We start from the raw sequence: 144,179 nt of genomic DNA on the forward strand, positions 1-144,179 counted from the left end.
AGTCATTTTCTTTTCTTTGTATCTCCATAAAACCTTTTGAAGGTACTGCATATATTTCACAATTCATAGGATAATGACATTTTTAAGATTGTAGAGTTTTTTCAGGTTATGCACCCACTCTGCTTTAGGTGACAGTTGAGAGAAGAATATAGAGATTTAAACACTGAAAGACAGAATGGGACTGTTTACAAACCACCATGTTTTAAAAAGTGCTTGCATCAGTCATCTATTAAGTATATTTTTGGTCTGTTTATCACTTATTTATTAATCAAAGTAGAGTTGACACACAATGTTACATTAGTCTTAGCTGTATAACATTGTGATTTGACAAATTTCATACCTTATGCTCTGCTCACCGTAAGTGTAGCTACCATCTTTCAGATTGGTTATCTTTCCCCACTCTTTTCTTACTTCCTTTTTACATCTTTTTTTTTCTTTTTCTTTTTTTGCCTTTTAATTTTAGGTAAGAATGAACACAGTGGATTTGTTGATATCCCATTGTTCAACAAATTATCTTGTTTATAATCAACATTTCAATTATCTTTTAATTCTAGAAAATGCTAATTAATTAGAAAGACTATATGAATGCAGGCTTTTGCTTTTATGCTCAACTGCAATGGATCAAAACCTAATACAAACCAAAGATATGGAAGATAATTTTGACCATTGATTTAGCTCTCTCTTTGTTATGCCACTTCCACCTTTTCCTTGTCCTTGAAGTGAATGTACTTCAGGTCTATTTGGGGAGAAGTCAGCCCAGGCCTTAAGATTTCAAATACTAAAAACATGAACAGTGTGCTTAGTGTTCTCATCTCTATTTTAGTAAAAACAAATGATTCAGAAAGATATTTTTCCATACTAATGGCAAGGCTCAGTAGGCAGGGCTCAAATGTGTCTACACATGTTTATTGTAATGTTTTACAAATTTTTACTTATACTTTCTCTTTTATGTTACATGTGAAAGGAGATTTAACTTTAAATGGAAAGACACCATTAGCCACACTCTCTTTCCAATTGGTAAATAGCTGTCCAGCAGAATCAATGGTTATACTTATCTTCTGTGGAATCTGGGCATAGGTTGAGGCAATGAGGTTGTGCTTTTCTTTTGTGAGATTTTGAATCACTGTACCTAGAGGAAAACACCAGAATATGACTGTCATCTAAGTTTTGCACAAATTCTTCTATTTCCTGCAGAGAAAAAATTCTTTGTATTACAAAGATGTAGCATCATAGGGAATAAAATAAAGTTCACTTGCACTTGTAAAATCAAGATTCAAGAAAATTGGCAGAGACATGGTTAGATTGTTTTTTTACCCGACTCGTAGAGCCAACCAGTCTCTCTCTCTCTCCTTCTTTCTTTTTGCCATCCAGGCTCTTTAGGAAGAAGTATATACATATCTAAAACTTATGCCTTAAGTACTTAATCATCAATTACTGAATAGCCATAGAACCAAGCCATTCTACCAAAGGTAATAAGAATACAGCACTTTTCATGATGATTGACAGTGTTACTTACCAGGGTTTAATTTTATTAAAAACTGAGTGATTTGCGAATTTGTAAAAATATACCTCAAAAGAAATCCTTGAAATGGGTCTGAATTTGGTTTTTGAGATTATTATCGTAACAGTTTGTATCTAATAAATTATTAATGTGTTACCTGCTCTTTTAAAATATATGGTTTCCCTGGTAAACTTTCTCATGCTTTAAATCATCCCTACCTTATTGATAGGACTAGGAAAATATTTATTAGAATTATGATATATAGTGATATGTCATAAAAGGAGATAACATATTTAAACTACTTCAGTAATTATAAACTACTTTTAGGGGACAGTGATTGTTTCTCCTCCTGATGTATAAAAGCTCCCAATTCAATGGACTTGAGTTACATATCCTTAATTTGAGACTTAGTACAGAACTGATATTAGTTGTCTCTGTAAAGTAAACCCCTGCCATTTGTAGTTATGCAAGTTGACCACTGCAAACTCTGGGATTGGGCCAGTCACATCATATTGTATAAGAATAATATCCTCTAGACATGTGTCATGTATTGTCAGTAAAAACTTTTGTGGCATCTCTGAAATCACTATGTTCCTAAATTAAAGGCTATTAAGTGATCAGAGAAGAGATGATGTCAAATTTGGGAGTAAACTTGCACTTTTAGCTTTGTTAATATTAGTGGAGTATTTCAGACATCTCAAAAATTATTGTCTTAATATTTATATTGATTCATGTCCCCAATTATATGAATTTTGAATGGTGTTTTATATATATATGTGTATGTGTGTGTGTGTTTATACATAAATATATACATATATATTTATATTTATACTAAATTCATTGAGTTCTTGGTCGGAGGACCCCTCATTGCTTTTTTCTTGTTTTTATTTTATTTTATTTTTTTAATTTATTTATTTGACAGAGAGAGAGAGATCACAAGTAGGCAGAGAGGCAGGCAGAGAGAGGGAGAAATAGGTGCCCTGCTGAGCAGAGAGCCTGATGCAGGGCTCGATCCCAGGACCCCGAGGTCACGACCTGGGCAGAAGGCAGAGGCCTAACCCACTGAGCCACCCAGGTGCCCCTTGTTTTTATTTTTAATTCTTTGTAATTAACATATATTGATATATTAGTTTCAGGTATACAATACAACAACTCAACAATTCCATACATCACCCAGTACTCAACATGACAAGTGCATTCTTCAATCCCCATCACTTATTTCACTCATCCCCCAACCCACCTCTCCTCTGGTCACCATCACTTGCTGTAATTAAAAGCATGTTTCTTGCTTTGTCTTGCTCCCTCTTTTTTTTTTTCCTTTATTCATTTGTTTTTGTTTCTTAAATTTCATATATGAGTGAAATCATATGTTCTTTGTCTTTCTCTTATTGGACTTAGCATCCCTATTTTCTTTGTCTTTCTCTTATTGGACTTAGAATTGTACTCTCTAGCACCACCCATGTCATTGCAAATGGCAAGATTTTATTCCTTTTTATGGCTGAATAATATTCCCATTGTATGTATGTACCACATCTTTATCCATTCACCCATTAGAGGACACTTGCGCTGCTTCCGTATGTTGGCTATTGTAATTAATGCTGCTATAAATATAGAGGTGTGTGTATCCCTTTGATTTAGTGTTTTTGTCCCCTGGTTGCTTTTCAATCTCTGTATCGAGTGCTAATCTCACAAAACTACCATAAGCATGAATGCTATTCATGCTGCACAAAACTTCTTATCCAGAGGTAAACTGAACTTGTAAGGGAATAATTTACCCTCTCTTCACGCTTCCTCATTTTATCTGAGATTATTTTGTGAAATTATGTGGCTGTGTGTGTGTGTGTGTGTGTGTGTGTGTGTAAAAGTGGAAAGTCGATAACAAAATTATTTAAATAGGTGATTATCTAGAGCCAGAGAAATGGTGTCACCTCTCTTTTGATGTCTCCAGTTAGAAATTAGTTGATTATATTAAGTCTTAATAGATCTTGGTTTGCAGCTGTAACTTGATTGGCAAGAAAAAGGGCATTCATAATCCTAAAGTGAAACTTCATCAACATACCTTTTTTTTTTTTTTCATTCTACGTAAAATTTATTTTGGAAAAGCAGTAGAATTTAACAATGAAATTCAAATAAAACAGTGAACTTTATTTTTTTTATTTTTTTTTTAATTTAATTTCTTTTCAGTGTAACAGAATTCATTTCTTTTCAGTGTAACAGAGAATTCATTTTTTTATGCACCACCCAGTGCTCCATGCAATAGGTGCCCTCCATAATACCCACCACCAGGCTCTCCCACCCTCCCACCCCCCAGACACACGTTCAAAACCCTCAGATTGTTTTTCAGAGTCCATAGTCTCTCATGGTTCATCTACCCTTCCAATTTCTCTCAACTCCCTTCTCCATCTCCCCATGGCCTCCGTGTTATTTGTTATGCTCCCACATATAAGCAACATACATTTTACTAGAAATAAAAAATCAAGAATTCTGAGAACCTCATTTGTTCTGCAAACAACTTAAAAAGATTTGGTTAATATTATCACAGTATAAGTAAATAAAAGATTTTCCTCCTTACTCTCTATTGATAGTTAAATAGTTCTTCTGTTTCTCATTATCATTTCCCTTCCAATGTCCCTGGGCACTCTATGTATTTTCCTTGGAAGATTTAGGAATGTGATATAATATAATTTCTTTTTCATTTCAAAAGGAACCTGTTTTCAGGTTGATAAAAAAAATTAATCCAAATTTGGATATTTTTTTCTCATTCTCATGAACTCTACTTAATGCCAATGACCCTCAATATTTCCTTTTCTGTTTGCTAAGCTTGAGAGGCCTATATTATCCAATGACTTCTAGAAAAAATTCTACTTGTAAATCCTACCAAGTAGGATTATTCCTCTAAGTAAATATTTCAAAAAAAAAATTAGAGCTCATTGTATTAATTTTAAACAAATTCTAACTTTATGTGTTTCCTATATCATTAGAAACAATCACTATCAAAGAAACATTCAAAATGGAAATCCAGGAGACTTCCTTATTTCCGACTTTCCCTCAACTCCTATTTGGTTTCACTCAATAACAATGTGGAACTTACCCCAAAGTGTCTGAGGAAAAACATGCTTATCTCTCTACCATTATGATAATTACCTGTGTTTTATAACTCCATCAGCTTGTTGAGTAAGATTACAGCAGTCTCCTTAGTGATTTTTGTGGCTCTACTTTCCTGTCACTTTGATCCATTATCCATACTATAGAAACAATATTTTGAGATGTATTTTCAAATCGTGCAGTTTTTTTTCAGTTTAATTTCTCAATAAAATGACAAAACCACACCTTTTTGCATCTTAAGATCCCTTCTGACATGGAAAATGGGAAATAGAGTGACCAACCAAAGATGTTTAGTATTATGTCTCTGTTACTAAGGTGGTAATCTTTAAAGGAAAATCAGGAGTCATATCATAAGGAATACAAAAATCTTTCAACATAATCATCTTTCCTTACATAAAAGATTTGGTGGGCTTGGGGCGCCTGGGTGGCTCAGTGGGTTTAAAGCCCTCCGCCTTTGGCTCAGGTCATGATCCCAGGGTCCTGGGATTGAGGCCCCACGTCGGGCTCTCTGCTCAGCAGGGGGGCCTGCTTCCTCCTCCTCCTCTCTCTCTCTCTCTCTCCCTGCCTGCCTCTCTGCCTACTTGTGATCTTTGTCTGTCAAATAAAAATAAAATCTTAAAAAAAAAAAAAAAAAAAAAAGATTTGGTGGGCTTGCCATGAAGCCCACCTTCTCTGAGAAATTTAAAATTAAGTAGGTATGAATGAGGAAATTCAAAATCCCAAAATGTTTGAATTCACCAAATTTCAGCTTCACATTTTCAGTTTTTCCTCAGAGACTCACGTAAGTAGTGGGTCTCCTGGATTGGGTGGGAGGATTAGCCTATAAGTTAAATAAGAAAACCTCATCACCAATTTATAGATAAACTACTAAGGACAAGATATGTTTAGGTCTCCTAGAATAATAGGGCTTCTGATGTGAAATTAAAGGGGGAGCATTAATGCAACAATATGGAATTTAAAAAAAAAGAGAAAAAGAAAGGAAAACATAGTTAACTATATGTAAATTTATTTTCTGACCAGAAAAATAAATGAAGGGCTAGAGGAGAAAAGATGGTGGAGGAAGTAGGGGCCCTAGATTCATCTGGTCCCTGGAATTCATCTAGATATCTATCAAATAATTCTGAACTCCAGTGAACTCAACTGGGGGGACCTAAAAAAAGAATTGTGCAAATTGCAATTCTACAAATAGAAAAGCAACCACTTTTTGCAAGGTAGGAGGTGTGGAGATGAGAATCTGAAACAATTAATGTACAGGACAAACTGTGGGTAGGTAGTGGGAGCCTCTATCAGTTTGCTTCCAAAGGAGCCCAAAATTGTAACTTTTGGAAGGTCTGCTGTGGTGTGTGTGTGGGGGGGTGGTCTTCCTGTTTTGAAAGGCACTCAGGTGGCAAAGAAAGAGGGGTGGAATCCCACAGGGGGACAGTAGGATGGTCTCAGGGATCCCTGGAGTCACAGAAAAAAAAAAAAAAAACTATGCATGAGTGTGGCAGAGTTCCCAGGCAAGAGAGAGGGGGGAAACAGACACAATCAGCAAGACCAGGAGTGGGCTTGCAGCTCCGTGTTCCATAAACCCACTCATCACAACATGTTCAGGTGACCACTCTACAAGTGGAAATCCAGCAAGCAGCAGAACCATGGCCCAGATCTCCCTCTCTCCCCTCAGAGAACAGCACAGTTGCATTCCACAGGAGTCTGCAAAGTTTGGAGAGACTCAAAAAAACACGGTCATGTGTTAGAGGATAAAGATGCTTGGTCACAGGCTGGGTGAACACAGCATGCGAACGAAAACTAAGTAGAGAAGAGTGATTGACTCTTTTCCTGTGAGAGGGCTCACTGAAGAGTTGAAGGATGAACTTTTAAGCTCACAAGCTAGAGATTGGGGTTGCCACCATTTTCATTCCCCCCCACCTGCTCCAGATATCCAAATCTACTTAAAATGAGCCTGGTCCCCCTGGCAAGGGCTGTGCAATCCACTGGTGGCAAGGACACTTTGAGAAGCAGCACAACATCCAACACCCCTTCCCCCCCAGAAGACCAACAGAAAACTTCTAGTTGATAGCAGGTTTACCCATTATACAGGACTCTGAAACTATGACTGGAAGAAAAAAAAAACTATGTAGAGCTCATCGATTTTTCTTCTGATTCTTTAGTCTTTCTTGTCAATAATTTTTTCCCCTTTTCAATATTTTTTTTTTTAGTTTTTTTCAACATTTTTAAAGTCTTTTTAATTTTCATTTTTACACTTATATTTATTTTCTTCATTTTGGATTCCTTTCTTTTTCTGTCTCTCTCTGTCTTTCTGTCTCTGTCTCTCTTCTCTCTCTATATATCATATATATATATATATAATTTTTTTTACAAATTTGGGATTTTACTTTTCTTTCTTCTACAAAAGAGAGATCAAAATACATCCAAGATCTAGTGTATTTGCTCTGCTCTATTCAGCTCTTTTATATTATATTCTCCCTCTCTTTTTTATTTTTTTCTGATTTCTTCTGATCTGTTTAGTGTGAAATTTTTCTGAGGTTATTGCTGTCTCTCTATTTTACTGTATTTTTGTCCTCTCATTTATCTATCTTGTGATTTTCTCTGGACAAGAATGACAAGATGGAAGAATCCAAACCACACCCCTCAAAAAAAGAAGAAAGAGCTATATAGGCAGCCATTTGATCTTACTCGGACTGCCAGGGACCACTTAATCAATATGGATATTACTGCAGATATCAGATAAACTAAAATTCAAAATTCCAAAATAACAATTTTAAAGATACTAGCTGAGTGTTTGAAAGAAAAACAGAAGATATTTTTGGGGAGAAATATAGGAACTGTAAATCAGGTCAAAATAATAAAAAAGTTATTAATGAGATGCAATAAAAAATGAAGGCTTCTTAACTGCTAGAATGTGCTGAGGCATAATAAGAGAAAATTTAGTGACATTAGTGTCCCAAAATATTGGAGAATAAAGCACGAAAGCTGAGAAAATGAGAGATTAACAACTACTGGATTATGGCGGGGGGAGATTTTGAGAGATAAAAGATATCATAAAGCAAAAACAACATCAGAATATAATTGGGATCCCAGAAGAAAGAGGAAAGAGGGGGTTGGGGGCATAAGGTATATTGCAGCAAATTATAGTGGAGAACTTCCCTAATCTGGGGAAGGAAGCACAGCGAACCACCCCCCTCGAGATTCAATAAAAAAACAGGTCAACAACCTGACAGATAATACTGAAACTTACAAATCACAGAGAGAGAAAGTGAAAATCCTGAAAGCAGCACAGGACAAAAAAGTCCATAACCTACAAGGATAGAAACATAAGGCTGGCAGCAGACCTGTCTACAGAGACCTGTGGCAAAGTACTGGTATGATAAATTCAGGGTGCTAAAATGAGAAAAAATATGCAGCCAAGAATACTTTATCCAGCAAGGATGTCATTCAAGACAGGAAGGGAGTTAGGAAAGGAGCTTTTAGGACAAACCAGAAATGCAAAGAATGTCTATGACTTTCATGAAAACCAGACCTGCAAAAAAAATATTAAAGGAAATACTTCAAGCAGGAAGAGAGAGCCCCAAAAGGGAACAGAGATTAGAAAGGAAAAGAGACTATATATACAAAAACAATAACATTACAGGTAATAGAGTGGCCAAAAATTCATATCATTTAATAGTTCATATAATTTTAATAGTTTGCTCTATTAAATGGGCTAAATGTTCCCAGTCAAAAGACACAAGGTAGCAGACTGGATAAACAGGCAAGACCCATCCATATGTTGTTTAACCAGAGACTCCTTTTAATTTTACTTTTTTTTAGACCCCTAATTTTAGACCTAAAGACACACTCCATATTGAATTTGAGAGGGTCTGGAGAACTATTTATCATGCCTAGGGTAGCAATCCTTAGAAAAGAAGACAAAGATTAGATTTTAAACCAAAGAATTTAAATAAAAGATAAAGGACACTATAGCATATTAAAGAGTCTATCCAACAAGAAGAGATCTAGCAACTGTAAATATTTATGCCCCCTAAACATGAGAGTAGCCAAATAGATAAACCAATTGATAAACAAAATTAAAGAAACACATTGATAATAACACAATAATAGTAGGATACTTTAAACACACCCAACTCACAGAAATGGACAGATCATCTAAGCAGAAGATCAACAAGGAAACAAAGTGTTTTGATTGGCACACTGGACCAGATGAACATCTCAGATATATTCAGAGCACTCTATCCTAAAAGAAAAGAGAGAATACATATTCTTCTCAAGTACACATGGAGTTTTCTCCAGAATAGGTCACATTCTGGATCACAAATCAGGTCTCAACAGGTACCACAAAAGACTAAGATTATTCTCCTCCGCAGCAATTTTTCAGACCACTGTGCTTTAAAACTTGAATTCAAATCACAAGAGAGGAAATTTGGAAGGAACACAAATACATGGTGGTTAAAGAGAATCGTACTAAGAAAGAATGAATGGTTCAATGAGGAAAAGAAACGTTAGAAAACAAAAAAGAACAGTAGAACAGATCAACTAAATTAGGAGCTATTTTTTTAAAGGAGAACAAGTAAAGATCCAATTAAAACGCTATCCAGAGTTATCAAAAAGAAGAAAAATAACCCAAATTAATAAAATCATGAATAAAAGAGGAGAGATCACAACCAACACCCCAAGGAAATACAAACAATTAAAGAACATACTATGAGCAACTATATTCCAACAAAACTAAAGGCAATCTAGAAGAAACAGATTCATTCCTAGAAACATATAAACTACAAAACAAAACAGAAAGAGGAACATATAGAAAATCTGAACAGAGCCATAACCAGCAAGGAAATTGAAGCAGTGATCAAAAATCTCCCAAGAAACAAGAGTCCATTGGCATGGATGGTTTCCCAAGAGAAATTTTTACCAAACATTTAAAGAAGAATTAATATCTATTATTCTGAAGATGTCTCAAAAATAGAAATGGAAGAAAAAAACTTCCCAATTCTTCCTATGAGGCCAGAATTAACCCTTATCCCCCAAACCAGACAAGACCCCACCAAAAAGGAAATTGTAGACCAATAACCCCAATGAACATGGTTGCCAAAATTCTCACCAATATACTAGCCAATAGGATCCAACAGGACCTTAAAAAGAATTATTCACCACAAACAAAGTAGGATTTATTCTTGGGGAAACAAGTGTGGTTCAACACATCAGGAAAAAAAAAATACAACAACAACCAGAAAAGAGTATTTGACAAACTGCAGCATCCTTTCTTGATTAAAACCCTCCTCACCATAGGGATAGAGGGAACATACTTCAATATTATAAAAGCCATGTAGAAAAAAAATCCACAGAGATTATCAATTTCTCAATGGTGAAAAACTGAGAACTTTTCCCCTTAGGAAAGGAAACTATGGGGATGTCCACTCTTGCCACTGTTGTTCAACATAGTACTAGAAGTCCTAGCCTCCGGAGTAGATAGTAGAAAGCAAATCAGACAATAAAAAAAGAAATAAAAAATGCATTCAAAATTGGCAAACAAGAACTCATTAACGAAATCAATCTTTCTGTATGACATGACACTTTATGTGGGAAAAACCCAAAGACTTCACCCAAGAGTGTTAGAACTTATAGAGGAATTCAGCAAAGTGGCAGGATATAAAATCAATGCACAGAAGTCAGTTGCATTTTCTCTTTTTTTTTTTTGACTTTTAAATTTTTTATTTTTTTATAAACATATATTTTTTATCCCCAGGGGTACAGGTCTGTGAATCACCAGGTTTACAACACTTCACAGCACTCACCAAAGCACATACCCTCCCCAATGTCCATATCCCCCACCCCTCCATTAAGCAATAAGAGAGAAGAAAAAAAGGAATTAAAGGAGTCGATCCCATTTACAAGTGCACCCCAAAACCATAAGATACCCAGGAATAAATCTAACCAAAAGAGGAAAGGGTCTGTACTCTGAAAACTATAGAACACTCTTAAAGAATTTGAGGAAGACACAAAGACGTGAAAAAACAATCCGTGCTCATGTATTGGAAGAACCAATACTGGTAAAATGTCTATCCTTCCTAGACCACTCTACACATTTAATGAAATCCCTATCAAAATACTATCAATTTTATTCATAGAGCTGAAATCAACAATCCTAAAATTTGTATGGAACCAGAAAAGACCTTGAATAGCCAAAGGAATGTTGGAAAAGGTGAAAACCAAAGGTGGAGGCCTCACATTTCTGGACTTCATGCTCTATTACAAAGATATAATTATGAAAGACCATATAGTACCCAACACACAAAAAGAGAGACATAGAACCAATGGAATAGAATAGAGAATCCCAGAAATGGATCCTCAGCTCTATGGTCCCCCTACTCTTTTTAACATAGCAGGGAATAATATCCAATGGAAAAAGGACAGTCTCTTCAACAAATGATATTATGAAAATTGGACATTGATATATGCAGAAGATTGAAACTCGACACACTTTCTTACACAAAATAAATTCAAAATGGATGAAGGGCCTACTTGTGTCAGGAATCCATCAATCTCAAAGAGAAGAACACAAGCAGCAACCTCTGTGGCTTCAGCTGCAAAAATTCTTGATATATACATGTCTCTAAAGGCAAGGGAAACAAAGGCAAAGATGAACTATGGGGATTTCATCAAGATAAGAATCTTTTGCACAGCAAGGGAAAGAATCGGTAAAAACCAAAAGACAACTGACAGAATGGGAGAAAGACATATGCCAAATGTTTATATCAGATAGAGGTCTAGTACCCCCCAAATCTATAAGTAATTTATCAAACTCAACACCCAAACAACAAATAATCCAGTCAAGAAATGGGTGCAGAAGAAGACATGAACAGACAATTTCTCAAAGAAGACATACAAAGGATCAACAGACAACGTGAAAAAAAAAAAAAAATGCTCAAACCTCTTTTGGCATCAGAGAAATATAAATCAAAACCAGAATGGGATACCACCTCACACCAAGTCAGAATGGTTAAAATTAACAAGTCAGGAGGAAACAACAGATGTTGGTGAGGATGCAGAGAAAAGGTGAACCCTCTTAAACTGTTTGGTGGAATGCACCCCTGATGCATCCACTCTGGAAAACAGCATGGAGTTTCCTTAAGAAATGAAAAAAAATAGAGCTACTGTGAATACCCAGCAATTCTTTGCAACACTGCTAGGTTTTTTACCCCAAGGATACAAATGTTAGAGATCTGAGGGGTACCCCAAAGTTACGATACAGCATCAATGTCCACAATAAACAAATTGTGGAAAGAGCCCAGAGGTTTATCAACAGACGAAATAGATAAAGAGGAAGTGGGTATGTATGTGTGTGTGTGTGTGTGTGTGTGTGTGTGTAATGGAATATTACTCAGCCATCAAAAAATGAAATCTTGCCATTTGACATGACAATGGATGGAACTAGATGGTATTAGGCAAAGTGAAATAAGTCAATCAGAGAAAGACAATTTGTCATATGATCTCACTCATAAGTGGAATTTTAATGAAACAAAACAGAGGAGTGTAGAGGAAGGGAGAGGAAAATAAAAAAGATCAAATCAGAGGAGACACACCATAAGAGATTCTTAACCCAAGGAAACAAATAAAAACTAGGGTTCTTGGAGGGGAGAGGGGTGAGGGGGATGGGGTTACTGGTCCCACAGACCTTAAAGATGGCACAAGATGTAATAAACAGTGGGTGTTATATAAAACTGAAAATCACTGACTCAAAAACTCTACCTCTGGCAAAACTAATAAAACATTACATTTTAACATTTTAAAAAAAAGAATTAAAACAAAGACTAAACCAGACTCCCAAACTAAATAATTTACCTCTTTATTTTTTATTTTTTCTCTCTAACTGAACAATGGAGAATAGATTCATTCCATAATATCAATAGAACGAGTGGAGAATAGATTCACTCCATAATATCCAATAATGTCAGTTGTTCATGGTTTCTATGTGTTTCTAGCTTTCTCTCTTCTTTCCTTCTCGCTCGCTCAGGTATTTGCTCATGCCCAAAATGCCTGTTACAAATTTTCAGGATCACTCCTCTCGTAAGATCACCATCAATATCAGCCCAGCTTATCTCCTTCTGATTTATAGCAACTTATAATAGCTCATTCACTTCAGTTGATGGGCCACTATTTTATAGTTAGTTGAGAACTTCCTGAGTTAATTCCAATTCATGATAGCCCTCCTTTTAGAATGTGTGGTACACAAGTTACATGTGCAATTATCACACAACTTTGGCTGCTACCTTTTGCTGATGTGTTTTTGAAGGGGGGAACACATTTTGGGTAATGACTTTTTAAGATTTTTATGCAGAAGAATGACTAATTTGCCAATAACTCAATCAATCAATTTCTATTTATCAAAAAAATACGTTTTGTAACTGAGAGAAATAGCCTGAGACAAAGAACTGTTTCCATTTAAGAACTCTAATCACAGTTGATAGTGATATAACAGCCAGGGAGAGAAGCCTCCATTTTAGAGTCAAATCTCTTTTTTAATGCTTGAAATTATGTCCAAGGTTGACAGTCCAATGCCTATAATTTTGATAATAAAAGTTTTGCCCAAGTACACTTTGTTTGGAGTTAACAGAAATTACACTAAAATTTCATCTTTTTAGTTTCTAAGTTAATAGGATTTTTTTGCCCTTTAGGTGCCTACTTTCCTTGTGACTTAAATCCTTAATTATGAACCCCTGTGTAATTATATTTTCTATTAATCATTCTCTTGTTTTCACTTAATTCCTCCCCCCACCCCCACCAGGTGAGTGAGTTTACGTGACTTTAGGCTTCATTTAGAAAGGTTAGTACTCACACAGCAATTAGGAAAATTCTATATTTGAATGGTTCACAATAACTAGTAGACTGAGGATGAAAGGAAAGAATGAAAAGTGAATTTAAGTATTAAAAAAGCTTGTAAATGATTTTGTAACTCTTATTCAAAATGTTAAACATAATGAAATGTGGCATGAAACAGTGAAATGAAGTTGACCTACATTTCTTTTCCTGTAGTTATATTATTCAGATATAGATTGGGGTTATAATCATGATAGATAATTCTATAAAAACATTAATTAACTTTTTTATTAAAATTTAGCTACCCTATATATTATTACCAAATGAATTTATTATTTTAAGCTACCAAAGTGAGCCAAGTAAGATAGTTCTTAATTTTAAAGAATTTCTTGGAGATTGCCTGAAGCATGGCCAGTGTACAATTTTGCTTAATAAGTTAATGCCTATGCCCCCTCTCCCCCATCTTCTTTGATAATGTCTCTGTCCTTTTGTTTATCAACATGAGTCCTTTCCAGACTTTACTCATAAGTGTCTTTACTCATAAGTGTGGCAGTGACCTATATATAGTATTTCCCCCTGTAATTTACCTCTGGAGGTAGAACTTGAGGCCAAGATTCTTGCATTTCTCTTTTTAACGTAAATCTATATAGAGCCTAACATGTAGTATGCATCTACAATATGTACTGATTATTGAATTAATTAGTTTATAACAAATCAATGCATTTTAATTCAAATCATGTCTAAGAGCACTCCTTTAGCTTTTAGTTCTGTGAAACAATTAGATATTCAGTGAATTAGATAATATTTTCTGTCTAATATAAACCTACATTTGTTCATATCTTTGCATACTACTCAAAGATGGTTTGTGTTTGAAGTGGAAGCCTGTCTGAGTTTGAATGATTCAGATCATACTTGAGTTTAGAAAAATTGCAGAGAATAATCATTTTTAGCAGGTAAAGGCAAGGAAAATGAAAACAGGTAGAATAATGTATTTCAGTGAAGTAAAGAAAAAATCTTACTCTCTTTTTACTGCTCTGAAACGAAGGTTTTTTAGTTTTTTTTTAAATACTTTTCAGGTTTTTCTGTGTGGAACTCCCTCCCCAAGAAATATAAAGCATTCTAGGAAACTTTTCAATGGCTAGCCATGGTAAAATTTTCCAAATAGGACTTTCTGAAATTTATATCTAAAATTTATGAGAGTGACAAAAATTGTGAGCATTCTGTTCCAATACAAATGGTACAAGGTTTGGTTATAATCATCCCCCATTACCAGCAATTTTCTGGAACAGATTGAGGTAAATTAAATCTTTTTTGTTAGTCTTGTTGTTAACATTGACATATTTCAGTTTATTATTGGTGTCAATAAGTAGGTTATCTTACTCTTTGAATAAGTATTTTACTATTTCTTCTTTTTTTAAAAATTTTTAAAATTTGTTTTTATATATTTTTTTACAAACATATAATGTATTATTAGCCCCAGGGGTACAGGTGTCCTGAATCACCAGGTTTTACACACTTCACGGCACTCAGCATATCACATACCCTCCCCAATGTACATAACCCCACCCCCCTCTACCTACCCTACCCTCCCTCCGGTCACCCTGAGTTTTTTGTTTTGTGACAGTAAGAGTCTCTTATGGTTTGTCTCCCTCCTGATCCCATATTGTTTCATTTATTCTTTTACCTACCCCCAAACTTACCATTTTGCCATCTCCCCACATCCTCATATCAGGGAGATCATATGATAGTTGTCTTGCTTTGATTGACTTATTTCACTCAGCATAATACCCTGTAGCTCCATTCATGTTTTGTCACATATGGTAAGATTTCATTTCTTTTGATGGCTGCATAGTATTCCATTGTATATATATGCCCCATCTTCTTTATACATTCATCTGTTTGATGGACATCTAGGTTCTTCCCATAGTTTGGCTATTGTGGATATTGTTGCTATAAATCATTTGGGTACACGTGCCCCCTTCGGATCACTACGTTTGTATCTTTAGGTTGAATATCCAGTAGTGCAAATGCTGGGTCATAAGGTAGAAATGCTCTATTTTTGAAACTTTTTGAGGAAACCTCCTTGCTGTTTTCCAGAGTGGGTTGCATCAGCTTGCATTCCCCAACAACAGTGTTGTAGGAAGTATTCCTCTTTCTCCCCATCCTCGCCAGCATCTGTCATTTCCTTGACTTATTATTTTAGCCATTCTGACTGGTGTAAGGTGGTATTTCATTGTGGTTTTGATTTGTATATCCCTGATGCTGAGTGTTTTGAGCACTTTTTCATGTGTCTGTTGGCCATCTGGGATGTCTTCTTTGCAGAAATGTCTGCTTTTTCATGTCCTCTTGCCCTTTTCTTGATTGGATTATTTGTTCTTTGGGTGTTGAGTTTGCTAAGCTCTTTATAGATTTTGGATACTAGCCTTTTATCTGATTTTATCATTTGCAAATATCTTCTCCCATTCTGTTTTTTGTCTTTTGGTTTTTTGTGTTAACTGTTTCCTTTGCTGTGCAAAAGCTTTTGATCTTGATGAAATCCCCCCAATAGTTCATTTTTGCCCTTGCTTCCCTTGTCTTTGGCGATGTTTTTGCTTGTTTCTACAAAAAAATTTATTGCAGCTGAGGTTGAAGAGGTTTCTTGCCTGCCTGTGTTCTCCTCAAGGATTTTGATGGATTCCTTTCTCACATTGAGGGTCCTTCATCCATTTTTTAGTCTATTTTCATGTGTGGTGTGAGGAAATGGTCCAATTTTATTTTTCTGCATGTTGCTGTCCAATTTTCCCAACACCGTTTGTTGAAGAGGCTGTCCTTATTCCATTGAACGTTCTTTCCTACTTTTTCAAAGATTAGTTGACAATAGAGTTGAGGGTCTATTTCTGGGATCTCCATTCTGTTCCATTGATCTATGTGTCTGTTTTTGTGCCAGTACCATACTGTCTTGATGATGACAGCTTTGTAATAGAGCTTGAAGTCCGGAATTGTCATGCCGGATATTGGCTTTCTTTTTCAACATTTGCTCTGGCTGTTTGGAGACTTTTCTGGTTCCATATAAATTTTAGGATTATTTTGTTCCATTTCTTTAAAAAAAATGGATGGTATTTGGATAGGGATTGCATTTAAATGTGTAGATTGCTTTGGGTAGCATAGGCATTTTCACAATATTTTTTTCTTCCAATCCATGAGCATGGAACACTTTTCCATTTCTCTGTGTCTTCCTCAATTTCTTTCATGAGTACTTTATGGTTTTCTGAGTATAGATTATTTGCCTCTTTGGTTTAGGTTTAATCCTAGCTGTTTTATGGTTTGGGGTGCAATTGTAAATGGGGTTGACCCTCCTTAATTTCTTTCTTCTGTCTTGTTGTTGGTATAAAGAAAATTCAACTGATTTCTGTGCATTGATTTTCTATCCTGACACTTACTGAATTCCTGTACCAGTTCTAGCAGATTTGGAGTGTAGTCTTCTGAGTTTTCCATATATAGTATCACACCATCTGCAAAGAGTGATAGCTTGACTTATTGGCCAATTTGGTTGCCTTGAATTTCTTTTTGTTTTTCTCATTGCTGAGTCTAGGACATCTAGTATTATGTTGAATAGCAGTCGTGATAATGGACATCCATGCTGTGTTCTTGGCCTTAGCGGGAAAAGGTCTCAGTTTTTCTCCATCGAGAATGGTATTTGCAATGGGTTTTTCATAGATGGCTTAGATAATATCGAGATATATGCCCTCTATTCCTACACTTTGAAGAGTTTTGATGAGGAAGGGGCTGCTATACTTTGTTGAATGCCTTTTTTTCAGCATCTATCTCAATAGATCCTCTCAAAGATCATGTGGTTCTTGTTCTTTCTTTTATTATGTATTGGTATCACATTGATTGATTTACGGATGTTAAACCATCCTTGCAGCCCTGAAGTAAATCCCACTTGGTCGTGGTGAATAATCCTTTTTAATATACTGTTGGATCCTATTGGCTAGTAGTTTTGGTGAGAATTTTCGCATCTGTGTTCATCAAGGATATTGTTCTGTAATTCTCTTTTTTGATGGGATCCTTGTCTGCTTTGGGGATCAAGGTGATGTTGGCCTCATAAAATGGGTTTGGAAGTTTTCCTTCCATTTCTATTTTTTGGAACAGTTTCAGAAAAATAGGAATGAATTTTCTATAAATGTTTGGTAGAATTCCCCTGGGAAGCTGTTTGGCCCTGGGCTTTTGTTTGTTTGGAGATTCCTGATGACTGTTTCAATCTCCTTACTGGTGATGGGTCTGTTCATGTTTTCTATTTCTTCCTGGTTCAGTTGTGGTAGTTTATATGTCTCTAGGAGTGCATCCATTTCTTCCAGATTGTCAAATTTGTTGGTGTAGAGTTGCTCATAGTATGTTCTTATAATTGTTTGTATTTCTTTGGTGTTGGTTGTGATCTCTCCTCTTTCATTCATGATTTTATTTATTTAGGTCCTTTCTCTTTTTTTTTGATAAGTCTGGCCAGGGGTTTATCAATCTTAGTAATTCTTTTATAGAACCAACTCCTAGTTTTGTTGATTTGTTTTATTGTTTGTTTGTTTTTGGTTTTTATTTCATTGATTTCTGCTCTGATCTTTATGATTTCTCTTCTCCTGCTGGGTTTAGGCTTTCTTTGTTGTTCTTTTCTCCAGCTCCTTTAGAGGTTGTAGGGTTAGGGTTGTGTATTTGAGATCTTTCTTGTTTTCTTGAGAAAGGCTTTCATTGCCATATATTTTTCCTCTCAGGGCTGCCTTTGCTATGTCCCACTGATTTTGAACCATTGTGTTTTCATTGTCATTTGTTTCCATGAATTTTTTTCAATTCTTCTTTAATTTCCTGGTTGACCCTTTCATTCCTTAGAAGGATGCTGTTTAGTCTCCATGTATTTGGGTTTTCTTTCCAAAATTTTCCTCTTGTGACTGAGTTCTAGCTTCAAAGCATTGTGGTCTAAAAATATGCAGGGAATGATCCCAATCTTTGATTATACCAGTTGCAACCTGATTTATGACTCAGGATGTGATCTATTCTGGAGAATGTTCCCATGTGCCCTAGTGAAGAATGTGTATTCTGTTGCTTTGGGATGGAATGTTCTGAATAAATCTGTGATGTCCAATAGGTCCAGTGTGTCATTGATAGCCTTTACTTCCTTGTTGATCTTTTGCTTGGATGATCTGTCCATTTCAGTGAGGGGAGTGTTAACATACCCTACTAGGATTATATTACTGTTGATGTGTGTTTCTTTCATTTTGTTATTAATTGGTTTATACAGTTGGTTGATCCCACGTTAGGGGCATGGATATTTAAAAATTGTTAGATCTTGTTGTTGGACAGACCCTTTGAGTATGATATAGTGTCATTCCTCATGTCTTATTATAGTGTTTGGCTTAAAAATCTAATTGATATGATATAAAGATTGCCACCCCAGCTTTCTTTTGATGTCCATTAGCATGGTAAAATTGTTTTCCGTCCCCTTACTTTAAATCTGGAGGTGTCTTTGGGTCTAAAATGATTTTCTTTGTAGGCAGAATATGGATGGGGTTTTGTTTCTTTATCCATCCTGATACCCTGTATCTTTTGATTGGTGCACTTAGCCCATTTACATTCAGGGTAACTATTGAGACATATGAATTTAGTGCTATTGTATTGCCTGTAAGGGGAATGTTACTGTGTATTGCCTCTGTTCCTTTCTGGTCTACTACTTTTAGGGTGTCCTCTTTGCTTATTAACTTTAATGTACTATTTTTGTGTGGACATGTTTTCCTTTTTCATGGGTATATACTGAGAAGTGGAAATTGTTGGTTCCTATGATAACTGTGTGTCATCTTTGAGGAATTTGCAAACTGTTATCCAAAGTGGTTGTACCACTTTTAATTCCCAGATGCAATATATGAGGATTTTAATTTCCAAAGTTCTTGCCAACACTATTTATTATTTGTCTTTTTTTTTTTTTTTACAGCTATATACTACTGGACATGAGGTTGTATCTTATTATGGTTTTGACTTATATTTCTCTGATGCCTAATGATGCTGAGCATTTCTTTTTCATGTGCTTATTAGCTGTTTGTATATCTTCCATGTAGAAATTTCTTTTAGATACTTTGCTTATTATTTTTAAATATTTTATTTGTTTATTTGACAGGGAGAGGGGACAGAGGGAGTCAGAACACAAGCAGGGGAAGGGGAGAAGGGAGAAGCAGTCCTCCCGCCAAGCAGGGAATGGGATGCAGGGCTGGATCCATCCCAGCGTCCTGAAATCATGACCTTAGCTGAAGGTAGTTGCTTAACGATGAGCCACTCAAATGCCAACTTTGCTCATTTTTTATTGGATTTTTTTGTCTTCTTCTTATTGAGATGTGGGTGTTTTTTATGTGTTTTCAGTACAAGCTGATTACCAGACATGATTTGCAAATAATTCTCCAGTTCTCTGGGGTTTTGTTGTTTTGTTTTGTTTTGTTTTCTTTGTTTACTTTCTCGATTGTATCCTTTGAAGCACAAAGTTTTAATTTTAATGAAGTCCAACTAATATAAATTTAATTTCGGTTGCTTATGCTTTTAGTATTATACCTAAGAAACCATTGCTAAGTCCAAGGTTACAATGTTGTTCCTCATGTTTTTGTGTTAGGAGCTTTTAAAAATTATTATTTCAAGTCTTGCATTAGGTTTTTTGACCCATTTTTGAGTTTTAATTTCTGTATATGGTGTGAGGTTGAGGGGGGGGGGATCCAATTTCATTCTTCTACATGTGGATAATTATTTTTTCCCCAAAGAATTTTTATTCTGGATTGTGAAAATCAATTCTATTGATCTTTATGTGTCTGTTCCTTTGCCTGTAGATTAGTAAGCTAGCTTTGAAATCAGGAAGGACATAGATCTTCTTTAATTTACTTTCACAATATTTTAATTTTCAACAGTAAGAGCTTTGAATTGATTTTTTTTTTTATTAAATTTATTTGTACTGTTTATTCTTCCTGATGGTACTATATATGGAATTGTTTTTTACGTTTTTTAATTCCATTTGGAGTGGTCATTGCAAATATATAGAAATGCTGTTGATTTTCTGTGTATTAATCTTTTATCCTGAAAAAAATTGCTTAGTTCGTGTTTTTGATCTAATATTATTTTAGTGGCAACCCTTTAGATTTTCTCTACATATGAATCATGTCACCTGCCAATAAAGATAGATTTATTGGGTACCTGGGTGGCTCAGTGGCTTAAGCCGCAGCCTTCATCTCAGGTCATGATCTCAGGGTCCTGAGATCAAGTCCCACATCAGGATTTCTTTTCTTTCTGCTCAGCAGGAAGCCTGCTTTCCTCTCTTTATCTCTCTCTATCTTTCTGCCTGCCTCTCTGCCTACTTGTGACCTCCTTCTGTCAAATAAATAAATAAAATCTTAAAAAAGGATAGATTTATTACTTCCTTTCAAATTAGAATTTATTTTATTTCACATTCTTATCTAATGTTTTTATCTAGTACCTATGTAAACACATTGAACAGAAGTGGAAAGGGTAGCTTTTTCTTGTCTTTTTTTTTTTCTTTTCTATGAAAGAAAGCATTTAAGTCTTTCAATCACACCATTAAGTATGATGTTGGCATGGGTTTTTTGTACGTGCTTTTTTTTTTCAGTTGGAGGAAGTTCAATTCTATTCCTAGATTACTGAGTATTCTTATCATGAAGGTTGTTGGAGCTCATGAAATAACAATGAAATTTTTTTCACATTTATTAAGATGATCGTGCAGTTTTGTCTTTTATTCTGTTGGTATGTGGTATTATATTAATTGATTTTTCAGATGTTAAAGCCACTTTGTTTTCTGTTGGGCACAGCAAAGATGGCGCTGGCCCTGCCTTCTCTTCCAGCTAGAAAAGGGCGGCCACCGTGGAAAGTATTTGGCGTCAACGTGGCGGTTTCAGTTCCGCATATCTCTGATATTCCTCCTCCTCTCGCCCAACACAACCCTACCCAGTTTACTGACTACGTAACACAAACCCCATAGGCTCTCCCCACTGACCTCATTTCCCATCCCCTACCCAATATAAGCTGCAACCCCCGCTCAATAAAGTGAGATCCTGCTTCGACAGATCCCCGGAGTCTGGTGTGGTTCGTTAATGCGCCTGGACTCGCGACACTCGCCATCCCACTCAGCCCCAAGGGGAGCTACCGGCTGGCCCAGATGCTCTCCTCGTGCCTGTCGGCCCGCCAAAACCTACCGGAGGTCCGACAGTTTTTCCTGGGATTAATTACAATTTTTTGGTGTATAATTCTTTTTATATGGTTAAGTATTTGTTTTTGTTAACATTTTGTTGAGGATTTTTTACATATATTCATAATGGATATTGACCTATAGGTTTCTTGTGATGTCATTTATTTTGGTTTTTACTATCATGTTTTATTTAGTGGTCATGTGTTTTCTCTTCTTGTACTTTTGGGGGGATTTTAGAAAGAGAAACAGTATTAACTTTTCTTAAAATTCTTGGTAGAACCATTCAGTGAATCCACCTGGACCTGGGGGCTTTCCTTTGTGGTAGTTTTTTTTTTTTTTTTTTTTTTTTTTTTTTGAGAGAGTGAGCACAGGCAGACAGGCAGGCAGAGGCATAGGGAGAAGCAGGCTTCCTGCTGAGCAAGGAGCCCGATGTGGGACTCGATCCCCCCCCAGGGCGCTGGGATCATGACCTGAGCCGAAGGCAGCAGCTTAACCAACTGAGGCCACCCAGGCGTCCCTGTGGTAGTTTTTTTGATTACTAATTCAATCCCTATTTTTGTTGTTATGTGTCTAAAACAGTTTCATGTTTTTCTAATGACTTGTCCCTTTCACCTAGTTATCTCATTTGTTGGCATACAATTTATATTAATATTCTCTTATGATCCTTCTTATTTACATAAAGTTAGTAGTAATATCTTCAGTCTCATTTCTTATTTTAGAAATGTGAGTCTCTCTTTTTTGGATATGTATCTAGTTAAAGTTTTATTAGTTTTTGTTGGTATTTGGAAAGAACCAAATTTTGGTACTGTTTATTTTGCTTTATTGTTATTCTCTATTTTTTTGGTATTCTAATTCTGAGCTTTTTTTAAAAAATTTTTTTCTTCTACTAGTTTCGGATATTGTTTCCTTTCTTTCTGTTTTTTCTAGTGTCTGTATTTTAAAAGGTCATTTTCAGTTTTTACTGAGACATATTGGCATATAACATTATAATGTATACAACTTAATAATTTGGTACATGTACACATAGTGAGTTGATTCCTATAATTTTAGTTAACATCCATCACCTCATATAGGTATAAATTTTTTTTTTTGTAATGAAACTTTTTAAAGATCTACTCTCTTAACTACTTTTAAATATACCATGACAGTGTCATTAACTACAGTCAATATGCTGTGTATTAGCTCCCCTCCCCAGTTTCTTACTCATGTTGGAACTAAAAGTTTGTATTTTTTTTTTTTAATTTTTTAAATTTATTTTCAGCATAACAGTATTCATTGTTTTTTGTACCACACCCAGTGCTCCATGCAATCTGTGCCCTCTATAATACCCACCACCTGGTAACCCCAGCCTCCCACCCCCCACTCCTTCAAAAACCCTCAGATTGTTTTTTCAGAGTCCATAGTCTCTCATGGTTCACCTCCCCTTCCAATTTCCCCCAACTCCGTTCTCCTCTCTATCTCCCCATGTCTTCCATGCTATTTGTTTATGCTCCACAAATAAGTGAAACCATATGATAATTGACTCTCTCTGCTTGACTTATTTCACTCAGCATAATCTCTTCCAGTCCCGTCCATGTGGCTACAAAAGTTGGGTATTCGTCCTTTCTGATGGAGGCATAATACTCCATAGTGTATATGGACCCCACATCTTCCTTATCCATTCGTCTGCTGAAGGGCATCTTGGCTCTTTCCACAGTTTGGCAACCGTGGCCATTGCTGCTATAATCATTGGGGTACAGATGGCCCTTCTTTTCACTACATCTGGGGTAAATATCCAGGAGTGCAATTGCTCTGTAAGAAGTAATTACACAGAAACTTAAGATATTTTGTTGTGGACATTACAATATGACTGTATGTAATAAAATGCCAATAATTTGTAGAATATTAACTGTGGTATCTTATCCTTTACCTCTAGGAAAGTGGTGGGGTTTCTTTAGGCTTTCAATAAGAAGAATATGTTCAATATATTTCTTCCTGGAGAACTAGCCTTTTTTTCTGGTTGGCTGCTAATCATTTTAGCATTTTTGTTCCAGCGTCTTACTCTGAAGGTCATTTCTGGGGGGATCTACTTATACAGTGAGTATTTTGGCCCTAAGATGTCTAGTTACCACTAAATCTCCATAGAACTTCTTGAGGTAAATAAAATACCTTATCTCATGAGTCAAACTGCGAAATTATAGCATGTTAGACTATAAATAGATGAAGAAAAACATCTAGTAAAACCCTGGCATGACAGATAAAGAAACAAGGACAAGAGATGTTATATAAGGAAAACCAATGAAGTACTCATGTACTAGGAATACTCATATTACATGTACTTATTTTAATATTTAATTAAGTATAAATGTAATCATAATGTTTCATACTTAGGAGTTAGGCAAATGAGATTATCAATGAACAATGAAAGCATACAAAACATTTTAAGGTAGTAATTATAATTATAGTAAAAAAAGGTAACAAATTACTAATGGTGTGTCTGTTTATTTTAAAATAACACAGGATTATTGAAAGAATATTTGGAAAAGTATGGAAGAGAATAAAAGAAGTAAGATTCACCTCTGGTCTCCATCCAGATATATACTTAATGTGAAAAAATGCATGCATTTTTTTTTTTTTTTTGCTCATTTTGATTATTTCTATCTGTATAGTGTTTAAATTTGCATAATATGAAGTAAATAAATAAATAAATATATATATATATGTATATATATATATTTTTTTTTTAGAAAGAAAGACTGTGTGTGTGGAAGTGAGGGGGAAGGACCAGGGATAGGGAGAGAGAGAATCTAAAGCAGGCTCCACTTTCATCTCTCATCATGGAGCCCATTGTGGGGCTCCATCTCACAACCCTGAGGTCATGAACTGAGCCAAAATCAAGAGGTGGGTCACTTAATCACCCTACCATCACTCACTCAAAACCCCCGACCACCCAGGGAACTCAAACCCCCTGACCGCCAGGGGGGCAGTCATCGACTGCCCAGGTTGACTGCGCCCAGGCAATTGACCCCTATTGATCTACAAGCAGAGGGATGGAGCATCCCTACATCCACTCCAGCCCTGGGGAGCATGGCTGCATCCAGCTTCTTCTTCCCAGTGGGCTATACCTTAGAGCTATAGCTATAGCTACCTATAGCCAGTGGGGTTATACCCTAGAGCTCCGCATCCAGAAAGATAGACAAGGTCCTGATACCTCCAGAGGCTTTTCCCAGAAATTCCTACGCTGGCTCAGTGCTTGTAGTTTGATCCCGGACAAGCCCCCAATGTTAGGGTCCGTGATCAAAGGAACGAGACTCATTCAAAGCGAAAGCCAAGCAAAGCTTTATTTTGCGTCAAGCATCAGAAACCAAACCAACTAGTAGGGGCTATCTCTTATGAAGAGGAGATGATGATGACCCCAACAAGGCCACTCCCAATGAGGCCGCTCTGCATGAGACCACTCTGGACGAGGCCGCTCCAGACAAGCCAGGCACCCCCATAAATATATAATTTTTAGAGAATCTTGTTGCAATTTGCCAGATGCCTTATTTCTTTAAAGGAGAGTACAGAAGTATTCTGGGATCCTCATAATTAATGGAAAGCAAGTACTTTTTAAGAACTCTTTATTTTACATAATAAATATGGAAAGTCTTCATAAACATTGACTTGGATTCAAGTGTTGTTTTGCAACGTCATAACAGCAGCTACTATTACTAATTATTATGATTATACAACTAATCATCATTCTCCTTGTCCTCTTCCTCCTCATCTTGTTCCACTCCTATTGACATCATCACAATCTCTTAGTGTGAAAGGAGACATCTTCCAAGAATAGGGTTAGATTGAATAGAACTTTCACTAATCTTACCTCAGGCTTTACCTTTGTGAAAGTTTCCATAGGTTGCCCGAATAATTTGTAATCAAGAAAAGATTTCATTAACCCCTAAATAAGACCTCAGGTTTAGGGGCGCCTGGGTGGCTCAGTGGGTTAAGCCGCTGCCTTTGGCTCAGGTCATGATCTCGGGGGTCCTGAGATGGGAGTCCCCCACATCAGGCTCTCGGCTCAGCAGGGAGGCTGCTTCCCTCTCTCTCTCTCTCTCTGCCTGCCTCTCCATCTACTTGTGATTTCTCTCTGTCAAATAAATAAATAAAATCTTTAAAAAAAAAAAAAAGACCTCAGGTTTATGTTGCTGCTAATCAAATGGTAGACAAAAAGGATCTCTGAATAGATCATTTAATAGTTCAGTAAGGGGATGCTTGCTGCCAATGTCTTAAAGATATACAATGAATATTTTAAAAACACATATATTCTTTTTCTTATAGGAAATATCATCCTATATACTTTGTAACTTCAAAAAAACTATTGATAGTTTCCAGATAGAAGTGGTAGAAATTTAATAAGTGTTCAGAATTTATGGTCCTTATCATACATGAAATATCCATTTTTCCCCCTTGATCATTTTGGACATTATGGTGTCAAGAACTAAGTTCCCTATGGGATTTTACTGAAGTTTCATGCAGGCTTGGTATATGGCAGAGAACCCTTGCTCCAATAAGCATATCCATTTTATGTTCTAAATGTCAAACTCTGGGATCACAAATGAGGAATTACTCAAATGCTGTAAGAAAGGCAAATAATTTTGGATTTGGCTGCCAATATTATTGGGGGACACATAATATTGTTAAGGAATTGTCTTCCCCTTAAGCTAGAATAATGGGTGGTGAAGAGCCTTAACACCAAAAAATATGAGCATTTCATACCTCATCTGATTGTCAAACAATGTGTTTACTCTTAAGTATGGCAAAGAATATTTACAAATTTGCTAGAATATACAGTCTTTATCTTTGGAAACTAGTTCTTATTCAGTGAGGAATCATATCAAAATTAGGTGGGACAAATTTTAGATTTTTAATAATACTCATAATAGTAACAAAATCATGACAGTAGTTAATACTACTATTTCTGTATCACTGATTATGTGCCAGAGACCTTTTAAGGGATTTATAGATATTAAAAAATTTTTTCACTGAAAGAAATATGAGATTGATAATGTAGAGTTGGCATAGTCTTATCTTTAACATCTGGTTTTTCTGTCATGTTGTCTGAACTCTTGCAACAACCTCCTAAATGGTTCTCTTTTTCATTCTTGCCCCTCTACAATCCAATCCAGTGATGGCATCTTGGATACTTTTTTGAAAAAGGAAATCTGATCATATATTTCCCTTTTCACATTCCATTTTCCCCTTTTATTAGCTCCATAATGCTCTTAGTAGATGCTTCAGAAGCCTTATAATTATTTGTCTCTAACATACTTGTCCCAACATCATCAGCCTCTTTATTCAGCCTCTTTCTATTAGACAAAACAGACTTCTCAGGAACTGTCATTATTACTCTACCTTATTTACTTTTTCAGAGTCTTTCCTCTCTCCCCATTCCTTCCTCTCTTCAAGTCTCACTTATCAATGATATGAGATACCTTTCTATGATTCCTGCTGAATGTTCATTACTATTGCAGTCTTTCCTTATTATAATACTTTTCACATAATTTTTTTTTATCACATGCTTGTATTTTGTCTTTCCAAGTAGAATGTCAGGCATGTATGGGGTAGAAATTGTGTTTTACACTGTTCTCTGAAATATCCAGGACTTACCTCTGAGCTAGTCACTTCCAGGAAATATTCTTTGAATGAATGAATGATACTTTCTTTTGTGTTGAATAATGAAGGCCTAACTGACCCTATTCCCCAAAGTCTCCAGGTATAATATGTTGTTTTGCAATGATAATACAAAAATTCCACATTGTAATTTCATCTAATATAATTGTAATATTAGAAATGATTTACATTTTTAATTAGCATATATCAGCTTCCCATATCTTTCTCACTGTAATCAGACCTTCTAAATAAAGAATACAGAATCATTTCTACTGAAAATAAAATATAAACAAATCAAAAACATACAGAAATAGGTTACTATATAGGCAAGAGATTGACAGATTTGTTGGTGAGTCCTCCTCCAATAAACTGAAAATGTGGTAGGAATAAGTGAGGAAATTCAGGATCCCAGTAGACTTGAGTGAACTATATTTCATCTTTCCTCAATAAGTCAGATAATATAGTGCATCTACCTGAAGGGGAAAAAAGCAAACAAAATGTAGAGGAAACAGGAATATTATAATGTGAATATACCAGGTAATTTTCTGAAAGGAGCTTGAAATAATTTAGCCAAAAGCTGTTTATAAAAAGTGCCTGTGGTTTGGAGAAAGTCTCAAGATGGAGGAGGAGTAGCAGACTGAGAGGACATCCAGCTGCAGGAGTACAGGTTAGATAGTTATCAACATTCTGTACACTTACAAATTCAACAGGAGATTCAAGAGAAGAGCAGCAATTCTAGGAACAGAAAATAGACCACTTTCTTAAAGGTAGGAAGTGCAGAGAAGTGAATCCAAAGTGACAGGAAGATAGACTGCTGGGGGAAGGACCAGCGCAGCTCCTGGCAAGCGGTGGAGAAATAGAGCACAGAATTTGAACTTTTAAAATTCTGCTCCACTGAGGGACATCGATCCAGAGGCTAAGCAGGGGCGGAGAAGCCCACACAGGGACAGTGTGGTCTCAGGTTCCATGGGGGTAACAAAAGGATCAGGGTTGTCTGACTGTAGCAGAGCTCAAAAGTATTAGAGCGGGGAAGGCGGCTATGGAGACGGAACTTGGTGGAGAGAGCTCTCAGCTTGGGATTACCTTAAACTGTGATCTGTGCACAATCAGACCACTAACTCTTTGAGCAGGGATGCCACAAGTGGCAGATCTGGGGGAGAACACACCAAAAGAGCAGAGTTCTGTTGGGTTTGGAGATTCCAAAAGGGGCTGTGCACCAGAGACAGAAATGCTCAGTCACAGGCCAGTGTGAGCTTGGAGCACAGTGGGAGACCAGGAAGATGGAAGTGATTGAGCGATTTTTTCTCAGAAGACATACTGAGGAGTGGGACCCCGAGCTCTCAGTTTCCTCTGCGCTGTAGATTGGGAGGACCAACCATTTTCATTCCCATCTTCCAGAGAGAGCTCTACGGAAATTGTTCAGGTAACAAAAGCTCCCAAGAGTGGAACCCCGAGCAGACTATTTAGCCCAGCCCCTGGCAAGGGTGGTGCAGTTTCGCCTTGTAAAAAGACATTTAAGGATCACTACAACAGGCCCCTCCCCCAGAAGATCAACAAAAACATCTAGCCAAGACCAAGCTCACTGATCAGGAACAGCAGAATTCCAGAGGAGTAAAAACAAAGCATGGAATTTATGTCTTTTTCCTCATGATTCTTTAATCTTGCAAAAGTTAAACTTTAAAAATTTTTGTATTCTAATTTTTTTAACTTTTTCCTCTTTCCTCTTTTAATGTTTTTTAACTACGTTTTATATCTTAACAACACCTTCTCTAAAAACCAAAAAATAAAAACAACCCCTTTTAAACCTTCATTATTATAGTGATAAATATTTTATCCTTCATCTTATCTAAACTTTATTTTTGGTACACGTATAGGATTTTTCTTCTAAAAAGTTTTGGGATATGACTTCTTCTAATAGATCAAAATATGTCCTAAATCAAGCACAAGGCCTTGTTCTAGTCTCCATCTTGAGGCAAATTCTCTCCACTTTCTTTTCCCAACCAGCTTATCTTTACCAATTCTTTTTTTTAAAATTAAAAAAGTTTTCATCTTTACAATCATATTCCATCCCTTCATCATATTTACCCTTATTTTTGTGTATATAGTTTTTCTTTTGTTATAATTTTGGGAGGTAGTTTTTCCTAAGAGAACAAAATACACCCAAAATCAATGTGGGTGGCTCTGTTCTATTCACCAGTCCAATGTATGTGTGTGTATACACACACACCACACACAAATATATATATATATATATATATATATTCAATATATATTAATATATATGTAACATATATTTTATTTTATTTATATTTTCTTATATATATATTTATATATGCATATGTGTGTGTATTTTTAATTTTAATATTATATATTTATATATGTGTGTGTGTGTGTTTTTAATTAAAAAAGTTATTTTTAAACTTCTTTTTACACCCCCATCCTACTCCCTCCAGTATGGGATCTCTTCTGATATGGATAGCATACATTTTTCTAGGGTCTTTACCACCCTTTACTATTTTATTCTCTCAGTCATATACTCTTATCATATACTCTTATCTCGAAAAAAATGACAAGGCAGAAAAAACTCACCACAAAAAAAAGAACAAGAGGCAGCACCAAAGGCTAGGGATCAAATTGATACGGACATTGGTAAGATGTCAGATCTAGAGTTCAGAATGATGATTCTCAAAGGCCTAGCTGGGCTTGAAAAAATACATGGAAGATTTTAGAACCCTGTCTGGAGAAATAAAAGCCCTTTCTGGAGAAATAAAAAGAGCTAAAATCTAAACAAGCTGAAATTTGAAAAAAAAGCTATTAATGGGATGCAATCAAAAAGTAGAGTCTCTTACTGCTAGGATAAAGGAGGCAGCAGAAGAGAGAATTAGTGAAATAGAAGACCCAAATGATGGAGAAATAAAGAAGCTGAGCAAAAGAGAGACAAAACAACTCCTGGACCATGTGGGGAGAATTTGAGAGATAAGTGATACCATAAGATGAAACAATATTAGAATAATTGAGATTACAGAAGGGGAAGAAAAGAGAGAGAGGGGAGAAGCAGAAGGTATATTGAAGCAAATTATAGTAGAGATTTCCCTAATATGGCAAAGGGAACAAGCATAAAAAAATCCAGGAGGCACAGAAAACTCCCCTCAAAAATCAATAAGCAAAAAAAGTACACACCCCATCATCCCATAGTAAAATTTATGTCTTAGTGACAAAGAGAAAATCCTGAAAGCAGCCCAGGAGAAGAAGTCTGTAACATACAATGGTAGAAATATTAGATAGGCATAAGATTTATCCACAGAGACCTGGCAGACCAGAAAGAAACTGGTATGATACATTTAGAACAATAAATGAAAAAAAAAAAAATGCATCCAAGAATAATACATCCCAGCTAGGTTATCACTGAAAATAGAGGGAGAGATAAAAAAACCTTCGAAGACAAACAAAAAACTGAAAGAATTTGTAAACATCAAATAGCCCTGCAGGAAATTTTGAAAGGGCTCCTCTAAGCAAAGAGAGAGCCTAAAAAGTAGTAGACCAGAAAGGAACAGAGAAAAATATACAGTAACAGTCACCTTACAGGCAATACAATGGCAACTAAATTAATCTTTCAATAAATTACCCAGATGTGAATGGGCTAAATGCCCCAATCAAAAGACACAGGGTATCAGAATGGATTAAACAACAACAAAAAAAGAGACCCATTGATATGCTGTCTACAAGAAACTCATTTTAGACCCAAAGACACCACCAGATTTTAAAGGGAGGGTATGGAAAATCATTTACCATTTGCTAATGCACATCAAAAGAAAGCTGGGATGGCAGTCCCTTATATCAGATTAATTAGATTTTAAGCCAAAGACTATAAAAAGAGATGGGGAAGGACACTATATCATACTCAAAGTGGTCTCTCCAACAAGAAGATCTAACAATTTTAAATATCTATGCCCTTAATATGGGAGCAGCAGCCAATATATAAAATCAAGTAATAACAAAATCAAAGAAACATTTTGACAATAATACAATAATAGTAGGGGGAACTTAACACCTCCTTCACTGAAAATGGACAGATCATCCAAGCAAAGATCAAAAAAAGAAATAAAGGCCTTCAATCACACACTGGACCAGATGGACAACACAGATATATTAAACACATTCCATCCCAAAGCAACACAATGCACATTCTACTTTAGTGCACATGAAACATTTTCCAGAATAGATCACATCCTGGTTTGCGAATCAGCTCTCAACTGGTACCAAAAGATTGGGATAATTCCCTGTATATTCTCAGACCACAATGAAAATTAGAACTCAATAACAAACAGGAAAGTTGGAGAACTCAATAACACATCATGAAAGGAAAGAACACAAATACATGAAGGCTAAAAGCATCCTACAAAAAGGATGAATGGGTCAACCCAGGAAATTAAAGAAGAATTGAAAAAAAAATCATGGAAACAAATGATAATCAAAATACAACTGTTCAAAATCAGTGGGACACAACAAAGGCAGTCCTGAGAGGAAAAATATATAGCTATACAAAGCTTTCTCAAGAAAACAAGAAATGGTCTCAAATACACAACCTAACTCTATACCCAAAAGGGACTGGAGAAAGTACAGCCAAAGCAAACGGAAAGACTAAAACCCCAGCAGGAGAAGAGAAATAATAAAGATCAGAGGCAGAAATCAATGACATGGAAATAAAACAAACAACAACAACAACAAACAACAAAAATAGAAGAAATCAATAAAACAAGGCACTGGTTCTTTGAAAGAATTAATAAGATTGATAAACCCCTGGCCACACTTATCCAAAAGACAAAGAGAGAGAAAGGACCTAAATAAATAAAATCATGAATGAAAGAGGAGAGATCACAACCAACACCAAAGAAATACAAACAATTATAAGACACAATATTATGAACCACTACATGCTAGGAAATTTGACAATCTGGAAGAACAAAGAAATGGATGCATTCCTAGAGATCCCATCCATAAAAATACTGAAACTGGACAAGGAAAAAATAGAAAACCTGAACAAACCCATCACCAGTAAGGAGATTGAAACAGTCATCAAAAATCTCCAAAACAAAAAGAGCCCAGGACAGTCCCAGACGGCTTCCAAAGGGAATCCTACCAAACATTTAAAGAAGAATTCATTCCTATTCTCCTGAAACTGTTCCAAAAAATAAAAATTGAAGGAAAGCTTCCCAAACTCATTTTATGAAGCTAGCATTATCTTGATCCCCAAAACCAGACAAAGACCCTATCAAAAAAGATAACTTACAGACCAATGTCCTTGATGAACACAGATGTTAAAATTCTCACCAAATACTAGCCAAATCGGATCCAACAGTACATTAAAAGGATTATTCACCACGACCAAGTGGGATTTATTCCTGGGGCTGTGAGGGTTGGTTCAACATCCGCAAATTGGTTCAAAGTGAAATAATACATTAAAAAGAAAGAACAAGAATCAGATCATCTTCTCAATAGACGCTGCTGAAAAAAGCACTGACAAAGTACAGCATCCTATCTTGGTCAAAACTTTCACAGTGTATGGATAGAGCATACATACCTCAATATCGTCAAAGCCATCTATGAACAACCAACAGCGAATATCATTTTCAATGGAGAAAAACGGAGAACTTTTCGGCTTAAGTCAGGAACAGGGCAGGGATGTCCATTATCACCATTGCTACTCAAACATAGTGGTAGAAATCCTAGCCTCAGCAATTAGACAACAATAAGAAAATTAAAGGCATCTAAATCAGCAAAGAACAAATCAAACTATCACTCTTTGCAGATGATGTGATACTTTATGTGGAACCCCCAAAAGACTCCACTCCAAATTTGCTAGAACTTGTACAGGAATTCAGTAAAAGTGTCAGGATATAAAATGAATACACAGAAATCAGTTGTGCTTCTATGCACCAACAACAAGACAGAAGAAAGAGAAGAAATTAAGGTGTCAATCCATTTATAATTGCTCCCCAAACCATAAGATACCTAGGAATATATCTAACCAAAGAGGCAAAGAATCTATACTCAGAAAACTATAAAAGTATACTCATGAAAGAAATTGAAGAAAAACACAGAGAAATGAAAAAATGTTCCACGCTCATGGATTGGAAGAACAAATGTTTGTGAGAATGTCTATGCTACCTAAAGCATTCTACATGCTTTAACACAATCCCTATCAAAATACCATCCTTGTTTTTCAAAAAAATGGAACAAATAACCCCTAAAACTTATATGGAACCAGAAAAGAGCCCGAATAGCCAGAGGAATGTTGAAAAAGAAAGCCAGAGATGGTGGGCATCACAATTCCAGGACTACAAGCTCTATTACAAAGCTGTCATCATCAAAAACAGTATGGTACTGGTACAAAAACAGACACATAGATTAATGGAACAGAATAGAGAGCCCAGAAATAGACCCTTACCTCTATGGTAAACTAATCTTTGACAAAGCAAGAAAGAATGTCCAATGGGGGCAAAAAAAAAAAAAAACAAAACAAAACCGTCTCTTCAACAAATGGAGTTGGGAAAATTGGACATCCATATGCAGAAGAATGAAAACCGGACCATTTCCTTACAACACACACAAAAATAGACCCCCAAATGGATGAAAAAACCTCTATGTGAGAAAGGAATCCATCAAAATCTTTGAGTAGAACAACAGGCAGCAACGTGCTCTTTGACCTCAGCCACAGCAACTTCTTCTTTAAAAACATCATGAAAGGCAAGAGAGAAACAAGGCACAAATGAACTTGATCAATATCGAACACTTTTGCACAGCAAAGGAAACAGTCAACAAAACCAAAAGACAGGCCAACAGAATGGGAGAAGAAGATTTTGCAAATGACATATCAGATAAAAGGTTAGTATCCAATATTTATAAAGAACTTATCAGGGATCAACTCAACACCGAAAAAGAACAAAGAGCACAATGAGATATCACCTCACACACCAGTCAGAATGGCTAAAATTAACAATTCAGGAAATGGCAGATGCTTGGTGAAGATGTGAGGAGAAAGGAAAACCCTCCTACACTGCTGGTGGAATGAATGAAAGCTGGTGCAGTGACTCTGGAAAAGAGCATGGAGTTTCCTCCAGAAAGTTGAAAATAGAGCTACCCTACTTCCCAGCAATCACACTTCTGGGTATTTACCCTAAAAAGATACAAATATAGTGATCTGAAGGGGCATGCACATCCAAATGTTTATAGAGCAGCGATCTCCCACAATAGCCAAATTAGGGAGAGAGCCTAAATGTCCATCAACACCTGAGTGGATCAGGAAGAAGAAGTGGTACATATATAAAATGGAATACAATGCGCCATGAAAAGAAATGAAACTCTTGTCGTTTGCAAGGACATGGATGGAACTAGAGGGTATTATGGCTGAATGAAGTAAGTCCAATCGGAGGAAGACAATTATCATATGATTGCCCTGATATGAGGACTTTGAGAATCAATGTGGAGATTTGGGGAGTTACAGAAGGAAAAAAATGAAACAAGATGGGATCAGGAGGGAGATAAAAACATCAGAGACACTTAATCTCACCAAAGAAAAAACTAAGGGTTGCTTGGAGGCCAAGGTGTAGGCATGGTGAAGTTGGCTTATGGACATTGGGGAGGGGTATGTGCTTTGGGGTGTGCTGTGATTTGTGTACGCCTGATGATTCACAGACCTGTACCTCATGTGGCTAACAATATATTATATGTTAATGAAAAAAAAAGAATGAAATGAAATGAAACCTAAAAAAGGAAAAAAGAAAGTGCCGTGTGGTTTAAAAATTAAAATATGTAAATATACATATTGTTTCATAAATATACATACAAAAGAAAAAGTGCAATAGACTTTCATCTCTAATGTCACACGCACTCATTCATAATCATTAATAATTTTTTAAACTTAAGCCACTATGAATATTTAACATGCAATTTGTTTACTCTGTGCAGCTGCAAAAGTAATGAATGCGAATGGCAAAAACTGAATTCATCTTCTCAATTGAATCCTACCAACACTCATGGAAACACTTTTCCTAGAGTGCTGTAGTCTAGTTTCTTACAATTTAGCAAGCCATTTGATCCCAGATTTTCCAAAAACATGGTGAAGTTCTTGAGAGTATAGGCTTTTAATCTATCAGGTTCATGTTAAGAGCTTAATGATATTTGTGCATTAAATAAGAATATTTGCAAAAGTTGCTGGAAACTATCATAAAGTATGGAAATAGATATGTTCACCCTTCATTTTGGCTCATTTTTTCTTTGATGGAGGGTGTAATTTGAAAAAATTCAGACTAATAAACGTGTGTGTCCATACTTCAACAAGGTTTGTAAGTATTTAGTTAAGGAACATGCAACCATTAGTAACTTCAAATTATAGGTTCCTGAGTCTGGGATAGAGCTTCTATACCTTTCAATTCTGAAGGAGCCTTCAAAACAATATGGCAAGGACAGTTTAATTTTTAAAGGAAACTAAACAAGGAGGAAAACAATTTCCTCCAATGCTCCATAGATAGTTGTGCTAGAAATATGTAAATCTTAAGTCTAAATGTTTGCTTTGATAAAGATAGTTCATGAAATTTCTATCTTCTATAAAAATATGGAAAATTTATATGTGGAATGACTAGAAAGAGCATAGAGAATTTTTTAGGGTACTGAAACTACTCTGTTAGCACTATAGTGGTGAATACAGAACATTACTCCTTTGTCCAGACTTATCAAATGTACAACCCCTGGAAGGAACCTTAACATAAACTATGGACTTTGGAGTATCATGATCTGTCCATACAGTTTAATCAGTTGTAAACACATGTCCTCCTCTGCTGGGGGATGTTGATAATACAGGGAGGGATGAATGTGGGGGGGCTGGGCGTTTAAGGTGAATCTCTACTTAATATTGCTGTGGATGTAAAACTCCTCCTTAAGATAAAGCCTGTTACAAACAAATGAACAAGAACAAATACGTGATTGCTTCAATTTGTGGTTTATACTTGGCATGTTCTTGTATTAGCAATGGACCACAGGGTCTTAACTGACCTTATAATTTAAGCTTTCCATAATACCTTGTGAGATTGACAGATCATTTTATGTTTTCATCATTTCACTTATAAAAGACAATTTCCTTTAACTTTTATACAAGGTTGCCTTCTGAAACCACTTAGAATTAAGACTTCATGCTACCAGTTAAAAAAAAACATGACTTACCTAGTACTTCACTGTAAGACTGATCCCAACTCTTCTCATTAAATGTTTGGAACCAAAATTCAAAATAAAGCACATATATCTTACTTTTTCTACTCTCTCCATGAATGTCATTTGCTCACTTAATTCTGACTTGGTACCAGGTACATAAGATGGAATGAAAGGAAATCCTCCTCTATTCTTTTCAAATGCATAGCCAGGAGAGAAGCGAAGACTGTACACTAAAGATATTTTAAGTAGCTTAGCCAGAAGCACACCACAGGGTCCAATGGCATCTGCAAGAATGACATCAAACCTTGATTCTTATAGTTTTTGTCATAACTTTCTTGTTTAAACTCTGCATCTTTTTTTTAAAAAGATTTTATTTATTTATTTGAGAGAGAGAGAATGAGAATAAGTGAGCATGAGAGGGGGAAGAGCAGAGGGAGAAGAAGACCCCCTGCTGAGCAGGGACTCCGAAGGCGGGACTTGATCCCAGGACTCCAGGATCATGACCTGAGCTGAAGGAAATCGCTGAAGCAACTGAGTTTACCCAGGTACCCTAAACTCTGCATCTTTGCAAATTTCTTCAAGACAGTGAGAACATTTCCAAACGGCTTCTTGCATTAGTGAAAAAAAACATGTCCAAAATGTATATTTTGGTAGACCATTTATCCATTTTATTGACCAGTTGCATCATAGAAACCTGTGTCATTTTTTACTTAGATGAAGAGCATATCTCAAATTTTAGAGGAGATTTTTTGTTGGGATTTAATAAGAACAGAAGGTGAAAAATGTCAGAACAGTAACTTCGTGACCTCTCTGGACAAGTTAAACCAGGGATATTCTTTATATGGATCCAGTGGCTATATTCTGTGGGTCACAGCAGCACCTGGACCAGGATATTCTTTATATGGATCCAGTGGCTATATTCTGTGGGTCAAAGCAGCACCCTTCCACAACTCCTGGAGCTGAAGTAACAACTCAGCTACAGCTTTCCGTAGACATTCTGCTTCTTTTCAAATCCCACTTCTCTGTTATCATTACTTGTTTTTATATCCAAGGAGAAATCAATCAGGAAGTTAAAATATAACTCCTACATCTCAAAGTAAATACATTATATAAACTGTTTTTATGGCAAGTGGAAAACTTAAGATGTAAAAGGTAGATGTAAATGGTTTGTGTGGGCCTGTGTTTCTTTCTCTTCCATTTTATATCTAAAAGTAGAATTGTTGGGTCATATGGTAACTCTACGTTTGATGACTGGAACAATGTGAAATAATTCCCACCTGTAACCTTCAGTGGTTTCAATTTTCTGTATCTTGCCCACCACTTATTATTTAGCTCTTTGATTATAGTCATGCCTGTGGGGATGGAACTCATATTTCATTGTAGTCATGCTTGTCGGGGTGTTGAGTTACTTTTCCCAGAGGCCCTCCACCTCCCCTCCCTTGAGAATGAACCAATTTGCTCTTCTTTTTTTAAACAGTTGATTTTATAACCTGCCACTTTACTGAAATCATTGCTTAATTCCAAAAGTGTTTCATAACTTTTTTGTTTTTTCTATTTTTAAGATCATTATTACCAGCAAAATAGTGATAATGTTGCTGCTTCTTCATTCTCAATTTGGATGCCTTTTATTTCTTTGGCTGGCTTAATTGCTCTAGTGAGTACTTGCAGTACTCTGTTTGAATAGGAGTAGTGAGAATGGGCGACCTTGTCTTATATTTGATCACAGAGAAAACCCTTTCAGTTTCTCTCCTTTGATTATAATGTTAGCAGTGGATTTATCACAAATAGCTTTTCTTATGTTGAGGTCCATTCCTTCTTACTAAATCTGCTAAAGGTTTTTTTTTTTTATCAAAAAACATGTATTTTGTCAAATGCTTTTTCGGCATCTATTGACATCATCAACTGCATGATTTTTATCTTTGTGATGTGATGGAATTGCATTTGTTGATTTGTATATGTTGAACTATCCTTATATCCAGAGATAATTCCCAGTGGTCATGGTGTATACTTCTGTTAATGTGTTCTTGAATTCAGATTGCTGATATTTTGTTGAGAACTTTTGCATCTATATTCATCAGAAATGTCAGTGTATTCTTTTATCTGGTTTTGGTTTTAAGGTAATTTTGACTTCATAGAAAGAGTGAAAATGTATTCTCTTCTTTGACATTTTGGAAGAGTTTGAGGCTTGGTAGTCAATTTTTAAATGTTTCACACAATTCACCTGTCTGTCTCTGGAGTTTCTGTGTTAAGAGCTTTTTGAATACTTACTTAATCTTTGGACTCATTATTGGTATCTTTTGTTAATTTTAAAAACCAATTGTCTTATTATTGAATTGTAGGTTTTCATATAGCCTGATAAAGATCCCTAATGAGAGGTATAATTTGCAAATACATACTCAATTCTGTGGATTGTCTTTTCACTTTCTTTGTGGCATCCTTTACAGAATAGAAGTTTTAAATTTTGATAACATCCAATTTCTCTATTTTTGATTTGGTTGCTTGTGCTTTTGGTACCATATCTAAGCAAGCATTACCAAATCCAAGATCACAGTTTTAACCCTATGTTTTTTTCCTTAAGAGTTATATAGTTCTAGTCTTACATGTAGATATTTGATTCATTTTGAGTAATTTTTACGTATGGTTTGATGTAGTGTGTCCAACTTCATTCTTTTACATATGAATAATCAGTTTTTCCCGAAGAATATTTATTTAAAAGAGTGTTCAGGGGCACCTGGGTGGCTCAATGGGTTAAAGCCTCTGGCTTCAGCTCAGGTCATGATCTCAGGGTTCTGGGATCGAGCCCCGCATTGGACTCTCTGCTCAGCAGTGGAGCCTGTTTTCCCCTCCCCCTGCGTTCCTCTCTGCCTACTTGTTGATCTCTGTCAAACATAAATAAATATAAAATAAAAATACCCAGAGTGTTTATCCCCTTCTCAAAAATGAACTGGCCAACACTGTGTAAGACTATTTCTGGTTCTAAAATCTATTCTGTTGTTCCACATGCTTATTTGTATGCCCAAGTCACACTCTCTTGATTACTGTCATTTAGAAATTTTTTTCTTCCAAGTTTTAATTTAAATTCGTTAGTTAACATACAGTATAATAGTTTCACATGTAGGATTTAATGATTCATACCTTACATACAATACCCAGTGCAGTGTAATTATTTTTAAAACCAGTGTAATTCTTAAAACCAGTGTAATTCTTCCAATCTAAAGATTGTTTGACTATATTTATTTTAGGTCCTTTAATACACCTATATGAATTTTAAGACTGGCTTGCCAATTCATATAAGAGTCAGCTGGGGTTTTGATAGAGATTTTGTTGAGCTGTATATCAATTGAAGAATTGCTATTACAAAAATGCTGTTTAAATGCTTGGATATGAGAGGCCTTCCTTTTATTTAGAAATTTTAAAGTATCTTCCCGCAATGTTTTGTAGTTTCCATAGTATAAATTTTGCACTTTCTTGTTCAATTTATGATGAAAATATTTTGTTCTTTTGATGGTATTGTACTGAGACCCTTAATTTCATTTTAGATTGTTTATTGCATATCCTTGGAACTGGCTAACTAGCATTTGTTGAGGACTATTGAATCTATATTCATAAGAAATATTGGTCTGTAATGTTTTCTAGAACTGTCCCTATGTATTGGTAATATCAGGGCCTTATTGAATATGTTGGCAAATATTTACTCCTTTTCTATTATTTGGAAGATCTTTTTGAAGAACTGATATTAATCCTTTAAATTCTTAAAATTATCAGTGAATTCATTTGGGCATGAACTTTACTTTCTAGGTATTTTTTTTTTAAGATTTTATTTATTTATTTGACAGAGAGAGATCACAAGCACGCAGAGAGGCAGGCAGAGAGAGAGAGAGAAGAGGAAGCAGGCTCCCCGCCGAGCAGAGAGCCCTACGCGGGACTAGATCCCAGGACCCTGAGATCATGACCCAAGCGGAAGGCAGCGGCCCAACCCACTGAGCCACCCAGGCGCCCTCTAGGTATTTTTTTGATTGCAGATTCAATCTATTTTTGTTTTAGGCCTATTCAGATTTTCATTTTCATCTTGAGTCTATTTAATAGTTCATCTTATCTGTATCTACTAACATTGAAGTTTCTGTTGCAATGAGTTGAGTGCATGATGAAAGAGTGGGTCATATTCCAAATGTATAGGTCGTGTTGATCTTTTCTTCCAAGTTTTTATTTAAATTCCCAGTTAGTAAACATAGAGTATAATATTAGTTTAAGGTGTAGAATTTAGTGATTCACCACTTCCATAGAACACCTGGTGCATTTAAGCAATTCCCTACCCACCTCCTCTGGTAACCATCAGTTTGTCTTCTGTAGTTAAGATTCTTTTGTCTGGTTTGCCTGTCTCTCTCTCTCTCTCTCTCTATTATTTATTCCTTTTCCTATGTTAATCACTTTCATTTCTTAAATTCCTCATATGAGTGAAATCATATGGTATTTGTCTTTCTCTGACTTATTTCGCTTAGCATACTACTCTCTAGTTCCATCCTTGTCTTTGCAAATGGCAAGATTTCATTCTTTTTTTATGGCTAAGTAATATTCCATTGCATACATGAACCATCTCTTTATCCATTCATCAGTCATTGATTGCTTACCCTCTTCAAGGTTAAGCAGTGTGCTCACTGGTGATAACCAGATACTAGCAATATTACTTGCTTAGCTTGTCAGGACTGCTAATTAGATTATTGAGACCACTATGATGATACTTTGATCCAAATGTTAATGCTTGATAAAAAATTGTGAGCACCATCCGGTTCTCATGTAGCTTTAAGGATTAATTTTAGAGGTCCTCAAGGAATTAAACGTAGGGAATTTAAGAAACATGACTGCAAAGGCAGTATACAGGAAAAGGTGGAGTGGGTTTTGTTCATGAGGGTGTACGAAAAAAAAATTTTGTAATTTTTGTAAGAAAAAAAATTGTTGATAATGCTGCTATATACATAGTAATGTGTGTGTCCCTTCAAATCAGTATTTTTGTGTTCTTTGGGTCAATATCTAGTAGAGCAATCCCTGGATCATAGGGTAGGTCTATTTTTAACTTTCTGAGGAATCTCCATACTGTTTTCCACAGAGGCTGCCCCAGTTTGCATTTCCATCAACAGTGCAAGAGGGTTCCCCTTTCTTCACATCCTTGCCAGCACCTGTTGTTTGTCATGTTGTTGATTTTAGCCATTCTAACAGTGTGTGAAGTAATATCTCCTTGTAGTTTTGATTCATATTTCCTGATAGTAAGTGATGTTTTAGCATCTTTTCATGAGTCTATTAGCCTTCTGTATGTCTTCTTGGAAAAATGTCTGTTTATGTCTTCTGCCCACTTTTTAACTGGATTACTTTTTCTGTTGTTTTTGGTGTTGAGTTGTGTAAGTTCTTCACACATCCTTCAGTTCCTCAATTTCTTTCATGAGTGTTCTATGGTTTTCAGAGTACATATCTTTCACTCATTTGATTAGATTTATTCTTAGGTATGTTATAGTTTTTGGTGCATTTATAAAAAGTGCATTTGGAATTGATTCTTTGATTTTTCTTCCAACTGCTTCATTATTGATTAATAGAAGTGCAACAGATTTCTGTACATTGATTTTATATCCTGCAACTTTGCTGAATTGATGTATCAGTTCCAGCAAATTTTTGGTAGAGTCTTTTGTGTTTTCTCTGTAGAGTAACAGGTCATCTGCAAAGAGTGAAGTTTGAATTTATCCTTGCCAATTTGGATGCCTTTTATTTCTTTTTGTTTGCTGATTGATGAGGCTAGGGCTTCTAGTACTATGTTGAACAACAGCGGTGAGAGTGGACATCTGTTTCATGCTCCTGACCCTAGGGGAAAAGCTCTCAGTTTTTTTTTCCTATTGAAGATATTAGCTGTGGGTCTTTTGTCTATGAGGTTTATGATGTTGAGTTATGTTCCATCTGTATCTACCTTGTTGGAGTTTGAATAATGGTTGCTGTATTCTGTCAAATGCTTTTTTTTTGTATCTATGGAGAGGATCGTGTATTGTGTATCATATTGATTGATTTTAAAATATCGTGCCACCCCTACAGCCCAAGGAATAAATCCCATTTGATCATAGCAACTAAATCTGTTAATGTGCTATTGGATTTGATTTGCTAGAATCTTGTTGAGAAGTTTTACATCCATGTTCATCAGGGGTCTTGCCCTGTATCTCTCCTTTTTAGTAGTGTCTTTGTCTGGTTTTGGAATGAAGGTAATGCTTGCCTTGTAAAATGAGTTTGGAAGTTTTCCTTACATTTCTATTTTGGAACAATTTGAAAAGAACAGGTATTATCTCTTCTTTAAATGTCTGGTAGAATTCCCCTGGGGAGCCATCTGGCTCTGGTCTTTGTTTGTTGGGAGAGTTTTGATTACGATTCAAGTTCTTTCCTGGTAATGGGTCTGTTCAAATATTCTACTTCTTCCTTTTTCAGTTTTGATAATTTGTATGTTTCTAGGAATTTATCCATTTCTTCCAGATTGCCCAACTCATTGGCATATAATTTTTCATAATATGCTCTTATTATTGTTTGTATTTCTGTGGTATTGGTTGTATCCTTCCCCTTTCATTTGTGATTTTATTTATTTATTTGGGTCCTTTCTCTCCTTTTTTGATAAATTTGGCTAGAGGTTTATTAATTATATTAATTCTTTCAAAGAATCAGCTCTATTTTCATTGATCTGTTTTTTTTTTCTATACTTTTTATGTCTGCTCTAAATCTTATTTCATTTCTTATGCTGGTGCTAGGATTTATATGCACTTCTTTTTCTAGCTCCATTAGGTGTAAGGTTAAATTGTGTTTGAGACTTTTCTTGCTTCTTGAGGTAGACCTGTGTTGCAATATACTTCCTTCTTATGACTGCTTTTACTGCATCCCAAAGATATTTGACTTTTATATTTTCATTTTCATTTTTTTCCATCTAAAATTTCTTCTTTAATTTCCTCTTTGACCCATCCTTTCCTTAGTAGCATGCTCTATAATTTCCATGAATTCATGGTCTTTCCAAATTTTTTCTTGTGGTTGACTTCATTATCCTAGTATTGGGGTTGGAAAATATTTCAATATTTTTGTACTTCTTGAGGCCCAATTTGTGACCTAGTATGGGATCTTTTCTGCAGAATGTCCCATGTGCAGTTGAAAAGAATATGTATTCTGGTGCTTTAGGATGAAATGTTTTGAATGTATCTGTTAAGTCTACCTGGTCCAGTGTGTCATTCAAAGCCATTGTTTCCTTGTTGAGCTTCTGTTGAGGTGATTTGTCCATTATTGTGAGTTGGATGTTAAAATCCCCTATGGTTATTGCTTTATTACCAATGAGTTCCTTTATGTCTGTTATTAGTTGTTTTATGTATTTTGGTGTTCCAAGTTGGGGGCATGAATATTTACAATTGTTAGATCCTCTTGTTGGATAGTCCCCTTTATCATGATATAATGCCCTTCTTCATTCCTTGTTACAATCTTTGGTAAAATCTCATTTGTCAAGGCACTTCAGTGGCTCAGTGGGTTAAAGCCTCTGTGTTCGGCTCAGGTCATGATCCCAGGGTCCGGGGATCAAGCCCTGCACAGGCTCTCTGCTCAGCAGGGAGCTTGCTTCCTCCTCTCTCTCTGCCTATTTCTCTGCCTACCTGTAATCTCAATCTGTCAAATAAACAAAAATCTTAAAAATCTCATTTGTCTCATATATGTATTACTTCTCTGTTTTTTGTTTTTGTTTCTGTTTTTTCATTCATTTGCTTGTTTAATATTCCTCCATTCCCTCACTTTCAATCTGCAGGTGGCTTTAGGTCTAAAATGAGTTTCTCGTAGGCAGATTACAGATGGGTCTTGTCTTACAATTCTAATCCATCTACCTTCAGAGTAATTATTCATAGATATGTATTCAATGTTATTTTATTACTTGTTTTTTCATTGTTTCCTGAGATTTTCTCTGTTCCATTCTAGTCTTGTCACTTTTGGTCTTTCTCTCCCGCTCAAAGAGTCACTTTATTTTTTCTTGTAGGACTAGTGTAGTAGTCACAAACTCCTTTAGTTTTTGTTTGTCCTGGAAACACTTTAGCTCTCTTATTCTGAATGGCAATCTTGCTGGATAAAGTGTTCTTGGCTGCATATTTTTCCCCTTCAGTTTGTTGAATATATCATGCCACTCTCTTTTGGTCTGACAAGTTTCTGTGTAAATCTACTGATAATTGATTTGTTTTCCCTTGTAGTTTAGGGATATCTTTTCCCTCACTGCTTTCAGAATTCTTTCCCTATCTTTATATTTTGCAAATAGTATTACAATAAGTCTTGGTGTTGGCCTGATTTTGTTGATTTTGTTCAGTGTTCTCTGTGCCTCCTGAATTTAGATGTCTGCTTCCTTCCTCAGATTAAGGAAGTTTTCAGCTATACTTTACTCAAATAAAACTTCAACCCCTTTTCCCCTTTCTTCTTCTTTGGGATTCCTATGATAAGAAAGTTCCTACACTTTCTGCAGTCACTGAGTTCCCAAAGTCTACATTCATGTCCAATATATTTTTTTCACTATTCTTTTCAGCTTCATTATTTTCCATAGTTTTATCTTCTATATCACTTAGTCATTCTTCTGATACTTCCATCCCTGTGGTCATTATATCTGGGTGGTATTGCATTGTATTTAGAGCCTTTTACTTTTTCTGTTTTCCGCCCCCTTTGGTCTGACTAGCTCTTATCTGTGTTGTAAGGGATTTACTGGTATCCTGTAGGCTTTTTGTAATCCCAGCTTGTATCTTTATGATGGTTGATTTAAATTCCAGTTCAAGCGTATTACTTATATTTGTGTTGATTAGATCCCTGCCTGTGATGACTTATTATTTTTACTTTTAGGGTGAATTTCTCTATCTTTGACATTCTCTATAGATCTCTGTTTTCTCTGTGTTAGGAAAGCCTGTTTTGCTTCCTTCTCCTGAGAGTAATGGCTATATTAAGAAGAGGTCTATACTGTCCATGGCCTAGTGCTTCAGGGAGTGTTTCTAGTGTATGCTGCGTGCATTCTAAGCTACAGTTATTTTCAAAATGTAACATTTGTAGCTCCAGTTTTTTTTAGGTATTTCTTAGTTATATTATTTTCCTATATGTATAATTTTTTATAAATGTAGTAATATTATTCCTGAGTTCTTTCTCTTCAGAACAACCTGCCCCCATATGTAGGGGCCTATAGCATCAATAATCTTTTTATTATTATCTCTCATAGTTCTGGGTGTCAGCTGGGCTCAGGCAGTAGGTTCTTTGCATTGATTCTTGGGTTTCTCAGTAGGTTACAGTTATATAATGGCTGAGATATAATCATCCAAAGGATCTTCACTCACACATCTGGTGATAATTAGAAAATACTCAAGTTGCTGCTATTTGTAGTCATGTTTTAAAATTACCATAAAATAAACTTTTTATTAACATATTATGTGTTATTGTTTCAGGGGTGATAATCTGTGATTCATAAATCTAACAGAAGTCACAGCACTCATCATAGCACATACCCTCCCCAATATCCATCACACTATAATCTTTTAAAAACCAGCCAGCAGAGGTCACTAAGCTATTGTAAAATTCATGAAATATTCACATTAAAAACACAGTAAAATAGTTAAGAATTGTGCATTTAGATCTTCACATGTATTGAAATTTTTAATAAACATTCTAACATATTTATTACTAGATATTTTAGATGAAAGATTTCCTAAACATGGAAAAGGGGCCCAAATTTGTAACAATCGATGGTATATCAGATTTTGGTCAATTCCAGTATTCTGACTGACATTACTGACCTGATAGCACAATAACAAAATCTTGGAACTTGTTATATTGAAATAATATGTTTATTTCATTAGCAGATTTTTTTTTATTCAGTATAATTAATACATGAAAACCATGTTGTAAAATGTCAAAAGATAAAGACATGTATAAATGTCTAAATTACCATCATTTGATGTTCTGGGTGTTCTTTCAGAATGTTTCTTTTGTGTTTGTACAAATTTACGTGTATTTTATTTTATTTCCAAAAGAGAGTATCATGATTGTGTTTTTTCTGGAACTTTGTCATTTAGCAATGTGATGGGAACATGCAACAATATTGCCTGTAACAAAGTCTTCTGTGTAATTACTGTATATATTATGTCTTTCATTGGAGGTATGTTTGATAGATATTTAGGTACTTCTGGGAATATGCTGTCCATAAACATGTGCATGTGTATTTCTACATGACTGAGGTAGAAATGCATGGTTAAACAGTATGTTTAAAATTTATTTGAGGGTGCCTGGGTGGCTCAGTGCGTTGAGCCTCTGCCTTCGGCTGCGGTCGTGATCTTGGGTTCCTAAGATCGAGCATCACATTGGGCTCTCTGATCAATTGGGATACTGCTTCCTCTACTCTCTCTGCCTGCTGCTCTGCCTACTTCTGATCTCTCTCTCTATCAAATAAATAAATAAAATCTTTAAAAAAATTTTATTTGAAAGCCTCATTCTGCATTATACTTCATAAAAACAGTTTTCTCAGATTCTTTTTTTTTTCTTTTTTAGCAGAAGGGCATTTCCTTAATTTGATAGAATATTTATCTACAGTAAGGCAGTACCAGGGAATATTGGTAAAACAGGTAAAGGTTTTCCCTGAGATTGTGAAGGAGATTGGAATGATCACTGTTTCACCTCAATTCAGTATAGTACTTGGGGTTCTGGCCATAAAATAAAGTGTTACATGTGTTCAAATAAGATGGACCCTGAAGTTAATTTAAAAAAAAATAGCCATTTATAAGAGAAACTGACAGAATATAAAGGTGGTTTCCTTAGCTTGCTAAGTAGTAATTATCTCACTCTGGCACTAATTAAGAATATTTACTGTAATGATCACTTCACAGGTAAGTAAAACAATTTAGATTTTAAACACTTACTTCTGTAGGATATATTCTATCACTTGAAGTAGAAATAAAAGCCAAAGAATGTCTTACCAGACAACATGCTGACCTTAAGTATTTGTTAGCCAAGGCTCAGGAGCCATAGAGAGCTTCATAGCACGCCACTCCCTGCAAGCCGCATGTGGGACTGTGGCTTTGCATCTCAATACAGCAGCAGTGTCCTCTGAAGGCATCAGAGAAGAACAGGCTGCCATATCAAGACAGGCGCAGGCCTGCGGTGATCCATGCCCCCTTTCAGAGCTTGCAGACAGCAAGGATCTCAGTAATGGCACCAGGTACCCAGACATTTATCTTCATGGCTGGTCACCAGTCTTTGCTGGGGTGCTGTCAGTAAGCGGAATACGAAGCTGTGGCAAGGCCCACTGAAGGAGTGGTGGGCTGTGATTGGACCCTCTAAGCTCAGGGCAGTGGCCCACAGCAGCGTCCATGTGGCTAGCACACAGAAGATGTACACCAGGTTAGTGAATGTGCCATTGTTTGTGCAATCAGCCACATGCCCCAGTCGTACTAAAATAGCAGTGTCTGGCTAGGTACCATGTAGGGCATGTACACCTTTGGGTGAACTGAGGCACACAGCCAGGCTGAAGTTGTAAAGACTAGGTTGGCCGAAGGCTGCCAGCCATGCAGCACTTGGCAAGCCAGGCTGTTTATTCCCACTGTGTCGTAGTCCACAGGGTCCAGGGGGCCTGGGCTGGGTTGCCGAGGACCAGAACAGGTCTGGGGGTAGCCAACTTCATGAAAGCCCACTACTAGCATGGAGGCTACCTCCAGGTGCCAGTGCTGGGCATGCCCTTTGGAGCAGCATCTCACATCCACCCTGGGCATCCTTCTGGGCCACAAGAACCAGTCATCAGACTCTGGCCACCAGCCTCTGCTTCAGGGGATGAGGTGCTACTCTAATGGGCCTCTTCAGCCTACAAGGTGATGACTACCTCCCTGGTAGGCATGGCAGCCCCTTCCCTCTCAATAGGAGAGAGTGAAAGTTCAGTAAGTTCCTTAGGGAGTGTGTCCTATATTATCCAATCTACAAGTGAGACTTTACTGCCATTATCAAAGGGTAGAATGATCGTGGAAGCCACCAAGTAAATCTTTTTAAAGGACTCTGAGGTAAAGAGAATAGGTTAATGAAATGAAGTCTGTCATAAATAGCTCAGTTTGTTTTGTTTTGTTTTGTTTTTAAAGATTCTTTTTTATTTTGGAGAGATAGTTCCCCAGAGCAGGGGGAGTGAGAAGCTAAGGGAGATAACCTTCAGCAGACTATTTTCTGAGCCCAGAGCCCAACTCTGGGGCTTGATCTCTTGATCTCACCGCCTTGAGATCCTAACCTTTGCTGAAACCAAGAGTCAGAAGCGTAACCAGTTGAGAAGCTCAGTTTTATAATAGGAAAATTGTAGGTGGTAGATTTCTAAATTCACATATGTTCTGCTGGAAAGTGACAAGCTGGATGTAACTCAAGAATTTGCCCTGTTCTTAGGTAAGGAGTGACACTGAGGCTGGATCTTACTGTGGAGAATCAGTGGTCTCCCAAAATGAAATGGACAAATAAATCATTTTACACAGTTTTAATTACCTGCCGTTTCTCTAGCAAAGGACAAAACTACCATATTCTAGCCCCAAATTAAGTTAACATATTCTGAGTATTTTACGATAATAAAGATATTCTGCATAGCTTTCATAATGTTCTTATGTCCATACACAATGTTTGAAACACAGTTAAGATCAATAACTTTTGGAGGGAGATGACTTTTGATTTAGAATAATAAGTTTCAATAAATACCCATACAGTTTTATTTTTCTTTTATTTATTTTTTTCCAGTTTTCCTTTTGGCATGACATTTCTAACTCCTAAATAGGCTTTAAATCCCTTGAAAGCAGATTTTGATCTGAGAAGCTAAGTGGTGAAAAGTCATTTGTCACAGGAGGAAGAAACCTTCTATCACAGCTTCCTGCTGGAATAAACTGGATGCGTCCCATTTGTGAGGCATACCAGCTTGAGGCCCCTGATGTAACTACTCCTTTTTTTCCTTCTTCCCTGTTTTTGCAAACTTCCGGTAACAGAACAGACAACACTGTGTGGTGACAAATATAGCAGCTGCCACACAGGCCAGCAGGAACCCAATCACATCCAGAGAGTGGTACTGGAACCAGGTGAGGTCATGGGAGGCCGGCCTCAGGTGTTTGGCTCCTTTGTGGCGCATGACAAACTCTATCCAGAAGACGGCTCGATCCAAGGGCTTTATAGGCTGGTCGTGGTGAATCCTTGATAATCTCATAGCGTTCTCTTTGTATCTAAACAGAAACATAAAGATACCGACATTGAAAGGAAGCTCATTTGCCTAATCGTATAATTCCCATGAAAGGTTTTTGAAAAGGGCCATACAAATGCTTCAAAATATATGTCATAGAGTTACAGAAGCAGTATGTTTTTTTATTTGGATCCGCACTGGAGATTTGGCATTTAAATTGGAATTTTCCCATCCCCAACTATTCTGAGAAGTGAAAATGGAAGTGCAGTGAGGATAGTTTGATCTTTTCTAACAGAGGAAATGCTATAGGCCCTTGTAACAGCTGTAAATGAGATGGTGGGAATGCCCTTGTTGAATGACCTCATGAAGCAGCAAAGGGAATTGTGTCATGGTAAATAAAATGCCACCTCACTGGTCTCTGTCTCCACTCTTCTACCCTCTACTCTTTATTTTCCATCATGTAGCCAGTCTGATTTTTGAAACCGATATCAGATCATGGCACTCCCCTGCTCAAAATTTCCATCTCGCTTCTCATTACCTTTAAAATAAAATCCAGCTATGGGTTTTGGACTATAGGATCTTACAGATACAGCCCCCTGGCAACCTCTCCTCCTGTCACTTTGTCCCATGTACACTCTGTTGCAGGCATAAAGGCCTGCTAGGAGTTCACTAAAGTTGCCAAACATGTCCTCACTTAAGCACCTTTGCACTTTCTGTCCCCTCTGTCTCTCTGCTGGATACTCTTTCCTGCAACACTCCAAAGCTGCTTCTACATCTTGATAGATGACCAGCTCTGTGTTCCATCTCAGGCTTTTCTGGGCCACACTATCAAGCACCCTTAGACATTTGGGATGTGTGTGTGTGCATGCGTGTGTGTGTGCTACTCTTTGAAACCTAGAATTTTAAAATATATTTTCCATAATAATATTTAAATATATAACATAAGAAAAATGCACATAGACTTAACTGAATAGCTCATAAATTCAAAATTAGCTAGAATATTATTGTGAAGTAGATATAATAACATACCTACCATTAAGATATTGATATGGGGTATCACACACTATCCAGGAGGATCCCATCTTCTCTGACTTTTTTAGTCATCATAGATTAGCTTTTATTATTTATGGATCAGAATAACAAGATAATACTCATTTCCTTTTGTCTTTTGTCTAATAGTTGTCGGTTAATTCTATTACTGTATAATATTCCATTGCTTGGCACTACCGCAGAGTATTTCTTCATTTAATGATCAATGGACACTTGTGTTAACAATTTTTTAGTCTTTATTACTAAAGCTTTCATAAAAATCTTGTGTATTTCTTTAGATTTACATGTTCATACAGTTGTGTTTCTATATAATGTGAAAGTGGAATTGCTCAGAAGAAGGTTATTTAGGGTTGTGATTTCTTTATTGACTGAATTATGTAGAAGTATATTGCTTAATTTCCAAAATTTAGAGATGTTTCCATTATCTTTCTTTTTGACAATTTCTAAGTGACTTCCAGTAAGGCTGGACAGTATACTGTTGATGATTTAGATTTTCCAAATTTACTCTTGGTATATAGCCCAGCATATGGTTAATTCCAGTATCTATTCCATCCTTGACATATATGTATTCTCTGTTGTGTTATATTTGATGATGTATATGTATGTCAGATAGTTTTATTTCAAATTGAATCCTTGAAATCATTTAGGAATTTAGTCATTCCATTATCATCTCCATCCATCCATCCTTCCTTTCCTCCTTTCTTCTTTCTTTCTTTTTTTGTCTTCTTTTTCTATGTTATTAGAAAGATGTTTGAAAACTCAATATTATGACTATAGAGTTGTGTATTTGTTTTTTCTTTTGTCTACATGTGCTGCATTTTGATATTTTCATAGTAGGTGTCACCGGGTACTAATTTGTTTTGTTGTTTTGACAGATCAGTCTATGTATCGTTATGAAATATGTATCTTTATTTTTGTTAGTCATTCTGGAGTACTGTGTCTGATCGTCGCATAGGCACAACATCTTTCTAAATGGTTACTGCTAAAATAGATCATTTTCTAACTTTGTACTTAAAATCCTCTCCTATATTTCTGTGTGAACATGTCTTATAAACAGTATATAGTTTTTAAAATGCATTCTGAAAACATTTGTCTTTAAATTATGTAATCTGTTTAAGTTTAATGTAAGTGCTGGCATATTTATATTTTTACCTACTGTCTCATTCTCGATTTTCTGTTCTATTTCTCCAAACTGCCATATATTTCTTTTTCTTTCTTATTTATTTAAAGTATTTTATTAGTTCATTATTCTACCATTTTCTTCTTGATAACACATTTTTCGCTAATTCTTTAGATGATACCCTCCTAATATAATATTAATACTGATAGTAGTAACAAATACCAAATTCGTGGTTACTGTGCTAGGCACTACAAATTCCCACACATTATTTTCCTGTGTAATATAGAAAATTTCTTTATTTGTCTTATCATCTTTAAAAAGTTTTCTCTTCAAAGGACACAATCAAGAAAGTGAAAAATCAAGTCAACCAGAATGGAAGAAAACATTATCAAATCATCTATCTGATAATGTGTTATTTTCATAACACATAAGAAGTTCTTTAATAAGGTGAGACAAATCATCAAATTTAAAAATTATCAAAGAACTGGAATAGACATTTCTCTAAAGAGGATAAATGGATGGCAACTGACATATGAAAAGATGCTTAATAACTTAGGCTCTAAGGGAAATGCTAATCAAGAGCACAAGGAGAGAGCACTTCACAACCACTGGGATGTCTATAATAAAACAGATGATAGAGGCACCTGGGTGGCTCAGTGGGTTAAGCCTCTGCCTTCAGCTCAGTTCATGATCTCAGGGTCCTGGGCTTGAGCCCTGAATCAGGCTCCCTGCTCAGTGGTGAGCCTGCTTCCTCATCTCTCTCTGCCTGTCTCTCTGCCTACTTGTGATCTCTAAAATAAATAAATAAATAAATCTTAAAAAAAAAATGATAACAAGTATTGGTAATGATGTAAAGAACTTGAATCTCCCATACTCAACTGTTGGAAATGTAAAATGGTGCATCTCATTTAGATATCATTTCGCAGTTCTTCACAGAGTTAACATATGACCAGCAATTCTACTCCTATAATTTCCAAAAATTTCCTTTCATTTCCAAAAGAAGTGAAAAAATTTGTTCACATAATAACATATGTTGTAATCTTTATAATTCCTAAATGTGGAAATAATCAAAATGTTCATGAACTGATGAATGAAAAATAGATTGTAATATATCCATACCATAGGATATTATTCAGCAATGCAAAACTACCACATCAGTGAAACTTGAAAATATGCCAAGTGAAAGAAGCCAGGTACAAAAGGCCATAAATTGTATGATTCCATTTGTATGAAATATACAGAATACAGCAATTAGAAGAGCCAGAAAGGAGATTGTTTACTTAAGGCAAGAGGAATGGGAAATGACTTCTAAGTCATATGCAATTCCTTTTTGGGTTAATGAAAATGTCCCAAACTTAGATTATAGTCATGGCTTCATAATTCTGTAACATACTACATATGTTTGATTTTTTGTACCTTAAATATTATGGTACATAAATCACATATTATAAAATATATTAAAATAAAAATGAAAATTAATTCTTGGGCAAAAAGATTTATAGTTTTGGAAATTTTTGTTGCTGAATTAAAAGTTATTTTACATATCTGCAAATTCTTCATTCTTTCATTCTAGGAATTCTATCATATTTTTAAAACTGTGTCCTTACAATTCCATATACAACTTTTGCATTTGCTCATATAGAAAATTGTTGCAGCCCATTAAATCAATGAGGTTAAAAAGCAAATTTGCAAAAAATGTCTGGTTGAAAATAAAGGTAAGTTTAAGATCAGTTATACATATTAATATTTCAAAATTAGCTTCTTAAATACAGGATGAAATGCATAGTCATCATTGATAGAAGAACCTATCTCTAAATACTATTAATGAAAAAAAACATAATACTCACGAAGGGTTATTAATGACCATCCTCAATGCATTGAGCAAATCTGTACTAGACAGTGTGTGGAAATCCAGACTGACAGCTGCTCCCTTGGCCTTCATGTGAGCAAGGTTATCAGGTTGATCCGCAAACAAGGGAATGCCCACCATTGGAATCCCATGGTGGATCGCCTCATAGATGCCATTGGTTCCACCATGAGTTACAAAGGCTTTGGTTTTTGGGTGACCTAGGATTGGATGAATCTCAGCACATTAGTAATTATAATTCTTAGGAAAAAAAAGAGAATTTAGCAACATAAGGCACATAGTATAATAAATATGAAATAGCATTAAAATGTCTTTTAGATGCCAGAGTAAGAAGAGCAAAAGTATGCTGGAGAAGTAAATTAAAATTGGTGTGGCAGTTGTAACTTGAAAAATGGTTATAAGATGGCTGAACAGACAGATTGAAAGGGAAAATTCTGGATAAAGAAGAGCATTTGCAAAAAAAAAAAAAAGAAATAAAAGAAAAGAAAAGGAGGTGCATGTTAAAACATAGAACATAGTCTCTTAAACAGTAAAGTCACTGAAACTAACATGTAGAGTGTCAAGGCAAAAGGAAGTATGATAGTGGTGGTTCAAGTCAGGGGAAAGAAAGACTGCACTTTATCATGAAATGTATTATGACTTCATGAAAAAGATTATGGTGTTTTCCTGGAGAAAGTGTAGAGTCACTGGGAATAATTTTTCACTAGCACTAAATAGCCATGCAGAATGAGAAATGATAGGAATAAAGTGGGAGAATCAGGAGACGAAGTGATGATCCATTTAGTTATTAAAAATTTATTGGGAGAGGCAAGATTGTGGAAGAGTAAGGGACCTCATTTCATCTTGTCCCTGAATTTAGCCAGATAACTATCAAACCATTCTGACCACCTATGAATTCAACTTTAGATGTAAAAACAGATTTGCTGAAGTTCTACAAATGAAAAGTGGGCACTTTTTGCAAGGTGGGAGGTGCAGAACAATGAATCTGAGGGTATATTCGGAAGATAGATGGTAGGGGGAGGGAGCATCCATAAGCTGGCTACCAGAAAGTGATTTAGCCATGAAGGGCAAATTCAGACTCTTCAGAAGTATGTTCCAGGGAGAGATGTCCCTTCCTAAAAGGTGCTCAGGTGGCAAAGTGGGGCAGAATCCTAGGTGGGTCAGTGTGGTCTCAGGATTCCTGGGGTCACAGAAAGAACAGAGGTGCCTGAGCTGCAGAATTCCCAATCCATTAGAGAAGAGAAACCAGTTATGTTCAGTGAGACAGGGAGGGGCCTCTCAGCTCAGTTTGCCATAAACTGCAAACTGCACCATGATCAGGTGACCATTTTCTATGTGGGGGACCTCCAAAGGGCAGAAATGTGGTGACCCTCCACTTTTCCCTGGGAGGATCAGTGTGGTTCTGTGTGTGCAGTTTGGCACACACAGAACTGAAAACTGCTTATCCCTGAAGACTTGCTGAATAGAAGGGGCTCTGATCTTTTAGCAACAGGGCTGGAGACTGGCATGCATCCATTTTTATTTTCATCCTCCAAAGAGGCACAGAGGGTCTTCAGTGAATAAAAGTCACATAGAGCAATCAGAAAGCTTACACTGAGCCCAGACCCTGGCAAGTTGTTGTGCAAATCTGCCCAGGCAAAGACATCTGAGAATCAGTGCAGCTGGTTCTCCTAGAAGACCAGCAGAAACAACAGGGAACACACAATTTTTGGAGCACAGAGGTCTTTAAAACTCCAGAACTGGGAGAAAATAGTATATAGAATTCAGTTTATTCTCAAGAGTCATTTAACTTTCAGGTTAAAATCTCTTATTCTTTTTATTCTTTTTATCTTTTTCAACTGGTTTCTTATGTTATTATTTTTTTAAACATATTGTTTATACGTGTGTGAGAGAGAGAATGAGCAAGGGGGAATCACAGAGGGAAAGAGAGAGAGTAGTTTCCTTGCTGAGGAGGGAACCAGATGAAGGGCTCAATCCCAAAACCTGGAGATCATGAGCTGAGCCAATGGCAATAGCTTAAGTGGCTGAGCCACCCAGGCACCACAACTGGTTTCTGATTTTATTAATTCTTTGTTTTTAAGTATTTTTTAACTTTCATTTTATAGATTTACATTTTATAGATTTACATTTACATTTACATTTACATTTTATAGATTTATTCTTCATTTTTAGCTTCCTTTCACTGTTGCAATTTTATTTTTGTTTATATAAGTTTTGCTTTCTTTACAGTTTTGGGATTTAGTGTCTTGTAATAGACCAAAATACACCCAGAACCCAGTGGATCACTATGTTTTGTCCACCTGGGAGATTATAATCTCTCTAACCACCTTTTTTTTTTTTTCTTTTTTAGTTTCTGACCTGTTTGGATTTGTCTAGTGTGTGTTTCATTTCAATCGTGGTTGATATTTTTTATTTTGTTGTCTCTTTCCTCCATTCTTCTCTGGGTAAAATGACTAGAAGGAGGAAATCACAACAAAAGAAAGAACTATAGGTGATACTCTCCACCATAGATATAAGCAATATGGATATAAGTAAAATGCCAGAGCTGGAAATTAGGATAATGATTATAAAGTTACCAAGTGTGCTTGAAAAAAGTAGAAAACTCACTAGAGAATCTCTTAATGCAGAAATAAAATCTAATCAGGTTTAAACTAAGAATACTTTAACTGCTATCTAAAATGGATGCTCTTACAGGTAAGGTAAATGACACAAAAGAGAGAGTCAGTGACACAGAAGAAAAGATAATGCAAAGGAAGGAAGGAAGCCAGAAAAAAAGCAAGAAAAACAACTAATCAAATCAGAGGGTAAGGGGGGGACTTGATAAATGAGTGATCCCATAAATAAAATAATATTAGAGTTTTTTGGGGTCTGAGAGGAAGAGGAAGAAAGGTCCATGAGGCATATTTGAGCAAATCATGGCTGATAATTTCCCTAATCTGAGGAAGGAAACAGGCATTCAAGTCAATGAGGCACAGAGAATCACCCTGAAATCAATAAAAATAGATCAACACCTTGACACATAACAATGAAACTTGCAAATCTCAGAGACAAAAAGAAAATCCTGAAAGCAGCTTGGGACAAGAGGTCCATAACCTACAAAAGTAGAGACATTAGACTTGCAGATACCTATCCAAGAGACCTGGCAAGCCAGAAAAGACTGGCATGATATATTTAGAGTGCTAAATAAGAAAAATAGGAATCCAAGAATATTTTATCCAGCAAGCCTGTCATTCAAAATAGGAGAGAGCAAAGGTTTCCAGGACAAACAGAAACTCAAAGAATTTCTCATCACTAAACCAGTTCTAAAAGTAGTATTAAAGGTGATCCTTTAAGTGAAGAGAGTGTCCAAAAGTAACATAGACCAGAAACAACAGAGACAATCTACAGAATCAGTGACTTTACAGTTAGTACAATAGCACTAAAGTCATATCTTTCAATAGTTACTCTGAATGTAAATGGGCTAAATGGACTAACGGAAAGACACAGGGTATCAGATTACATTAAAGCAAGGTGCATCGATATGCTGTCTGTAAGAGACACATTTTAGACTCAAAGACACCTCCAGATTGAAAGTGAGGGGGTGGAAAACCATTTTTCATGCTAATGGGCATCAAAAGAAAGCTGGGGTGGCACAGAGAATCAGAAAAATCAGATTTTAAACCAAAGTCTGTAGAAAGGGATGAGGAGAAACAGTATATCATAAGTAAAGGGTCTTTCCAAGAAGAAGATCGAAAAATTATAAATATGTATGTTTTTAACTTGGGAGCAGTGATTTATATATGTATATTAATAATCAAATTAAAGTAACACCTTGATAGTAATACAATATAGGGAATTTCAATTTTCCACTCACTGTAATGGACATCTAACTGAAGATCAACAAGGAAACAAGGGCTTTGGATGACACAGTGGATGAGATGGACTTCACAGATATATAGAGCATTCCATCTAAAGCAACAGGATACACATTCTTCTCAAGTGCACATGGAACATTCTCCAGAATAAATCACATACAGGGTCACAAATTGTTTTTCAACCCATATCAGAAGATTGGGATTATCCCTGGCATATTTTCAGGGCATGATGCTTTGAACTTGATTTCAATTACAAGAGGATGTTTGGAAGGAACTCAAACATTTGAAGGAAAAGAGAAGTCTACTAAAGAATGAACGGTTGACCAGGATATTAAAGAAGAATTATAAAGTTGCATGGAAACCAATGAGAATAAAAACACAACTGTTCAAAACCTTTCGAATGTGGCAAAGGCAGTCCTAAGAGGGTAGTACATGGCAATGCAAGCCTTTTTTAAAAAAAAATTAGAAAAGTCTCAAGTACACAAACTAACTTTAAAACTCTAGAAGTTGGAGGAAGAACAGCAAATAAAGATTACACCAAGCAGAAGAAAAAAATAATAACGATTAGTGCACAAATCAATGAAATAGAAACCAAAAGAGTAGAGCAGATCAATGAAATTAGAAGCTGGTTCTTTCAAAGAGTTAATTACATCAAAATCCCTACCCACATTATCAAAAAGAAAGAGAAAGGACCCAAATTAATAAAATAATGAATGAAAGAGGAGAGATCATGCTCAACATCAAGGAAATAAAAATAATTTTAAGTACATGTTATGAGCAACTATATGCCAACAAATTAGGCAATCTTGAAGAAATGGCTGCATTTCTGGAAATGTATAACCTACTAAAACTGAAACAAGAAGAAATAGAAAATGTGAACACACTGATAACCAGGAAGGAAACTAAAATAATAAGAAGAAATCTCCCAACCAACAAGAGACGAGAGCCGACGGCTTCCCACAGGAGTTCTACCAAACGTTTAAGGAGAAATAATACCACCAACAGTGTAGGAGGGTTCCCCTTTCTCCGCATCCTCCCCAGCATCTGTCATTTCTTGACTTTTTTATTTTAGCCATTCTGACTGGTGTGAGGTGATATCTTATTGTGGTTTTGATTTGTATTTCCCTGATGCTGAGTGATATGGAGCACTTTTTCATGTGTCTGTTGGCCATCTGGATGTCTTCTTTGCCATTTGCGACAACATGGATGGAACTAGAGCGTATCATGCTTAGCGAAATAAGTCAAGCAGAGAAAGACAACTATCATATGATCTCCCTGATATGAGGAAGTGGTGATGCAACATGGGGGCTTAAGTGGGTAGGAGAAGAATAAATGAAACAAGATGGGATTGGGAGGGAGACAAACCATAAGTGACTCTTAATCTCACAAAACAAACTGAGGGTTGCCGGGGGGAGGGGGCTTGGGAGAAGGGGGTGGGAATGGACATTGGGGAGGGTATGTGCTTTGGTGAGTGCTGTGAAGTGTGTAAACCTGGTGATTCACAGACCTGTACCCCTGGGGATAAAAATATATGTTTATAAAATAAAATAAAATAAAATAAAGAATTGAACAGGAAAAAAAAAAAACAAGTAAAAAAAAAAAAAGGAGAAATAATACCTATTCTTCTGAAGCTGTTTCAAAAAATAGAAATGGAAGGAAAACTTCTGAACTCATTTTATGAGGCCAGTGTTACCTTGATCTCCAAACGAAAGGCCCCACCAAAAAGGAGCAATACACCTGATGAACATGGATGCAAAATATCCCACCAAGATAGTAGCCAATAAGATCCAACAGTGCATTAAAATGATTATTCACCACAACAAAGTGAGATTTATTCCCGGGCTGCAAGGGTGGTTTTGCACTCACAAAATAATCAATGTAATACATCACATTAATAAAAGAAAGGGCAAGAACCATATATGTCCTTCTCTATTGATGCAGAAAAGCATTCGACAAAACACAGTATAGTTCTTGATTAAAACTCTCCAGAGTGTCGGCTAGAGGAAACCTATCTCAATATCATAAAAGCCATCTATGAAAAGCCCACAGCAAATATCATTCTCAATGGGGGGAAAACAGAGCTTTTCCTCTAAGGTCAGGAATATGACAGGGATGCCCACTCCCACCATTTTTGTTCAACATAGTACCGGAAGTCCTAGCCTCAGCAGTCAGACAACAAAAGGAAAAAAAAATGCATTCAAATTGGCAAAGAGGAAGTGAGACTCTCACTCTTCGCTGATGACATGATACCTTATGTGGAAAACCCCAAACACTCTACCCCCAAATTGCTAGAACTGATACAGGAATTCAGCCACATGGCAGGAAATAAAATCAATGTAAGGAGATCAGTTGCATTTCTATGAGGAAGTGGTGATGCAACATGGGGGATTAAGTGGGTAGAAGAAGAATCAATGAAACAAGATGGAATTGGGAGGGAGACAAACCATAAGTGACTCTTAATCTCACAAAACAAACTGAAGGTTGCTGGGCGGAGGGGGGTTGGGAGAAGGGGGTGGGATTATGGACATTGGGGAGGGTATGTGCTTTGGTGAGTGCTGTGAAGTGTGTAAACCTGGTGATTCACAGACCTGTACCCCTGGGGATAAAAATATATGTTTATAAAAAATTAAAAATTAAAAAAAAATAACAAATCTACAAAAAAAAAAAAAAAAAACTGCGCCCAAAACCATAAGATACTTTGAAAATAAACCTAACCAAAGAGGTAAAGGGTCTGTACTCTAAAAATTACAGAAGACTTTTGAAAGAATTTTGGGAGGACACAAAGAAATGAAAAAAAAATATTCCATGCTCATGGATTGGAAGAATAAATATTGTTAAAAATTCTATGGTACCCAGAACAATCTACACATCAGTGTAATCCCAATCAAAATACCATCAAAATTTTTCAAAGAGCTGGTACAGATAATCCTAAAATTTGAAGGGCTCCAGAAAAGATCCCAAATGTTGAAAAAGAAATGTTGAGAAAGGATTGTTGAAAGGAAGGTTGAAGAAAGGAATGTTGAAAAAGAAAACCAAAATTGGTGGCATCACAATTCTGGACTTTAAGCTCTATTACAAAACTGTAATCATCAAGATAGTGTGGTATTGGCACAAAAACAGATATTTAGACCAATGGAAAAGAGGAGAGAACCCAAAAATGAACCCTCAACTTTATGGCCCACTAATCTTTGACAAAGCAGGAAAGAATATGCAATGAAAAAAGGACAGTCTCTTCAATCGATTGTGCTAGGAAAATTGGACAGCCACATGTAGAAGAATGAAACTGGACTATTTCTTACACCATGCACAAGATAAACTCAAAATGGATGAAAGGCCTAACTGTGAGACAGGAATCTACCCAAATTCTAGAGAACACAGGTCGCAACTTCTTCAACCTCAGCCACAGCACCTTCTTGCTCACATGTCTCCATTGGCAAAGGGAACAAAGCAAAAATGAACTGTTGGGACATCACCAAGATAATACGTTCCTGCACAGCAGAGGAAAGAGGCAACCTACAGAATGGGAGAAGATATTTGCAAATGACATATTAGATAAAGGGCTGATATACAAGATCTATAAAGAACTACATCAATACCAAAAAAAAAAAAAAAAACAAACCCAAAAAACAAAAAAACCAAATAATCCACTCAGTAAATGGGCAGAGGACCTGAAAAGACATTTCTCAAAGAAGGCATAAAATTGGCAAACAGGCACATGAAAAACTGCTCAACATCCCTTGGCATCAGGGAAATACAAATCAAAACCATAGTGAGATACCACCTTACACCACTCAGAATAGCTAAAATTAACAAGACAGGAGACAACAAATGTTGGTGAGGATGTGGAGAAAGGGGAACCCTCTTACACTGTTGGTGGGAAAGCAAGCTGTTGCTGCCACTCTGGAAAATATTATGGAGGTTCCTCAAGATGTTAAAAACAGAGCTACCTTATGACACAGGAATTGCACTTCTGGGTATTTACCTCAAAGATACAAATGTGTTGATCTAAGGGAGCACTGCTATAACCCCCAGTGTTTATAGCAGCAATGTCCACAATAGCCAACCTGTAGAAAGAGCTGAGATATCCAAGGACAGATGAGTGGATAAAGATAATGTGGTATATTTATGCAATTGAACATTAGCCATCAGAAAGATTGAATACTTACCATTTACATTGATAGGGATGGAGCCAGAGGGTATTATAATGAATGAAACAAATCAATCAGAGAAAGACAATAATCTTATGCTTTCACCCATATGTGGAATATAAGAAACAGCACAGAGGATCATAGGAGAAGGAGGGATAACAGAATGGAAAGAAATACAGGGAGACAAACCTATGGTTTGTCTCCCTATAGGAGCATACTAAGGGTTGCTGGAGGATAGGTGGATGGGGGATGGGGTAACTGGATGATGGACATTAAGGAGGGCACTTGAAGTGATGAGCACTGGGTGTTATATGCAATTGATAAATTATTGAAAAGTACAACTGAAACTAATGATGTACTCTATGCTGGCTATTTGAATTTAAATTAAAAATTAAAAACTGAATTACCCTTGAGAAGTAACTACACCTGAAATAAAGATACTTTGATTCTGGCCATAAGGAATGTGACTGTGTATAATAACATGCCGTATCTGATCTTTCTCCCCCCAGCACTGCAAAATAAATGTAAGGAAGATAAGTTTTGTTTTTGGACTTTTCAATAGTAAATATTCAATCAATTTGCTTCTTGGGAACTCTTATCATTTTGGTTTGCATTAGTTTTAATTTAGTGTTCTCCAGATTCTTACCAAGAAGGTCATTCTGGGGGATCCAGTCATACAGCCGAGTATTTGTTCCTAAGTTGTCTGGTTTCTTGCCAGCAAATCTCCATAGAACCTGTTAAAGAAAATTCCTTATTTCATAAGTTGAAACTTTGAAGTTATAGTGTATTAGAATTTTAAGAAATTAAGAGATAATCTAGTTAGACCTCTTTCACTGACTGATATAAATAAGGACAAAAATATTAAAAATGAGACTACCAAAATGTATAATAAAATACCCACATTTTTAACTTATTTTTATATTCAATCAGGTATGAATGTAATCATGATGTTTCACACATAGAGATTAGACAAATGAGATTAACAGTGAGAAATATAAATATTTAAGAAATTTTTAGATAGTTATAATTCTAGTGCAAACAACTTGGAAATTACTAAGATCTACACATTTGTTTTGTTTTATCTATTATAATTGCTGTCATCTTCCAATGTAATATTATCTATTTATTTCTTTTGAAGTGTTACAGGAGGGAGTTCATGTATATCCACTTGTTCCATATGTTATTTTATTAGAGTTTTACATCTTTTGATATACAAAAAAGCTAAGTATGCAATCTGTTGTTTGTGCGAAATAAATATTTCTGCTTACCAGTAATTTATTAATATAAATAACTTCTCTTAGTACATAAAATTTCTTTTACATTACTAATTATTAAGCACTACCTCCAAGAAAAAGGTAGTTTTTTACATGAATCCAGATTATTAATACTATTTCTTGGTTTGGAAATTCTTTAAAGGTTACAAAGAAGAGCCTATTGGAACTTCAGAAATAACAGTGCAGCTGTTGAAAAACATCCTGAACTGTGATGATGCTACATTTTATTTAACCGATTGTTACGCTCTAGTTCCATCCATGTTGTTGCAAACACTTCAGTGATGCACTACAAAACATTGATAACATGGATTAATATGAGTTCTATACCCAAGCAATTTCCATTCCCAGTACCAAAATAGATTGATTTCAGAATTCCCTTGGAATCCACATAAATTGGATGATGGTTTACATTGGTTAACACATATTTGTTATGCAAATGTTTAAGTAACTTTAGATATTAAGTGAACATTAGCATAAAGAGAAACTGTATCAGTAAACCAAAAAGTAGTTCACAAACACCCAAATACTCCAGGTGTTTTCTATATATCAGAAAATAATTTACTACTATATTTTATGTAGAAAGAGGCATTTGGAATTTTCCCTTCCTAGGCTTGTTGCTGGTTGACTCCTTAATATATTTCATTTCCTTCTTTAATCAGGAAGAGTCACTATCCTGTTAAGTTAAAGTCCTTTTGAAACCACGTATTACTAAGCTCAGGGTTACCTTGAGGGGTGGACTCATCTCCTCCCTTTTCATTTATTTTACTCTTAACAGGGTCCACTCCACCATTTGTGTCAGTTTTTCTCTTTCCCTGAATCATCTAGGCTGGGCTATTGCCAAAACATAGCTTGGTGAGCCTTGGCCACCCTTTCTCGGAACAGCATACTGAGTAGGCTTTTCTCAAAAATTTAGTGGAAGAAAGAAACCTGGATTATCCAGCAAGCGTAAACTGCATGAAGGTTTTGAGACTTTTATCAGTTCCTGCTTAACATAACTGTTGAAATTTAACTCCTTTCAGAGAACATCTATGTGTTTTTCAGTGCCCTTGGAAATCCTGTAAGGAGAAGAAGGGAATGACAGAACAGAATTTGGTGATTTCTATATCTACCCACGATACATTATAATAGCAAATGTTACACTGTATCGCCTAAATATATTCCTCCCAAATATCTTTCTTTCTGACCTCAATGTTAATGCCATAGTTATTGTCAAAACACCTTCTGTACTACTTTACCATCTGCCACATATATTTTGCTCATCTCTGAGATAAATTGGAGCTGTCATCATGGTTTCCATGTCATGAAGGAAAGGGTAAATAAAATAAACTCTTTACACAGTTTAAGAGACTCATTAAGTAGTTGTATAGCATTAAGTTACTTTATCTAACCTTTTGTGGAATCTGTGCAAGGGCTGATGCAATCACATTGGCTTTTTCCTCTGGCAGGTTAGTGATCATAGACCCTAGTGTAAACACCACAATACCATTTTCTCCAGAGCTCTGGACAAACTCTTCCATTTCCTGTGAAGAAAAAATTTGTTCGATTACAAAAGGAGAACACCATAGCAAACACTATTAAACAAATTTCTATGGGGGTGCCTGGATGGCTTAGTCAATTAAATATCTGACTCTTGATTTTATCTCAGGTCATGATCTCAGGGTTGGGTGATTGAGCCCTGAGTCTGGCTCTACACTCAGTGCAGAATCTGCGTAGAGCATCTGCTGGTCTTCTTTCTTTCTCTCTCGACTCCCCTCCCCGATTCCCCATCTCTCTTTCAAATAAACAAATCTCAAAAAAAAAAAAAAAATCTTCAAGCAGCTAAGGAGCTATACCAAATAGTACCAGGAGTTATTAAAGTAATGTCTGTTTTTATCTTTAAGCTGTGGTGAAATACACACAAAAAAGTACCATTTTAACTATTCCTGGGTATGCAGTCAATATGTCTATATTTACATTGCTGGATAACCAATCCCAGAACTTTTTCATCTTGCTAAACTGAAATTCTGTGTCCATTACATAACAATTTCTCACTCCCTCGTTCACCATCTTTAATAATCATCATTATACCTTGTATTTCTATGAATCTGACTAATCTGCATATCTCGTGTAACAGTGTAATCATACCATATCTCTCTTTTTGTGATAGCTCCCTTTCACTTTCTGTAACATCCTGAAGCTTTTCCACTTTAGAGTATGTGTTAGACGTTTCTTCTGTTTTATGACTTTATAGTTATGGATTTATCTGTTCCTGGACACTTGTGTTAGGCTGAATAGAACGTTTGCCAGTTTTACCTCAGGATTTAGACTTTGAGAAAGTTACCATACACACTTAAACATTTTGCAATCAAAATTGGTATTAGGTTAACCCTCAAATAAGATCTTAGTTTCATCTTATTACCAATAAAAAGGTGGACAACGAGATGTTGAAGAGACCACAAAATCATTCAGTAAGGGATGCTTGTTTTTCTTATGTCTTAAGGTAAATTATCAATTTAAAACATATTACCTTATTGCTTTCTTTCATAAAGTATCATTTAACACACTAACAGAATCATTTTGAAATTTCATGCTTTGAATATTTTTCAGGTATAAGTGGTAGAAATAATTTGGTCCTTATTAAATATGCAGAATTTGTGGTCCTTATTATATACAAAATGTAGTTTTTTCTATGCTCATTATGTTGAGAACCATGTTTCTCCAATGATTTTTTTTTTAAGATTTTATTTATTTGTTTGTCAGTGGAAACAACACAAGCAGGCAGAGTGTCAGGCAGAGACAGAGGGAGAAGCAGGCTCCCCGCTGAGCAAGGAGCCCAAAGCAGGAGTCTATCCCAAGACCCTGGGATCATGACCTGAGCAGAAGGCAGCCGCTTAACTGACTGAGCCACCCAGGCGTCCCTCCCACAATGATCTTTACTGAGATTTTATCCAGCCTTGGTGTGTAGCAGAAAACACGTGTTCTCATTGGCTAAGCAAACCCATTAATGCTCTAAGATGTCAAGCCTTGGGACTTAAATGAGGAATAGTGTAAATGTTGGAGTGACAGCAAGTGAACATTGGATTTGACTGTAGATACTGTTGGGACACACAAACATTGTTGAGGAATGATATTTCTAAGTAGAATACTAGTTAAATGCTTCAGAGCAAATAAAACAAAAGAGACAGGAATCACTTACCTTAGGCAGGGGTTTGGCAGGTTTACAGTGGAGTCCTCCAACAAACTCAAAATTTGGTAGGAGAGGGCGAGGAAATTCAATATCCCAGTAGGTTCGAATGAGCCATATTTGAGCTTTCCCCCTTAACTCAGATAATGTAGTGGGTCTTCCTGAAGGGAAAAACAAACATCACATTAGAAAGAGAAAGGGGAAAAACTATATGATCATTTCCATATATGCAGAAAAAGCATTTGACAAAGATACACATCTATTCATGATAAAAAGTCACAACAAAGTTGGTTTAAAGGGAACACACCTCAACAAAATAAAGGATTTGTATGAAAAACCCACAGTGGACGTCATATTCAATGAGGAACAACTGAGAGCTTTCCCCCCAAAGTCAGGAACAAGACAAGAATGTCCACTCTTATGCCTTTTATTCAACATAGTACTATATGTTATGGCTATTGCAATCAGACAACAACAACAAAAAAAGAAAATCCATTCAAATTGGTAAGGAAGAAGCAAAAACTTCACTATTTGCAGATGGCATGATATTATAGAAAACCCTGAAGAAAGAGTTAGTGTCCAAAATATATAAAGAACTTATACAACTCAATACCCCAAAACCAAATAATTCAATTTAAAAAAGGATAGAATACATGAACACACATTTCTCCAAAGAAGGCATACACTTGGCCAAAAGACACAGGAAAGATGCTCAATACCGCTCATCAGGGAAATACAAATCAAAACTCCAATGAGATATCACCTCACACCTTTCAGAATGGCTAAAATCAAAGCCACAAGAAACAAGTGTGGAGGTTTCTCAAAAAGTTAAAAATAGAAGTACCTTATGATTCAGTAATTGCACTACTAGGTATTTACCCAAAGCATACAAAAATACCTATTCGAAGGGATACATGTACTCCAATGTTTACAGAAGCATTATCTACAGTAGCCAAATTATGGAAGCAGCTTAAGTGTTCATCAGCTGATGAATGGCTACAGAAGAAGTGGTATATTCATACAATGAATATTACCCAGCCATAAAAAAAGAATGAGATCTTAGGATACCCAGCTGGCTCACTTTGTTAAGCATCCAACTCTTGGTTTTGGCTCAGGTCCTGATCTAGTGGTCGTGGGATGGAGCCCCACATGGGGCTCTGTGCTCAGTGTGGAATATACTTCAGATTCTCTTTCTCTCTTTTTCCCTCTCTCTCCCTCAAATAAAGAAATAAAATATTCTTAAAAAAATGAAATCTCCAGGTACCCCTGGGGATAAAAATATATGTTTATAAAAAATAAAAAATTAAAAAAAAATGAAATCTCACAATTTGCAATGACATGGATGTAGCTAGAGACTATTATGCTAAGTAAAATAAGTTAATTAGAGAAAGACAAATATCATATGATTTTACTTATATGTAGAATTTAAGAATCCAAACAAAAAAGTCAAAGACAAAGAGAGAGAGAGAGAGGCCACAAAAGAAATAGACTCTTCAGTATAAAGAACGAACTGTATTACTAGAGGCACTGTGGGTAAGTGGATGGGTTCGATAGGTGATGAGGGATTAAGGAGGACACTTTGGATGGGCACAGAGTGATGTACAGAATTGTTGAATAACTATATTGTACACCTGAAACTAATATAACACTCTGTTAATTATACCGGAATTAAAATGAAAATTAAAACTTGATATCAGAATATAAAATCAATGCACAGAAATCCGTTGCATTTCTCTACACCAACAGCAGGACAGAAGAAAGAGAAATTAAGGAGTCAATCCCATTTACAATTGCACTCAAAACCATAAGATACCTAGGAATAAACCTAAACAAAGAGACAAAGAACCTGTACTCAGAAAACTATAAAGTACTTATGAAAGAAATAGAGGAAGACACAAAGAAATGGAAAAACGTCCATGCTCATGGATTGTAAGTACAAATATTGTAAAAATTTCTATGATACATAAAGTAATCTACACATTTAATGCAATCCCTATCAAAATACCATCAATTTTTCCCCAAAGAAATGGAACGAATAATCATAAAATCTTTATGAAACCAGAAAAGTCTCCAAATAGCCAGAGAAATGTTGAAAAAGAACGCCAAAAACAGACGCATAGATCAATGGAACAAAATAAAGAGCCCAGAAATAGACCCTAACTTCTATGGTCAACGAATCTTTAACAAAGCAGGAAAGAATGTCCAATGGAAAAAAGACAGTCTCTCCAATAAATGGTGTTGTGAAAATTGGACAGCCACATGCAGAAGAATGAAAATGGGTCATTTCCTTACACCACACACAAAAATAGACTGCAAATGGATTAAAGACCTCAATGTGAGAAAGGAATCCATCAAAGTCCTTGAGGAGAACATGAGCAGCAACCACTTTGACCTCAGCCACAGCAACTTCTTTCTAGAAATATCACCAGAGGCAAGGGAAACAAGGGGGAAAATGAACTATTGGGAATTTATCAAGATCAAATCTTTTGTAGAGAGTTAAATGGATAAAGAAGATGTGGTGTATGCATGTGTGTGTGTGTGTGTGTATACATACACAAATATATATATATACACACACATATATATATGTGTGTGTATATATATATACACAGACACACACACACACACACACACACACATATATATATATATATGTATATGCAATGGAATACTATCCAGCCATCAAAAGAATTGAAATCTTGAAATCTTGTCATTTGCAATGACAGTATGGAACTAGGGGGTAGTATACTAAGCAAAATAAGTCAGTCAGAGAAAGACAATAATCATGTGACCTCTCTGATATGAGGAATTTGAGAGAAAAGGTGGGGATTTCAGGGGTAGTGATGGAAAAAATGAAACAAAATGGAATCAGGAAGGAGAAAAACCATAAGAGACTCTTAATCTCATGAAACAAACTGAGGGATGCTGGTGGGTGGAGAGGTAGGGATAGGGTGGCTGGGTTATGGACATTGGGGAGGGTATATAGTATGCAGAGTGCTGTGAAGTGTATAAGACTGACGATTCAGACCTGTAACCCTCTGGCAAATAATACATTATAGGTTAATACAAAATATTAAAACTTGGTAGAAAAATAAAAGTAACTAAATAAATAAGTAAAAAAAAAACCTACAACAAGCAACAGGTAGAGGAAATAAGAGTAATGCATTGTGAATATACTAGCGTATTTTCTGAAGGGAATTTGGAATAATTTATTGAAAAATGTTTCAAAGTATTTGTAGTTTAATAATAGAACACATATATGATACAAACATCTATAATGATGCAAATATATATTTACATACTTATAATGTTGTTCCTATGTATATATGAAAGACAATGTGTAAGTCTCATTTTTAACATCACAGTAGTACATTCACAATCATAAACAACTATTAAACCTAAGCCACTATCAAATTAAACATGCATTTATTTCCTTTGAAATGCTGCAAAAGTAACAGATGCAAATGTAAACAGTTATTTGAGCTCCCCAATCAATTAAGCAATGGAAACACCTTCCTTAGAGTACTCAGTCTCATTTCTATAATTTAGCAAGCTATTCCCTTGATCCTAGATTTTCCAAAAAAACTGTGAAGTTTTGAAAATATGACTTGATTCCTCGTAATCACCATTGCCCTTAGTTCACATTAGGAGCATAATAATATCTGTTTATTAAATAATATTTGCAAATAACAGCTGAAATATTTTCATCAAGTATGGAAATAGATATGTGCACTATTAATTTTGACTAATTTTTTCTTTAATGGAGTAACATAGTTTTCAAAAAATGTGAACTATTAATGTGTATGTGTACCCTTCAACAAGATTTTAGGCCTTTAAAGCATGATTTATAAGCCCTGGTGAAAGAATTTGTGATCATTAGAAACTTCTTATTATAGATACCTGAGTCTGGGATAGAGCCAATATTTCTTCCAGTTATGAAGGAATCTTTGAGGTAATATGACAAAATATTATTATTTTTTAAATTAAAAAAGGGAAACAAGTGGAAATATATCTTCAATACTCTATAGACAGTTGTACGAGAAAAATGTGACTCATCAATTAACATCTCTGCTTTCATCAAGATAGTGAAATTTCTAATGTCTTTTTTAAAAAAGATTTTATCTGTTTTACAGAGAAAGAGAGCAGAAGCAGGGGAAGAGGCAGGCAGAGCAAGAGGGAGGAACAGGCTCCCTGCTGAGAGAGAGCCCAATTCAGGGCTCAATCCGAGGACCCTGGGATCATGACCTGAGCCGAAGGCAGACGCTTAAACAACTGAGCCACCCAGGAACCCTCCTAATGCCTTTTTTTTTTTTTTAATGGAAAAGTAAAGTAAAATGGATATGTAGGAAATAGGCACAGCAGAGAGGATTTTTAAGGCAGTGAAACTACTCTGATATAATAGTGGTGTATACATATCATTATAAATTTGCTAAAACCTATAGAATATACACCACCAAAAGCGAACTCCACTATAAATTATAGACTTTGGATCGATAATAATGCGTCCATGTAGGTTCATCAGTTGTAACAAATGTACCACTCCGGTGGGGATGCTGATAATGGGGAACCTTATGCATGTATGGGGGCAAGGGTTATCTGGGAAATCTTGACTCCATATGCTGTCATTTAAAATTATTCTAAAAAGTAAAGCATATCAAAAGTAATATTTTCAACTTGTATTTAATAAATAACAAAGGAAGTTTAAAACACATTATCCAGAAAAAAGTAAAAAAAATTAAAAGTATTACAAACACAATGAATAGATATGTAATTGCTTCAAGAAATCCTTAGTGCTTTAATTTCTGGTTATTGAATTCCTGGAGTGTAATGTACTCAATAATGGATGACATAGTTGGAACTGGTCCTGTCATATAAGTGTTTCCATAATATTTGTGAGACTGGAAGATCATTTTATATTATCCTTTCATCATTTCATTTATAAAAGACAAATTCCTCTGACTTAATACAAACTCACCTTCCTGTGCACTAGGAATTAAGACTTCATGCTACCAATTAGAAACATGACTTACCTAGTACTTCACTGTAAAACTGATCCCAACTCTTCTCATTATAAGTTTGGAACCAAAGGTCAAAATAAAGCACATATATCATGTTTTTTACTCTTTCCATGAATGTCATTTGATCACTTAATTCTGACAAAATCACAGGCACATAGGATGGAGGGAAAGAAAGTCCTCCACTTTGCTTTTCAAATGCATAGCCAGGAGAGAAGCGAAGACTGTACACTAAAGGTATTCTAAGTAGCTCAGCCAGCAGCTCACCACAGGGTCCAATGGTGTCTGCAAGAATGACATCAAACCTCGATTCTTGTAGTTTGGTCATGAGCTTCCTGTTCAAAACTACATCTTCACAGAGCTTTTGAAGACAGTCAGAAAATTTCCACATAATTTCTTGCATTTGTGAAAAATATGTCCAAAATGTGTCTCTTGGCAAGTTATATATCCACATATCGAGCATTTTTCTGACTAAATCCTTAAAATCATCTTTAAGTATGGATGTAGGGAAAGTCTCATACTTGATAGCAGATGATATGTTTGGATTAATAACAATGGAAGCTGCAGATGTCAGAACAGTCACTTCGTGACCTCTCTGGACAAGTTCATCGAGGATTGTTTTTATATTGATCCAGTGGCTGTATTCTGTGGGCCACACCAGCACCTTTCCACAACTCCCAGAGCTGAAGAAACAACTGAGCTGTAGCAGCAGAAGAACGGAAATCCACTTCATAGACATCCTGGTGGAATGCAATGCTTCTTTGCAAATCATTGTTTCCTTGTCCCACTGCTTGTATATAAAGTCAAGGAGAAATCAATCAGTAAGTTAAAGTATAACTCTTACATTTCAAAGTAAACACATTATATGAATAGTCAGATTATTTGGATGGCATAAAGAAAACGTCAAAGGCAGATGATTTCATTTGTATACACAAGTGTTTAATATCTGTTTGATCCTTATAAGTTCTATCATCTGACTAAGAGCCAATGACCTAACATGTGCAAGTTATCTGTCTTTTGTAATATATTTTGGAAGAACACTAGTGATAGTGGTGAGAGGTCACTGTCTGCAGTCCCATTAACAGAAGAATTAAAGTTATTTTGCAGGTGAATATTATTTCATGGATATGATGGTTCAAGAGATTTTTGTTTTGTTTTGTTCATAAAAATTTTGGTTGACATGTAATTCATATGCTATACAAGTGTCAGATTTTAAGTGTACAATTCAGTGGTTTACATTATATTCACAGAATTGTGTAACCACCATGATGATCAATTTTAGAACACTTTTAGCATCCCAAATGGGAACTTTTACCCTCTAATGAAACTGCATTTTCTGCATCTCCCAGCTCTAGTCAACATTTTATCTACTTTTTGTCATATTTATTGTCTGTTCTGTGTATTTCATACAAATGAAATTATACATCATATTGTCTTTTGTGACTGGCTCCCTTATTTAGCATAATTTCTTATATTAAAAGCTTATTTTCTGAGTTTATTGAGATATCATTGATATAACATTGTGCATATTTAAGGTGTACAACATGCTGACTTGCTTCATTTATATACTGTGAAAAGTTTGCACCACAGGATTATTTAACACATCCAACACCTCATGAGTTTGTGTGTGTGTGTGTTTGTGTGTGTGTGTGTGTGTGTGTATGGTGAGGGCTTTTTAAAAATCTTCTTTTATTACTTTTTTTTAAAGCATAGTTAACACACAATGTTACATTAGTCTCAGGCTACAACATAGTGACTCAGCAAGTCTACCTGCTATGCTCTTCTCACAAGTGTAGATTCCATTTGTCAGTACACAACTATTAACAATAACTTTGACTATATTCCTTATGTTATACCTTTTATCCTCCTGACATTCATTTAATAACTGGAAGCCTGTATCTCCTACTCTCCTTACCCATTTTGCATTCCCTCTCTTTTTTTTTTTTTTTTTTTTAAATTTTATTTATTTATTTGACAGAGATCACAAGCAGGCAGAGAGGTAGGCAGAGAGAGGAGGAAGCAGGTTCCCTGCTGAGCAGAGAGCCTGATGCGGGGCTTGATCCCAGGACTCTGGGATCATGACCTGAGCGGAAGGCAGAGGCTTTAACCCACTGAGCCACCAAGGCTTTCCCCCGCCTTTTTTTAGCAACCGTCAGTTCTCTGTATTGATGAGTCTTTCTGCTTTTGTTCTTCTTCTTCTTCTTTTTTTTAGGTTCTGTGTATAAGCGGTATCATATGATATTTGTCTTTCTCCCTCTGACTTACTTCTCTTAGCGTTAATACAGACTGTGGTCTGTCCATGTTATCACAAATGGTAAGTTAACATTATTTTTTTTACACTGGAATGATATTGCATTGTCTACATATAATACATCTTCTTTATCCATTGATTTGTTAATGGACACTTGGGTTGCTTCCATATGCTGGCTATGGCAAATCATGCTACAGTAAACATAGGGTGCATATCTCTTTTTGAATTAGTTCTTTTGTTTTCTTTAAGTAAATGCCAAGTGTTGGAATTACTGGATCATATGATTTTTTCTTTTTCTCTAGCTTTATTGTAATAATACAGTATATAATACATAGCACATTAAAAGTACGTGGAGTTTTTTTATGTGCCCCCCTTTATCTCCCCTCCTCCTTCTCTTCCTTCCTCTCTTTCTCCTTCCTCTGAAGAAGGCTCCATGCCCAATGTGGGGCTTGAACTCATGACCCTGAGACCAATAGCTGCATGCTTTACTGACTGAGTCAGCCAGGTATCCCTTCCTCTGTTTGTCTTCTTTGAGAAATGTCCATTCAGGTCCTTTGCCCATTTTTTTTTAATAAACATATATTTTTATCCCCAGGGGTACAGGTCTGTGAATCGCCAGGTTTACACACTTCACAGCACTCACCAAAGCACATACCCTCCCCAATGTCCATAATCCCACCCCCTTCTCCCAAACCCCCTCCCCCCAGCACCCCTCTGTTTGTTTTGTGAGATTAAGAGTCACTTATGGTTTGTCTCCCTCCCAATCCCATCTTGTTTCATTTATTCTTCTCCTACCCACTTAAGCCCCCATGTTGCATCACCACTTCCTCATATCAGGGAGATTATTTCCTTTCTTGGTGTTGCATTGTATAAGTTATTTACATATTTTAGATATTAACCCCTTATTGGATATGTCATTTGTGGATATTGTCTCTCATTCTGTTACTTGCTTTTTTGGTTTGCTGATGCTTTTCTACCCTGTGCAAAAACTTATTTTGGTGTAGTCCTTGTAGTTTATTTTTGCTTTTGTTTCCTTTGCTTGAGGAAACATTCGAGAAGAATGTCACTGCAAACAATGTCAGAGAAATTGCTGCCTTTATTTCCTTTTAGGAGCTTTATCATGTCATGTCACACATTTAGGTATTCAATCCATTTTGAGCTTATTTTTGTGTATGGTATAAGAATGTGGTTCAGTTTTATTCTTTTACATGTATCTGTACAGTTTTTTTTCAGCACCATTAATTGAAAGGACTGTCTTTTCATAATCATGTAGTCTTCATTCCTTGTAGATTAATTGACCATATAAGTGTGGGTTTCTGACTCTCTATTCTGTTCCACTTATTTTTGTTTCTGTTTTTGTGCCAGTACCATGCTGTTTTGATTAGTATAGTTTGTAGTATATCTTAAAATCTTAAAATGTGGGATTGTGATATGTCCAGCTTTTGTATTTCCCTGATGCTGAGTGACACAGAGCATTTTCTCATGTGTCTGTTGGCCATCTGGATGTCTTCTTTGCAGAAATGTCTGTTCATGTCCTCTGCCCATTTCTTGATTGGATTCTTTGCTCTTTGGGTGTTGAGTTTGCTAAGCTCTTTATAGATTTTGGATACTAGCCCAATGCTAGATTTAGGGTGTATTTTGATGTATTAGAAGTTGTACTCGAAATTTTTAAGAAGAAAAAAGCCTATGTGTATACAAAAAAAAGTTAGATACTATGAAGGACAAAATCTGACTATAATAATGAAGGTTCAAAAAAGTTTTTTTTTTTTTTATGAAAGGTATTGTTAAGATAAACTAGTTAAATCGTTAAAAGAGGAAACCATAAGTGACTCTTAATCTCACAAAACAAACTGAGGGTTGCCGGGGGGAGGGGGTTTGGGAGAAGGGGGTGGGATTATGGACATTGGGGAGGGTATGTGATTTGGTGAGTGCTGTGAAGTGTGTAAACCTGGTGATTCACAGACCTGTACCCCTGGGGATAAAAATATATGTTTATAAAAAATAAAAAATTAAAAAAAAAAAAAGAAATGTATAAACAATGCTGTAAAATAAAAAAAAAAAGAGGAAAGGGTAAAAGTTTTAAAAAAATATAGCAGAAGAAAAAAAAATTTCTTAAAAATTAATTAACTTTGCAAGACTAAAGATTCATGGGAAAAAGCCTTGAATTCCATGCTTTGCTTTCTCTTCATCTGAAATTCCACTGTTCTCCTGGTAAGTGAACTTGGTCTTGGCTGCATGTCTTGTTGATCTTCTAGGCGAGGGGCCTGTTGTAGTGATTCTCAAGTGTCTTTGCCCGAGGCTAATTCCACCTCCCTTACGAGGGGTTGGGCTATGTAATCCACTCAGGTTAGCTTTTGAGAGCTTTTGTTCCCTGAACACTTTCCATAGAGTTCCAGAGGAAGGGAATGAAAATGGTGGCCTCCCAATCTCTGGCCCAGAGGAGCCAAGATCTCAGGGCCCCATTCCTCAGTGTGCCCTCAGAGAAAAGCATTCAATCACTCCTGTCTCCCTGGCTTCTGGCCATGCTCTGATCTCACCCAGCCTGTGACTAAGCATCTCTGTCTCTGGCACACAACTCTGCCTGGAGACTCTGAACCCCGCAGATCCCTGAGTTCTGCCAGGAAGTGTCTCCTGGGTCTTGTGGAGACCCCACTCACAGAGCAGTGTCCTGTGCCACAGATTACGGTTCAAGATGACCCCAAGTTGAGAGTTCACACCTCAGCTCTGTCTCTGTAGCCAGCTTTGCCTCTCTAATAACCTGTAAGCTCTGTGACACTCAGACATCCCCAATCCTTCTGTGACCCCATGGGACCTGAGGCCATGCTTTCCCCAAGTGAGCTTCATCCCAGTTTTGCCTCTGGAACAATGTGCCTCAGTGGAGCAGATTTTTTTTTTTAAGATTTTAATTATTTATTTGACAGATACAGATCACAAGTAGGCAGAGATGGAGGCAGAGAGAGAGGAAGGGAAGCAGGCTCCTTACTGAGCAGAGAGCCCGATGTGGGGGTCAAACCCAGGACCCTGAGATCACAACCTGTGCTGAAGGCAGAGGCTTTAACCCACTGAGACCCAGGTGCCCCTGGAGCAGACTTTTAGAAGTTCTGATTTTGGGCACTGGGGTGGTTCAGTGGGTTGAGCATCTGCCTTCAGCTCAGGTCGTGATCTCAGGGTGCTGGGTTTGAGCCCCACGTTGGGGGGTCTCTGCTCAGTAGGGAGCCTGCTTACCCCTCTCTCTCTGCCTTCCTCTCTGCCTACTAGTGATCTCTCTGTCAATTAAAAAAAATAAAATTAAAAAAGAAGTCTTGATTTTGTGCTCCATTGCTCCGCCATCTGCCGGGAGCTGACCCTCCCCCACAATCTGTCTTCCTGTCGATCTGGATTCACTTCTCCGCCAGTCCATCCTTTCAGAAAGTGGTTTATTTTCTGTTTCTAGAATTGTTGCTCTTCTTCTCTTCGATCTCCTGTTGGATTTGTAGGTGTTCACAATGGTTTGATAAGCTATCTAGCTGATCTCCTGCTACTCGATGTCATCTCATCCTGCTACTTCTCCACCATCTTGACTCTTCCCCACCTCTGCAAAAGCTTCTGATCTTAATAAATCTTAATAAATCTCCAATAGTTCATTTTCCAACTTGTTTCCCTTGACTCTGGTTTCTAGGAAGAAGTTGCTGTGGTTGAGGCCAAAGAGATTGCTGCTCATGTTCTCCTCAAGGAATTTAATGGATTCCTTTCTCACATTGAGGTCTTTCATCCATATGGAGTCTATTTTTGTGTGTGGTATAAGGAAATGGTCCAGTTTCATTCTTTTGCATGTGGCTGTCCAATTTTCCCAACACCATTTGTTGAAGAGACTGTCCTTTTTCATTGGACATTCTTTCCTGCTTTGTCAAAGATTTGTTGACCAGAGAGCTGAGGGTCTATTTCTGGGCTCTCTATTCTGTTCCATTGATCTATGTGTCTGTTTTTGTGCCAGTACCATACTGTCTTGATGATGACAGCTTTGTAATAGAGCTTGTAGTCTGGAATTTTCATGCCACCAACTTTGGCTTTGTTTTTCAACATTCCTTTGGCTGTTTGGAGATTTTTCTGGTTCCATAAAAATTTTAGGATTATTTTTTCCATTTCTTTGGGAAAAAAAAATTGATGGTATTTTGATAGGGATTGCATTTAATGTGTAGAGTGCTTTAGGTATCATAGACATTTTCACAATATTCATAGACATTTTCACAATATGGATTGTTCTTACAATCCATGGGCATGGGAAGTTTTTCCATTTCTTTATGTCTTCCTCAATTTCTTTCATAAGTTCTTAATAATTTGTGGAGGACAGATGCTTTGCCTCTTTGGTTAGGTTTATTCCTAGGTATCTTATGGTTTTGGGTGCAATTATAAATGGGATTGACTCATTAATTTCTCTTTCTTCTGTCTTGTTGGTGGTGTATAAAAATCCAACTGATTTCTGTGCATTGATTTTATATCCTGGCACTTGACGGAATTTCTGTATGAGTTCTAGAAGTTCTGGAGTGCAGTCATTTGGGTTTTCCACATACAGTATCATATCATCTGCAAAGGGGGACATTTTGAATTCTTCTTTGCCAATTCAGCTCTCTTTAATTTCTTTTTGTTGTCTGATTTCTGAGGCTAGGACTTCTAGTACTATGTTGAATAGCAGTGGTGATACTTGTCATGTTCCTTAGGGGAAAGTTCTCCATTTTCCCTACTGAGAATGATATTCACTGTGGGTTTTTCATAGATGGCTTTGATGATTTGATTTCTGTACCCTGTAGCCCTATTCTTTGAAGAGTTTTGATCATAAAAGGATGCCCCACTTTGTCATATACTTTTCCAGCATCTATTAAAGGATCATATGGTTCTTGTTCTTTCTTTATTAATATATTGTATCATATTGATTGACTTGCAGATGTTGAACCAAGTTTCCAGCCCAAGAATAAATCCCACTTGTCATGGTGAATAATACTTTTAATGTACTGTTGGATCCTATTGGCTAGTAGTTTGGTGAGAATTTTAGCATCTATGTTCCTCAAGGGTATTGGTCTGTAATTCTCTTTTTTTGTGGGATCTTTGTCTGGTTTGGGATCAAGGTAATGCTTGCCAAATAGAATGAGTTTTCAAGTTTTCTTTCCATTTCTATTTTTTGGGAGAGTTTCAGGAGAATAGGTATTGATTCTTCTTTAAATGTTTAGTAGAACTCCCCTGGGAAGCTCTCTGGCCCTGGGCTCTAGTTTTCTGGGAGATTTTTGATGACTGCTTCAATCTCCTTACAGGATATGGGTCTGTTCAGGTTTTCTATTTCTTCCTGGTTCAGTTGTGGTAGTTTATATGTCTCTAGGAATGCATCTATTTCTTCCAGATTGTCAAATTTCCTGGCATATAGTTAGTTGCTCATAATATGTTCTTATAATCTCTTATATTTCTTTGGCATTGGTTGTAATCTCTCTTCTTTCAGTCATGATTTTATTTGGGTCTTTTCTCTTTTCCTTTGGGTAAGTCTGGCCAGGGGTTTATCAATCTTAGTAATTCTTTCAAAAAACCAGCTCCTAGATTCATTGATCTATTCTGCTGTTCTTTTGATTTCTATTTCATTTATTTCTGCTCTGATCTTTACTATTTCTTTTCTCTAGCTGGGTTTAGACTTTTTTTTTTTTTTTTTTGCCATACTTTCTCCAGCTCCTTTAGGTGTATGGTTAAGTTTGTACTTGAGACCTTCCTTGTTTCTTGAGAAAGGCTTGTATCGCTATTTACCTTCCTGTAAGGGATGCTTTTGCAGTGTCCCAAAGATTTGGAACAGTTTTGTTTTCATTTTCATTTGTTTCCATGATTTTTTTCAATTCTTCTTTAATTCTTCAATTCTTCTTTAATTTCATTCATTCTTTAGTAGGATGCTCTTCAGCCTCCATGTATTTGAGATTTTTCTAGCTTTTCCCTTGTGATTGAGTTCTAGTTTCTGAGCATCAGCATCTGAAAATATGCAGGGAATGATCCCAGTCTTTTAGTACTGGTTGAGACCTAATTTGTGACCTAGGATATGATCTGTTCTGGAGAATGTTCCATCTGCACTAAGGAAGAATGTGTATTCTCTTGCATTGGGATTCAATGTCCTGAATATATCTGTGATGTACATCTGGTCCAGTGTGTCATATAAGGCCTTTATTCCTTTGTTGATCTTTTGCTTGGAAGACCTGTCCATTTCAATGAGGGGAATGTTAAAGTCCATTACTATTATTGTATTATTGTTGATGTGTTTCTTTGATTTTGATATTATTTGGTTTATATAGTTGGCTGCTTCCAGATTAGGGGCATAGATATTTAAAATTGTTAGATCATGTTGGACAGACCCTTTAAGTATGATATAGTGTGCTTCCTCATCTCTTATTATCATTGGCTTAGAATCTAATTTATTTGATGTAAGGATTGCCACCCCAGCTTTCTTTTGATGTCCATTAGCATGGTAAATTGTTTTCCACCACCCCACTTTAAATCTGGAGGTGTCTTTAGGTCTAAGGTGAGTTTCTTGTAGACAGCATATTGATGGGTGTTGTTTTTTAATCCATGCTGATACTCTGTGTCTTTTGTCTGGGAAACTTAATCCATTTACATTCAGAGTAACTATTGAGAGATATGAATTTAGTGCCATTGTTTTGGCTGTAACATGACTGCTACTGTATATTGTCTCTTTTCCTTTCTGTTCTGTTCCTTTTCAGGCTGTCTCTTTGCTTAAGAACCCCTCTCAATATTTCCTGTAGGGCTGATTTGGTGTTTGCAAATTCTTTTAGTTTCTGTTTGTCCTGGAAGCTTTTTATCTCTCCTTCTATTTTCAATGACAGCCTAGCTGGATATATATTCTTGGCTGCATATTTTTCTCATTTAGTGCTCTGAATGTATGATGCCAGTCCCTTCTGGCCTGCCAGGTCTCTGTGGATAAGTCTGCTGCCAATCTAATATTTCTACCATTGTATATTATAGACCTCTTTTCCCAAGCTGCTTACAGGATTTTCTCTTTGTCATTGAGTCTTGTTAGTTTTACTATTAGGTGCTGAGGTGTTGACCTATTTTTATTGTTTTGGGGGGTTTCTCTGTGCCTAATGGATTTTGATTCTTGTTCCCTTCCCCAGATACAAATCAAAACCCCAGTGAGATACCATGTCACATCAGTTAGAATGGCTAAAATTAACAAGTGAGGAAATGACAGATGTTTGTGAAGATGAGGAGAAAGGGAAACGCTCCTACACTTTAGGTCGGAATGTAAGCTTGTGCTGCCACTCTGGAAAACAGCAAGGAGATTTCTCAAAAAATTGAAACTAGATCTATCCTGTGATCCAGCAATCACACTACTGAGTATTTACCCTAAGGATATAAATGTAGTGATTCAAAGGAGGCATGTGCACCTGAATGTTTATGGCAGCATTGCCAATTACAGCCAAACTATGGAGAGAACTAGATGTCCATAAACAGTTGAATGGATAAAGAAGATGTGATATACATATACAATGGAATACCATGCCACCATCAGAAGAAACGAAATCTTGCCATTTGCAAAGACGTGGATGGAACTAGAGAGTATTACGCTAAGTGAAATAAGCCAATCAGAGAAAGGTAATAATCATACAATTTCTTTGATATCAGGAATTTGAGAGGCAGGGCTGCGGGTTGTGTGGTAGTGAGGGAAAAAAAAATGCAACAAGATGAGACTGGGGAGGGAGAAAAAACGTGAGACTCTTCATCTCAGGAAATAAACTGAGGGTTGTTGGGGGGTGAAGGGAAGGGATGAGGTCACTGGATTATGGACATTGGGTAGGGTCTATGCTATGGTGAGTGCTGTGAATTGTATAAGTCTGATGATTCATAGATCCGTATTCCTGAATCAAATGGTACATTATACTTTAATAAAAAATAAAAATAAAATATTCCTAAATAACTCTCAGTCTTTACAGTGAGTATTCCAAATACTTTCTGGTCTTACCTGAAAATTCGGTTTTTCCTATAATCCTTTAAGTCTATTCTACTCATTCTACCATACCTATATTAATGAGGATCCAGGTATAGGTTTGATCTATTTTCTCATCTCTTTTGACCACATTTCCAAACATTTTCTTTTGTATACTTTAAAAAAGTATCCTCAATATTATGTTTTTAATCTGTACTACTAATGACCCATCCTCCCCAGTGCAAATTGTCAAGCTTTTAAGAACATCTCCCATTCACAGAGGCATCTAGTTCCTAGTCTTGTGCTCCACCTAAGTTCTGGTTTTACTCTGGGTAGCTTAATTTTCATGGTAAGGACCCAAAACAAAATCATGTCAATTTATTCAATGGCATTCTTAATTTAAAACCACTGCTTATGGAAAGATTGAACTATGGAGGCAATAAAAGACAACCCACAGAAATTTTGAGGTAGGGAGGGATGAATAAGTGACACACAGGAGAATTTGGGGGCAGTAAAACTATTTTGTATGATACTGTAAGAGTGGATACATGACATTATATATTTAGCAAAACCTACAAAATGTATAACACAAAGAGTTAACTTTAAGCTAAGGAAAGGGGTTGATACTGATGTGTAAACATGGATAAATTGATTGTAACAAATATGCCACACTGGTGTGGGATATTTATGTTGGGGAAGCTGTGTGTGGAAGAGGGGCAGGTGAAGGGTGGGAACTCTGTACTTTCTGCCCAATTTTGTTGTGAATGGAATTTGGCTCTAAAAATAATCTATCAATTTAAAACAAAATAAAACACAAACTCTGCATAGGCTGATTTCCTGAGATTAAGACCCTGATTTAATAGTTGCTTGCTACATTGCATTCATACCTCAAATTCAGCATGCCAAAATATAAACATATTATTTTTCCCTCACAACTGCTCCCCTTTAGTTCTTCACCTTAGTAAATATCAGTATTTACTTCTAATTTGCCAGTAAGGAAAAAAAAAAAGGCTTATAGAAATAAACAAAAAGCTAAGGATTCTTTCTTGAACCCTCTCCTTTAATCTCCACCTCCAGGAAACCACTCAATCTTATTTAGTTTCTTTGTATGTACTTTTTAAATCTCTCTACTTCAAAAAAGTTACTGTCATATTGTAGTTTGTATCTTCTATAATCTCTTGCAAAAGCTGTTGCATCTGTATCTCAGCTCATTTCCCTGTGTTAAATCTTGCTCCATGCCAAATATTCGCCAAATATTCAATAAACAATATTTATGAAAAAGTAAGTCGTATCATTTAACTTTTTAAAAATTATACAGTGATCCTTCATTGATCTTAAATTTGAAATGAATACCTAATATTGCCCCTTTTAAAAATATAAATTATCTCCCAATTATCTATTCAGTCTAATTTCTCTTCTTTGTTCAAACCAAGCAGTTCATCATTGCTGAACTTCTGCTACATTTTTTGGATCAGCCGTCATATCTTTTTATGATATATTCTCAAAGCAACATAATTTCCCTACTCTTATCCATTTCTACAACTAGGTTAGGCTAAATAACATACAACTCCAAAATCTCAGTGGCTTAAAACAGTTTATTTCTTTCTCATGCTGTATGTTCATCTATTGAGCTGCAGCTGGTATATATATTTTTTAATCTAGAACTCAGGTTGATATATCAAATATCATGTGGAATAAAGCCATTGACATGACAAAGGAAAGGAAAATTCTGGAATATCTGGATCTGGCAATTAAATGTTGGGCCTAGAAGGGATACATTTTATTTTAGCTCAGACTCATTGTGCAGAGATACTCCATGGTTCCACTAAACTCAGGGTCTAGGAATCTCATTCCTATCATATGTGTGTCAATGTCAGTAATGGTTGCCATGATAATGTTTAAGATATCTATGGTAATGTAATTAACAGTTTAAGAATATAATGTCTGTTAATTGCAGTGATGTGTTTTCACTTAAGGGATCAAATACTATAAATAATAAGCTAAAAATAATTCCAAAAGAAAAAAAAATAACCAAGAAGAAATAAGCAAATTTAACTACCATAGGCAGGGGCTTTGCAGGTTTGCAGTGCAGTCCCAGAAGAAATTCAAAATTAGGGATATATTAATAATGAAAACTCAAAATCCCAGTAAATTCAAATCAACCACATTTCAGCTTTCCCCATAATCTCACATAATGTGGTAGTTTTTCCTGAATAAGAATGAAGGATTATAGAAGGAAAATAAACTGATATGTTAAATGAGAAATATTTAACTATCTCATTTTCTAAGAAAAATCTTTAAGGAACAAATATTGGGCCTATGTAAATCATACAAAATTAATCCACCTTTCCCGGCAAGAGTACATAGTAGTGAGATTATGGATAACCAATCAAACAAGGATTTAGATCTACAACAAAGCCAAAAGCCTGCTGCTTTCCTCTTTGCCAAGAGAGTCATCTGCTTGAGAGAAGCCTGACTTCCACTTCATGCCCAGAATCACTAAATACTCCCAACAAAGAACAAGAAACAAGCAGTAACTCTTAGCTCATTGTGGTAGTGTTTCTTGCTTTTTGGAATTACAATTTATCTCATTCTTGTTGCTCCAAAAGACTTTTGATGTCTGTTAAAAAAATGACTTTTGTAATTTATCCATCCTTTTATAGTGTTTTTGAGTGTGCTGCCACAACAAATCACATCCAACCAGGAATGGAAATCTTTCAGTAAGTTTTTGAAAATGATTACCTCCCTTGCTATACAAAATCAAAATTCCTGTTCACAAGACTTTGTCCTCTTTGGCAGGAAAATGTTAGCTGTTCTGACATATTTAGTTTACACATAGTACAAAAAGTGTACCCTTTGACTGATGTGGTAACCCATTGAACATTAACAGAATTAAAACTCAGATTCGTGACTCTGAATCAAATAATTTAGAGCTTTGTTTCTGCATTCCAATTATTGTGCAACAAGAAAACTTAACCAGAGGTTTGGTACCCTTTTGAAATATATATTCAGTAGTGCTGGTATGAGGAAATTGTAACTATATAGTTTCCCACCATCTGGCTTTTTGAATGTTCTTGATATTTTAAGCATGTTAAAGTTTTGATCAGAAAAGATGAGGGATTTTTAACAGACCAGGACAATGTCTCTGTATAAGAGATCACAAACAAATCTCAGTAATTTACGAGTTTTATTCTGAGAATGCTAATGATGTTGAAAATCCAGTTTCAACTCAGTACACAACTATTTTAGTGCCTTATTGGTGTCAGCCATTGCTGTAATCTTATTCTCGTTGTGTGATGCTTCACTTCCCCACTTTTTTATATAATAATCTTATTAAGATGTAATTTATATGTCATACAATTCTTCCTTTTAAAATACACAATTATGTTCTTTGTACATAAAGTTATGCAGCCATCACTACAATTTCATCTAAGGACATTTTCTTCTTTTTTTCCTTACAGGTTTTATTTATTTACTTATTTGACACAGAGAGAAAGAGAGAAAAAGAAAGAGAGAGAGAGAGAATGCAAAAGCACAAGCAGGGAGAACAGGAGGCAGAGGGAGAGGGTGAGAGAGACTCCCCAGTGAGCAGAGTGCCAGACATGGGGCTCAAACTCAGGACCCTGCGATTGTGACCTGAGCTGAAGCCAGATGCTTAACCAACTGAGTGACCCAGGTGCCCCAATTTTTATAAGATTTTCATTACCCCTTTAAAAAATGCGATACCCATTAGCAGTTATTCTTTATTTCCCCCTCTTCTCAGCTTCTGACAACCACTAATCTACTTTCTGTCCCTATTTGCCTGTTTCCAGAATAATCTTACTCCATTTCATATAAATAAATCATACACTCTCTGTCCTTCTGTGTGTGTGTGTGTGTGTGTTCCCTTCTTTGGCTTAGCATAATGTTTTCAGGGTTCATCCATATCGTGGTATATATCAGTTCTTCATCATCTTTTTATTTCTTTTTATGAAGATACTTCATTTTCTTTATCCATTCATCAGTTGATGGTCATTTGGGTTGTTTTCATTTTGGCTACTATGAATAATGTTGCTATGGCCATTCATGTAGAGGAAGGAGGGAGTGAGAGTCCTCATGCTTCTAAATCAGCAGGCAAAAAGGAAAATACCTGTGCTGTCTGGGTGATTGATCCTGACCACCAAAGGGCAATTGGATTACTACTTCACGGTGGCGGTAAGGAAGAGTATGCCTGGAATACAGAGTTTGATATCTTTATGTAAGGATGGAAGTAAGTTGTGAAAAAGAATGGTATCCATAATTTACTCTAGAATTTTCCATTATAGACAATGATGTATATGCATGATTGTTCATTAGCTTTAATTCACATGCCTAAGGAAATAGCATTTGATCCAACTAAATTATGAGTATATACCTCACAAGAGTTCATGAAGACCCTTCAGATACACAGACACACACTGGAGGCTGGAGGGATGCGTGGGTGGCTCAGTTGGTTAAGCGTCAGACTTCTGACTTTGGCTCAATTCATGATCTCAGGGTCCTGGGATTGAGCTCTGCACTCAGCAGGATGTCTGCTTGAGAGTCTCTTCCTCTGCTTCTATCCCTCTCCCAACTCACACTCTCTCTCTCTCTAAAACAAATAAACCTTTAGCTGCGGGGAGGGGGTTTGGGAGAAGGGGGTGGGATTATGGACATTGGGGAGGGTAGGTGCTTTGGTGAGTGCTGTGAAGTGTGTAAACCTGGTGATTCACAGACCTGTACCCCTGGGGATAAAAATATATGTTTATAAAAAATAAAAAAATAATAAAAAAAATTAAAAATAAAAAAAATTAAAATTAAAATAAAAAAAAAGAAAAGCTACACTGGAGTTACTTTGCATAAGGAAGATTAGAGTTATTTCCTTTGGTCAGATTAAGAGTGCTATTTGTGGGTTAATGGAAAACATCATTCAGCATTTCTGCCCCTGCATAAACAGATAAATAAATAGTGTCTAGGGAATCCAGATACATAACACACTTTGGGAGGGACTCTCAGGCATAGCTTTGACTCTGTTTTGTGTCTAAGGAGTTAACAGAAGAGTCTGGTGCCAAGGTTCCTGCTCGAAAGCTAGCTGAAGGCTGTCTCTAGCAGCATTTAGTGAGCAAGTGAAGTGATCAAAGAATCCTTCTCAATATGCATTAGAGTGATTAGCTGGACAAAAAGATAAGATTTTATTGATTTTACTACTCACCTACTTGCTATAAATACATGAAAATGTAGCAGAATTCTGTCTGTGATGCTTTTTTTGTAGCATATTAACTGATCATGAGATAATGGGGGAAAGAAACGATGGCCTTCATCTGCCTCTATTATACTGGCAGAACAGATATCAAACACAGTTGTGAACCACAAACGTGTTTAGCGTCAGTTTTTAACAGGTGGGAGAACATTTCTCCCACTGGCTCATCTACAGTTTCTTCATTTTTTTTGTTCTAGATTTAAGATCAGTAAGCCTTGTTTGAACGTATGGTTACGTAATGTCCCAGACTGTGGCTATGGGAACATGTATATGTATATTTATAAATACATGCATATATGTATATTTGTGTATATATGTGTTTATATACATAAATACATGTAACATAAATGTATTTGCCTAAACAGATAAGCATATTCATATATGTGTGGGTATGTATGTATGAAGAAAGAGAGAAAGAGAGGAAATTTCCCTCAGAACATCTTATTATTCATATTTATACGCCCAGTGACTGAGACACTGCTTAGAATGTGGTAGATGTTCATAAAATGTGTGTTTAAGGAAAGGTTATTTAAGATATAGCTGATTTTATTCAAGTCATTACTTGAATTCAGTACTGTTTTTCTTGCTTAAAAATACACTTTAGCTTAATGTGAGTTGAAAGACAGTTATTTTTACAAAAATGTATTTCTTTTTACATTTTTTACACTAAAAATGTAAATTTTTTTCTCCATGACCATATGGTATCATTTTAAGGAAACATTTACTTTTTATATTTACCAAATAATTTTAACTTGTAGATCAACACTGAGTTTGAATTTCTCTTACTATTGAGAACCCCTTTCTCCTGGTCAGTGAGACCTACAACTACCATCTACAAGCAAAGTGGAACTGTTTATGTATAATGTGAAACTATCTCTCCTCACAATAAAATGCAATTCAAGGGCAATACTGGGCCGTTTTAAAATTTAAATGAAGGTATTAATATTCTAAATCTTCAGGGTCATTAAAACAAAAACAAAAACAAATCAAACTTCATACAGAGGGTAGTGATTATTTTGTTGTTGTTAAGATGCCAATAGTAATGCCCAGGGACAAACTTGTTGAGAAGAGTGATTTTGGTTTTAAAATATACTTTAAAGAGAAAGACAAGAATGAAAGAAATCCAAGACATACTGAATTCTAAGTCAGCAGATGAGGAAGCATAAAATAATAATGAGGATATTTTCTATTTTTATAGCTCTTTGCAATGTAAAACAAGACAAGCAATAACAATAAAAATTCCCAATCTTTGTGAAGAAGAATTATAATTGAAATTCCCAATGAACTAATCTATACTATGGGAATGTAGAGATAAGAAGGGGTAAAAGATGGGGCACCTGGGTGGCTCAGTGGAAAGCCTCTGCTTTTGGCTTAAGTCATGATCTCGGGGTCCTGGGATCAAGCCCCACATCAAGCCGCTCATCGAGCTCTCTGCTTGGCAAAGAGCCTGCTTCCCTCACCCCCTCTGCCTGTCTCTCTGCCTACTTGTCATGACTCTCTCATTTTCAAATAAGTAAATAATCTTTAAAAAAAAATAAGGGGTAAAAGAAATTGCTGAAATAGAGAAACAGTGATCTCTAATGCAATTTTGAGTATAACAACAAAAACAAAATAATGAGAAATATGTCTGGGAACCTGGTCATTTAGAGAAAACCTTTCATATTTTTCGATTTGGGAGACAAGAGCAGATGAAACCAAAATATATTTATTTTCTAGGTTTGTGTTCATCACATGTTAAGACTTAGAACTAACAACACAACCTACACTGGATCCAAACAGAAAGCCTGAGAAAAAGCAAATTAGTCAGAAAGAAAACAGGGTATATGAAAGCAGAAGTAAAGAAGAGAGAAATAGTCCCACATTATGGATATTAAGCACACTGCTCAGATTAAGCACACATGGCTTTACAGATACTCCAAAAAAAAAAAAATAGTAGCAGAAGTCAGGATTTATGAGTAAATATAGAGAATATTCATTTTTTCCCAATCATTTGTAAGCACTCAATCATCAAAAACAAACCAAAAACAAATATTTTTTTCACTTAAAACTGTTTAACTGCAGAAGCTTGGATCCTCACCTAATGCCATTTTAAAGTTTTATACAGTCAGATAAATACATTTTACATGTGATGTAAGAATCCTAATTTCATGCAAATTTCTTTCAGCTAAAATTTTGCTCTAATATACATCCCATTCTAGAAATATAAAATATAAAAACACAATATCACTCATTATGTAGAATAACCAATTCTCCAGCCTCTGTACAAAAGTCCTGCTGTCTCTCAGTCCTGATGTGCTGCCAGGAAACATGAAGACGGTGTGGAAAGTTGAGCACACAGTCTCTCAATGACATTCCCACAAGAAAACCAAAAAGAATAGTTAAATGGAATATTATGGAGCTCAGCCAACAACTCCCCACAAAAGCTTAAGGAATCAGCAAAACAGTTATCAAACTTAGCTGCCTGTGGCCTGCTGAATAACTCTTTATTTGTGATAACACTGTCACATTCCTGAAAAATCTCTTGCTCATTTGTCTCAGTTTTGCTTGTCTGTCCCACCGTGAAATGTTTGGCAGTTCAAGAGAAGCCATGTAAAGAATGGTATCAAGCTCTACTATGAGACTTTAGTTATTGAAAGTTGAAGGATCTCCACATTAAAGGGGATCTTGGTATGATGAAATAGAGGATTTGGTGAAGGCACCAAGATAATTATCTCAAGTCCATGAAGCTGGAGCTGATCCAGAATAACTTTTAGATTGATCTGGTGACTGGAATCTGAGGACCACACAAGTACTTCCCCAGTCTTTCCAGAGCTGAAGAAACACAGATGCCGCATGGAAAGAACATAGAAACCTTCCATAGTCATCATGATCAGCTCTTGCTCTAAATAAACCTGGGCTGAAACCAAGTTCACAATCCCAGAAATCTCTTTCTTGATGCTCTAATCAACTTATAGCAGGTTGAGCTGAACTTTAAAGTACATATTTTGTTTATGGGTTAAGATCAAATGCAGGTGATTTGTTAAAAATATCAGTAACTCAACAAAATGAGTTAGTTTTTCTTTTAGAAGATATGAAAATAAAAAGGCTTAAACACAAATTGAGAATAATTTCTAAATGATGTTAAGAAAATCCATCACAAGGGCGCCTGGGTGGCTCAGTGGGTTAAAGTCTGCCTTCGGCTTGGGCCATGATCCCTAGGTCCTTGAATCAAGCCCCATGTCAGGCTCTCTGCTCAGAATGGAGCCGGCTTCCTCCTCTGTGCCTGTATCTCTGCCTACTTGTGATCTCTGTCTCTCAAATAAATAAAGAAAATCTTAAAAAAAAAAAGGAAAAAAAGAAAATCCATCACCATGTGATGCATATTCAATTAAGCCTGGACTTTTTTTAATTAAATTTTTCTTTGGTTTTATTCAATGTTCATTTGAACAGAATAGTCTTTCTAGTATTTCTCTCACATTTTTCCTACAGGATGAGGTCAGGCTCCTTTCAGGAACACTCGGCGCTCTCACCGGTTTGCACAGACTTAAAAGCTTGAAATTCCTTCTGTGGGGTAACAGACTAAACTGTAGACGTGAGAGCTGCCAGTCAGGAGAAAATAGCAATTTAAAGTGGCACGTTGTGTTTGAAAAACTGTATATGAGTATTTTTGTATTAAAAATTTTTTTTAGGGGCGCCTGGGTGGCTCACTGCTTTAAGCCTCTGCCTTCAGCTCAGGTCATGATCCCAGGGGCCTGGGATGGAGTCCCACATCAGGCTCTCTGCTCAGCGGGGAGCCTGCTTCACCCTCTCTCTCTCTCTGCCTGCCTCTGGGCCTACTTGTGATTTCTCTCTATCAAATAAATAAATAAAAATTTAAAAAAAATTTTTTAAGGCAAAAAAAAAAAAAGGTAAACTGGTATAATTTCCTCCCTCTTCCTCATTTTATCTGATATGATTTTGTGAAAGTATGTAATTATGTGACTTGTGTGTGTGTGTGTGTGTGTGTAAAAGTGGAAATTCAATGATAATTTATTTAGAATGGGAGATTATCTAGAGAGCCAGAGAAATTGTCACCTCTCTTTTGATATCTCTAGTTAGAAAATGGTTGTTTATATTAAGTCTTAATAGATCTTGGTTTGCAGCTGTAACTTGATTGGCAAGAAAAAGGGCATTCATAATCCTGAAGTAAAATTTCATCAATATACATTTTCTTAGAAATAGAAATTGAGAATTCTGAGAACATCATTTATTCTGCAACCTTCTTAAAAGGATTTGGTTAATATTCTCACAGTACAAGTTAAAGATTTTTCTCCTCACTCTCTATTGATAGTTAAATAGTTCTTCTGTTTCTCAATATCATTTCCTTCCAACATCCCTAGCACTCTACATATTTTTCTTGGAAGATTTAGGAATGTGATAAAATATAATTTTCTTTTTCATGTCAAAAGGAACCAGTTTTCAGGTTGATAAAAAATCAATGAAAATTTAAATATTTTCTCTCATTCTCATGAACTCCACTTTATGCTGATGACCCTCAATATTTCCTTTTCTGTTTGCTAAGCTTGATACCTATCTTATCCAATGACTTCTGGAAAATTCTACTTGAAAATCCTACTAAGTGGTATTATTCCTTTTAGTAAATATTAAAAAAAATAAAGCTCATTGTATTAATTTTAAACAAATTCTAACTCCATAAGTTCCCTATATCATTAGAAATGATCACTATAAAATAAACATTCAAAATGGGAATCCAGGGGACTTCCTTCTTTCCTTACTTTCTTTACACTCTTACTTCCTTTCAGTCATTAATAATGTAGAACTTACCCTAAAGATTCTGAGGAAAGCATGCTTATCTCTCTACCATGACAATTACCTGTGTTTATAACTCCATCAGCTTGTTTAGGAAGATTGCAGCAGTCTCCTTAGTGATTTTTGTGGCTCTACTTTCCTGTCACTTTGATCCATTATCCATATTATAGAAATAATATTTTGAGATGTACATCAATCATGCCATTTTTCAGTTTAATTTCTCAATAGAATGCTTAAAACACCTTTTTGTATCTTAAGAGCCCTTCTGACATGGAAAATGGAAGTAGAGTGACCAACCAAAGATGTTCAATATCACATCTCTGTTACTAAGACAGTAATCTTTAAAGGAAAATCAGGAGTCATATCACAAGGAATACAAAAATCTTTCAACATAATAATCTTACCTTATATAAAGATTCGGTGGGCTTGTCATGAAATTCTCTGAGAAATTTAAAATTAAGTAGGTATGGATAAGGAAAATAAAAATCCCAAAATGTTTGAATTTGCCAAATTTCAGCTCTCCTCAGAGACTCACGTAAGTAGTGGATCTTCCTGGAGAAGACAAAGGATTGGGTGGAAGGATTAGCCTATAAGTTAAATAAGAAAATCACCTCACCAATTTACAGATAAGCTACTAAGGGAAAAATAAGATTAGGTCTTCTAGAATAATATGGTTTCTAGATGTGAAGTGAAAGGGAGCATTAATACAATATGGAATTCAAAGAAAAAAGAAAAAAAAAGAAAAACATAGTTAATTATATGTAAGTTTATTTTCAGATGAAAATAAACCAAGGGCTAGAGAAGGAAGATGGTGGAGGAGTAGGGGACCCTCGTTTCATCTGGTCCCTGGAGTTCAGCTAGATATCTATCAAACAATTCCAAACACCAGTGAACTTAACTGGGGATCTAAGAAAAAAATCATTGCAATTTTCAAATTGAAAAACAACCACATTTTGCAAGGTAGGAGGTGCGGAGATGTGAATCTGAGACAATATATGTGTCAACAAACTGTGGGTAATGGGAACCTCTGTCAGATGGCTACCAAAGAAGCACAAAATTGGCACTTTTAGAAGTCTGCTTCATTGAGGGGGTGTCTCCCTGTTTGAAAGGCACTCAGGTGGCAAAGACGGGTGGAATGCTAAGGGGGACAGTATGGTCTCAGGATCCCTGGAGTCACAGAAAAAAACTGTGCATGAATGTGGCAGAGTTCCCAGGCATGAGAGAGGGGAAGCAGACACAATCAGCAAGACCAGGAGTGGGCTTGCAGCTCTGTGTTCCATAAACCACTCATCACAACATGGTCAGGTGATCACTCTACAAGTGGAATCCAGCAAACAGCAGAACCATGGCCCAGATCTCCCTCCCTCCCCTCAGAGAAGAGCACAGTTGCAGACTCAAAAGAGGTAATGTATTAAATATAAAGATGCTTGGTCACAGGCTGGGTGAACACAGAGTGTGAGCAGAAACTAAGGAGACAAGATAGATTGACTGTTTTCTGTGAGGGCTCACTGAAGAGTTGGAGGCATGAACTTTAAGCTCCCAAGCTAGAGATTGGTTGCCACCATTTTCATTCCTCCTACCTGCTCCAGATATCCAGAGCTACTTAAATTGAGCCTGGTGCCCTGGCAAGGGTTAGGCTGTCCACTGGTGGCAAGGTCACCTGAGAATCAGCACAACAGCCTTCTCCCCAAAAAGACCAGCAGAAACCTCTAGCTAATAGTAGGTTTACCCATTACACAGAACTCTGAAACTTATGACTGGGAGAAAATACTACATAGAGTTCATGGTTTTTTCTCATGATTCTTTAGTCCTCCAATAATTCTTTTTCCCTTTTCAACTAATTTCTTATTTTATCAAAGTATTTTAAGTCTTTCTAATTTTTAGTTTTGCATTTATATTTAACGTATATATTTTCTTCATTTATTGCTTCCTTTCTTTTTATTTTATTTTATTTTATTTATTTATTTTTTTAATATAATTTTTTATTTTTTATAAACATATATTTTTATCCCCAGGGGTACAGGTCTGTGAATCACCAGGATTACACACTTCACAGCACTCACCAAAACACATACCCTCCCCAATGTCCATAATACCACCCCCTTCTCCCAAACCCCCTCCCCACAGCAACCCTCAGTTTGTTTTGTGAGATTAAGAATCACTTATGGTTTGTCTCCCTCCCAATCCCATCTTCTTTCATTTATTCTTCTCGTACCCACTTAAGCCCCCATGTTGCATCACCACTTCCTCATATCAGGGAGATCATATGATAGTTGTCTTTCTCCGCTTGACTTATTTCGCTAAGCATGATACGCTCTAGTTCCATCCATGTTGTCGCAAATGGCAAGTTTTCATTTCTTTTGATGGCTGCATAGTATTCCATTGTGTATATATACCACATCTTCTTGATCCATTCATTTGTTGATGGACATCTAGGTTCTTTCCATAGTTTGGCTATTGTGGACATTGCTGCTATAAACATTCGGGTGCACGTGCCCCTTTGGATCACTACGTTTGTATCTTTAGGGTAAATGCCCAATAGTGCAATTGCTGGGTCATAGGGCAGTTCTATTTTCAACATTTTGAGGAACCTCCATGCTGTTTTCCAGAGAGGTTGCACCAGCTTACATTCCCACCAACAGTGTAGGAGGGTTCCCCTTTCTCCGCATCCTCGCCAGCATCTGTCATTTCCTGACTTGTTGATTTTAGCCATTCTGACTGGTGTGAGGTGATATCGCATTGTGGTTTTGATTTGTATTTTCCTGATGCCGAGTGATATGGAGCACTTTTTCATGTGTCTGTTGGCCATCTGGATGTCTTCTTTGCAGAAATGTCTGCTCATGTCCTCTGCCCATTTCTTGATTGGATTATTTGTTCTTTGGGTGTTGAGTTTGCTAAGTTCTTTATAGATTCTGGACACTAGTCCTTTATCTGATATATCGTTTGCAAATATCTTCTCCCATTCTGTCAGTTGTCTTTTGATTTTGTGAACTGTTTCCTTTGCTGTGCAAAAGCTTTTGATCTTGATGAAATCCCAATAGTTCATTTTTGCCCTTGCTTCCCTTGCCTTTGGCGTTGTTCCTAGGAAGATGTTGCTGCAGCTGAGGTCAAAGAGGTTGCTGCCTGTGTTCTCCTCAAGGATTTTGATGGATTCCTTTCGCACATTGAGGTCCTTCATCCATTTTGAGTCTATTTTTGTGTGTGGTGTAAGGAAATGGTCCAATTTCATTTTTCTGCATGTGGCTGTCCAATTTTCCCAACACCATTTATTGAAGAGGCTGTCTTTTTTCCATTGGACATTCTTTCCTGCTTTGTCGAAGATTAGTTGACCATAGAGTTGAGAGTCTATTTCTGGGCTCTCTATTCTGTTCCATTGATCTATGGGTCTGTTTTTGTGCCAGTACCATGCTGTCTTGGTGATGACAGCTTTGTAATAGAGCTTGAAGTCCGGGATTGTGATGCCACCAACGTTGGCTTTCTTTTTCAATATCCCTTTAGCTATTCGAGGTCTTTTCTGGTTCCATATAAATTTTAGAATTATTTGTTCCATTTCTTTGAAAAAGATGGATGGTACTTTGATAGGAATTGGATTAAATGTGTAGATTGCTTTAGGTAGCATAGACATTTTCACAATATTTATTCTTCCAATCCAGGAGCATGGAACATTTTTCCATTTCTTTGTGTCTTCCTCAATTTCTTTCATGAGTACTTTATAGTTTTCTGAGTATAGATTCTGTGTCTCTTTGGTTAGGTTTATTCCTAGGTATCTTATGGTTTTGGGTGCAATTGTAAATGGGATTGACTCCTTAATTTCCCTTTCTTCTGTCTTGCTGTTGGTGTAGAGAAATGCAACTGATTTCTGTGCATTGATTTTATATCCTGACACTTTACTGAATTCCTGTATAAGTTCTAGCAGTTTTGGAGTGGAGTCTTTTGGGTTTTCCACATATAGTATCATATCATCTGCGAAGAGTGATCATTTGACTTCTTCTTTGCCGATTTGGATGCCTTTAATTTCCTTTTGTTGTCTGATTGCTGAGGCTAGGACCTCTAGTACGATGTTGAATAGCAGTGGTGATAATGGACATCCCTGCCGTGTTCCTGACCTTAGTGGAAAAGCTTTCAGTTTTTCTCCATTGAGAATGATATTTGTGGTGGGTTTTTCATAGATGGCTTTGATGATATTGAGGTATGTGCCCTCTATCCCTACACTTTGAAGAGTTTTGATCAGGAAGGGATGCTGTACTTTGTCAAATGCTTTCTCAGCATCTATTGAGAGTATCATATGGTTCTTGTTCTTACTTTTATTGATGTGTTGTATCACATTGACTGATTTGCGGATGTTGAACCAACCTTGCAGCCCTGGAATAAATCCCACTTGGTCGTGGTGAATAATCCTTTTAATGTACTGTTGAATCCTATTGGCTAGTATTTTGTTGAGTATTTTCGCATCTGTGTTCATCAAGGATATTGGTCTATAGCTCTGTTTTTTGGTGGGATCCTTGTCTGGTTTTGGGATCAAGGTGATGCTGGCCTCATAAAATGAGTTTGGAAGTTTTCCTTCCATTTCTATTTTTTGGAACAGTTTTAAGAGAATAGGAATTAGTTCTTCTTTAAATGTTTGGTAGAATTCCCCCGGGAAGCCGTCTGGCCGTGGGCTTTTGTTTGTTTGGAGATTTTTAATGACTGTTTCAATCTCCTTACTAGTTATGGGTCTGTTCAGGCTTTCTATTTCTTCCTGGTTCAATTGTGGTAGTTTATATGTTTCTAGGAATGCATCCATATTTTCCAGATTGTCAAATTTATTGCCGTAGAGTTGCTCATAGTATGTTCTTATAATAGTTTGTATTTCTTTGGTGTTAGTTGTGATCTCTCCTCTTTCATTCACACAAAAAAAAGAACAAGAGGCAGTACCGAAGACTAGGGACCTAATCAATACAGACATTGGTAATATGTTAGATCTAGAGTTCAGAATAACAATTCTCAAGGTTCTAGCCGGGCTCCCAAAAGGCATGGAAGATATTAGAGAAACCCTCTCGAGAGATACAAAAGCCCTTTCTGGAGAAATAAAAGAACTAAAATCTAACCAAGTTGAAATCAAAAAAGCTATTAATGAGGTGCAATAAAAAATGGAGGCTCTCACTGCTAGGATAAATGAGGCAGAAGAAAGAATTAGTGATATAGAAGACCAAATGACAGAGAATAAAGAAGCTGATCAAAAGAGGGACAAACAGATACTGGACCACGAGCAGAGAATTCGAGAGATAAGAGACACCATAAGACGAAACAACATTAGAATAATTGGGATTCCAGAAGAAGAAGAAAGAGAGAGGGGAGCAGAAGGTATACTAGAGAAAATTATTGGGGAGAATTTCCCCAATATGGCAAAGGGAATGAGCATCAAAATTCAGGAGGTTCAGAGAACACCCCTCAAAATCAATAAGAATAGGCCCACACCCCGTCACCTAATAGTAAAATTTACAAGTCTCAGTGACAAAGAGAAAATCCTGAAAGCAGCCCGGGAAAAGAAGTCTGTAACATACAATGGTAAAAATATTAGATTGGCAGCTGACTTATCCACAGAGACCTGGCAGGCCAGAAAGAGCTGGCATGATATTTTCAGAGCACTAAATGAGAAAAACATGCAGCCCAGAATACTATATCCAGCTAGGCTATCATCGAAAATAGAAGGAGAGATTAAAAGCTTCCAGGACAAACAACAACTGAAAGTTTTTGCAAACACCAAACCAGCTCTACAGGAAATCTTGAAAGGGGTCCTCTAAGCAAAGAGAGAGCCTACAAGTGGTAGATCAGAAAGGAACAGAGACCATATACAGTAACAGTCACCTTACAGGCAAAACAATGGCACTAAATTCATATCTCTCAATAGTTACCCTGAATGTTAATGGGCTAAATGCCCCTGTCAAAAGACACAGGGTATCAGAATGGATAAAAAAACAAAACCCATCTATATGTTGCCTCCAAGAAACTCATTTTAAGCCCGAAGACACCTCCAGATTTAAAGTAAGGGGGTGGAAAAGAATTTACCATGCTAATGGACATCAGAAGAAAGCAGGAGTGGCAATCCTTATATCAGATCAATTAGATTTTAAGCCAAAGACTATAATAAGAGATGAGGAAGGACACTATATCATACTCAAAGGGTCTGTCCAACAAGAAGATTTAACAATTTTAAATATCTATGCACCCAACGTGGGAGCAGCCAACTATATAAACCAATTAATAACAAAATCAAAGAAACACATCAACAATAATACAATAATAGTAGGGGACTTTAACACTCCCCTCACTGAAATGGACAGATCATCCAAGCAAAAGATCAGCAAGGAAATAAAGGCCTTAAACGACACACTGGACCAGATGGACATCACAGATATATTCAGAACATTTCATCCCAAAGCAACAGAATACACATTCTTCTCTAGTGCACATGGAACATTCTCCAGAATAGATCACATCCTGGGTCCTAAATCAGGACTCAACCGGTATCAAAAGATTGGGATCATTCCCTGCATATTTTCAGACCACAATGCTCTAAAGCTAGAACTCAACCACAAAAGGAAGTTTGAAAAGAACCAAAATACATGGAGACTAAACAGTATCCTTCTAAAGAATGAATGGGTCAATCGGGAAATTAAAGAAGAATTGAAAAAAATCATGGAAACAAATGATAATGAAAATACAACGGTTCAAAATCTGTGGGACACAACAAAGGCAGTCCTGAGAGGAAAATATATAGCGGTACAAGCCTTTCTCAAGAAACAAGAAAGGTCTCAAGTACACAATCTAACCCTACACCTAAAGGAGCTGGAGAAAGAACAAGAAAGAAACCCTAAGCCTAGCAGGAGAAGAGAAATCATAAAGATCAGAGCAGAAATCAATGAAATAGAAACCAAAAAAACAATAGAACAAATCAACGAAAGTAGGAGCTGGTTCTTTGAAAGAATTAATAAAATTGATAAACCCCTGGCCAGACTTATCAAAAAGAAAAGAGAAAGGACCCAAATAAATAAAATCATGTATTGCTTCCTTTCTTTATCTGTTTGTGTGTGTATATATATATATATATATATTTTTTTTTTTTCTTTACATATTAGGGATCTACACTCTTCTAAGAAAGAGACGAAAATACCTCTGGGATCTAGTGTATTGCTCCGTGCTAGTCACCTGTTTATATTATATTCTCTTACTCCCTCTCACTCTCTCTTTGCTTGTTTCTGATCTCTTCTGATATATTTAGTGTAAATTTTTCTGGGGTTGTTGCTATTCTTTATTTTGTTCTCTCATTTATCTATCCTTTGGACAGAATGACAAGATGGAAGAACACATCCCTCAAAAAAAGAACAAGAGGCAGTACTGACTGCCAGGGACTTAATCAATATGGATATAAGCCTGATGTCAGAACTAAAATTCAAAATAACAATTTTAAAGATACTAGTTGAGGTTGAGAAAAACAGAAGATATTTTTGTAGAAATAAAGGAACTATAATCAGGTCAAAAAAAAAGTTATTAATGAGATGCAATTAGAAAATGGAGGATCTAACTGCTGGGATGGATGAGGCAGAAGAGAAAATTAGTGACAGAGAGTCCAAATGTTGGAGAATAAATAAGTGGAGAAAATGAGAGATTAACAACTACTGGATCATGAGGGGAGAATTTGAGAGATAAATGATATCATAAAGCAAAACAATATAAGAATAATTGGGACCCCAGGAGAAGAGGAAAGACAGGTCATGAGGTATATTGCAGCAAATTATAGTGGAGAACTTCCCTAATCTGGGGAATGAAACAGACATCAAAATCTAGGAGACACAGAGAACACCCCTCGAGATCAATAAAAACAGGTCAACAACCTGATATATAATACTGAAACTTACAAATCACAAAGAGAAAGAGAAAACCCTGAAAGCAGCACAGAAGTCCATAACCTACAAGGGTAGAAAAATAAGGCTGGCAGCAGACCTGTCTGCAGAGACCTGTGGCAAAGTACTGGTATGATAAATTCAGGGTGCTAAATGAGAAAAATATGCAGCCAAGAATACTTTATCCAGCAAGGCTGTCATTCAAAACAGAAGGAGAGGAGAAGAGCTTTCAGGACAAACAGAAATGCAAAGAATGTGATCACTAAACCAGCCCTGCAAAAAATATTAAAGGAAATACTTTAAGCAAAGAGAGAGCCCAAAAGGAACAGAGACTAGAAAGGAAAAGAGACCATATACAGCAACAGTAATTTATAGGTAATACAGTGGCACAAAATTCATTTAATTTAATAGTTCATATCTTTAATAGTTGCTCTATTAAATGGGCTAAATGCTCCAGTCAAAAGACACAAGGTACTTCACAGCACTGAAGTGTGTAAACCTGGTGATTCACAGACCTGTACCCCTGGGGATAAAAATATATGTTTATAAAAAATAAAAAATTAAAAAAAAAGAAAAAAAAAGACAAAAAAAGACACAAGGTAGCAGATTGGATAAACAAGAGAGACTCATCCATATGTTGGTTACCAGAGACTCATTATAGATCTAAAGACACCTCCATATTGAATTTGAGGGGATGGAGAACTACTTATCATGTGAGGGTAGCAATCCTTAAAGACTAATTAGATTAGATTTTAAACCAAAGAGTTTAATAAGAGATGAAGGACACTATAGCATATTAAACAGTCTATCCAACAAGATCTAGCAACTGTAAATATTTATGCTCCTAACATGAGAGTAGCAAATAGATAAACCAATTGATAACAAAATTAAAGAAACACATTGATAATACCACAATAATAGTAGGATACTTTAACACAAAACTCACAGCAATGTACAGAAGAAAGAATTGAAAAAAATCATGGAAACAAATGATAATCAAAATACAACTGTTCAAATACAATGGGACACAACAAAGGCAGTCCTGAAAGGAAAATATATAGCTATACAAAGCTTTCTCAAGAAACAAGAAATGTCTCAAATACACAACCTAACTTTATACCGAAAGGGACTGGAGAAAATACAGCAAAGAAAGACTAAACCCAGCAGGAGAAGAGAAATAATAAAGATCAGAGCAGAAATCAATGACATGGAATCAAACAAACAACAACAACAACAACAAAAATAGAAGAAATCAATGAAACAAGGCACTGGTTCTTTGAAAGAATTAATAAGATTGATAAACCCCTGGCCACACTTATCCAAAAGAAAAGAGAAAGGACCCAAATAAATAAAATCATGAATGAAAGAGGAGAGATCACAACCAACACCAAAGAAATACAAACAATTATAAGAACATATTATGAACAACTACATGCTAGGAAATTTGACAATCTGGAAGAAATGGATGCATTCCTAGAGATGCATAAACTACTGAAACTGGACCAGTTAAAAATAGAAAACCTGAACAGACCCATCACCAGTAAGGAGATTGAAACAGTCATCAAAAATCTCCAAACAAACAAGAGCCCAGGGCCAGACGGCTTCCAAAGGGAATCCTACCAAACATTTAAAGAAGAATTCATTCCTATTCTCCTGAAACTGTTCCAAAAAATAAAAATGGAAGGAAAACTTCCAAACTCATTTTATGAAGCCAGCATTATCTTGATCCTAAAACCAGACAAAGACCCTATCAAAAAAGGGAACTACAGACCAATGTCCTTGATGAACACAGATGTTAAAATTCTCACCAAAATACTAGCCAATCGGATCCAACAGTACATTAAAAGGATTATTCATCACGAGCAAGTGGGATTTATTCCTGGGCTGTGAGGTTGGTTCAACATCCGAAAATTGGTCAAAGTGAAACAATACATTAATAAAAGAAAGAACAAGAACCAGATCATCTTCTCAATAGACGCTGAAAAAGCACTGACAAAGTGCAGCATCCTATCTTGATCAAAACTCTTCACAGTGTATGGATAGAACATACATACCTCAATAACGTCAAAGCCATCTATGAACAACCAACAGCGAATATCATTCTCAATGGAGAAAAACGGAGAACTTTCTGCTTAAGTCAGGAACAGGGCAGGGATGTCCATTATCACCATTGCTACTCAACATAGTAGTAGAAATCCTAACCTCAGCAATCAGACAACAATAAGAAATTAAAGGCATCTAAATCAGCAAAGAAGAAGTCAAACTATCACTCTTTGCAGATGATGTGATACTTTATGTGGAACCCCAAAAGACTCCACTCCAAATTTGCTAGAACTTGTACAGGAATTCAGTAAAGTGTCAGGATATAAAATGAATACACAGAAATCAGTTGTGTTTCTATGCACCAACAACAAGACAGAAGAAAGAGAAATTAAGGAGTCAATCCCATTTATAATTGCTCCCCAAACCATAAGATAAATAGTAATAAATGTAAACAAAGAGGTGAAGAATCTATACTCAGAAAACTATAAAGTACTCATGAAAGAAATTGAAGAAAATACAGAGAAATGGAAAAATGTTCCACGCTCATGGATTGGAAGAAAAAATGTTGTGAGAATGTCTATGCTACCTAAAGCATTCTACATGTTTAACACAATCCTTATCAATATACATTCCCTGTTTTTCAAAAAAATGGAACAAAGAACCTTGAAACTTATATGGAACCAGAAAAGAACCCGAATAGGCAGAGAAATGTTGAAGAAGAAAGCCAGAGATTGTGGGCATCACATTTCCAGACTACAAGCTCTTTTACAAAGCTGTCATCATCAAAACAGTATGGTACTGGTACAAAAACAGACACATAGATTAATGAAACAGAATAGAGAGCCCAGAAATAGACCCTCACCTCTATGGTAAACTAATCTTTGACAAAGCAAGAAAGAAATCTTTTTCCAATGGGAAAACAAAACAAAACAAAACAAAAAAACCATCTCTTCAACAAATGGAGTTGGGAAAATTGGACATCCATATGCAGAAGAATGAAACTGGACCATTTCCTTACAACACACACAAAAATAGACCCCAAATGGATAAAAAACCTCTGTGTGAGAAAGCAATCCATCAAAATCCTTGAGTAGAACACAGGCAGAACCTCTTTGACCTCAGCCACAGCAACTTCTTCTTAAAAACATCATGAAAGGCAAGAGAAACAAGGCACAAATGAACTTGATCAATATCGAACACTTTTGCACAGCAAAGGAAACAGTCAACAAAACCAAAAGACAGCCAACAGAATGGGAGAAGATATTTGCAAATGACATATCAGATAAAAGGTTAGTATCCAATATTTATAAAGAACTTATCAAACTCAACACCGAAAGAACAAAGAGCACAATGAGATATCACCTCACACCAGTCAGAATGGCTAAAATTAACAATTCAGGAAATGGCAGATTCTTGGTGAAGATGTGGAGAAAGGAAAACCCTCCTACACTGCTGGTGGGAATGAAAGCTGGTGCAGTGACTCTGGAAAAGAGCATGGAGTTTCTCCAGAAAGTTGAAAATAGAGCTACCCTACTTCCCAGCAATCACACTTCTGGGTATTTACCCTAAAGATACAAATATAGTGATCTGAAGGGGCATGCACATCCAAATGTTTATAGCAGCGATCTCCACAATAGCCAAATTAGGGAGAGAGCCTAGATGTCCATCAACACCTGAGTGGATAAAGAAGAAGTGGTACATATATAAAATGGAATACAATGCAGCCATGAAAAGAAATGAAATCTTGTCATTTGCAAGGACATGGATGGAACTAGAGGGTATTATGCTGAATGAAGTAAGTCAATCGGAGAGGAAGACAATTATCATATGATCGCCCTGATATGAAGAATTTGAGAATCAATGTGGAGATTTGGGGAGTTACAGAAGGAAAAAAATGAAACAAGATGGGATCAGGAGGGAGATAAAACATCAGAGACACTTAATCTCACCAAAGAAACTAAGGGTTGCTTGGAGGCAAGGTGTAGGGCATGGTAAGTTGGCTTATGGACATTGGGGAGGGTATGTGCTTTGGGGTGTGCTGTGATTTGTGTACGCCTGATGATTCACAGACCTGTACCTCATGTGGATAACAATATATTATATGTTAATGAAAAAAGAATGAAATGAAATGAAACCAAAAAAGGAAAAAAGAAAGTGCCTGTGGTTTAAAAATTAAAATATGTAAATATACATATTGTTCATAAGTATACATACAAAAGAAAAAGTGCAATAGACTTTCATCTCTAATGTCACATGCACTCATTCATAATCATTAATAATTTTTAAACTTAAGCCACTACAATATTTAACATGCATTTGTTTACTCTGTGCAGCTGCAAAAGTAATGAATGCAAATGCAAAAACTGAATTCATCTTCTCAATTAATCCTACCACACTCATGGAAACACTTTTTCCTAGAGTGCTGTAGTCTAGTTTCTTAACAATTTAGCAAGCCATTTGATCCCAGATTTTCCAAAAACATTGTGAAGTTCTTGAGAGTATAGCTTTTAATCTATCAGGTTCATGTTAAGAGCTTAATAATATTTGTGCATTAAATAAGAATATTTGCAAAAGTTGCTGGAAATTATTATAAAGTATGGAAATAGATATGTTCACCCTTCATTTTGGCTCATTTTCTCTTTGATGGAGGGTGTAATTTTGAAAAAATTCAGACTAATAATGTGTGTGTCCATACTTCAACAGGTTTGTAAGTATTTAGTTAAGGAACATGCAACCATTAGTAACTTCAAATTATAGGTTCCTGAGTCTGGGATAGAGCCTCTATACCTTTCAGTTCTGAAGGAGCCTTCAAACAATATGGCAAGACAGTTTAATTTTTAAAGGAAACTAAACAAGGAGAAAACAATTTCCTCCAATGCTCCATAGATAGTTGTGCTAGAAATATGTAAATCTTAAGTCTAAATGTCTGCTTTGATAAAGATAGTTCATGAAATTTCTAATGCCTTCTATAAAAAAATATGGTAAAATTTATATGTAGAATGACTTGAAAGAGCATAAAGAATTTTTAGGGTACTGATACTACTCTGGAATTTGGAGGATAATGATCTGTCCATATAATTGAATCAGTTGTAACACATGTCCTCCTCTCCTGGGAGGTGTTGATAATACAGGGAGTGATGATTGTGAGGGGACAGGGCGTTTAAGGTGAATCTCTACTTAATATTGCTGTGGATGTAAAACTCCTCCTTAATATAAAGCCTGTTACAAACAAATGAACAAGAACAAATACGTGATTGCTTAAAGAACTCCTCAGTGCTTCAATTTGTGGTTTATACTTGGAGTGTTCTGTATTAGTAATGGACGACAGGGTCTTAACTGACCTTATAATTTAAACATTCCATTATACCTTGTGAGACTGACAGATCATTTTATGTTTTCATCATTTCACTTACAAAAGACAATTTCCTTTAACTTTATACAAGGTTGCCTTCTGAACCACTTAGAATTAAGACTTCATGCTACCAGTTATAAACATGACTTACCTTGTACTTCACTGTAAGACTGATCCCAACTCTTCTCATTAAATGTTTGGAACCAAAATTCAAAATAAAGCACATATATCATACTTTCTACTCTCTCCATGAATGTCATTTGCTCACTTAATTCTGACTTGGTACCAGGTACATAAGATGGTGTGAAAGGAAATCCTCCTCTATACTTTTCAAATGCATAGCCAGGAGAGAAGCAAAGACTGTGCACTAAAGTTATTTTAAGTAGCTTAGCCAGCAGCACACCACAGGGTCCAATGGCATCTGCAAGAATGACATCAAACCTTGATTCTTGTAGTTTTATCATAACTCTCTTGTTTAAACTCTGCATCTTTTTTTTAAAGATTTTTCTTATTTTTTTGAGAGAGAGAGAATGAGAATGAGAATGAGTGAGCATGAGAGGGAAAGGGCAGAGGGAGAAGAAGACCCCCTGCTGAGCAGGGACTCCTAATGCGGGACTCGATCCCAGGACTCCTAATGCGGGACTCGATCCCAGGACTCCAGGATCATGACCTGAGCTCAAGGCAATTGCTCAAGCAACTCAGTCACCTGGACGCCCTAAACTCTGCATCTTTACAGAGTTTCTCAAGACAGTGAGAACATTTCCAAACGGCTTCCTCCATTAGTGGAAAAACATGTCCAACATGTATGTTTTGGTAGACCATTTATCCATTTATTGGCCAGTTGCATCATAGAAACCTCAGTATCATTTTTACCTAAAGATGAAGGGCATATATCAAATTTAAGAGGAGATTGTTGTTGGGATCAATAAGAACAGAAGCTGAAGGTGTCAGAACAGTCACTTTGTGACCTCTCTGGACAAGTTCAACCAGGATTTTCTTTGTTAGGATCCAAAGTCTATATTCTGTGGGTCAGAGACTCACCTTTCCACAACTCCTAGAGCTGAAGTAGCAACTTAGCTATAGCAGCACAAAACTGAAATACTTTCCGTAGACATTCTGCTTTTTTTCAAATTCCACTTCTCTGTTGTCATTACTTGTATTTATATACAAGGAGAAATCAATCAGGAAGTTAAAATATAACTCCTACATCTCAAAGTAAATACATTATATAAACTGTTTTTATGGCAAGTGGAAAACTTAAGATGCAAAAGGTAGATGTAAATGGTTTGTGGGGCCTGTGTTTCTTTCTCTTCCATTTATATCTAAAAGTAGAATTGTTGGGTCATATGGTAACTCTACGTTTGATGACTGGAACAATGTGAAACAATTCCCACCTGTAACCTTCAGTGGTTTCAATTTTCTGTATCTTGCCACCACTTATTATTTATCTCTTTGTTTATAGTCATGCCTGTGGGGATGAACTCATACCTTATTGTAGTCATGCTTGTCCGGGTGTTGAGTTACTTTTCCCAGAGGCCTCCACCTCCCCTCCCTTGAGAATGACCAATTTGCTCTTCTTTTTTTAAACAGTTGATTTTATAACCTGCCACTTTACTGAAATCATTGCTTAATTCCAAAAGTGTTTTCATAACTTTTTTGTTTTTTCTATTTTTAAGATCATATTACCAGCAAATAGTGATAATGTTGCTTCTTCATTCTCGATTTCGATGCCTTTTATTTCTTTGGCTGGCTTAATTGCTCTAGTGAGTACTTGCAGTACTCTGTTGAATAGGAGTAGTGAGAATTGGCGACCTTGTCTTATATTTGATCACAGAGAAAACGCTTTCAGTTTCTCTCCATTGATTATAATGTTAGCAGTGGATTTATCACAAACAGCTTTTCTTATGTTGAGGTACATTCCTTCTATACTCAATCTGCTAAAGGTTTTTTTTTTTTATCAAAAAAGATGTATTTTTGTCAAATGCTTTTTCAGCATCTATTAAGATCATCCTTTGTATGATTTTTATCTTTTCTTTGTGATGTGATGAATTGCATTTATTGATTTGTATATGTTGAACTATCCTTACATCCAGAGATAATTCCCAGTGGTCATGGTGTATAATTCTGTTAATGTGTTCTTGAATTCAGATTGCTGATATTTTGTTGAGAATTTTTGCATCTATATTCATCAGGAATGTCAGTGTATTCTTTTATCTGGTTTTGGTATTAAGGTTTTGTTGGCTTCATAGAAAGAGTGAAAAATGTGTCCTCTTCGACATTTTGCAAGAGTTTGAGCTCGGTAGTCACTTTTTAAATGTTTGGCACAATTCATCTGTCTAGCTCTGGAGTTTCTGTGTTAAGAGCTTTTTGATTACTGACTTAATCTTCTGACTTATTATTGGTATCTTTTGTTAATTTTAAAAACTCAATTGTCTTATTATTGAATTGTAGGTTTTCATATAGCCTGATATAAATCCCTAATGAGAAATAATTTGCAAATACATACTCAATTCTGTGGATTGTCCTTTTACTTTTTTTGTGATGTCCTTTATAGAATAGAAGTTTTCTATTTTGATAACATCCAATATCTCTATTTTTGATTTGGTTGCTTGTGCTTTTTGCTAAGCAAGCATTGCCAAATCCAAGATCACATTTAAACCCTTAGGTTTTCTTTTTCCTTAAGAATTGTATAGTTCTAGACTTACATGTAGGTATTTGATTCATTTTAAGTAATTGTTGCATATGGTTTGATGTAGGGTGTCCAGCTTCATTCTTTTACATAGGATAATCAGTTTTTCCAGAAGAATTTCTTTAAAAGAGTGTTCAGGGGCTGCATGGCTCAGTGGGTTAAAGCCTCTGGCTTCAGCTCAGGTCATGATCTCAGGGTTTTGGGATCGAGCCCCACATTGGGCTCCCTGCTCAGCAGGGAGCCTGCTTCCCTGCCCTTCCCTCTGCCTGCCTCTCTGCCTACTTGTGATATCTCTCTCTGCCAAATAAATAAATAAAATCTTAAGAAAAAAATGGACCAGCCATCACTGTGTAAGACTACTTCTGGTTCTAAAATCTATTCTATTGATCCATATGCTTATCTGTATGCCAATGTCACCCTCTCTTGATTACTGTAATTTAGTATCTTTTTCTTCCAAGTTTTTTAAATTCCTGTTAGTTAACATACAGTATAATAGTTTCATATGCAGGATTTAATGATTCATCACTTACATACAATACCCAGTCCAGTGTAATTATTTTTAAAACCAGTGTAATTCTTCCAATTTAAAGATTGTTGGACTTTTTTTTTTTTTTTTTTTTAAGATCCTTTAGTATACCCATACGAATTTTAAGACTGGCTTGTCAATTCAAGTAAAAGAGTCAGCTGGGGTTTGATACAGATTTTGTTGAGCTTTATATCAATTGAAGAATTGCTATTACAAAAGTGCTGTTTAAATTCATGGATATGAGAGGCCTTTCTTTTATTTAGAAATTTTAATGTATCTTACTGCAATGTTTTGTAGTTTTCATAGTATAAATTTTGTACTTTCTTGTTCAATTTATGAAATATTTTGTTCTTTTGATGGTGTTGTAGGGGGACCCTTAATTTCATTTAGATTGTTTATTGCAGTTGTGTATTATATATTTTCCAGAGTTTTTCCCTATATAACAACACGGCATCTACTCATTTAAATAGTGCTATGTCTTCCTACCCAATGTGAATTTCTTTATTTTATATTCTTGCCTAGTTAGTTGCTTTGATCTGAACCTTCAGTATGATGCTGAAAGGGTGAGAATGGATGTCTATAATCTTGTTCCTTATCATAGGAAGAAAGCATTTAGTCTTAAGTAGAAAGTATGTTGTCAGCTGTGGGTTTTTTGTAGGTGCCTTTTATCCATTTGAGGAAGTTCCCTTCTATTACTGGTTTACTGAGTATTTCTATCATGAGGGTATTGAATTTTGTAATAATTTTCTGCATTTATTGAGATAACCATGCAGATTTTGTTTTTCATTCTATTGGTATAGGGTATAGTAATAATTGGTTTTTCAGTTGTTAAGGCAACTCTTGCATTCCTGGGACATATCTCAATTTTTCTTGGTGTATAATTCCTTCTGCATATCCTTGGAACTGGCTAACTAGCATTTTTTGAGGACTGTTGAATCTATATTCATAAGAAATATTGGTCTGTAGTTTTCTAGTGCTGTCCCTATGTATTGGTAATATCAGGGCCTTATTGAATACGTTGGCAAATGTTTACTCCTTTTCTATTATTTGGAAGATCTTTTTGAAGAACTGATATTAATCCTTAAACTCTTAGAATTATCAGTGAAGTCATTTGGGCATGAACTTTTCTTTCTAGGTAGTTTTTTGATTGCAGATTCAATCTATTTTTGTTATAGGCCTATTCAGATTTTCATTTTCATCTTGAGTCTATTTAATAGTTCATTTTATCTGCATCTACTAGCATTGGCGTTTCTGTTGCAATGAGTTGAGTGTGTGATGAAAGAGTGGGTCATATTTCAAATGCTATAGGTCCTTGTTGATCTTTTCTTCCAAGTTTTAACTTAAATTCCACTTAGTGAACACAGAGTATAATGTTAGTTTCAGGTGTAGAATTTAGGATTCACCACTTCCATACAACACCTGGTGCTCATCACATCAAGAGCCCTCCTTAATGCCCATCACCCACTTAACCAATTCCCTACCCACCTCCCCTTGTAACCATCAGTTTGTCTTCTGTAGTTAAGATTCTGTTGTCTGATTTGCCTGTCTCACTCTCTCTCTCTCTTTCCTTTCCCCATGTTAATCTCTTTTGTTTCTTAAATTCCTCATATGAGTGAAATCATATGGTATTTGTCTTTCTCTGACTTATTTCACTTAGCATACTACTCTCTAGCTCCATCCATGTCATTGCAAATGGCAAGATTCCATCCTTTTTTTGACTGAATAATATTCCATTGTATACATGAACCAGCTCTTCTTTTTTTTTCCTTTATTCTTTTTTTTTAATTTTTTATTTTTTATAAACATATATTTTTATCCCCAGGGGTACAGGTCTGTGAATCACCAGGTTTACACACTTCACAGCACTCACCAAAGCACATACCCTCCCCAATGTCCATAATCCCACCCCCTTCTCCCAACCCCCCTCCCCCCCAGCAACATTCAGTTTGTTTTGTGAGATTAAAAGTCACTTATGGTTTGTCTCCCTCCCAATCCAATCTTGTTTCATTTATTATTCTCCTACCCACTTAAGCCCCAATGTTGCATCACGACTTCCTCATATCAGGGAGATCATATGATAGTTGTCTTTCTCTGCTTGACTTATTTTGATAAGAATGATACGCTCTAGTTCCATCCATGTTGTCGCAAATGGCAAGATTTCATTTCTTTTGATGGCTGCATAGTATTCCATTGTGTATATATATCCCTTCTTCTTGATCCATTCGTCTGTTGATGAACATCTAGGTTCTTTCCATAGTTTGGCTATTGTGGACATTGCTGCTATAAACATTCGGGTGCACGTGCCCCTTTGGATCACCACGTTTGTATCTTTAGGGTAAATACCCAATAGTGCAATTGCTGGGTCATAGGGCAGTTCTATTTTCAACATTTTGAGGAACCTCCATGCTGTTTTCCAGAGTGGCTGCACCAGCTTGCATTCCCACCAACAGTGTAGGAGGGTTCCCCTTTCTCCGCATCCTCGCCAGCATCTGTCATTTCCTGACTTGTTGATTTTAGCCATTCTGACTGGTGTGAGGTGATATCTCATTGTGGTTTTGATTTCTATTTCCTTGATGCCGAGTGATATGGAGCAATTTTTCATGTGTCTGTTGGCCATCTGGATGTCTTCTTTGCAGAAATGTCTGTTCATGTCCTCTGCCCATTTCTTGATTGGATTATTTGTTCTTTGGGTGTTGAGTTTGCTAAGTTCTTTATAGATTCTGGACACTAGTCCTTTATCTGATATGTCGTTTGCAAATATCTTCTCCCAGTCTGTCAGTTGTCTTGATTTTGTTAACTATTTCCTTTGCTGTGCAAAAGCTTTTGATCTTGATGAAATCCCAATAGTTCATTTTTGCCCTTGCTTCCCTTGCCTTTGGCATTGTTCCTAGGAAGATGTTGCTGCGGCTGAGGTCAAAGAGGTTGCTGCCTGTGTTCTCCTCAAGGATTTTGATGGATTCCTTTCGCACATTGAGGTCCTTCATCCATTTTGAGTCTATTTTTGTGTGTGGTGTAAGGAAATGGTCCAATTTCATTTTTCTGCATGTGGCTGTCCAATTTTCCCAGCACCATTTATTGAAGAGGCTCTCATTTTTCCATTGGACATTCTTTCCTGCTTTGTCGAAGATGAGTTGACCATAGAGTTGAGGGTCTATTTCTGGGCTCTCTATTCTGTTCCATTGATCTATGGGTCTGTTTTTGTGCCAGTACCATGCCAGATGACAGCTTTGTAATAGAGCTTGAAGTCCAGAATTGTGATGCCACCAACGTTGGCTTTCTTTTTCAATATCCCTTTGGCTATTTGAGGTCTTTTCTGGTTCCATATAAATTTTAGCATTATTTGTTCCATTTCTTTGAAAAAGATGGATGGTACTTTGATAGGAATTGCATTAAATGTGTAGATTGCTTTAGGTAGCATAGACATTTTCACAATATTTATTCTTCAGTATCAGTTTTTCTCCATTGAGAATGATATTTGCGGTGTGTTTTTCATAGGTGGCTTTGATGATATTGAGGTATGTGCCCTCTATCCCTACACTTTGAAGAGTTTTGATCAGGAAGGGATGCTGTACTTTGTCAAATGCTTTTTCAGCATCTATTGAGAGTATCATATGGTTCTTGTTCTTTCTTTTATTGATGTGTTGTATCACATTGACTGATTTGCGGATGTTGAACCAACCTTGCAGCCCTGGAATAAATCCCACTTGGTCGTGGTGAATAATCCTTTTAATGTACTGTTGAATCCTATTGGCTAGTATTTTGTTGAGTATTTTCGCATCTGTGTTCATCAAGGATATTGGTCTATAGCTCTCTTTTTTGATGGGATCCTTGTCTGGTTTTGGGATCAAGGTGATGCTGGCCTCATAAAATAGTTTGGAAGTTTTCCTTCCATTTCTATTTTTTGGAACAGGTTCAGGAGAATAGGAATTAGTTCTTCTTTAAATGCTTGGTAAAATTCCCTCGGGAAGCCGTCTGGCCCTGGGCTTTTGTTTGTTTGGAGATTTTCAATGACTGTTTCAATCTCCTTACTGGTTATGGGTCTGTTCAGGCTTTCTATTTCTTCCTGGTTCAGTTGTGGTAGTTTATATGTTTCTAGGAATGCATCCATTTCTTCCAGATTGTCAAGTTTATTGGCATAGAGTTGCTCATAGTATGTTCTTATAATAGTTTGTATTTCTTTGGTGTTAGTTGTGATCTCTCCTCTTTCATTCATGATTTTATTTATTTGGGTCCTTTCTCTTTTCTTTTTGACAAGTCGGGCCAGGGGTTTATCAATTTTATTAATTCTTTCAAAGAACCAGCTCCTAGTTTCGTTGATTTGTTCTATTGATTTTTTTGGTTTCTATTTCATTGATTTCTGCTCTGATCTTTGTGATTTCTCTTCTCCTGCTAGGCTTAGGGTTTCTTTCTTCTTCTTTCTCCAGCTCCTTTAGGTGTAGGGTTAGGTTGTGTACTTGAGACCTTTCTTGTTTCTTGAGAAAGGCTTGTACCGCTATATATTTTCCTCTCAGGACTGCCTTTGTTGTGTCCCACAGATTTTGAACCGTTGTATTTTCATTATCATTTGTTTCCATGATTTTTTTTCAATTCTTCTTTAATTTCCCGATTGACCCATTCATTCTTTAGAAGGATGCTGTTTAGTCTCCATGTATTTGGGTTCTTTTCAAACCTCCTTTAGTGGTTGAGTTCTAGCTTTAGAGCATTGTGGTCTGAAAATATGCAGGGAATGATCCCAATCTTTTGATACCTGTTGAGTCCTGATTTAGGACCGAGGATGTGATCTATTCTGGAGAATGTCCCATGTGCACTAGAGAAGAATGTGTATTCTGTTACTTTGGGATAAAGTGTTCTGAATATATCTGTGATGTCCATCTGGTCCAGTGTGTCATTTAAGGCCTGTATTTCCTTGCTGATCTTTTGCTTGGATGATCTGTCCATTTCAGTGAGGGGAGTGTTAAAGTCCCCTATTATTATTGTATCAATGTTTATATGTTTCTTTGATTTTGTTATTAATTGGTTTATATAGTTGGCTGCTCCCACATTGGGGGCATAGATATTTAAAATTGTTAAATCTTCTTGTTGGACAGACCCTTTGAGTATGATATAGTGTCCTTCCTCATAGTCTTTGGCTTAAAATCTAATTGATCTGATATAAGGATTGCCACTCCTGCTTTCTTCTGATGTCCATTAGCATGGTAAATTCTTTTCCAACCCCTTACATTAAATCTGGAGGTGTCTTCGGGCTTAAAATGAGTTTCTTGGAGGCAACATATAGAAGGGTTTTGTTTTTTTATCCATTCTGATACCCTGTGTCTTTAGACAGGGGCATTTAGCCCATTAACATTCAGGGTAACCATTGAGAGATATGAATTTAGTGCCATTGTATTGCCTGTAAGGTGACTGTTACTGTATATGGTCTCTGTTCCTTTCTGATCTACCACTTGTAGGCTCTCTCTTTGCTTAGGGGACCCCTTTCAATATTTCCTGCAGAGCTGGTTTGGTGTTTGCAAGTTCTTTCAGTTTTTGTTTGTCCTAGAAGCTTTTAATCTCTCCTTCTATTTTCAATGATAGCCTAGCTGGATATAGTATTCTTGGCTGCATGTTTTTCTCGTTTAGTGCTCTGAAAATATCATGCCAGCTCTTTCTGGCCTGCCAGGTCTCTGTGGATAAGTCAGCTGCCAATCTAATATTTTTACCATTGTATGTTACAGACTTCTTTTCCCAGGCTGCTTTCAGGATTTTCTCTTTGTCATTGAGACTTGTAAATTTTACTCTTAGGTGATGGGGTGTGGGCCTATTCTTATTGATTTTGAGGGGCATTCTCTGAACCTCCTGAATTTTGATGCTCGTTCCCTTTGCCATATTGGGGAAATTCTCCCCAATAATTCTCTCCAGTATACCAGTATACCTTCTGCTCCCCTCTCTCTTTCTTCTTCTTCTGGAATCCCAATTATTCTAATGTTGTTTCGTCTTATGGTGTCACTTATCTCTCGAATTCTCCCCTCGTGGTCCAGTAGCTGTTTGTCCCTCTTTTGCTCAGCTTCTTTATTCTCTGTCATTTGATCTTCTATATCACTAATTCTTTCTTCTGCCTCATTTATCCTAGCAGTGAGAGCTCCATTTTTGATTGCACCTCATTAATAGCTTTTTTGATTTCAACTTGGTTAGATTTTAGTTCTTTTATTTCTCCAGAAAGGGCTTTTATATCTCTCGAGAGGGTTTCTCTAATATCTTCCATGCCTTTTTCGAGCCCGGCTAGAACCTTGAGAATTGTCATTCTGAACTCTAGATCTGACATATTACCAATGTCTGTATTGATTAGGTCCCTAGCCTTTGGTACTGCCTTTTTTCTTTTTTTTGCGTTGAATTTTTCCATCTTGTCATTTGTACAGATAACAGTATATGAAGGAGCAAGTAAAATACTAAAAGGGTGGCAACAACCCCAGGAAAATATTCTTTAACCAAATTAGAAGAGATCCCAAATCGTGAGGGGGAAGAAAGGGGATAAAAAGAGGTTCAAAAAGGAAGAGAGAAAAAAAAAAAAGAAATGAAAAGAATTAAAAAAAAGAAAACAAATAAGAAAAATATAAAAAAGAAAAAATATATATATTAGATAAACTAGTTAAAAAACGTTAAAAAAGAAAAAGGTAAAAGTTAAAAAAAAATTTAACCAGAAGGCGAGAAAAAAAACAAAAAATGAAAAGGAAAAAAATTAAATTAACTGCAAGACCAAAAAAAAAATCACAGGGAAAAAGCCATGAGTTCTGTGCTTTGCTTTCTCCTCCTCTGGAATTATGCTGTTCTCCTTTGTATTGAAACCGCACTCCTTGGTAGGTGAACTTGGTCTCGGCTGGATTTCTTGTTGATCTTCTGGGGGAGGGGCCTGTTGTAGTGATTCTCAAGTGTCTTTGCCCCAGGCGGAATTGCACCGCCCTTACCCGGGGCCGGGGTGAGTAATCCGCTCGGGTTTGCTTTCAGGAGCTTTTGTTCCCTGAGCGCTTTCCGTAGAGTTCCGGAGGACGGGAATACAAATGGCGGCCTCCTGGTCTCCAGCCCGGAGGAGCCGAGAGCCCAGAGCCGCACTCCTCAGTGCGCCCTCAGAGAACAGCGCCAGTTACTCCCGTCTGCCTGACCTCCGGCCGCGCTCCGAGCTCACCGAGCCTGCGACCGGTTCAAGGTCACCCCGAGCTGCGAGCTCACTGTTGGCTCTGTCTCTGTAGCCAGCTTTCCCGTTCCCATACCCGCAAGCTCTGCGACACTCAGACACCCCGATCCTTCTGTGACCCTGCGGGACCTGAGGCCACGCTGACCCCGCGTGGGCTTCGCCCTGGTTTAGCCTCTGGAGCGATGTCCCTCAGCGGAACAGACTTTTAAAAGTCCTGATTTTGTGCGCGGTTGCTCCGCCGCTTGCCGGGAGCCGGCCCCTCCCCCCGGGGTCTATCTTCCCCGTCGCTTTGGATTCACTTCTCCGCCGGTCCTACCTTTCAGAAAGTGGTTGTTTTTCTGTTTCCAGAATTGCTGTTCTTCTTCTCTTCGATCTGCCGATGGATTTTCAGGTGTTTGCAATCTTTAGATAAGCTATCTAGCTGATCTCCGGCCAGCTGAAGTAGTCTCAGCCTGCTACTTCTCCGCCATCTTGCGAACCAGCTCTTCTTTATCCATTCATCAATCAATGAACATTTAAACTCTTTCCATTATTTGGTTATTGTTGATAATGCTGCTATATACATAATGGTGTGTGTGACCCTTCAAATCAGTATTTTTGTGTTCTTTGGGTCAATATCTAGTAGAGTAATCCCTGGATCATAGGGTAGGTCTATTTTTAACTTTTTGAGGAATCTCCATACTGTTTCCAGAGAGGCTGCCCCCGTTTGCATTTCCATCAACAGTGCAAGAGGACTCCCCTTTCTTCACATCCTTGCCGGCACCTGTTTTTTCCCATGATGGTGATTGTAGCCATTCTAACAGTTGTGAGGTAATATCTCATTATAGTTTTGATTCATATTTATTGATGGTGAGTGATGTTGAGCATCTTTTCATGAGCCTATTATCCTTCTATATGTCTTCTTTGGAAAAATGTCTATTTATGTCTTCTGCCCACTTTTTACTGGATTACTTTTTGTTGTTGTTGTTTTTGGTGTTCAGTTGTGTAAGTTCTTCACACATCCTTCAATTCTTAAATTTCTTTCATGAGTGTTCTATGGTTTCTGGAGTACACATCTTTCACTCATTTGATTAGATTTATTCTTAGGTATGTTATAGTTCTTGGTGCATTTATAAAGGGAATAGATTCCTTGATTTTTCTTCCAAATGCTTCATTATTGGTAAATAGAAGTGCAACAGATTTCTGTACATTGATTTTATATCCTGCAACTTTGCTGAGCTCATGTATCAGTTCCAGCAAATTTTTGGTAGAGTCTTTTGTGTTTTCTCCATAGAGTATCAGCTGATCTGCAAAGAGTGAAAGTTTTAATTTATCTTTGCCAATTTGGATGCCTTTTATGTCTTTTTGTTTACTGATTGATGAGGCTAGGGCTTCTAGAACTATGTTGAACTGCAAGCGGTGAGGGTGGATATTTGTGTCATGCTCCTGACCCTAGGGAAAAAGCTCTCAGTTTTTTCCCATTGAAGATATTAGTTGTGGGTCTTTTGTCTATGAGGTTTATGATGTTGAGTTATGTTCAATCTGTATCTACTTTTTTGAAGTTTGAACAATGGTTGCTGTATTCTGTCAAATGCTTTTTTATCTATTGAGAGGATCATGTGTTGTGTATCATATTGATTGATTTCAAAATATCGTGCCACTCCTGCAGCCGAAGGAATAAATCCCATTTGATCATAGCAACTAAATCTGTTAATGTGCTATTGGATTTGATTTGCTAGAATCTTGTTGAGAAGTTTTACATCCATATTCATCAGAGGTATTGCCCTGTATTTCTCCTTTTTAGTAGTGTCTTTGTCTGGTTTTGGAATCAAGGTAATGCTTGCCTTGTAAAATGAGTTTGGAAGTTTTCCTTACATTTCTATTTTGGAACAATTTGAAAAGAACAGGTATTATCTCTTCTTTAAATGTCTGCTAGAATTCCCCTGGGGAGTCACCTGGCACTGACCTTTGTTTGTTGGGAGAGTTTTGATTATGATTCAATTTCTTTCCTGGTTATGGGTCTGTTCAAATATCCTACTTCCTCCTTTTTCAGTTTTGGTAGTTTGTATGTTTCTAGGAATATATCCATTTTTTCCAGATTGCCCAACTAGTTGGCATGATATTCTCTTATTATTGTTTGTATTTCTGTGGTGTTGGTTATATTCTTCCCCTTTCATTTGTGATTTTATTTATTTATTTGGGTCCTTTCTCTCCTTTTTTGATAAATTTGGCTAGAGGTGTATTAATTTTATTAATTCTTTCAAAGAATCAGCTCTTATTTTCATTGATCTGGTTTATTTCTATATTATTTATCTCTGTTCTAATCTTTATTATTTCCCTTATTCTGCTGGCGCTAGGATTTACATGCTCTTCTTTTTCTAGCTCCATTAGGTGTAAGGTTAAGTTGTGTATTTGAGACTTTTCTTGCTTCTTGTGGTAGACCTGTATTGCAGTATACTTCCCTCTAATGACTGCTTTTACAGCATCCCCAAAGCATTCAACTGTTATATATTCATTTTCATTTCTTTCTATCTAAAATGTCTTCTTTAATTTCCTCTTTGACCCATCCTTTCCTTAGTAGCATGCTCTATAACTTCCATGTATTTGTGGTCTTTCCACATTTTTTCTTGTGGTTGACTTCATGTTTCCTAGTATTGTGGTCAGAAAAGATCTCAATCTTTTTGTAGTTCTTGAGGCCTGATTTGTGACCTAGTATGGGATCTTTTCTGGAGAATGTCCCATGTGCACTTGAAAAGAATATGTATTCTAGTGCTTTAGGATGAAATGTTTTGAATGTATCTGTTAAGTCCATCTGGTCCAGTGTGTCATTCAAAGCTATTGTTTCCTTGTTGAGCTTTTGCTAAGGTGATTTTTCCATTATTGTGAGTGGGATGTTAAGGTCCCCTACTGTTATTGCTTTATTATCAATGAGTTCCTTTATGTATGTTATTAGTTGTTTTATGTATTTTGGTGTTCCAAGTTGGGGGCATAAATATTTACAATTGTTAGATCCTCTTGTTAGATAGTCCCCTTTATTATGATATAATGCCTTCCTTCATTCTTTGTTACAATCTTTGGTTTAAAATCTTATTTGTCAGGGCGCCTGGGTGGATCACTGGGTTAAAGCATCTGCGTTCGGCTCAGGTCATGATCCCAGGACCCTGAAATCAGGCCCCTCATTGGGCTCTCTGCTCAACAGGGAACCTGCTTCCTCTTCTTTCTCTGTCTGCTTCTCTGCCTATCTATAATCTCCATCTGTCAAATAAATAAATAAAAATCTTAAAAATCTCATTTGTCTCATATATGTATTACTTCTCTGTTTTTTGTTTTTGTTTCTGTTTTTTTTTTAATTCATTTGCATGTTTAATATTCCTCCATTCCCTCACTTTCAATCTGCAGATGGATTTAGGTCTAAAATGAGTTTCTTGTAGGCAGATTACAGATGGGTCTTGTTTTACAATATTAGCCCATCACCTTCAGAGTAATTATTGATAGATATGTATTCAGTGTTATTTCATTACTTGTTTTTTTCATTGTTTCCTGCAATTATCTCTGTTCCATTCTAGTCTTGTCACTTTTGGTCTTTCTCTCCCACTCAAAGAGTCCCCTTTATTATTTCCTGCAGGGCTAGTGTAGTGGTCACAAACTCCTTTAGTTTTTGTTTGTCCTGGAAACTCTTTACCTCTCTTATTCTGAATGACAGTCTTGCTGGACAAAGTATACTTGGCTGCATATTGTTCCCATTCAGTTTGTTGAATATAGCATGCCACTGCTTTTGGTCTGACAAGTTTCTGTGGAGATCTGCTGCTAATTCGATTTGTCTTCGCTTGTAGATTAGGGATTTCCTTACCCTTGCTGCTTTCAGAATTCTTTCCCTATCTTTATATTTTGTAAATGGTATTACAATAAGTCTTGGTGCTGACCTGAATTTGTTGATTTTGTTGGATGTTCTCGCTGCGTCCTGGATTTGGATGTTTGCTTCCTCCCTCAGATTAAGGAAGTTTTCAGCTATACTTTACTCCAAATAATCTTCTGCCCCCTATTCCCTTTTTTTTTTCCTTTGGGATTCCTATGATATGAATATTAATACACTTTCTGCAGTCAGTGAGTTCCCAAAGTCTACATTCATGTCCAATATTTTTCTTTCCCTATTCTTTTCAGGTTCATTATTTTCCATAATTTTATCTTCGATATCACTTAGTCATTCTTCTGACACTTCCATCCTTGTGGTCATTACATCCGGGTGGTTTTGCATCCTGTTTAGAGCCTTTTTCTTTTTCTTTTTCTTCCCCCCGCCTTTAGTCTGACTAGCTCTTATCTGTGTGGTAAGGGACTCACTGGTATTTTGTATGCTTTTCCTGATCCCAGCTACTATCTTTATGATGCTTATTTTAAATTCCAGTTCAGGCATATTACTTATATCTGTGTTGATTAGATATTTGGGTGTGATGTCTTAGTGTTCTTACTTTTAGGGTGAATTTCTCTCTCTTCACATTTTATATAGGTCTCTGTCTTCTCTATGTTAGGAAAGCCTGTTTTGCTTCCTGCTCCTGAGAGTAATGGTTATATTAAGAAGAGGTCTATACTCTACTCTCCAGGGCCTGGTGCTTCAGGGAGTGTTTCTGGTGTATGTTGTGTGCATTCTAAGCTACAGTTATTTTCAAAATGTAACATTTGTAGCTCCCATTTTTTTAAGATATTTCTTAGTTGTGATATTGTCACATATGTATAAATTTTTTAAAATATAGAAATGTCATTCCTGTGTTTTATCTCTTCAGAAGAACCTGCTCCCATATGTAGGGGCCTACAACATCAATAATCTTTTTATTATTATCTCTCATAGTTCTGGGTGTCAGCTGAGCTCAGGCAGTAGGTTCTTTGCATTGATTCTTGGGTTTCTCAGTGGGTTATAGTTATATAATGGCTGAGATATAATCATCCAAAGGATCTTCATTCACACATCTAGTGATAATTAGGGAATACTCAAGTTGCTGCTATTTGTAGTCACATTTTAAAATACTATAAAATAATCTCTTTAATTAACATATAATGTTATTTTTTCAAGGGTACATGTCTGTGATTCATTAGTCTAACATAATTTACAGCACTCATCATAGCACATACCCTCCCCAATGTCCATCACTTTATAATCTTTTGGAAGCCAGCCCCAGAGGTCACTAAGCTATTGTAAAATTCATGAAATAGTCACATTAAATACACATTAAAATCATTAAGAATTGTGCATTTAGGTCTTCACAGGTATTGAAAATTTTAATAAACATTCTAACATATTTATTACTAGATATTTTAGATGAAAGATTTCTTAAACATGAAAAAGGGGCCCAAATTTTTAACAATAGATGGTATATCAGATTTTGGTCAATTCCAGTATTCTGAATGACATTATTGACCTAATAGCACAATAGCAAAATCTTGGAACTTGTTATATTGAAATAATATGTTTATTTCATTAGCATATTTTTTATTCAGTATAATTAATACATGAAAACCATGTTGTGAAATATCAAAAGATGAAGACATGTATAAATGTCTAAATTACCATCATTTGATGTTCTGGGTGTTCTTTCAGAATTTTTCTTTTGTGTTTGTACAAATTTATGTGTATTTTATTTTATTTCCATAAGAGAGTTTCATGCTTGTGTTTTTTCTGGAACTTGTTCATTTAGCAAAGTCATGTGGGGAACATGCAACAATATTGCCTGTAACAAAATCTTCTGTGTAATTATTGTATACATTATGTCTTTCATTGGAGGTATGTTTGATAGATATTTAGGTACTTCTGGGAATATGATGTGCATTAACATGTGCATGTGTATTTCTACATGACTAATTCCTAGAGGTAGAAATGCATGGTTAAGCAGTATGTTTACATTTTATTTGAGGGTGCCTGGGTGGCTCAGTGCATTGAGCTCTGCCTTCGGCTGTGGTCGTGATCTTGGGTTCCTAGGATCGAGCCCCACACTGGGCTCTCTGCTCAGTGGGGATACTGCTGCCTCTTCTCTCTCTGCCTGCTACTCTGCCTACTTCTGATCTCTCTATCAAATAAATAAATAAAATCTTTTAAAATAATTTGTATTTGAAAGCCTCATTCTGCATTGTACTTCATAAAATGTTTTCTCAGACTCCTTTTCTTTTCTTTTTTAGCAGACGGGCATTTCCTTAATTTGATAGAATATTTATCTCCAGTAAGGCAATACCAGGGAATATTGGTGAAACAGTCAAAGGTTTTCACTGAGATTGTGAAGGAGACTAGAATGATCACTATTCTACCTCAATTCAGTATTGTATTTGGGGTTATGGACATAAAATAAATTGTTATATGTGTTCAACATAAGATGGATCCTGAAGCTAATTAAAAAAAAATCAACCATTTATAAGAGAAATTGCCAGAATATAAAGGTGGTTTCCTTGTTTGCTAAATAAAAATGTTCTCACTCTGGCATTAATTAAGAATATTTACAATAATGACCACTTCACAGATAAGTAAAACAATTTACATTTTAAACACTTACTTATGTAGGATATATTCTATCACTTGAAGTAGAAATAAAAGCCAAAGAATGTCTTACTAGACTACATGCTGACCTTAAGTATATGTTAGCCATGGCTCAGGAGCCATAGAGAGCTTCACAATGCGCCACTCCCTGCAAGCCGCATGTGGGATTGTGGCTTTGCAGCTCAATACAGCAGCAGTGTCCTCTGAAGGCAGCAGAGAAGAACAGGCTGCCATGTCAAGAGAGGCCCAGGCCTGCGATGATCTATGCCCCCTTTCAGAGCTTGCAGACAGCAAGGATCTCAGTAATGGCACCAGGTACCCAGACATTTATCTGCATGGCTGGTCAGCAGTCTTTGCTGGGGTGCTCAGTGTAATACGAAGCTGTGGCAAGGCCTACTGAAGGAGTGGTGGGCTGTGATTGGACCCTCTAAGCTCAGGGCAGTGGCCCACAGCAGAGGCCATGTGGCTAGTACAGAGGAGATGTATACCAGGTAGCAAATGTGCCATCATCTGTGCAATCAGTCACATGCCCCAGTCGCAGACTAGAAATAGCAGCATCCAGCTAAGTACCATGTAGGGCATGTACGCCTTAGGGTGAACTAAGGCACACAGCAAAGCTGTGGTTGTAAAGACTGGGTTGGCCAAGGGCTGCCAGCCACGCAGCACTTAGCAGGCCAAGCTGTTTATTCCCGCTGTGTCGTAGTCCACAGGGTCCAGGGGGCCTGGGCTGGGTTGCCGAGGGCCGGAACAGGTCTGGGGGCAGCCAATCCATGACAGCCCACTACTAGCACCAAGGCTACTTCCAGGTGCCACTGCTGCACACACCCAGCTGAGGCAGCGCTCGCTTTGGGCTTTGGAGCAGCATCTCTCATCCACCCTGGGCATCCTCCTGGGCCACAAGAACCAGTCATCAGACTGGCCACCAGCCTCTTCTTCAGGGGATCAGGTGCTCCTCCTAATGGGCCTCTTCAGCCTACAAAGTGATGACTCCCTTCCTGGTAGGCATGGCAGCCCCTTCCCTCTCAATAGGAGAGAGTGAAAGTTCAGTAAGTTCCTTTAGGGAGTATGTCCTCTATTATCCAACCTACAAGTAAGATTTTGCATCCTATTATCAAAGGCTAGAATGAGCGTGGAAGCCACCCGGTAAATCTTTTTAAAGTACAGTGAGATAAAGAGAATAAGCTAATGAAACAAAGTCTGTCCATAAATAGCTCAGTTTTAGTTTTGTTTTTTAAGATTTTACTTATTTTGGAGAGAGAGTGCCCTGGAGCAGGGGGAGTGAGAAGCTGAGTGAGATAACCTTCAGCAGACTAGTTGCTGAGCCCAGAGCCCAACTCTGGGGCTTGATCTCTTGATCTCACCACCCTGAGATTATGACCTTTGCTGAACCCAAGAGTCAGAAGCTTAACCAGTTGAGCAGCTCAGTTTCATAATAGGAAAGGGGTAGCTGGTAGAATTCTAAATTCACATACATTCTGTTGGAAAGTGAAAAGCTTGTTGAAACCCAAGAACTTGCCCTGTTCTTAGGTAAGAAGGCTAAGGCTCCTTAGCTGAGGCTGGATCTTACTCTGGAGAATTAGTGGTCTCCCAAAACAAAATGGACGAGTAAATCATTATACACAAATTTAACTACCTGTCGTTTCTCTAGCAAAGGACAAAACTAGAAAATTCTGGCCCCAAATTAAGTTAACATATTCTGAATATTTACACAATAATAGAGATACTGTGCATAGCTTTTATCATAATGTTCTTGTGTTAATACCCAATGTTTGAAACACAGTTAAGATCGATAATTTTTGGAGGGAGATGACTTTTGATTTAGAATAATAGGTTTCAATAAGTACCCATACATTTTTATTTTTATTTTATTTGTATTTCCCAGTTTTCCTTTTGGCATGATATTTCTTACTCTTTTTTTTTTTTTTAAGTTTTTGTTTATTTATTTGCAGACAGAGATCACAAGTAGACAGAGAGGCAGGCAGAGAGAGAGAGAGGAAGAAGCAGGCTCCCTGCTGAGCAGAGAGCCTGGTGCTGGACTAGATCACAGGAACCTGGGATCATGACCTGAGCTGAAGGCAGAGGCTTTAACCCACTGAGCCAACCAGGTGCCCCAACATTTCTAACATTTAAATAGGCTGTAAATCCCTTGAAAACGGATTTCATTCTGAGAAGCTAAGTGGTGAAAGGACATTTTGTCACAGGAGGAAGAAACCTTCTATCACAGCTCGAATAAACTGGATGAGTCCCATTTGTGAGGCATACCAACTTGAGGCCCCCAATGTAACTACTCCTTTTTTCCTTCTTCCCTCTTTTTGCAAACTTCCGGTAACAGAACAGACAACACTGTGTGGTGACAAATATAGCAGCTGCCACACAGGCCAGCAGGAACTCAATCACATCCAGAGATTGGTACTAGAACCAGGTGAGGTTATGGGAGGCCGGCCTCAGGTGTTTGGCTCCTTTGTGGCGCATGACAAACTCTATCCAGAAGACGGCTTGATCCAAGGGCTTTATAGGCTGGTCGTGGTGAATCCTTGATAATCTCATAGCGTTCTCTTTGTATCTAAACAGAAACATAAAGATACCGACATTGAAAGGAAGCTCATTTGCCTAATCGTATAATTCCCATGAAAGGTTTTTGAAAAGGGCCATACAAATGCTTCAAAATATATGTCATAGAGTTACAGAAGCAGTATGTTTTTTTATTTGGATCCACACTGGAGATTTGGCATTTAAATTGAAATTTTCCCATCACCAACTATTCTAAGAAGTGAAAATGGAAGTGCAGTGTGATAGTTTGATCTTTTCTAACAGAGGAAATGCTATAGGCCCTTGTAACAGCTGTAGGTGAGATGGTGGGAATGCACTTGTAGAATGACTTCATGAAGCAGCAAAGGGAATTGTGTCATGGTAAGTAAAATGCCACCTCACTGGTCTCTGTCTCCACTCTTCTACCCTCTACTCTTTATTTTCCATCATGTAGCCAGTCTGATTTTTGAAACCGATATCAGATCACAGCCCTTCCCTGCTCAAAATTTCCATTTAGCTTCTCATTACCTTTAGAATAAAGTCCAGCTATGGATTTTGTACTATAGGGTCATACAGATACAGACCCCGGCAACTTCTTCTCCTGTCACTTTGTCCCATATACACTCTATTGTAGGCATAAAAGCCTGCTAGGAGTTCACTAAAGTTGCCAAACATGTCCTTACATAAGCATCTTTGCACTTTCTGTCCCCTCTGTCTCTCTGCTGGACACTTTTCCCTGCAACACTCCAAAGCTGCTTCTACATCTTGATAGATGACCAGCTCTGTGTTCCATCTCAGGCTTTTCTGGGCCACACTATCAAAGCACTCTTAGACATTTGGGATGTGTGTGTGTGCATGCATGTGTGTGCTACTCTTTGAAACCTAGAATTTTAAAATATATTTTCCATAATAACATTTAAATATATAACATAAGAAAAATGCACATAGTCTTAACTGAATAGCTCAAAAATTCAAAATTAGCTAGAATATAATTGTGAAGTGGATGTAATAATACACCCACTACTAAGATATTGATATAGAGTATCACATGCTACCCAGAAGGATCCCATCTTCCCTGACCTTTTTGGTCATCATAAATTAGGTTTTATTATTTATGTATCAGAATAACAATATAGTACTCATTTCCTTTTGTCTCTTGTCTAACAGTAGTTTGTTAATTCTATTACTGTATAGTATTCCATTGTTTGGCAACACCATAGAGTATTTCTTCATTTAACAATCAATGGACATTTGTGTTAACAATTTTTTAGTCATTATTACTAATGCTGCCATAAAAATCTTGTGTATTTCTTTAGATTTTCATGTTTATACAGTTGTGTTTGTATATAATGTGAAAGTGGAATTGCTGAGAAGAAGGTTATTTAGGGTTGTAATTATTTTACTGACTGAATTATGTAGAAGTATATTGCTTAATTTCCAAAATTCAGAGATGTTTCCATTATCTTTCTTTTTGACAATTTCTATGTGAATTCTAGTAAGGCTGGACAGTATACTGTTGAATTATATTTTCCAAATTTACTCTGAGTGTATAGCCCAGCATATGGTTAATTCCAATATCTATTCCATTCTTGAAATATATGTATTCTCTGCTGTTTTATATATTAGGATATATATGTATGTCAGATAGGTCATATATCAAATTGAATCCTTTAAATCATATAGGAATTTAGTCATTCCATTATCTTCTCCATCCATCCATCCTTGCCTGTCTTCGTTTTTTCTTTCTTTCTTTCTCTTTTTGTCTTCATTTTCTGTGTTATTGAGAAAGATGTTTGAAAACTTAGTATTAAGACTGTAGAGTTGTGTATTTGTTTGTTCTTTTGTCTATGTCTTCTGCATTTTGATATTTTCATAGTAGGTGTCACCAGTTACTAATTTGTGGTTTTTGACAGAACAGTCTATATATCATTATGAAATATGTATCTTTATTTTTGTTAGCGATTCTGGAGTACTGTGTCTTATAGTCGCATAGGGCACAACATCTTTCTAAATGTTTACTTCTAAATTAGTTCATTTTCTACCTTTCCACTTAAAATACTCTTCTACATTTCTGTTTGAACATGTCTTTTAAAGAGTATATAGTTTTTAAAATGTATTATGACAATCTTTGTCTTTGAATTATATAATCCGTTTAAATTTAATATAAGTGCTGGCATATTTATACTTTTACCTATTTTCTTATTCTATTTTCTGTTCCATTTCTCCAACCTGCCATATATATTTTTTTCTTTCTTATCTATTTAAAGTATTTTATTAATTCATTGTTCTACCATTTTCTTCTTGATAATACATTTTGCGGTATTTCTTTAGATGATACCCTCCTAATATAAAATTATTACTGATAGTAGTAACAAATACGGAATTTGGGGTTATTGTGCTAGGCACTACAAATTTCCACACATTCTTCTCCTGGGCAATATATAAAATTTCTTTATTTGTGTTATCATCTTTAAAAAGTTTTGTCTTCAAAGGACACAATCAAAGAAATGAAAAATCAAGTAAACCAGAATGGAAGAAAACATTACCAAATCATATATCTGTTAATGTGTTATATTCATAACACAGAACAAATTTTTTAATAAGGTGAGACAAAAAATCAAATTTTAAAATTATCAAAGAATTGGAATAGACATTTCTCTAAAGAGGACACATGGATGGCAACTGGCATATGAAGAGATGCTTAAACTTTGGCTATAAGGGAAATGCTAATCAAGAGCAGAAGAGAGACCACTTCACACCCACAGGGATTTCTGTAATAAAGCAGATTACAGGGGCACATGGGTGGCTCAGTGGGTTAAGCCTCTGCTTTCAGTTCTGTTCATGATCTCGGGGTCCTGGGATCAAGCCCTGCATCAGGTTTCCTATTCAGCGGGGAACCTGCTCCCTGTTCTCTCTCTGCCTGCTTCACTGCCTACTTGTGATCTCTGTCAAAGAAATAAATAAATCTTAAAAAAAATAAAAACATGATAACAGGGACGCCTGGGTGGCTCAGTTGGTTGGACGACTGCCTTCGGCTCAGGTCATGATCCCGGAGTCCCGGGATCGAGTCCCGCATCAGGCTCCCAGCTCCCTGGGAAGTCTGCTTCACTCTCTGACCTTCTCCTAGCTCATCCTCTCTCTCACTGTTTCTCTCTCAAATAAATAAATAAAATCTTTAAAAAAAAAAAAAAAAAAAAAAAACATGATAACAAGTATTGGTAATGATGTGGAGAACTTGGATCTCCCACTCAGTTGGTGGAAATGTAAAATAGTGCGTCTCATTTGGATATCAATTTGCAGTTCTTTACAGAGTTAATATATGACCAGCAATTCTACTCCTAGAATTTCCAAAAATTTCCTTTCATTTCCAAAAGAATTGACAAATTTGGTTCACACAATAAAAGATGTAGTAATATTTATAGTTCCTAAATGTATAAATAAACAAAATGTTCATGAACTGAATGAAAAATAGATTGTAATATATCCATATAGATTGTAATATATCCATTCCATAGAATATTATTCAGCAATGCAAAACTACCACATCAGTGAAACTCGAAAACATAGCAAGTTAAAGAAGCTAGGTGCAAAAGACCATAACATACTAATTATGTTTGATTTTTATACTTTAAATATTATGGTACATAAATCAGATATTATAAAATATATTAAAATAAAAATGAAAATTAATTCTTGGGCAAAAGGATTATAGTCTGGAATTTTTGGTGCTGAATTGAAAGTTGTTTTACATAACTGCAAATCCTTCATTCTTTCATTCTAGGAATTCTATCATATTTTTAAAAATGTGTCCTTACAATTCCATATATAACTTTTGCATTTGCTCATATAGAAAATTGTTGCAGCCCATTAATTCAATGGGGTTAAAAAGCAACTTTGCAATAAATGTCTGGTTGAAAATAAAGGTAGGTTTAAGATCAGTTATACATATTAAAATTTCAAAATTAGCTTCTTAAATATAGGATGAAATGCATAGTCATCATTGATAGAAGAACCTATCTCTAAATACTATTAATGAAATAAATTATAATACTCATAAAGGGTTATTAATGACCATCCTCAATGCATTGAGCAAATCTGTACTAGACAGTGTGTGGAAATCCAGACTGACAGCTGCTCCCTTGGCCTTCATGTGAGCAAGGTTATCAGGTTGATCCGCAAACAAGGGAATGCCCACCATTGGAATCCCATCGTTGATCGTCTCATAGATGCCATTGGTTCCACCATGAATTACAAAGGCTTTGGTTTTTGGGTGACCTAGGATTGGGTGAATCTCAGCACATTAGTAATTATAATTCTTAGGAAAAAATAGAGTTTAGCAACACATAGGCACATAGTACAATACTTATGAAATATCATTAAAATGTCTTTTAGATCCCAGAGCAAGAAGAGCAAAAATCTGCTGGAGAAGTAAATGGTGTAGTAGTTGTAACTTGAAAAATGGTTATAAGATGGCTGAACAGATAGATTGAAAGGGAAAATTCTGGATAAAGAATAGCATGTTCAAAAAAAAAAAAAGAAGAAAAGAAAAGAAAAAAGAAAAGAAAAGGAGGTGGCATATTAAAACATAGAACATAGTCTCAAACAGTAAAGTCACTGAGTCTAACATGTAGAGAGTCAAGGCAACAGGAAGTATGATAGTGGTTGTTCAAGTCAAGGGAAAGAAAGACTGCACTTTATCATGAAATGTATTATGACTTCATGAAAAAGATTATGGTGTTTTCCTGGAGAAAGTGTAGAGTCACTGATAATTTTTCATTACCACTGAATACCCATTCAGAATGAGAAAAGATAGGAATAAAGTGGTAGAATTAGGAGACAAAGTGATGATCCATTTCGTTACTAAAAATTTATTGGGAGAGGCAAGATGGTGGAAGGGTAAGGGACCTCATTTCATCTTGTCCCTGAATTTAGCCAGATAACTATCAAACCATTCTCTGGTTTGGTTTCAAACCATCTATGAATTCAACTTGAGATATAAGAACAGATTTGCTGAAGTTCTACAAATAAAAAGTGGGCACTTTTTGCAAGGTGGGAGGTGCAGAAAAATGATTCTGAGGGTATATTCGGAAGATAAATGGTAGGGAGACGGAGTGTCCATAAGTTGGCTACCAGAAAGTGATTTGCCCTGAAGAGCAAATTCAGACTCTTTAGAAGTCTGTTCCAGGGAGAGATGTCCTTGCCTAAAAGGTGCTCAGGTGGCAAAGTGGGGCAGAATCCTAGGTGGGACAGTGTGGTCGCAGGATCCCTGGGGTCACAGAAAGAACAGGGGTGCCTGAGCTGCAGAATTCCCAATCCATTAGAGCAGAGAAACCAGTTTATGTTCAGTGAGATAGGTATGGGGCTGCCAGCTCGGTTTGCCATAAACAGCAAACTGTACCATGATCGAGTGACCATTTTCTAGAGTTGGGGACCACCAAGGGCAGAAACATGGTGACCCTCCACCTTCCACTCAGAGGATCAGTGTGGATGCACACCACACAAGTCTGCAGTTTGGCACACACAGACCTGAAAACTGCTTATCCCTGAAGACTTGCTGAAGAGAAGGGGCTGTGATCTTTCAGCTCTAGGGCTGGAGACTGGCATGCAGCCATTTTTATTTTCATCCTCCAAAGAGGCACAGAGGGTCTTCAGTGAATAAAAGTCACATAGAGCAATCAGAAAGCTTACACTGAGCCCAGCTCCTGGCAAGGTGTTGTGCAAATCTGCCCAGGCAAAGACACCTGAGAATCAGTGCCACTGACCCTTCCCATGGAAGACCAGCAGAAACCACAGGGAACACCCAGTTTTTGGAGCACAGAGGACTATAAAACTCCAGCATTGGGAGACAATAGTTTTTCTCAAGAGTCATTTTACTTTCAGTTTAAAATCTCTTGTTCTTTTATTCTTTTTTTTCTTTTTCAACTGGTTTCTTATTTTATTTTTTTTTAAACATATTGTTTATATGTGTGTGAGAGAGAGAATGAGCAAGGGAGAATCACAGAGGGAAAGAGAGAGAGAAACAGTTTCCATGCTGAGGAGGGAACCAGATGCAGAACTCGATCTCAAAACCTGGAGATCATGAGCTGAACCAAAGGCAATAGCATAAGTGGCTGAGACACTGAGCCACCCAGGCTCTGCAACTGATTTCTTATTTTATCAATTCTTTGTTTTTAAGTATTTTTTAACTTTCATTTCTGAATTTACATTTTATAGATTTATTCTTCATTTTTAGCTTCCTTTCACTGTTGTAATTTTATTTTTGTTTATATGAGTTTTGCTTTCTTTACAGTTTTGGGATTTAGTGTCTTGTAACAGATGAAAATACACCCAGAACCGAGTGGATCACCATGTTTTGTCTATGTGGAAGATTATAATCTCTCTCCCCACATTTTTTATTTCCTTTTCTTTTTAAATTTCTGACCTGTTTAGATTTTTCTAGTGTGTGTTTCATTTGAATCATGGTTGATATTTTTTATTTTGTTGTCTCATTCTTCCATTCTTCTCTGGGTAAAATGACTAGAAGGAAGAAATAACAACAAAAGAAAGAACCATAGGTGATCCTCTCCATCACAGATATAAGCAAAATGGATATAAGTAAAATGCCAGAGCTGGAAATTAAGATAATGATTATAAAGTTACTAAGTGTGCTTGAAAAAAGCATAAAACACACTAGAGAATCTCTTAATGCAAAAATAAAATCTAATCAGGCTTAAATTAAGAATACTTTAACTGAGATTCTATCTAAAATGGATGCTCTTACAGCTAAGGTAAATGAGGAAGTAGAGAGACAGTCAGTGACAGAGAGACAAGATAATGGAAAGGAAGGAAGGAAGCCAGAGAAAAGCAAGAAAAACAACTAATGGAACCAGAGTTAGGTAAGGGGGAAATTTGATAAATCAGTGATCCCATAAATAAAGTTATATTAGAGTTTTGGGGGTCTGAGAGGAAGAGGAAGAAAGGTACATGAGGCATATTTGAGCAAATCATGGCTGATAATTTCCCTAATCTGAGGTAGGAAACAGGCATTCAAGTCCAGAAGGCACAGAGAATCACCCTGAAAATCAATAAAAATAGATCAACACCTTGACACATAACAATGAAACTTGCAAATCTCAGAGACAAAAAGAAAATCCTGAAAGCAGCTTGGGACAAGACGTCCATAACCTACAAAAGTAGAGACATTAGACTTGCAGAGACCTATCCAAGAGACCTGGCAAGCCAGAAAAGACTGGCATGATATATTTAGAGTGCTAAATAAGAAAAATAGGAAACCAAGAATACTTTATCCAGCAAGGCTGTCATTCAAAATAGGAGAGAGCAAAGGCTTTCAGGACAAACAGAAACTGAAAGAATTTCTGATCACTAAACCAGCTCTAAAAGTAATATTGAAGGAGATCCTTTAAGTGAAGAGAATGTCCAAAAGTAACATAGACCAGAAAGGAGCAGAGACAACCTACAGAATCAGTGACTTTAAAGTTAGTACAATAGCACTAAAGTCATATCTTTCAATAGTTACTCTGAATGTAAATGGGCTAAATGGACTAACTGAAAGACACGGGGTATCAGATTACATTAAAAAAAAGCAAGGTGCATTGATATGCTGTCTGCAAGAGACACATTTTAGACTCAAAGACACTTCCAGGTTGAAAGTGAAGGGGTGGAAAACCATTTTTCATGCTAAAGGGCAACAATAGAAAGCTGGGGTGGCAATCCTCATATCAGAAAAATCAGATTTTAAACCAAAGTCTGTAGAAAGTGATGAGTAAAAACACTATATCATAATTAAAGGGGTTTTCCAACAAAAAGATCTAACAATTATAAATATGTATGCTTCTAACTTGGGAGCAGTGATTTATCTATGTATATTAATAATCAAATTAAAGTAACACCTTGATAGTAATACAATAATAGGGAATTTCAATTTTCCACTCACTGTAATGGACATCTAAGTGAAGATCAACAAGAAAACAAGGGCTTTGGATGACACAGTGGATGAGATGGACTTCAAAGATATATACAGAGCATTCCTTCTAAACCAACAGAATACACATTCTTCTCAAGTGCATATGGAACATTCTCCAGAATAAATCACACACAGTGTCACAAATTGTTTTTCAACCCATATCAGAAGATTGGGATTATCCCTGGCATATTTTCAGGGCATGATGCTTTGAACTTGAACTCAATTACAAGATGTTTGGAAGGAACTCAAACATTTGAAGGTAAAAGAGCAGTCTACTAAAGAATGAATGGTTGACCAGGATATTAAAGAAGAATTATAAAGTTGCATGGAAACCAATGAGAAGAAAAAACAACTGTTCAAAACCTTTAGGATGCAGCAAAGGTGGGCCTAAGAGGGAAGTACATAGCAATGGAAATCTTTTTCAAAAAAAAATTAGAAAAGTCTCAAGTACACAAGCTAACTTTAAAACTAAAGAAGCTGGAGGAAGAATAGCAAATAAAGCTTACACCAAGCAGAAGAAAAAATAATAATGATTGGGGCTCAAATCAATGAAATAGAAACCAAAAGAGTAGAGCAGATCAATGAAACTAGAAGCTTTTTCTTTCAAAGAGTTAATTACATCAATAAATCCCTAGCCACATTATCAAAAAGAAAGAGAAAGGACCCAAATTAATAAAATCTTGAATGAAAGAGGAGAGATCATGATCAACACCAAGGAAATACAAATAATTTTAAGTACATATAATGAGCAACTATATGCCAACAAATTAGGCAATCTGGAAGAAATGGCTGCATTTCTGGAAACATACAACCTACTAAAACTGAAACAAGAAGAAATAGAAAATGTGAACACACTGATAACTGGGAAGGAAACTGAAGGAGTAAGAAATCTCCCAACCAACAAGAGACAAGAGCCGATGGCTTCCCATTGGAATTCTACCAAACATTTAAAGAAGAATAATACCTATTCTTCTGAAGCTGTTTCAAAAAATAGAAATGGAAGGAAAACTTCTGAACTCATTTTATGAGGCCAGTGTTACCTTGATCTCCAAACCAAAGGCCCCACCAAAAAGGAGAATTACAGAGCAATACACCTGATGAACATGGATGCAAAATATCTCACCAAGATAGTAGCCAATAAGATCCAACAGTGCATTAAAAGGATTATTCACCACAATGATATGAGATTTATTCCTGGGCTGCAAGAGTGCAAAACTCCTGGGTTTTGCACTCACAAACCAATCAATGTAATATATCACATTAATAAAAGAAAGGGCAAGAACCATATATGTCCTTCTCTATGGATGCAGAAAAACATTTGACTAAATGCAGTATGTTTCTTGATTAAAACTCTCCAGAGTGTCAGCAGAGAGGAAACCTATCTCAATAACATAAAAGCATCTATGAAAATCCCACTGTGAATATCATTCTCAATGGGGGGAAAACAGAGCTTTTCCTCTAAGGTCAGCAATATGACAGGGATGCCCACTCCCACCATTTTTGTTTTCAACATAGTACTGGAAGTCTTAGCCCCAGCAGTCAGATAACAAAAGGAAATAAAATGCATTCAAATTGGCAAAGAAGAAGTCAGACTCTCACTCTTTGCTGAAGACATGATACCTTAAATGGAAAACCCCAAACACTCTACCCCCAAACTGCTAGAACTGATAAAGGAATTCAGTCACATGGCAGGAATTAAAATCAATGCACAGAGATCAGTTGCATTTCTCTACACTAATAATGAGACAGAAGAAAGAGAAATTGAGGAGTCTATCCTATTTAAAATTGCACCCCAAACCATAAGATACATTGGAATAAACCTAACCAAAGAAGTAAAGGATCTGTACTCTAAAAATTACAGAAGATTTGTAAAGGAATTTGAAGAGGACACTAAAAAATGAAAAAAAAAATTCCATGCTTATGGATTGGAAGAATAAATATTATTAAAAAGTCTATGGTACCCAGAACAATCTACACATTCAGTGCAATCTCAATCAAAATACCATCAAAATTTTTCAAAGAACTGGTACAGATAATCCTAAAATTTGTATGGTTCCAGAAAAGACCCCAAATGTTGAAAAAGAAACATTTAGAGAGGAATGTTGAAAGGAATGTAGAAAAAAGGAATATTGAAAAAGAAAACCAAAGTTGGTGGCATCACAATTCTTGGCTTCAAGCTCTATTTACAAAACTGTAATCATCAAGACAGTGTGGTATTGGCACAAAAACAGATACTTGGATCAATGGAAAAGAAGATCAATGGAAAAGAACCCAAAAATGAACCCTCAACTTTATGGACCATTAATCTTTGACAAAGCAGGAAAGAATACGCAATGAAAAAAGGACAGTCTCTTCAATCGATTGTGCTAGGAAAATTGGACAGTCACATGTAGAAGAATGAAACTGGACTATTTCCTACACTATGCATAAAGATAAACTCAAAATGGATGAACGACCTAACTGTGAGACAGGAATCCACCAAAATTCTAGAGAACACAGGTAGCAACCTCTTCACCTCAGCCAGAGCACCTTCTTGCTAGACATGTCTCCAAAGGCAAGGGAAACAAAGCAAAAATGAACTTCAAGATAAATAGTTTCTGCACAGCAGAGGAAAGAGTCAAGAAAATTAAAAGGCAACCTACAGAATGGGAGAAGATATTTGTAAATGACATATTAGATAATGGGCTGATATACAAGATCTATAAAGAACTTACCAACATCAACACTCAAAAAACAAATAATCCACTCAAGAAATGGGCAGAAGACATGAATAGATATTTCTACAAAGTAGACATAAAAATAGCCAACAAGCACATGAAAAATGCTCAACATCCCTTGGCATCAGGGAAATACAAGCCAAAACCACAGTGAGATACCACATTACAACAGTCAGAATGGCTAAAATTAACAAGACAGGAGACAACAAATGTTGGTGAGGATGTGTAGAAAGGGGAACCCTCCTACACTGTTGGTGGGAAAGCAAGCTGGTGCAGTCACTCTGGAAAATATGATGGAGGATCCTCAAGATGTTATAAACAAAGCTACCTTATGACCCAGCAATTGCATTTCTAGGTATTTACCTCAAAGATACAAATGTATTGACCTGAAGGAGCACTTCTATCAACCCCAGTGTTTATAGCAGTGTTTATAGCAGCAATGCCCACAATAGCCAACCTGTAGAAAGAACTTAGATATCCACGGACAGATGAGTGGATAAAGATAATGTGGTATATTTATGTAATGGAATATTAGACATCAGAAAGGTTGAATACTTACCATTTATATTGACAGGGATGGAGGGTATTATGCTGAATGAAATAAATCAATTAGAGAAAGACAATAACCTTATGCTTTCACCCATATGTGGAATATAAGAAACAGCACAGAGGAATATAGGAGAAGGAGGGAAAACAGAATGGAAAGAAATCATACAGGGAGACAAAACTATGGTTTGCTCTACTTTGCCCCTATAGGGAGCAAACCAAGGGTTGATGGAGGACAGGTGCTGAGGGATAGGGTAATTGGGTGATGGACATTAAGGAGGTCACTTGATGTGATGAGCACTGGGTGTTACATGCAATTGATAAATTATTGAACAGTACAACGGAAAAAAATGATGCACTCTATGTTGGCTATTTGCATTTAAATTAAAAATCAGAAAATTACCCTTGAGAAGTAATTACACATGAAATAAAGATACTTTGATTCTAGTCATAAGGAATGTGACTGTGTATAATAACATCCTGTATCGATCATTTTCCCCCCCTAGCATGGCAAAATAACTGTAAAGAAGTTAAGTCTTGTTTTTGAATTTTTCAATAATGAATGTTCAATCAATTTGCTTTTGGGAACTCTTATCACTTTTTTTTTAGCATTACTTTTAATTCAAGGTTTTCCATATTCTTACCAAGAAGGTCATTCTAGGGGATCCACTCATACAGTTGAGTATTTGGCCCTAAGTTGTCTGGTTCTTTGCCAGTAAATCTCCATAGAACCTGTTTAAGAAAATCCCTATTTCATGAGTTGAAACTTTGCAGTTATAGCATATTATAATTTTAAAGAAATTAAGAGAAAATCTAATTAGACCCCTTTCACTGACTAATAAGTAACAGGACAAATATATTAAAAATGAGACTACCAAAATGCTGGTATAATAAAATACCCACATTCTTTACTTATGTTTATATTCAATCAGGTATGAATGTAATCATGATGTTTCACACATAGAGAATAGACAAATGAATTTAACAGTGAGAAATATAAGTATTTAAGAAATTTTTAGGTAGTTATTATAATTCTAGAGCAAACAACTTGGAAATTACTAAGATCTACACATTTGTTTTCTTTTATCTATTACAATTGCTATCATCTTCCAATGTAATATTACCTATTTATTTCATTTGAAGTGTTACAGGAGGGAGTTCATGTATATCCACTTGTTCCATATGTTATTTTATTAGAGTTTTACATCTTTTGATATACAAAAAAGCTAAGTATGCAATCTGTTGTTTGTGAGAAATAAATATTTCTGCTTACCAGTAACTTATTAATATAAATAACTTCTCTTAGTACCTATAATTTCTTTTACATTACTAATTATTAGCACTACCTCCAAGAAAAAGGTAATTTTTTACATGAATCCAGATTATTATTACTATTTCTTGGTTTGGAAATTCTTTAAATGTTACAAAGAAGAGCCTATTGGAACTTCAGAAATAAAAGTGCCGCTGTTGAAAAATGTCCCAAACTGTGATGATGCTACATTTTATTTAACCGATTGTTAACACTTCAGTGATAAAACATTGATAGCATGGATTATAATGAGTTCTATAACCAAGCAATTTCCATTCCCAGTACCAAAATAGATTGATTTTAGAATTCCCTAGCAATCTGCATAAACTGGATGATGGTTTACATTGGTTAATACATATTTGTTATGCAAATGTTCAAGTAACTTTAGATATTAAGTGAAAATTAGCATAAAGAGAACCTATATCAGTAACCAAAAAGTAGTTCACAAACACCCAAATACTCCAGGTGTTTTCTATATATCAGAAAATAATATACTATATATATATAATATACTATATATATATATATACTATATATATAATATACTATATATATATATATAGGATATATCCTATGGATATATATATATAGTGGATAATTGTTTATTTTGCAAGGCAGTTCATAAGTTAAATGGATAGTCCCTGCCTTTTGGTAATTTTTTAAAATTTAGTACTATATGTTCTGGCTATTGCAATCAGACAACAAAAAGAAAGAAAATCCATCCAAATTGGTAAGGAATAAGCAAAACTTTCACTATTTGCAGATGGCATGATATTATAGAAAACCCTAAAGAAAGAGTTAGTATCCAAAATATATAAAGAACTTATACAACTCAATACCCCAAAACCAAATAATCCAATTTAAAAAAAGGATGGAAGACACGAACACACATTTCTCCAAAGAAGGCATACACTGGGCCAAAAGACACATGAAAAGATGCTCAACACCACTCATCATCAGGGAAATGCAAATCAAAACTCCAATGAGATATCACCTCACATCTTTCAGAATGGCTAAAATCAAAGCTACAAGAAACAGGAGTGGAGGTTTCTCAAAAAGTTAAAAATAGAAGTACCTTATGATTCATCAATTGCACTACTAGGTATTTACCCAAAGCATACAAAAATACTTATTCAAAGGGATACATAAACATTGGGGTCAATGTATATGGCAGCATTATCTACAATAACCAAATTATGGAAACAGCTTAAGTGTTCATCAGCTGATGAATGACTAAAGAAGTGGCATATTTATATAATGAATATTATTCAGCCATAAAAAAGGAATGAGAGCTTGGGGCCCCCAGCTGGCTCAGTTGGTTAAGCATCCAACTCTTGGTTTTGGCTCAGGTCCTGATCTAGTGGTCGTGGGATGGAGCCCCAACTGTGGTTCTGTGCTCAGTGTGGAATATACTTCAGATTCTCTTTCTCTCTTTTTCCCTCTCTCTCTCTCAAATACAGAAATAAAATATTCTTAAAAAAATGAAATCTCACAATTTGCAATGACATGGATGTAGCTAGAGACTATTATGCTAAGTAAAATAAGTCAATTAGAGAAAGACAAATATCATATGATTTTACTTATATGTAGAATTTAAGAATCCAAACAAAAAAGCCAAAGACGAAAAAAGAGAGAGAGGCCACCAAAGAAATAGACTCTTCATTATAAAGAAAAAGCTGTATTACAGGAGGCACTGTGGGTAAGTGCATGGGTTCAATAGGTGATGAGGGATTAAGGAGGACACTTCAGATGAGCACAGAGTGATGTACAGAATTGTTAAATATCTATATTGTACACTGAAACTAATATAACACTCTGTTAACTATACTGGAATTTAAATGAAAATTAAAACTTGATGTCAGGATATAAAATCAATGCACAGAAATCAGTTGCATTTTTATACACCAAAAACAAGACAGAAGAAAGAGAAATTAAGGAGTCAATCTCATTTACAATTGCACCCAAAAACACCAGATACCTAGGAATAAACCTAACCAAAGAGGCAAAAAACCTGTACTCAGAAAACTATAAAGTACTCATGAAAGAAATAGAGGAAGACACAAAGAAATAAAAAAATATCCATGCTCATGGATTGTAAGAACAAATATTGTGAAAATGTCTATGATACCTAAAGTAATTGCACATTTAATGCAATCCCTATCAAAATACCATCAATTTTTTTCCCAAAAAAATGAAACAAATAATCCTAAAATCTTTATGAAACCAGAAAAGTCTCCAAATAGCCAGAGAAGTGTTGAAAAAGAACATCAAAGTTGGTGGCATAACAATTCCAGACTTCAAGCTCTATTTCAAAGCTGTCATCATCAAGACAGCATGGTACTGGCACAAAAACAGCCACATAGATCAATGAAACAGAATAGAGAGCCCAGAAATAGACCCTCAACTCTATGGTCAACTCATCTTTGACAAATCAGGAAAGAATGCCCAATGGAAAAAGACAGCCTCGTCAACAAATGGTGTTGGGAAAATTGGACAGCCACATGCAGAAGAATGAAAATGGGTCATTTCCTTACACCACACACATAAATAGACTCCAAATTGGTGAAAGACCTCAATGTGAGAAAGGAATCCATCAAAGTCCTTGAGGAGAACATGAGCAGCAATCTCTTTGACCTCAGCCACAGCAACTTCTTCCTAGAAACATCACCAGAGGCAAGGAACACAAGGGGGTAAATGAACTATTGGGAATTTATCAAGATAAAAAACTTTTGCAGAGAGTTGAATGGGTAAAGAAGATGTGGTGTATGCATGTGTGTGTGTGTGTGTGTGTGTGTGTATACATATATATATGTATATATATATATGCAATGGAATACTATCCAGCCATCAAAAAAATCAAAATCTTGCCATTTGCAATGACAGTATGGAACTAGAAGGTAGTATACTAAGCAAAATAAATCAATCAGAGAAAGATAATAATCATGTGACCTCTCTGATATGAGGATTTTGAGAGAAAAGGTGGGGGTTTGTGGGGGTAGTGATGAAAAAAATGAAACAAGATGGAATCAGGAGGGAGAAAAACCATAAGAGACTCTTAATCTCATGAAACAAACTGAGGGATGCTGGTGGGTGGAGAGGTAGGGATAGGGTGGCTGGGTTATGGACATTGGGGAGGGTATATGCTATGTTGAGTTCTGTGAAGTGTGTAAGACTGACGATTCAGACCTGTAACCCTCTGGCAAATAATACATTATATGTTAATAAAAAATATTAAAACTTGGTAGAAAAATAAAAGTAAATAAATAAATAAGTAAAAAAAACCCTACAACAAGCAACAGGTTGAGGAAATGAGAGTAATGCATTGTGAATATACTAGGATATTTTCTGAAAGGAATTTGGAATAATTTATTGAAATGTTTAAACTATCAAATTAAGCATACATTTATTTCCTTTGAAATGCTGCAAAAGTAACAGATGCAAATGTAAACAATTATTTGAGCTCCCCAATCAATTAAGCAATGGAAACACCTTCTTTAGAGTACTCAGTCTCATTTCTATAATTTAGCAAGTCATTCCCTAGATCCTAGATTTTCCAAGAAAACTATGAAGTTTTGAAAGTATGACTTGGTTCCTTGTACTTATCATTGCCCTTAGTTCACATTAGAAGCATAATAATATCTCTGTATTGAATAATATTTGCAAATAACAGCTGGAATATTTTCATCAAGTGTGGAAATAGATATGTGCACTATTAATTTTGACTCATTTTTTTCTTTAATGGAGTAGCATAGTTTTCAAAAAATGTGAACTATTAATGTGGATGTTCACCCTTCAATAAGATTTTAGACCTTTAAAACGTGATTTATAAGCCCTGGTGAAAGAATTTGTGATCATTAGAAACTTCTTACTACAGGTTCCTGAGTCTGGGATAGAGCCAATATTTCTTCCAGTTATGAAGGAATCTTTGAGGTAATATGACAAAACATTTTTATTTTTAAATTAAAAAAGGGAAACAAGTGGAAATAATATCCTCAATACTCTATAGACAGTTGTACGAGAAAAATGTGACTTTTAAATTAACATCTCTGCTTTCATCAAGATAGTGAAATTTCTTTTTTTTTTTAATTTTTTTTCTTTTTCTTTTTTTTTATTAATTTTTTATTTTTTATAAACATATATTTTTATCCCCAGGGGTACAGGTCTGTGAATCACCAGGTTTACACACTTCACAAGATAGTGAAATTTCTAATGTCTTTTTTAAAAACTATTTTATCTATTTGACAGAGAGAGAGAGAGCAGAAGCAGGGGAAGAGACAGGCAGAGCAAGAGGGAGGAACAGGCTCCCTGCTGAGAGAGAGCCCAATTCAGGGTTCAATTCGAGGACCCTGGGATCATGACCTGAGCTGGAAGCAGACGCTTAAACAACTGAGCCACCCAGGAACCCCTCTAATGTCTTTTTTTTTTTTTTTAAATGGAAAAGTAAAGTGAAATGGATATGTAGGAAATAGGCACAGCAGAGAGGATTTTTAAGGCAGTGAAACTACTCTGATATAATAGTGGTGTATACATATCATTATAAATTTGCTAAAACCTATAGAATATACACCACCAAAAGCGAACTCCACTATAAATTATAGACTTTGGATGGATAATAATGCGTCCATGTAGGTTCATCAGTTGTAACAAATGTACCACTCCGGTGGGGATGCTGATAATGGGGAACCTTATGCATGTATGGGGGCAAGGGTTATCTGGGAAATCTTGACTCCATATGCTGTCATTTAAAATTATTCTAGGGACGCCTGGGTGGCTCAGTTGGTTGGACAACTGCCTTCGGCTTAGGTCATGATCTCGGAGTCCCGGGATCGAGTCCCGCATCGGGCTCCCAGCTCCACGGGGAGTCTGCTTCTCTCTCTGCCCTTCTCCTCACTCATGCTCTCTCTCCCTGTCTCTCTCTCAAATAAATAAATAAAATCTTTAAAAAAAAAGTATTAAAATTATTCTAAAATGTAAAGCATATCAAAAGTACTATTTTCAACTTGTATTTAATAAATAACAAAGGAAGTTTAAAACACTTCATCCAGAAAAAAAGTAAAAAAAAAATTTAAGTATTACAAACACACAATGAATAGATATGTAATTGCTTCAAGAAATCCTTAGTGCTTTAATTTGTGGTTATTGAATTCCTGGAGTGTAATGTACTCAATAATGGATGACATAGTTGGAACTGGTCCTGTCATATAAGTGTTTCCATAATATTTGTGAGACTGGAAGATCATTTTATATTATCCTTTCATCATTTCATTTACAAAGACAAATTCCTCTGACTTAATACAAACTCACCTTCCTGTGCACTAGGAATTAAGACTTCATGCTACCAATTAGAAACATGACTTACCTAGTACTTCACTGTAAAACTGATCCCAACTCTTCTCATTATAAGTTTGGAACCAAAAGTCAAAATCAAGCACATATATCATATTTTTTACTCTCTCCATGAATGTCATTTGATCACTTAATTCTGACAAAATCACAGGCACATAGGATGGAGGGAAAGAAAGTCCTCCACTTTGCTTTTCAAATGCATAGCCAGGAGAGAAGCGAAGACTGTACACTAAAGGTATTCTAAGTAGCTCAGCCAGCAGCTCACCACAGGGTCCAATGGTGTCTGCAAGAATGACATCAAACCTCGATTCTTGTAGTTTGGTCATTAGCTTCCTGTTCAAAACTACATCTTCACAGAGCTTTTGAAGACAGTCAGAAAATTTCCACAAAATTTCTTGCATTTGTGAAAAATATGTCCAAAATCTATCTCTTGGCAAGTTATATATCCACATATCGAGCATTTTTCTGACTAAATCCTTAAAATCATCTTTAAGTATGGATGCAGGGAAAATCTCATACTTGATAGCAGATGATTCGTTTAGATTAACAAGAATGGAAGCTGCAGATGTCAGAACAGTCACTTCGTGACCTCTCTGGACAAATTCATCCAGGATTGTCTTTATATTGATCTAGTGGCTATATTCTGTGGGCCACAACTCCCAGATTTGAGGTAACAACTCAGCTGTAGCAGCAGCAAAATGGAAATCCACTGTGTAGACATCCTGGTGGAATGCAATGCTTCTTTGCAAATTCTTGTTTCCTTGTCCCACTGCTTGTATGTAAAGTCAAGGAGAAATCAATCAGTAAGTTAAAGTATAACTCTTACATTTCAAAGTAAACACATTATATGAATAGTCAGATTATTTGGATGGCATAAGGAAAATGTCAAAGGCAGATGATTTCATTTGTATACACAAGTGTTTAATATCTGTTTGATCCTTATAAGTTCTATCATCTGACTAAGAGCCAATGACCTAACATGTGCAAGTTATCTGTCTTTTGTAATATATTTTGAAAGAACTAGTGACAGTGATGAGAGGTCAGTGTCTGCAGTCCCATTAACAGAAGAATTAAAGTTATTTTACAGGTGAATATTATTTCTTGGATATGATGGTTCAAGAGATTTTTGTTTTGTTTTGTTCATAAAAATTTTGGTTGACATGTAATTCATATGCTATACAAGTGTCAGATTTTAAATGTACAATTCAGTGGTTTACATTATATTCACAGAATTGTGTAACCACCATGATGATCAATTTTAGAACACTTTTAGCATCCCAAATGGGAACTTTTACCCTCTAATGAAACTGCATTTTCTGCATCTCCCAGCTCTAGTCAACATTTTATCTACTTTTTGTCATATTTATTGTCTGTTCTGTGTATTTCATACAAATGAAATTATACATCATATTGTCTTTTGTGACTGGCTCCCTTATTTAGCATAATTTCTTATATTAAAAGCTTATTTTCTGAGTTTATTGAGATATCATTGATATAACATTGTGCATATTTAAGGTGTACAACATGCTGACTTGCTTCATTTATATACTGTGAAAAGTTTGCACCACAGGATTATTTAACACATCCAACACCTCATGAGTTTGTGTGTGTGTGTGTTTGTGTGTGTGTGTGTGTGTGTATGGTGAGGGCTTTTTAAAAATCTTCTTTTATTACTTTTTTTTAAAGCATAGTTAACACACAATGTTACATTAGTCTCAGGCTACAACATAGTGATTCAGCAAGTCTACCTGCTATGCTCTTCTCACAAGTGTAGATTCCATTTGTCAGTACACAACTATTACAATAACTTTGACTATATTCCTTATGTTATACCTTTTATCCTCCTGACATTTATTTAATAACTGGAAGCCTGTATCTCCCACTCTCCTTACCCATTTTGCATTTCCTCTCTTGTTTAGTTTTTTTTTTTTTTAATTTTATTTATTTATTTGACAGAGATCACAAGCAGGCAGAGAGGTAGGCAGAGAGAGGAGGAAGCAGGCTCCCTGCTGAGCAGAGAGCCTGATGCGGTGCTTCATCCCAGAACCCTGGGATCATGACCTGAGCGGAGGGCAGAGACTTTAACCCACTGAGCCACCGAGGCTTCCCCCGCCTTTTTTTTTTTTTAGCAACCTTCAGTTCTCTGTATTAATGAGTCTTTCTGCTTTTGTTCTTCCTCCTCCTCCTCCTCCTCCTCCTCCTCCTCCTCCTCCTCCTCTTCTTCTTCTTCTTC

General features: G+C 36.2%; 1 protein-coding gene and 3 pseudogenes across 1 annotated transcript; all 4 read right to left on the reverse strand.

The window, feature by feature from the left end:
• Positions 1–932: 932 nt before the first annotated feature.
• LOC123392049 lies at positions 933–48,229 on the reverse strand (annotated as a pseudogene).
• A 722-nt stretch (positions 48,230–48,951) lies between these two features.
• On the reverse strand, positions 48,952–71,922 carry LOC101675050 (UDP-glucuronosyltransferase 2B31). The gene is made up of 6 exons (XM_045079832.1): positions 71,157–71,922; positions 66,139–66,287; positions 64,352–64,483; positions 62,336–62,423; positions 53,668–53,887; positions 48,952–49,693 (listed from the first exon to the last, which is right to left on the reverse strand). Exons 1-6 carry the CDS (start codon positions 71,911–71,913, stop codon positions 49,414–49,416), a joined length of 1,626 nt encoding a protein of 541 aa, XP_044935767.1. The 5' UTR covers positions 71,914–71,922; the 3' UTR covers positions 48,952–49,413.
• Positions 71,923–81,891: 9,969 nt separating this feature from the next.
• LOC101675266 lies at positions 81,892–106,376 on the reverse strand (annotated as a pseudogene).
• A 17,202-nt stretch (positions 106,377–123,578) lies between these two features.
• On the reverse strand, positions 123,579–142,667 carry LOC101674963 (annotated as a pseudogene).
• Positions 142,668–144,179: the final 1,512 nt, after the last annotated feature.

Source organism: Mustela putorius, unplaced genomic scaffold (genome assembly GCF_011764305.1).
Source record: "Mustela putorius furo isolate JIRA1106 unplaced genomic scaffold, ASM1176430v1.1 tig00000430_pilon_pilon_pilon, whole genome shotgun sequence".
Classification (NCBI taxonomy): Eukaryota; Metazoa; Chordata; class Mammalia; order Carnivora; family Mustelidae; genus Mustela; species Mustela putorius.

What these genes read in the sequence shown, in the direction of transcription:
- LOC101675050 (XM_045079832.1), bottom strand. Translation starts at nt 71,913, where the DNA reads ATGATTTGCAAAGAAGCATTGCATTCCACCAGGATGTCTATGAAGTGG. An exon ending in GTTTTACAGTGAAGTACTAG is followed by an intron (nt 66,288 to 71,156) that starts GTAAGTCATGTT and finishes TTTTCCCTTCAG; the next exon opens with GAAGACCCACTACATTATCT. An exon ending in TTGCACAGATTCCACAAAAG is followed by an intron (nt 62,424 to 64,351) that starts GTTAGATAAAGT and finishes TTTCTTTAACAG; the next exon opens with GTTCTATGGAGATTTGCTGG.